This window comes from Motacilla alba, chromosome 1A (assembly GCF_015832195.1).
Source record: "Motacilla alba alba isolate MOTALB_02 chromosome 1A, Motacilla_alba_V1.0_pri, whole genome shotgun sequence".
NCBI lineage: Eukaryota > Metazoa > Chordata > Aves > Passeriformes > Motacillidae > Motacilla > Motacilla alba.
In genome coordinates, this window is record NC_052031.1 from 56,218,988 (window position 1) to 56,327,775 (window position 108,788).

At 40.6% G+C, this 108,788-nt stretch overlaps 2 protein-coding genes across 15 annotated transcripts; both read left to right on the forward strand.

Annotated features, from left to right (window-relative positions):
• The first annotated feature begins 13,682 nt into the window (after positions 1-13,682).
• On the forward strand, positions 13,683-87,841 carry ABCC9 (ATP binding cassette subfamily C member 9). Of its 13 annotated transcripts, none has more exons than XM_038154328.1 (42): positions 13,683-13,789; positions 15,999-16,225; positions 24,463-24,628; positions 27,437-27,578; positions 27,943-28,064; positions 28,969-29,135; positions 29,806-30,048; positions 34,092-34,286; positions 36,803-36,967; positions 38,470-38,625; positions 40,453-40,587; positions 41,917-42,079; positions 42,711-42,751; positions 44,162-44,304; positions 47,789-47,897; positions 49,031-49,141; positions 49,733-49,805; positions 51,661-51,766; positions 53,344-53,382; positions 56,791-56,829; positions 58,699-58,800; positions 60,157-60,241; positions 60,712-60,792; positions 61,720-61,857; positions 62,434-62,559; positions 63,223-63,319; positions 64,249-64,496; positions 65,423-65,571; positions 66,346-66,415; positions 67,236-67,393; positions 69,463-69,555; positions 72,355-72,457; positions 74,694-74,795; positions 77,587-77,707; positions 78,666-78,796; positions 79,366-79,444; positions 81,800-81,908; positions 82,127-82,230; positions 82,956-83,089; positions 83,356-83,418; positions 84,965-85,144; positions 85,925-86,062. In XM_038154328.1, the coding sequence occupies exons 3-41, from the start codon at positions 24,484-24,486 to the stop codon at positions 85,100-85,102; spliced, it is 4,725 nt and encodes a 1,574-aa protein (XP_038010256.1). In that variant the 5' UTR covers positions 13,683-13,789; positions 15,999-16,225; positions 24,463-24,483; the 3' UTR covers positions 85,103-85,144; positions 85,925-86,062. The 13 variants fall into 13 exon arrangements, with proteins under 13 accessions (XP_038010256.1, XP_038010257.1, XP_038010258.1 ...); XM_038154329.1 differs by lacking the exon at positions 84,965-85,144 and adding an exon at positions 22,849-22,945 and having other exon boundaries at positions 13,684-13,789; positions 85,925-87,835; XM_038154330.1 differs by lacking the exon at positions 84,965-85,144 and adding an exon at positions 22,849-22,945 and having other exon boundaries at positions 13,684-13,789; positions 24,466-24,628; positions 85,925-87,835.
• Positions 87,842-95,310: 7,469 nt separating this feature from the next.
• Positions 95,311-102,830, forward strand: KCNJ8 (potassium inwardly rectifying channel subfamily J member 8). 2 transcript variants are annotated; one of them, XM_038155068.1, is made up of 3 exons: positions 95,311-95,814; positions 96,052-96,498; positions 100,022-100,957. In XM_038155068.1, exons 2-3 carry the CDS (start codon positions 96,134-96,136, stop codon positions 100,920-100,922), a joined length of 1,266 nt encoding a protein of 421 aa, XP_038010996.1. In that variant the 5' UTR covers positions 95,311-95,814; positions 96,052-96,133; the 3' UTR covers positions 100,923-100,957. The 2 variants fall into 2 exon arrangements, with proteins under 2 accessions (XP_038010996.1, XP_038010997.1); XM_038155069.1 differs by lacking the exon at positions 95,311-95,814 and having other exon boundaries at positions 96,083-96,498; positions 100,022-102,830.
• Positions 102,831-108,788: the final 5,958 nt, after the last annotated feature.

The following is a 108,788-nucleotide window of genomic DNA, read 5'->3' on the forward strand; positions in this document are numbered from 1 at the left end:
TTGACTCATTCTCTGTAAATTTTTATTGACTATTAATTTATTTTATGTGCTCAACAAAATTTCTTGATTATTTATTCCAGCTTTTTTTTTTTTTTTTTTTACCCCAGGATCAAGTGTTTGACAAATGGTTCAAATGTATCCGTATCAATATTTTAGTTCAGATCAAGAGTGCATTTCTGAATTGAGTCTCCAGCTACCTAAACTGTTGCTGTGTGGCAGTATTTGCCAGAACAGACAGAGGGGATAGTACCCAGGCCCTTCCCTTCTCTGTGAATGCCCAGGGAGCATTTTATGCTTTCTGGGCTCAGTAACTCTGCCTGGTTCAGAGGGTTCTTCAGCCGCCTGCTCCAGCATCCAAGGATGAAACTCAGCTCTGAGCACACATTACTCAGCTAAATACATCCCAACTCCTTTCTCTGTGTTTGTTCTGACATCTTGCTCCTGGAGGAAATGTGTGGTCACAGCACTCAGGGAGATAAGACCATTTGCAATTCTAATAATAGACAAGTGGAGAACAGAACAAAGAATATAATGCTTTCTGCATCTTTGGGACATGTACCCTGGTTTAGGGCATCATGAAAGTGGTGTGCAGGAATAGGTTTCCCAGTGTGGAGGAAGGGATTTCAGCTCCTCCATCACCACCAGCTAATGCAGCACTCATTCCCACATCCCATGGTGTGAACAAGGTCTTGGACCTGCACATGTTCCCTTCTCCTCACTAATATCCCCATTTTATCATTCCCAATTGTCCCTGAACAAGAAGAGCCAAACTGGATCATTTCAAGGAAATGAAATAATTTCAAGAAGTAAAATTAGTGGGAATAAAGCTATTAAAAAAATATGTTCCATGCCATATTACTCCATTGGGAATAGTAAAATCTGTGAGCTTCCTTTCTGGCCACCACTCAGTTGCTATAAACTACCAGATTATTGTTTTTCTGAGGAGAGAAATCCATTCATTCATGTCCATGTGTAAGAGCAAATGGACAAACCCAGAGGTGTTCAGTAGGCGTGTGCTGAGCTGTTAATGCTTAGAGGTTGTAACCTCACTATCAGGGAGCATGTCATGGAACTTAGCTGATTAATTAGGGAAATTTTATGCAATTGGAGCTGCTATTAACATGTATCAGGCATGGCTGGACAAGAAACCTCTCAGTAATGATGGCTGGGGTCTGCTTTCCCACCAACACCCTCTGAACTGCCTGGCATGGGATTAGCCCTGCCCTTTCAAATTGCCAGTCTCGAGATCTGCTCTGCCCTTTCTGACATCCACATATTGTGAAAAGACAGGAAAAGCATGTCACAGCAGTTCTCTGAAGCTCACACTGCAGCCTTGTGGAGTATGGTTCAAAGCCAAATGCATTATAAAACCAATGGCCAAACTGCTGTTGGCCCAGCTGGGTGTGGGATTTAATTTGGTGTGCATGCAGTCTAATTCAGGCTCCATAAGTAGCAGTGAAGGTGGGCCCAGCTGCAGGGTCATGTCTTTTCCTAGGACATACCTGATTTAATGAATGCTATGGAAACATGTAAGGAAGGCTCAGTGGAAGCGTGTAGTGGGAAGTTCTGGGTTGCACTTTCTGGGTGAACTGGGGTATGCTCTTTCTAGGTTCTAGGCCTCTCTGCAGCAACAGAAAGTTCAGAATTCCAAATCTCCTTTCCTGAGCCATGGATAGCTCCGGTGAAATCCCTGCAGTTCTGAAGTCAAACCAGTGTAAGGGAAACAGGGAATAGGCCTGGTAAAATCTATCAAATTACCCATTCCTATAATTGGAAGCTTTGTGCAGTTCTTGGGCTGACACAGCTTGTCCATACATGAGAGTTAGGTGAATAAATGTTACCATGTTTATAAAAAAGGCCAAGAAACTGTTCAATGGTCAGTTTCTGAAAAGCAGGCAGGAAGGAATATGATTGCTCAGAGTTTATGCTTGAACTGGTGTATTTCTTGGACTTTCTGGAGAAATTAATTGGAGCTAACTACTTTGCTGCAGCAGATTGAAATGCATGGTGTTTAATTCAGTGCTTGCTGGATGGACTGTATTCCTTTTGGCAGTCTCATGGACACAGAAGAAATCAGAATTGAAATATGAATATTAAAGAGTAATTTCAAACTTCTGAAGTATCATTATTATTATTATTATTACCAAGACTATTTGACAGATACTATGTCTATGTCTACACGTAGTGTAGACATTACCTGTCTGGATATAAAATACTGCAAAAATTGATAATTTTTGATAACAACACTGATTTTTACTATAAAAGGATCCAAACACCTTGGCAAATCAAATCAATGTTGCAGACATTTACATGTACGCATCATTTTTGATACTATGACTTAGATTCATCCTGCATAGATCTAGGTGTCCAAATGAGTAATGAGCTGGAGGCCTGAATACCTCAGGTTCTTTGTACAGTCAAAGTTTACAATTCAAATATCCTTCAGAGAACATTGGAAAGCAACTTAACTTTGGATTACTCTCAGAGAGGGCACATCAGCAGCTTTCTCCAGCTGGAAAGTGAGTTTTAACAGTGCTAGGTATCCCCAAATACTCAGCTTTTTCAGATGCCAGGTTAGTTTGTCCTAATTACATGGACATGGTTAAGCTTTTAGCCAGATATACAAGCAGAAGTTTTCTCCTGAATTCAGACTTGCAAATATCTTTGTTACACTGACTGTTTAAAAAAAAGTAATTCTTTAGCATTGTGATTTAGTCTTGATCCTCCCCAAAATCCTCAAAAATTCCATCCTACTTAAGGGTCTTAATACAGGAATGATAGTTTCTTTCTGTAGTTCATGGCTTTTCGCTCTTTTTCTTCTGACTTGTATGTATCTTATGTATCTTCTTACACTGTTGGAGAATTTCATAGTTCAGCATTTTGTGGGCATTTTTTCTTTTCTCTCTCTCTCTCTTTTTTTTTTTTTTTAAGTAAATCTCTATCCCACACATGAACAAATGATTTTGTTTTTGTATCCTGTTGTTCTTATATCTTTTCAGTATCAAGCAGACTATGGTATTCTAAATCAACACCAAAAAATTCTGGTAAAGAATTTTTTAGCAGCCAGTAAAGCAAAAGACCAAAAAAAAATCCTGCCTGGTTTTCCTTCTTATAATGAAACTGTGAAGAGCTAATGGGGGAAATTGAGCTCTTTAAGTAGAAACTGAGATTTATTGTCATGCAAGTAAAAGATTTCTGCAAAAAAAAATCCTTGTCGTGTCAATGGCTTGGACAAACCTTGTTGTGTCAACGGTTTTGGACAAGTTACAAGCATGAGTTACATCATGGCATATTCAGGCCAGCTGTTAGAATTGCTAAAGGTGAAGACATCAAGGGACATGGAAATACTAAAAAAAGAGGAAAATTCAATGTAACAAAATCTTAGATTTAGAGAAAGAGAACTTTTAACCTAATTATAAAATCTCTGTAAATTGATATTATGCACTAACATTCCCTCACATTTTTCACTCGCAGTTCCATATCACAGCTGCAAGCCCCCATGTGTGTCTCTCCAGCAAGGATCACTTGTGTGCAACACAGATAGCAAAGGACACTGTCTGTCATGTGCTCATCATTTCTCTGCTGGTATTCTTGATTAACAACAATTGGGGTTTTGATGGATCTTTGAAAACCCTTAGGAGTCAGTGTTTGTTTTAGAGCAGTCTGTTGTTTAGGGTTCTTGTTTATTTCAGCCTCCATGAACCTTTGAAAAGTTGCTGATTTTGCCCATTCTAACTTGTTTGCTTGAAATTTTATCCATTTTTCCAACAGGCCAATGGGGGAACAAAAGGCTGCAGCCTTGTTGCTATCCTGTTGTGAGGATGCTGGAGCATCTTGCACTGTGAAGTCATCTTGTCCTGTGGGCTTCAGTGCAGGCCTTTTGGGCTTGTCCTAAATATCACATGACTCAATTTTACTGCTGAGAACAATGTTCTGGGAACAGTTGAGGGAATGGTGTTCTTCATTACCAGTACAGGCTATTCTTTTACCCCTTGTTCTACTTTCTCATCTGCTGCTGTCACATACATGTGTTTCCATTCATCCTGTGTTCATAACACTCTTAATATATTTCTTGTTAGAAATCTCTGCCACTTTAGCAGTGAGCTCACTCGTTTTATCTGTGCTCTGGGTCATTAAACCAGCTGAGAGCATAAACATCCTCAATCTGCTGCAGCAGTTTGCCCACAATATATGTAAAAATTATTTATGAAATGCATGTTTATTTTACATATTAATAAATTCTTTCACTCAAAGCACAGGAATGTGTACATAGTGCCTCCTTTTTGCCTGACACTGAACATACCTGGCTGCTGCTAATGGTTTTGGTCTGCCAAGTGCAAAGCTTTGTGTGTTGCCTCTCAGTAGGAGAGAGATCCACAATTTGAAATTGTGGCCTAATCTCAACAGAGCTTTATTTTGGCCTAGTCTAGAGCAATTTATATCTCTGTCTGTCTAAAGCAGTAGGTTTAATTATAGATTCACACAGCTTATAGTCTGCTATGCCTTCTGAAACTGCTGCTGTAGCACAGGCTGGTGTAACCCTGAGCAACTCAAAATTAGCAACCCAAAGGAGTGTTCACGTGTCATTTTGGCAGCTGGTGGGACCACTGCTATCTAGTGCAATTATTAGAGCAGCATGAACACCATGTGGCACAGCAACAAGTAATAATCAACTGAGAGAATCATCATCAGAGGTGCAATGAATTACCCTTCTTACTATACAAGTGATGTCAAAATGTGTCCTCATTTTGAGGAGAACTCAGCAAAATCACTATTTTTACTGTATACAGATTTCCAGGCAGTATCTTAGGCTGTTGCACAAGGAATGGCTTCTGCTGTTGCCATTATGCTATTACAGCTTACAGTTTCTAATTACTATATTTTTGGGGTTTTTTTATGGCTATGTTGAGTTGGAATTCCTGTTATAGGTCTGGAGCAGTGGTGGTTTCCCTTTAAATGAGATGAATCCCTTGTGCAAGCGTGTTACTCCTCTTCCTTTCAAAGTGTTATGAATGAGTGTCAAAATTCATATTTATTAGAGTAGAAGAATAGATTCAGAATAGTATAAAATAAGGTAGATAAATGCTAAAGTAAAAAGGGATAGAAGGAGAGTTACTTTGGACATGTTCTCAGGAAAATACACAAGAAAAGTCAGTCTGCAGCAAAGCACCAACACCTACCACACCGATAGACTCTATTTACATGTAAAAACCCAACAGAGACAGTTAGTTTCACAATTGCAGCCACACAGGGAATTATGTCATCAGCAGCACACCTGGATCCCCTGACTGAAGGGGGGGGAACACACTGCTTAGAATTTTAAAACAGTTCTGGGAAACCTCTCGGTTTGCAAAAGAGATTTCCAGTAAGAACTGAGTATCGGAATTCAGGGTGATGATAAGGATATCTCTCTCGGGATGTGACTGTATACTGTTAAGATTAATCCTGTCTAGCACAAGACCAAAAGTCGATGAATTATTCCCGAAGACATCGAGGACAGGACCACCTTCCATCAGATACCATTCTACTGGACCGGAGAAACCTTTGGAACTTGTTTGGTTATGAAAAGGACAATAGACTTCCTAGCCCGCGGCAAGAAAAATGGGATAAAAAGACCTACATGGAGAAAGCTCGCTGTGCTCGCTACACTTCGAAGCTGCCAGTGCTTGGAGCTGTTTAGCGCGTCACCCAGGGTCTATTCCTGGGCTAGACTCTGTCCGATCCGTGGCTTACCGAAATTTTGTCAATTTGCGCGAAATAAATTTTGTACTTTGTTTTTATATCATAATTTGGCTCTGGCAAATTATTGATAAAATCAAATTGGCAATCGCACCCATAACAAAAGTAAACACCCTCCCTGTGCCTAGGTCTCAAGCTAAATGGGAAACAAAGCAGTGAAGAGTTTGGGCAGCTCCTGTGTCTGGGCTCATGGCTGGCTGGGACCCACAGAGCAGGCCCAGGATGAAATCACGAGTGCAGGCCAAGCAGGAATTTGCAGGGCTGGATAAATAATCCTCTTCATAATTTCTCTACAAGCATGTGAATTGCAGAAGGCTGTACAAAAGATCAGGCAGAGTTCAGAGGCTCCTGATCCCACCTTTGTAATTCAGGCTGTTGGGAAATGCACTTCCCGTTCTGCATAGCTTGCGCAATGGGCGGTAGAGCCACAGAGTTCCCGGAACTCTGTGCCCCCCGGGCCTGGCTGTCTTCTCAGATATTTTGTGTCACATTTCCTTAGGCTCACTTGCCTCAACGCAGCTGCTGAGAGCATTGCAGAGCTCAGGTCTGTGCATACAATCTTCCTGTGTCACTACCATGGAAAGTTTTGGAAGGTGGTTTTCCCACAGTCCAACTCAGCAGCCAGCAAATGCTCATTTTGGACTACCCAGGCACCCCATTTCACTTGTAATTGTTGCTGGGAAAGCAGGTAATTGAATATGTATTTGTAGAGGCCATAGGGCATCTGTAATAAATTCTTATTTTACATTAAATTGACCCTACCCAAAAGTAGTACTGTGCTGATTGTGGAGTAAGTAATTGGCTTACTATTTTAATGAAGACACTGAACATTCACTATAAAGTGATTTTATAATTGCTTTTGATTTTAAGCAGTTTCAGTCATGCAATTTTGATTTGATTTCACTCTGATTTGTGGTGATCAGCTTCAGTCATGCAATTTTGATTAAAGTGCCTCCTGAGGGGAAACAGGGGGCTGAGGTGACCATTTGGGCCAAGAGGTGACTAAGATGACATTGAGTAACTCACGTATCCTGGACTTTTTCCTTGCTACATCTTGCAAAAGAGTGGGACACAGAAAGCTCTACATTTTAGAGACAGGCATTATCTAGTCAATTTATCATCATCCCTATTATGATACCCTTATCCTTGCCTTTGCAAGTTTTTTTTGCCATTTTTTTCAAAATGAAACCAGTCCAGGAAATTTTGGTAATGGCGGACTCTAATCTCAATTTGTACGACTATATAACCTCAAATCATACTCTAAGCCACAATCAGACATCACACCTTTGCCTTGTCTCTAAGGAAAGGACTCCTGGAAAACTTTAGTAGTTATTGACAGCACAGCACTTGCTGTGAATGGTGCCATTTGGATCTCTTACCTGTTAGAGTGTTTAAAATGCATTACGTCTCCTTTAGCCCTCATCAACTGTGCAAACTACCTAAAGTATATATCTTTGACATGGAAATATTTTTCTTAGGCTGGCTTAGTTGTACTGAGGCAAAAAGTGCAGGTAGCTTCAAGGGGATGCTGTTCTGGAGCCAGAGCTCCGTGTGGCACAGACCACAGCCACACTGAACACAAGCACACAACAATTCCATCAATTATTTTTGTCTCCTGGTTAAATTTCAGGCTGATTTGCCTCATGTATGTGTTCCCATTTCCCCATATCAAGTATTCCACAGTTCCAAGCAGTAACTTTCTGTCATTATTGATATGTTTCTTAGAGCACAAGGGGAATGACACCTGTTGGTCTGAAAATGAGTTTTTAGTAGGGAGGAGGAACTTCCCCCTGTGTCACTCCTCTTACAGCTCCATATGTAGATGGAAGATGCCTGGATACTGGTACATCTTGCTCAGGTACCAGAGTTGAATGCTTCAAACTGAGGGTGAAAACAAGGTTGTTTCAAAATTGTGGTGGCACTTTTTGGTGATACCTGATATCAAAACACAGAATGGTTTGATAAGAGAACTATTCCACCCTTGTAAATGTTCTTGGTGGAAGCTGAAATGCATTTTTGCAGGAGAGAAAGCTTTCTAAACAAGAATCTTGGTTTTTACTGTTCAAATTGTGTCCAGAAACTGTGGTAAATTATCCACTAGAAAATAGCATTTCAGCTTATTTATCAGGATCCCACTTTATTGCGTTCCCCAGACATAATAAAATGTTTAATACATTGAATAACTGCATCTCTCCATATATTCCCTGTCTTCTATTACTTCAATTAATATGTCTCTTGTTAGCTCTGGAAGTTTCCTCAGGAGTTCAGGAACCTGCATCTCTCCCAGCTTCAGTAGGAACACTGTTAGCATTGCTTCTTAAGAAGACAAGTTAAAACTTTCAAAATATGGAGCCTCAGATTTTGCATTTTGAAAATGCTGAAAGAAATGTCATAGGAAAAAAAAGATAAACTTTTCACACATAAGAGTTTTCACAATGCTATCATAATTGTCATCTCTACAAATACAAGGTACTATGGAACCTAAAAACATCAGAAAAATAAGATTTTCCAGTTTCTTCCTCTGTATTTTGCTTCTAAAAGGAGGGAAGAAATAAAAGAGGGAGAAAATGTAGAAATAAAAAAATTGTATTTTTGTAAGTAAAAAGTAAATAGATAACATAAATACTTATTTATTTTTTTAACAAGTAAGACAGAATAACAAAAACTTTTAAAATAGAATTCCAACCAATTCTGCTTGTTGTGGTTTTCCTATCAACCAGCATTAAACCAGTTTAATTAAACATCAGCTACCTGGGCTGAGTGATTTAGCCAAATACCCGGTTCAGATGAGGCCACCTACAAAGGGTCTGCTCAATGAAAGTAAGAAGGATGTGCAGCTTTATTTTCCCTGAAAGACACAAATATTCCCAGAGACATCCTCTAAAATGTCTCTCCTTTCTTTTCCCCTCACTTATTCTCACAGTTTCTTTCTCAGTTCTGTGGAATGACATGAATCACAATAGCATTAGCTACTTTTTTCCAACAACATAATATTGCCATAGCAACACATAAAGTGAGTTTGTGGTGGTGTTTTAGTCAAAATACAAGAGTTCACATGCACATCAGCTGCTCAGGGCACCCTACAATGTACGACATGAGTATTGGACATATGAACTCATATTTCCATCTAGAATTTTCTGAAGAGGGAAATGGGAGTTTGACCTCCTGAAGATATAATTTAATCTGTTCAGGCACAACATGTCATATGTCTATGATTCTTACCACTAGTGGCTGTTGCCTTATGGTTCAAATTTAAACCCAGTTGTGTTCAACTTCTCTCAGACATCCCTCAGCCCCATCTTGCAGTCCACTGCTGCAAGTTGGCTCATAAAACCAGTCTCATTGTAGATAAAACCCTGTAATTTGAAGCAACTGCTGGATGATGATGCATCTACAGATCAGATTTGGGTCTGGATTGTACAGATGGGGCTCATTTTTAATTGCAACTAGAGTGAGAATGCTTAACATGTTACACACAGCATTGCACATAGACTAGCGGGGTCTTCCTGAGATAACTGGGAGCAGGGAAGAATCAGTTCATCAGAATATCTGAGTGCAGTCCATTTACATACAAATTCACAAAGTGAAGATTTTTCTAGGGTGGTTTTGATCATATTATTTTGATGGTGTCCAGATTACCTCAGTGTGCCAGCATTTCTTATGCAAAAATGCAAAAAAAACCCATTGGGCCACTTGAAATGAGATGGTGCTGCTCTTCACTGCTACAGGGACAAGATGGAAAACATAAGAGTGAACAATGATGGAAGTCTGTTTAATTCCCTTTTACGTTTCTCAGACCTTTTGCTTTATTACAGCAAATTTGATGTAAATGTCCCTGAAGTCAAATTAATAAATCTTATGCTGTCTGCCAAGAGTCTGCCTGGAATCATTGTGCACTTCAGGGAGGTGTTTTGCTACTACTGTTCCCCAGGAACTGCTGTTTTCACTACAAAGGCTGTTTAATATTCTATAATTTCTGTACCATATGGTATTGTGGTTGTCTTGGACCTGAACCAATTGTGTTGTAGGAATTTATCCCATTTTTTTCTTTACTTATATGAACCCTTTGACCACACCGTCAGACTGGTGTCACAGACCTGTGATGAAGTATTACACAAGCAATACTTAGTATTACTTGTATATCTAAGGTACTAAGTACCTTAGATATACCTTACCCAGGAGCTTCAGAAAGTGTTTTGGGTGAATCTGTGGCTGCAACATTCCTTGTGACATAAGGTTTCTGCAGTATACTGATTGCTGAATAATCTAGGAAGTTTTAATTTGTTTTCAAATCTGTTTTCTGCTAAGACACTGTGTTCCCCTGCTGGGCCATTGATATGTCCTACTGTAAAGGAATAATTTTAACTTAATCTGGATATTTTGTTTAATTTTTATTCCCAATTTTAATCCATGTAAAGTGAGATTTAATAAAGTTCTGTACACTATAAAATGGACTTTAGATTTACATTACCATTACCTGATTTCCAGCAAGGGTGGCAGATGACATCAGGTAGAAGAGAATGAGAAAAGATCTGAAATCCAGGACATCAGTATTTTGTACTAAATACACGGGTAGCAAATAATACAAAGCACAGGGCAGAGTGTATTAAGTACTCAACTTAATCCTGTACTTAGTCTGCAGCAGTTGAATTACCTGGATGACCAATCATTAAATGAAATACAACATAAAGTGTGATCACAATGATTTTAAATGTATTTGGGGTTTGTTCTTCTTATGGAAATGAATCTAAACAGAAGTTATTTTCTGTTCCTAAAAGTCTGAACAGAGATATGTTAAGAAGCTTCCAGCTTACAAATATGCAGCTTCAGAGACTAGAGGATAAGGATTTAGATAACAAGCAGATGTGGGACCCTTTATGGTTGAATGTTTCTCTGAAAGTAAGGCACTGCACTATATCTCTTGCCTGCAAAAAAAGATATGAATCTTCTTAAGGATTAAATACATTCTGTTAAGGTAGAGGATTTTTTAAAAATGTATTCTACATGGTACAAATAACAGGAAAAAAAAGCAAACTATATTTTGTATGCAACACTTGTCAGATTTCAGGGTTAATATAGGCAAATGAATTTCATATTTTTCTATCAAAGAGATTTCTAATAGTTTTGATGATTTGTTTTTCCTTATGCTATACATTTTTCCCAGCGTAGAATGTGGCAGGTCTCAAGTAGGAAAACTTCTGGAAGGAATTACAATGAGAGATGGAAAGGCATGTGGGAGACATTCTGTGTGGGTTCTACCAGGTGCAGTAAAAAACAGTGGGGATGGCCTCTGCCAGACACTTTTCATGGTTATTGCCCTTTTAAAAGATTCATGCAAAAAATATATCAGGATGAAAATTTAGTTCCATACCTTAAAAGAAGAAAAGAAAAAGATACAGGTAATGTTTTCAAAACTTTACCCATATAGACACTGTCATTCTCCAGGGGATGAGATAGTGATATCCAGGGTAGAATTAGTCATATCCAGTTAGAATTAGTACTGTCTTCTGTATCTGGTTTAGAATGAAAAGAATAAGCATCTGAAAATGTATTTTTCTCTCTAAATGCTATATAGGGAGTCTAGTAGCAGGGAGACATATAAGCAATCAAGCATCTGCCATTTAATCCTCCATGAGGTGAGTTCTGTGTTTAGTATCTAATGCCCCTTTCAGGCATTCACTCTGAAATCAAACACCTAAAATTATTTCTGACTACTACATGTCTAAAAGCCAACATTTGTAAATGGGACTGAACAATGTAGGTGCCTTGTTGAGTTTAATGCGAGAAAATGAACCTGATCCCGCATTAGTTCTGGTTTGGTTGCAGAGGGTTTAAAATCTGGCTGGTGGGTTTGCTGGGTTAGAAATAATGATGATTTTCTGGGCAATGCAAAAGAATGGTCTGAATTGTCCAGTGTCAGCCTAGAGGACTCAAATCCAATGTAGCCCAGAGGAGGGAATCCCCATCCCTGGAGGTGTCCAAGGAACAGCTGGATGTGGCTGGCACTCAGAGCTTTGGGCTGTGTGACAAGGTAGGGATTGGTCACAGGTTGGACCTGATGACCTTGGAGGTCTTTTCCAACCTTAATGATTCTGTGATTATTTAAAAACAGAAAGAATCCCCTCTTCCCCAGTTTCTCACACACAGACATACATGTAAAATCTACAATATCATTGTGATTTAGTACAAGTGGGTCTATCGTTTTGGTAGAATCTAAATTATAGTAGATAAGGTTTACTTTATGATATTTATGATGAGACTCCTCTACTCTCAGAGGATGTAGAGATCATACATTATCCTTCTCAGCCTTGAAAAGCCCTTCAATATGAAAGGAATACCTCTCAGACTTTGGGGGTTTTCGAAGGAAAAAAAATAGTGTAATGCAAACCACATGTGTTTGGTTGCCTGTGTTGGTGGTTTGTTGTGGGGTTGTTTTGGTTTTGTTTTTTTTTGGTTTTTTTAGTAAAACAGCTTTTGTCAAACAGAACAAGTAAACCTGGAGATCTAGACATTTGTTTTGTGTGCAGGGTCTAACTTTTGCCACGATCAAGAGCTACCGACGCAAATGGTAGCATCGTATTTAGTGCCTCTGACTCCACCATGGGGCCGTTGTCCCCCAAAGGTCAGAAGCTTTGTAAATCCCTGTTCAAGGCCTGTGGCTTTCTATACCTTTTATAGAGATGAACTCTGAGGTCTGAGATTTTCTCATCCTTCTCCATATAGAGTTGCTCACAACTTAGATTGCTCTGTTGAAATTTTGCTGCATATATTTTCCACAACACTTTTCCCCATAGAAACCAGGCATGATAACTTTTTAAAAAAGCTGTGGAAAATATTTCAAATAATACTAAGCTTCTACTGCTTCCCCCCACCCCCTTCATAACAATAAATATTTTTAACAGACAGAGAATTTATCCAAAGAACAGGCTGAATTTTCTATGACATTAAAAAAATTAAATAAAAAATAAGTCTTTGCTACTTCATTACAATTGTCTTGTTAGATCTATTAATTTTTCTTTAGATAAAATGAGCAATGTGTAATTAAAAGACAAAAAAAAAGAAAACAGCAAACTTTTTTTTTCAAGTAGGGCTGTAAGTGTAAGTAAAATTAATCTTGAAAGCTATGTCAGTCTGATCTTTTTATATGGTGGCATGAGTTCTGACACAGCACTGTGGGGATTCTGTCACTGTGACAAATTTAGAAGCAAAATAAGGACTTGATTGTCCATAACTTATATAATTGACTCTGAATTTTTGTTAGCATAAAGGCCTGGTATAAATTATGTAAGTTGGTTTAAAATCAGTCAAGGAATTTATCCAGTTCAACACAATGAGAGGTTTCCTCCAAAACAGCTACTTTAGTGGGTGAAATTGTGGTGATTTCAGCTCTTCACCTAAGAAATGGAAAAGACAAGGAGCCTGCAAGCATCTCCCTGAGTTTGGCTAATAAGTGGAAACTCGTTATGGTCCAGTGCTTTGATTGCCATAAATGCTGTAGAAGGGCACCTATGGATTGGCCCTCAATATGGGAAATGGCAGAGAGAGCTGCTGGTAGCTGAAACCAGAACAGCTTGTTGTGTGAGCAGGGTCCACAATGCAGCTACCTTCCTTTCTTGGTTAGTGAGTTAAAGAAACCAAGACAATTCAGGTGGAGAGTGCTCAGCCAGGACCTGTGTCAAATAAATCCACACTGCAGCGCCTGTCAGGTCATTTTCCTCACATTGGTGAGTCCTAATTTATGAAAAACTTTTCCCACACATGTTATTCCTCCACCATTTTCGTTCTTTTGGGTTCAGCTGGTCAAGCTGATGGAAGCCCACCAGGGTGTGGAAATCAATGCCGGCCGGACAGTGGATTTCACAGGACGAAGGAGCCAAAACTCAGCGGTTTTGTTAAGATCCGCTTAGAGTATTTTGCATTCTACCTCTTCCTCTCCAAAGCCATTAGGTGAAGCAGCTTCTGCCTTTAAGCCGCCCATCTGCCATGGTCAGGCACTCCTCTCGCTCCGGGGCCGTGGGGCCACCAGCCTGCGGAGGGATCCCCGCCGCCGGTGAGTGCCCCGGGTAGGGGCGACCGCGGGAGCCCGAGGAGGTGGTGCATCCTTCTTCGCATTCCTCCCTGCATCCTTCCCCGTGTCCCACCATGCATTCTTCCCCATATCCCTTCCCGCATCCTTCCTTGCATCCCTCCCCGCATCCTCCCTACATCCCTCCTCGTAATGCCTCGATCCGCCTCTGCATTCGCTGCCAGGGCGGCAGTCCCGGTAGTGGCGGTGCCGTGCCCGGTTCGGTCCCGCACCGCTGGCACCTCTGCAGCTGAATCACCCTCCGCTTGGGGAGATGTCGGTACGAGATCTCGTCTTCTGGAGGCTGACTGGGAAAACCGGTGACGTGCTGGACGTGGGGGTACCTGAGGTTCGGCCTGTGGTTGTTTCCATTAATTTAAACGTCCAAACATTCCCTGAAACATTTTGAATTCTTGCAATTACCATTTTCCCCCCTCCGTCCCCCCTCCTTCCCCCTGACAAATCAAAAAGCCCTGATACAAAATGCTAGATCAGGTCTGACTGTTCTGACATTTCAGAGCTTTTAAATTTTCTTAATCCTTTTAAAATGCATTTCAAAACACTTTAGCTTGTCATGTAGAGAAATGAAAGCACCCCATTTAGAAACAGCAAAATGAAACATGCTGGCTGATTTCACAATCATTTTGCCTTATTTTTTTCCTTCCTGTTAAACAATTTTGTAGGAAAGGCAGAACTGAATAACAGTGAGCTAAATATTCATGTTTTGGTGAAGAAAATTGTGACCATAAATGTTACTCACTTCTGTCAGAAATTAAATGTATTTTCAAAAATATTACATGACAATGCTATTTCAGATGATTAGATGGGTTAAATTAAAAAAAATCTTCTTTAACAAACATAGATATATATCAGAACTCAGAGACTTTCAATCCATAGTCTTTTTTCTAAAGCAGTTCATACATGAAAAGGGAAGAAATAAAAGGGGGGGAAAAAAAAGTAAACACAGATCAAAGACTTTAAAGTGCCTTGGATGACTGTTGAGGTCTGTTGAAGTGTAAAGCTGTGTTGGTATTTCAAATCAATGGGAGCTAATAAAAGGTACTAATTAGCTCTGAGGTTTCTGATTTCTTACCCCTACAACAGTCAGGTTTGAAACATCAGAGAAAAAGGAGCAGTCTGGGTTTGCCAAGGTTTTGATAAATCCTGCAGCGTTTGGCCTCAGCTGTCCCAGCCGTCAGCTCAGCATTCACTGTAACCCCATTCATGGAAACATGGTAACATCTTTGACCTCAATCCCTTGGAAACCATTTGCTCTGTAATGATCTAGATGCAATCCCTGGATTGTGTGAGGTTTAAGCAGAATTCTGTCCCAAGGGCCTCCAGCTTCAGTACTGAATGACTGAGCAGGAATTGGTGTGGGTGATCCTTGTGTCTCCCTTCCAGCTCTGTGATTCCAACAGCTGTACTCAAAACCACTCTGCATTGCCACATGTCTGTGCTGCACTGCATGTCTGGTTCTGCACCACAAATCCCAGATCTTTGCAATTTATGGCCTCAAGTTGTAAGGCTCAAGTGAAACTGTCACAATGAAAAAATCCAAATCTTGGTTCATCTTTGATAGCTCTGCAAAAAAATGAGCAAACAAACCAACCGACCACATGTGGGCTCTCTTGGGACTTCTTCACCTCTAAGTAAACATATATAATGGATTTTGCAACTAAAAATGTTATCCCATGTAAATAAGGGCTATTGTGTTGTAAACTATATTCCTGGTATGAGCAGTGAATTAGTTTGGAATTTTATTTCAAGTATTTAAAAAAGCCATTTCACAAGAAGCAGACCTGTGTGATCAAAAAGCGAGATTTGGTCTGTATTTTAAGCAGAAGAGCTGGAGGGACTTAAGTAAGTGAGTAAAGTATCTGAGTAGACTTTTCTGCTTAATATGGTGAAGACATGCAAAATTATGTTGTCAAATTCAAATTATCCAAGATTAATTACATAGAAATCAAAAGCTGAATCTCTGCAAGCCTGCCAAAAATTAGACTACCTTGTCTAAATCAATTATTTCAGAATAGCCATCTGCCAATAGTCCATGTGCTACAATGCAGCTTCTTGGAATCTTACTGCTCCAGAGAGGGAAAAATGAAAATAAAAGCAAGCAGAAGAAATCTCACGGGACAGTAGCTTCAGGAGGCAAAAAATTGGTGGTTTTTGCTTGCCTATCTCTTCCCAGTTTCCTGCCCCCTTCAGCGTATGAGAAAGGCAAGAAGAGTTTGTGCACTTTGGAAACTCGATAGGAGGCAGCAGCTGATCTTCCCATCACCAGCCTAAAAATAATCCACTCCAGGGCTTGGAGCGGCTTCACTAAGTGGAGGAAAATCCTGCCATCGGGATGATATTGATCACTTAGCACAACCGAGTGACACTTTGGGTTGGTATTTTGGGGTTGTGTTTACAAAGGTAAGCTGCAGAGTTTGATCTAACATTCAGCAACCAAACGGGGCATGCGATGACCCTCCCCCCATTATCTTCCACTAACCACCTCCTCCTTCCTTCCCTTTATATCTGTGGGACAGGGCTGCTCCTCGTTCTTTCCTGGGATTACAACTCCAATCTCTTTTTCCTTTTCCATTCGCAGGCGTTCTCAGCCTTTACCGTCCCCTCCTGCTGATGTTTTCTCTGCTGCTGTTCACAGGGTTATGTTTCTTTTTTTAAACTGTCCTGTCTTGGCAATGTGAAGTCGAAGGTTTTACAGCAGGCAGCGTAGCACACTGGTGTTGGGGATCGCATTGTGTGGAGAAGCTTTCCAAAAAAGAAAGAAAAAAAAAAAAAAAAGCGATGCATTTAGATGTGTGAGACCACTGCAAATGTTTGTGTGAAATGCTTTGCAGTGCCAATAGCCTGTTTAGCACCACTGCCGTTGTGATTTTCCCTGTGTTTGGAGCCTGATCCAGAAGGCTCCCGAAGTCAATGAGATTCTTTGCATTGACTTCAGCACCGTTTGGATCAGGCTGCGGCACACGGCGGTTAGCGCTGCGAATGCTGACAAGCACCAGAGGTAATTCATCATCCTGAGGCCCAGGGGAGCTGGGACAGTGCTTAGCAAGGAAGAGGGGTCTGTGGAGCATAGGTGGTCACAGCTTAAATAAGGAATAAAAAGAAAATTGTATTTTGTATCAGGTTGTTTTTGATAAAATAGATTTTAAAGGGACAGTGCTTTCTGCTGTTACCTCAGCAGCACTCTTTGCAAGACTATAGATCATATGGGTTGGGTTAGAGTGCTTTTAGGAAGGTAAGAAGAGCAAACTAGAAGGGTTCAACCTAGAAAGGAAAAAGATTCAGAGCACTAACCTAAAATCTGTGGAAAACCTCAGAGTTAGGCCTTCCATTCAAACCTATAAATTAATCATTTGTCCTTAGTTAAAATTTACTACGGGAAATTCCAGAAGGAAAGACAAATTTTACTTTTGTGATTTATTCAGAAGATAAGAACTAAGTACTTTTGTAAAACTCAGAGTATTTTCTTTACCCTGCACCTATATGCATACACATATGTATATACATGCATGTTTATATGCATATATGGGCATATAATGCACATTATACCGAAGACTAAAATGAAATTTGGTCTGAACTGAGACACGAGTATGCTCTGTAAACAGATATATTTTAATTAGGAAGTGCAACTATCAATTTATATATTTTTTTTAAAGTATGGACAACAGAACTACTGCAATAAATGTTTTCAAAATATTCTTATTCCCCCAAACAAGCTCCACCTGAGGAGTGTACTTATACTCTTTTTTTTTGTACTCATAAGTACCTTGCAGAGCATGACGATCAGAGTGATAATTCAGGTAAGATGAAACTCTTGAATATGAAGATTGTTAAGTCCACTTTAAAAGACCCTTAAGGTAGTTAAAATGTCTTTAATTAGGATTCTTATAGTTTTGTACTTGGTGAGGATGTTCTCATAATTTTAATGGAAAGTTAGATTATCTACCATTTTTCCATTGTCTTCTTCAGAATTGCTTATGGAAAATATATCTCATGAACTGGCTTAGTGCCCTGAGAATCCCCATTTATGCTTGTTAAAATGAGATTTGTAAGTGTTTAGGTTCAATGTTTTCTCATTTCCATGTTTATTGCTTTGACCTATTTTCTTTCTTCCCAAAACTTCTCTCCTCTTCACAGTGAATATTTGTTCATGAATCACTTTTGTTCTGTTTTCTGTTTATTCTCCTATGACTGTGTCTGTCCACCTTAGCCTAAAGCCAGGAAGTCTTAACTTGCCAGTAATGGGGACCCTAGCATAAAAATTTAAATGCTTAAAGGACATGGGGGATTTTTTAGCTATTTCATTGAAGGGTGAACTGCTGTTCAGATACTTCACATCCTCATCAAAGTAAACCAACAGGGAATCAGATTCCCAAATGATGTAAAGGAGAGCTGAAACTTGCCTTCCTCTGGTAACAACATGGGCCCATCCTCCTGATTGTTCTTTCCATTCCCCTCCTCTGTGAAGTTTGGCTGATGGCTTTAGCTCATACTGACTATTCTGCACAGGCCATTCTCAAAGGGAGAAGGAAAAACCACCTCTGAGAATCTTTGATGAGTTGTAGAGTTCCTAAAGACAGAAGTTAAAGTGAGTAATTTGACAGTAACTTAGAAAGACAAAGGCCTTCCAGCCTACAAGTGTTAAAACAAAAAATTACCTGGCACTTGGCACTCCTGCTGGGTTGCTGAATGTAGCTGGTGTCCTCAGATGGCACATGCTTGTTATCAGATTATCTTTGTCCCATTACTACATTTCCATGTCTGAAATGATAGATTAAATCTAGCATGCTTGGCAACATTATTATAAAGTGTAACATTCCTGCTATAATTAGCAGTGAAGCAAATTGTGATGTACCCACGTATCTGCAATTACTCCAGCATAACTTGTTGGCCTACTATATTCAATAGCAAGTGAAACATTCTCTGGGAAAACCATTTTTTGCAATGACTAAGAATGACATTTTCTTTTAAATTAGTTTATGAGCCCCTCAATAATTATTCTGAGTGGCTGCTACTACCTGATGAAAAGTGGTGGCTCATAACTGCAGATGACCAACAAATTTCAAAATAACTTGCTAAGTCTTCATCTGTTTTCTCCAGAATATTCACTTTTAGGTTACACAATTTCTTTTTCCAATGTGGCAGTTGGACTGCTTCCATTTTGTTCAGACATTGCTGTTGGCCAGTCAAAGCCATTTTCCTGTAGAGAAGTTTTCAGCTCCAAAGGTTCCAACCTGAGCATGAGCTTAGAGAAAAGGTCAGTGCATATGAGAAGAAGAGGCCTTTGTTTTCCAGTGCCTCTCCCTTCCTTTGGGATCCACAGATAAAGTTTTGCTAAGAGTCTGGTAGACATTTCTCCAGTGTTATGTCCTTGAGACAGTCCTGCATGAGCCAGCTTGGGAATTGAAGTAGGGCAACTGCAGCAGTTCAGCTCTGATGTTGAGCTTGATGTGAACAGGGCTTCTTATCTTGGGAACAGCACCATAGCAATTAGGACTGTTAATTGTGAGACTGAACTATGTTTGTGTGGCTCTCTGCTGGACTGTGAACCCACAGCAAGACAGGCAGACTGCAGAGGGTGATAAACCTATCTGGCTTTGCTGCTTAATTCACCTCTGTACCCTTCCAGGCAGTGCTGTTTCCAGTGTTCCTAAGGAAGGGTCCTGGCAGGTATAAGAGGGCAGCTGCTGCTCTGGAATGCATTGAGTTGGAGCATTAAAAGCTTTAATCTCTTCCATCTGTGTTACAACAGAAATCTCTTCAAATTTCTCCTGTGGCTCTGCAGCCCAGTCTTACCTCTTTGATCTCTCCCCACATATTTACTGCAGCCTAAAAAGTCTGCCTCCTCATCTTTGGGAAGGAGAATATTACCTTTGACCACAGGGTGGGAAAACTTGAGTGAGCTCTGTATTCTGATTGCTTAGGTCTAATTCAAAGACCTTCAACATTACAGGTTTTGCTGTTCTGTGTGATTAACATTCTGTCATTTTTTTGGTGGGAAATACAGAATAAGTATTCAGTGTATTTAGTTATGTACTTGCATAAAGCTCAGTGTGGAGAGAAACAAACAGCACTTCCTCACATGGGCAAGATACCTCTTTTTCCCTCTCTACAGATGTAGTTTTGACTGAAGCCCAGCATTTGCTTACTAGTAGAGTAAAAGCCAAGGGAAGTATAGTTTAATAGTTTAATTTTTATTCAGGGAACCAAATTTGATCAGTGGTCAGACATAGAAGTGTTCCATCTTCCTTTCCTGCTGCAGTTTTCAATGAGTTACAACAGTAAGCACAACTGCAATTCTTCAATTCTTCACATTTTGGCTTTATTTTGTGTGGTTTTTTTTTTTTTTTTTTTTTTTTTTTTTTTTTTTTTTTTTTTTTTGTTTGGTTGGTTGGTGGGTTTTTCTTTTAATTTATTGTTCTTAATTTTCACATTTTCATTTCATTTCATGAAATCTTATGGTTGCACAGAAAGAAGGGAATGGTACCTTTTCACTCTTTCACTGGGTAACTGCAATCAAGATCTTCAAACTGTCTTAATTTCCAGGCTCAGTTTTTTTGAGTGAAAGCTTTCAAAACTAGGACTCATTAAAAGTCAGTGTAGCTGAGGCCTTTTAAAACTCTTTAAAATTCTTAGAATTATTAAAGATCTCTTTAACTTGCAATACTGAAATGCTGTTTAAAAGTACAACTTTGACTCTTTAATTAGTCTGAAGCTTACTCTATTTGCAGCCTTAAAAATGTGTCCTGTAGCTACACTGAACTTTCGAAGCATGGGATCTGTGTGTGGGCACAAGAAATGTTGCCATTATATTATCAAATTTTTATTTGAAAAAGACTGAAGGCTGCACTGTTTTCTTGGATGAGAGATTGCATCTGAAAACTTGTCATGGTCCAACTCCTGTTATTTTTAGTGGAGCTGCAAAAGCATTGTTGAAAAATACCCTGTACTGTCTAGGGAAATCAAAGATTTGTTCTTCTGCCTTAGGGGCTTTCTTTCTGTCCTTCTTTGGAGAAGAACACAGCTTGTTAAACTTTGAGGCTAGTGGAAATGAGCTTCTGGAGGCATGCCTTGATGCTGCAGAAAGCAATGGCTAATTTCAGCTTCAAACCAAAGGGCATTGACTGTAAAGGCAAAGCATCCTCCCTTTGATACCAGCAAAACTTCATCCAGTATATTTTCCTTATCTAGAAAACTTGAGTCAAGAGACAGGAACTACATTACATGCTTTATTCCAGGGGGTGATGGTTCTGTGCATGTCTCCACCTCCAGAGTCTCCTCTGTATCTAAGTTTTCAAAAAAAACAGAGCAAGGTCCAGCGGTTTGAGTCACAAAACTGTGGAGGGTGTGTGGGATCTGCCTTCTGAACCAGAAATGGATGGGAAGGGAAGGATGGAGTGGTTCCTGTCTCCCCATAAGGCACACTGGAGATGACATTATTTCTCAGAGCTCTAAGATAGTGCAGGGTGTTTTCATACACCATTCTTGAAGATCCAGAGAACTGTCAGCAGCAGGTGTTATGAAATTTGGGACATGCCAACAGATGCAGAATGTGAGTCCTCCACTTCCAGCCACAGCTTGTTCCCAGCACAGTGGAAATGGAACAATGGGGGGAAGAAAGGAGGGATGGGAGGAAGGAAGGATCACTGGACTATTAATGCTTCAACAGTTCTTATCTCCTCTATTCCCTATCAGTGCCAAACTGTACTGGATGTGTGTCCTGAGCTGAGTGCTGCTAAACAGGGAAGTTGTACATTTTATGATTTGGCATTTTATGAGGCCAAAGCTGCATTGGGGCAGCAAGGCATCACAACACTGATCAGAATATTTTGATAGATTTTAACCCTGTGGAAGTTTAATGAACTTGGTCACTGGATAAACTGATTCATGATGAGGTTTTGTGATAAAAAAATCTTAGAAATCTAGGGTCAATTACCCTATGTCATTTCATTTGCCATGTAGTATTTTTTTTATTTTCTGGGAATTTTTACAAACTAACCAACCTATGCTTGATTTTCTCTCTCTTTTTAAGATAAGACAATTAAATTCTACTTCTCTTTTTTTTTTGAAATGAACAGAAGTATTGTGAATAGACTGCCCTTACCTTTTCTTGAAAAAGATCACCAGTATGATGGGCACTGTCTCTAGATATCAGTATTAATTAATAGGACCAGGTTCTTTTCTCAAGCCCTGGCAATGTGCAAAAGACAATTGGTTTTAAGAGTGTTACTGGGTACTCCATACTGTACTGTTTGTGATACTCCATCACAAAACTAGGCCCAGCACAGATTCTTGTGAAGATTCAGATGTGATTCTTCAAAGATGCACGAGAGCTTTTAGTGACTGTTGTTTGAGGTGTGATAGGAAACCTCTGCAAGCTGATGGTGGTCTCCAGTTAGGAGAAAACACTCTTCCTGCAGTTAATAGTCCTTCACTTGAGTATTTGCTGCCTCTATTCTATTTCCCTTCCAGAAAAATAGGAAAAAAACCAAAAGTTCCTTTAGTTTCCCTTGGATGTGGTTTCCATCCTTTCTCCCAGATTGGTTTTTGACTAGAGGCCAAAAGCTACACAGGGAGTCAATGATTCAGTGCTCATCTGAACCCAGGATTCTCCTGCCTTTCAGTACCACTCCAGCTACTAGACTACAACAGCATCTTATGCTGCCTCAGAAGAGAGTCATCCTTGTGGGAAAGGGAGGAAAATTCCCAGCAAAACTCCCTTGGACTTCTGACCTTCAATAAAAATGAGGAAACAGCACTTCTGATTTTCAAGAGATTACCATTATGTTTCCCTAAAAGAAGACATGTCAAGCTTTCACAAATTAAACCTAAACAACCTCTGTGTAGTTTTTTTTTCCCCTAAAGTTCCTTATTTGTTTTGCTAATAACTCCTTGATCTTTCAGACAGATCCCACATTAACAGAATGTTTATTTTTTTGTTACTAGCCTTATGCATTTATGAATGTATTTTGGTTTAAAAATAAAATTATAGAATGATAGTGGTCATATCACTCTATTCATTATAGAGAATGGGCCAAAATCTCCATCAAACTGTGTTACAGCACATGGACTGTTAGTGGTTACTCAAGTTTGAGTCAGTTGACCCTCAGCTTTTGCCTCACAGTGAGTACCTGAATGCAAATTATGCTTAATTTCTGGTAAATCTCAGTCATAAACTGCAGATATATTTGGGAAAGGGAGTGCATTTATCACACTCCTTTCAAAGAAACTCCTCGTCACTGATGTGTTTTTGATATGGGTTGTGATTTTCAGATCCAAAAAGAACTTGCTTAAAAGCTAACAGAGGGTTTAGCAGAGGTTCAAAATGGTTATTTGAATTCTATATTTTTCTGAAGACCTGCATGTTTGTTCTGTCTCTAAGGAGCTACCGGTGTAGTTTATGCTTACCTTGTTATGATTACCTTGTTTAAACTACTTACAGAACTAATAAGTATATGAGGAAAGAAGGAAATCTTTTTCTCCCTATTCAACTGACTTTTTTTTTTTTAATTTTTAAACTGCATTTATAAATTTTCTGCATCCCTATCTTGTTCTGATTCTGCAAAACCTCTTAATACCAACGTTGTTGCAGACAGAAGCTTTGCTGAATTAAATACATTCCTTCTATTTTAGCATGTAAAATTTGAGAAAGGGTGTGAATAAATGAGTTTCCACAACTTACTCTACAGTACTATATTGCTCTGTGTAAGTCTTCAGCAAAGAAATGAGCAAAGAAAGACTTTGTTTGCAGTCTGTTTCATCTTCTTGTAAAGAAGACTGAAAAAATAAATTATGCACAGGTTGATTTAAGCCAGAACCTGGCCATAACTCTGGGTCACTCTATGGCCCACGCTCTGCAAGCATGAACACAGGAGTTTATCATGGTGTACAAAGATAATCTTACAAGAACTCATGGAAGTCAGAGACTGCTGGGATGAGTCTAAGCACATGTTTAAGGGTTTTCAGGATCCAACATAAATGCTGATTTACTGCCTAGGGAATCTTCAGTACCACCTACTTTGGTTAAGAGTTCATAATTTTTCTCCTGTATGTGTAATGTCTCCTGTATGTGGCCATTGTTCTATGTGACAACAAAGAAATACAAAATATTAGTGAGTGCAAAGCTGCTAGATCACAAATACCAAAGCTTCAGAGCTTGCACTGGGAATGCAGTGCAACAAATTGTTGGAGATATTGCACAGACAGTCTTGGCTCACCAAAGAAACAGCAACACCCAGGTCAACTTATGTCCATTTGGGTTTTGTTATGAGAAATGGAAATACTTATTTTTCAAATCTTTACTTTCTTTATATTTATATTTATATTGCAGCATAGTGTTTGTGCATATAGTGAGCACTAGAAGTTACAGCATAATGTATTTAAAAATAGCACTTAAATAATGAATGCAGATAAATATAAACAATATTATCAAAATATAAACAATACTATTGTCATATAAACAGAGCCTTCTAATGTAATTGTATTTGACATTGCCCAAAATATTGTTCAGAATACAATTGTGTTATTCTCTATGGATTCTTCAGTGTGCTCCTTCCCTTTCTCTTTATTATATTTATTTTCTCTTTATCCAAAGGGAATGCTGGCACTCTTGGTAGTTAACATTTCTCTCATTTCTGTAGTAGCCAGACCCTCTGGAAGAGATGAGACTTGCATTTTGTGGTAATGACAATGCCTCAGCCTACAACATCAGTGCTGGTGTCCTCAGGAATGTCTGCTTTGTGGATGCCCTCAACTTGGTCCCTCATGTCTTCCTGCTGTTTATCACCTTCCCAATTTTGTTCATTGGTGAGTTATTCCATGGAGCTCTGCCATCCCACAAACACTCAAGCATGTGTTTATACTCAGTCATGTTTTTATGTGCTCAGTGGAACCATTGGATGCTTTGTATTTATGAATTCTGAAAAAAGAAGAGGAAGAATGGCTTCACCCAGAGGATATGAGGCAAACCCGCTGAAATGTGGGAATTTTAGATATAAATCTGAGCTAATCAGCATGAAGAGATGTATGAGAACCAGACAGATCAGATCCAAATTTGCTGTGAAACTTTTCTCTGCAGAAGTTTTCTTCAGATTTGAAATTGGCAACTTGCAACCTTTGTTATTATTAGATATTAGAAGACTTAGGGCAGTGGGTCTGAATTTTCTTGAAGTTACATGAATTACAGAGAATATCCAAAATGTTCACATTGGATCTAAGGCTAGGACAGGTGTAGGAAATATTTAATATAGAAAAATTCTTCTTTTGCCAACATTTGTAAACAAAAGTAGAGCAATAGAGATTTTTTCCCCAACAGAAATAAAAAATAAGCAAAGATAAATTCCTCTTGAGGAATGTAGGACACTGGAGGAGCTCTAACCCACATAGTATTGTAAAAAGCCCCATCTAAGCTAGAACTCTAATGATATTTTTTTCTACAGTTGTCTTTTTATCCCAGTTAATTTGCAGTGGTGAAATAAATACAATTTAATACTTTTTTCCAGAGAGGTCAAACAGTGGCATTCTCACTGATCATAGGAGATTACGAGACTTGAATAACCACCAAAAGTATTAGTGAAAATAAATATTCTCCTGACAACTGCATGAGAAATGCCATGTCAGTTCTTCCATGTTACTTTCCTGCTGTTGCATGTGTAGATGGTAATGCATTTCTTCCACAAGAAGATTTGAATTTGGGATTGTATTTGGACATGAGATTTAAGAGCTTTTATCATGCAAAAAGACTCCAAAGTGGTTGAATAAAATGCTACAGGAACCTGTTGTCTAAGACACTCTGTACCTAACTGTGACATGATCCAGCGACTAAAAACTAATTAAATAATTAGGCAAGAGAATAAGAAACAAATTCTAACAAATTATAAAGACTAGAGAGAAACCCCAGGGTTATGGAAACTCCCTCCAACAGTGCTGGATTTTTACCTCAGTGCTGTCTCTTCCTTTGAGGTGAGATGCAGGTCATCCTTGAAGCACAGGGCTTTGTGCAGAAGTGTTTGATGGAAGTACAGTGCAAGGTCTGAGGGCAAAGATAATATTTTAGAACATTAAATACTGCTTCAATTTTTTAGAGGTATTAGCCAAACAATTTTGAAATAGTATTGCAGCCACTGAAAATTCCCTCTATTTCATAACAACCTTAGGAAAAATATAGTATTTTAAATTGTATGCTATGTATGTAGGTATGTAATTCTTTGTTTTCTATTTTGTATGCTAATTATCAGGACAAATAGTTGTTGAACAGAGCATTAAAAGCCAACTGGAGTCCATGGTATAGACTGACTCCAAACCAGAAATTTGGTGATAAGCTGTGTTTGTGCAGATGTGTGGGCAAACAAAAAATAAAAAGCATCTTGAGAGAGACAAAGACAGGAGCAAGGTCAAAGAAAACCACATTAGATTAGGAAAGTCTTAGAGAGCTATAGAAAATGGTTGAGAGAGCTATGGAGAAGAGAGAATAATTTGTTCTTGCAAAATTTTGTGTCTTAACCAAGGATGAAATGGTGAAATGCTGACAGTTTCCAAGAATGAATACCCTTAGCTTTTGGTTTATGTGTTCCTGAGTCACCTGATGAGCCTCCAAGCATGATTAGGCGCTGCACCCTTGTGTAGCAAAAGCACATCCTGGGTTTTAAACTGAGTTAGTTTTGTTTCCTTTTGTTTGGCTTCTTTACTTCCCCAAAATGTGCTGTTGTTGAGATTCTCTACAGGTTTTGAGAAGCCTGTCAGGGAATTCCAAGAGTTGCTTTACAGTAAGAGGAACTTTTGGGCCCACTGACTCAGGACAGCCCTGTACCTGTGCGGGAAGAGACAGAGGCCGAGGCTCGCCACATGGGAGGCCAGCCTGTGGTCGGGCCTCAGCTTGCCCAGCCCTGTCACCTCCTTCAGATCCTCTGTGTCCCACCTCTTGCTGGGTTGCTGGCCTCAGAGAGGATCTTGCCTGGAAAGGGCAGGTGACATCTGAGGTGATGACAGGGAAATAGGCTTGAAGTTGAATCTGTTGATTAATTTGAGTCTTGGCGCTGTGTTGGGAGCTCTGAGGGGCCAGGAATGGAGAGGCCTAGGAGGCTGGGCTGCACCTGAGGGAGAGAAGCTGTGAAATCATTGTTCAGCCTCCACTCAGACTGTACTCCCAACCAGGCCTGAAACAGATAATAAATGTTACTTGTTTCAAGTAAATGCATCTCTTTGAGGCCACATTTGAGGATGCAACTTTTATATCGGTTGGAAATTTTTCCTGCTCTTTCTGTGACTGTGAAAGATGTGAGGATGCCATCACTTCAGCTCCGTCAGTCCATGGTGTCTGAGGGTGCCACTTGGGGTGGTTTCTTTTGTTGTTGTTTTCTTATCATTTTTCTTGGCCAGGAAGGACTTTTCTTTGATTGTAACTTGGAAAAAGTGTTGTTTCATTGTCTTCAGGGTTTTATTTAAATTATGGGGCAACTGAGACGCTCTTGGGCCATCTTTTTAGTAACAATAGCCCTGTAGCCTGTAGGGGGTTTGTATCGATTGCATGTAAGTGTGGCCCAGAAAACTGATAAGCAGAACAGTCATTGACGTGCTGTGAGATAACCTTTCTCTTTCCTTGCTATCATTTCCCAGGCTGGGGAAGCCAGAGCTCCAAAGTGCAGATTCATCACAATACCTGGCTGCATTTCCCCGGGCACAACCTGCGGTGGATCCTGACGTTCACCCTGCTGTTTGTGCACGTGTGTGAAATAGCAGAGGGGATTGTTTCCGACACGTAAGTGGCAGAGTTTGGTGGATAACCATGCTAATTGCATTTGTTAATGAACAGTGTTAATGTCTGATGGGCTGGCTAGTAAGGCATGAGGAGGTTTTCCCCCAAAAAGTTCATAGAATCCTTTCATGAACTGTCCATGTTTTAATGGGATGAAGGTGAAGCCATTGTAAGCATTTATTTTTCTCTCAAACTATAATGGCAAGCAAATATTGATCAAAGTTAAGCACTCATGAGAAGAAAAATCTTTTTGTCTCTAGGAAATTCATGTTTGTCCTCTTCCACAGATTCGCAGAACACCTATGGTTTCATACAATGGTGAAAAAAAGGCATCAAATTCACTAATTTAAACTGTTTTTATTTTCAGACAAATGAAATCTCGCCACCTGCATCTCTTTCTACCAGCTATAATGGGATTTGTGGCTGCCACTGTATCCATAGTCTATTACCATAATATTGAAACATCCAACTTTCCAAAGTTACTGCTGGGTAAGTCTACATCTGATATTTATGTGCTCTTACAAATCCCAGTATTTTAGCCAAACTCAGCTTGTGTAGGTTGAGGAGGATGGTGGAATGTGTGAGACTATTAAAACAGAGAGGAATAACTCTCTGCTCTTACAACTGGTAGTATCACAGGAGTTATTGCACCTTTCATAAGGTACACACTGAAAACTACTTTTGCATTAATTTAAAAGACAAAGCCTTGCATGCCTGTGTCATTTCTATCATGACCTTTAAGGTATTTTTTAGGTATTTTTTAACACTGGTGATAATTTTGAGGAAAAACTTGTCTGCATTCAAAAGGGCTGTTTCAAAAGGCCACTTTGAATAGTGATCTGACCACAAATGCCTGTGCAGATGCTTTTCTTTCTCAACATCTTTTGCAGCTGATTCCAAGATTATCCCATCTGCTCTCAGTCAGGAGGTGGTCAGACCAGATGTGGCAGAATAATGTTCCATACAAGTATGTTGTCCAAATTCCCTGTAATTCAACCACCTGAACAAGGCCCTGACAGATACCAGCCAGGATGCAGGCTAACCCTAAATTCCATAAACTCTTTTTCCAAATGAACACATTTCCGTATTCTCACTTGCGATGCGCCCTGCATTTTCTAAGAGGCAATATGACTGTCAAGTTGTGTGCCTTTTCCTTTACTAAAAGAACAAAGTTCCCCCTTCAGATTAAGTCCTCTTCAGTGGAGCTTTGTACCTGTGTGAAGATCTGCCATTATGGATCTGTTTGAAGGGTTTTGGCCCAGGAAAGAAAACAGTGGCTGGTGACACAGAGGATCGCTGTGCCTGCCCTGTATCAAGCCATGGAAGTTAAATGCTGTAGTTATACTTATTTATTAATTAATTTTTAAATTATGCACATGTACCTGTTTTACAGCCCTGTTCCTTTACTGGATAATGGCCTTTGTCACCAAAACCATCAAGCTTGTCAGATACTGCCAGGATGGGGTGCCTTTTTCTCAGCTGCGTTTCTGCATCACTGGAATCATGGTCATCCTCTATGGGCTGCTGATGGCTGTGGAGATCAATGTCATCCGAGTCAGGGTATGTGACTTCTTCCTCAGGATCTAGAAAAATGTCAGTGGCATCATGGGGGTGAAGATGGCTCCTTAGTCTCAGGAACTCTGGCTTGTGTCAAGTTTAGGCCTAAGTTTAGCTTAGCCATAAAGGTTTGGTTAATTGTGTGGATATCAGTGGTGATTTAAATCTTTTTAAAATGTATGTCCTTGACATATCCCCTGGGCTTGGTGTGTGTACATGCCTGTGTGCATCTATCCACACAAAGTGCACACATATTTGTGCAGATAGATGCATATTTGCACACATGGGGAGCGTATAGGTGGATGCAATCTGTAAAATGTGTGCTGTGTTAGTGTTAATGAACTATTTATGTAGTGAATCTTTAAGTTAGCATATGTTCTTACCCATGATAATTTAAAATTAAATTTTTTCCCAATAATTCATTTTTACTGTTGTTCAGCTTGAGACAAGTGGTACTGATAGGGTTCAGAACAGTATCCACATCCCATGTTGCTAAATTGTTTGCCACTTATCTGTCAAAATGGAAATGCTCCTATTTACACACAAATTCCACATACAATTACCTTTAAAAGCAAATTTGAGACTGTGGTTGTCTTACACATAGTTTTTACTAAAAAATTACTATCAGAAAGATAATTTCTGAGCCCATGTTTGTCTGTTTTCTCCTCTGCAGAGGTACGTGTTTTTCATGAACCCTCAGAAAGTAAAGCCTCCAGAGGATCTGCAGGATCTGGGGGTGAGGTTCCTGCAGCCATTTGTCAATTTGCTCTCAAAGGCAACTTATTGGTGGATGAACACTCTCATTATTTCTGCTCACAAGAAACCTGTGGACCTGAAGGCCATTGGGAAGCTCCCAATTGCAATGAGAGCACTGACAAATTATGTCTGTCTCAAAGAAGCCTATGAGGAACAAAAGGTAATAACAGGTGTCCATGTCACTGTTCAGCCTTAGAAAGCCAAAGTGCCACTTTGTCTTCAGCTTTCATGAAATCCTCGTTTTAGGAATTTTTAACTTAGGACTGTTTGTTCCAAAGTGAAACATTGGCGTAGGAAGTTCCAATCCAATAGTTACTGTTTGGTTTTAAGTGAATTTATAGCAGGAGAGAGTTGCCAAACTGAGTGCAATTGGAAACTAAAAACACAACAATCTGATCACTTGCTAGATTTTAACAGTGAAAGATTTGTTTAAATCTTAGCTACTTTTGAAATTGGAAGACATTCTGTCCATAGTTTCAGCTGGAAACACTAATCTTCACCTTTTTTTTCTCCAGACAGAAAAATAGCCAAAACCACACATCAAGAATAGCCAAAACACTGGTGTCTTAGCAGTGATTTAGTCACCAATCCCAAACACAGAACCATACAGGCTGTGATGAAGAAAATTAACTCCATCCCAGCCAGACCCAGTACAGAAAGCATGGTTGGGAAAACTCACTGGATAGGGCAGGATTTTCCAGGGAAACTTATGGATGCATTTAGGCAGCTCTTTGCTCCCAGCAGCTAATGGAGCTGCAGGCTCCTTTCTGTGCCTTCTGAGATGGAACAATTATCAGTACAACTGTTTGTATCTTAATAGGTATAGTTGCTTCTCTTTCCTTCTGCAGTTGAAGATTACAGAGACCAGAGATCAAGATCCTTCTGCTTTAGGCAGAAAGTTACTGAGTTTTTGGAACTGAGCTTTTCACAGCAGCCTGGGAGAGGTGCATCCCTTAGACCAGCTTGTTAAGGTGCCTGAACCATACTTAAAGAGGCAAAAGAAGGATATGTACCTATGTGGCCCAGGGACCTGAGTCTGTGCCATTCTTGACGACAGGCACAACAGCTGGGTGCCAGCATTTGTCTGTAGCTTGTTCACTTGTGCAGGTACTGTCTGTGCCTGCACAAACATGCAGTTCAGATGCCAAAAGGCAAAGTAAATGTGTATTTCTCGTGTGCCTGAGCACAAACTTTTAGTGTGTAGCTTCCCTTAGTGCATGTCGTGCACATATAGACACTTGCGTAAATGTTATGTATGCAGTTACACTCACCTACATTTCTGATGTTGCCTTACATCAGGTATTTTGTGTTCTTTAGTGGTTTAAAGCCTTGAGATTACCACAGCCTCTAGCACATTTGTGCTACTATTCAAAAACAGGCGGCAGCCTTGAAGTAAACTGGTATTTTGTAGATAAAGTTAAAGTAAACCAAATGGCTATAGCAAATCCAAGGAGCCAGGCAGTGGGACTTGCTGCAGTTCATTCCTGTGGAGAAATGCATAAGCTTGTGCCTCGGTGGGCCAGAAAACAGCCACAGAATTAGGAAAACTCTTGAGACTGGAGTGTTGTCTGCAGTCTGGAGGAGGTGATATGACACTGTCTCTGCTGCCAAGTGTGTATTTTATGCTAATCTCCTGCTGGTGAGGGGAGCCCTACAGCCTCCTCTGCATTAAGTGGGGTTACCCCAGCCTGTGCCTGCAGATAGCTGATCTTGGCTGTGCTCCATGGCCCTGCAGAGAGAAAACTCCTGTTCCTTCCCAAACCTTTCTTCTCACACCTTAATGAAAGATGCTGAACATGACCTTGAATACTCTGTATTGTGAAATGCCTTTGAGATAGCTCATGTGACATTGTCTTGCTATCTCTTTCTGCATGAAAATGGAAATAATAATATCAATTCTCACATAATTCCATTTACATCCCTCGCCCTCATCCCCCCCCCCCAAAAAAAAGATCCTGTTTCTGTTGTTGCTTGGCTTTTGTTTCAGTTTCTGTTGAAGCAGGCTAGATGTTTCACAACACATATCAGTGCATCATATATCACATATCCAAAAATAGATTTAGCACATTGATATTACATTTGGTTTACCCCAATGGGCTGAATTCTGTATAATTTGTCCTGATGGTCAATAGAAATCTTTTCTTTTGGGCACTTAATAGAAAAATTAATTTTTAAAGTCAAGGACCATTAGTTTCCTATGTCTGCCATTCATGTTTCACTATGGTTCTTAGCTGTTAGGGCCAATAAAAGGAGGAATGAAATTGTGTTAACTATCAGTCACAGGGACAGGGCACTGCCCTTCAGCACCAGGCTTATACTGCCAGCTCCAGAGCAATGGGAACAGTCAGATTTCCATATTTACTGAGGCAAACTTTACGGGTAACTTGATTTATCACAAAGTACTGTCTCACTGCCCTTTATTCCAACTGTGGAGTGCCCAAGGTAGAGAAAATTACAGGAATTTGAAAGGAAGTTGACAAAGACAAGGAAAACCAAATCAAGTGGCACAGGCTGAGAACAGCAGCCCAGACTGGTTAATTAGTACTGCAACATTCTATGCAAGCCCATAACACTCAAGGAACATTCTGGCGAAGAAATTATGATTAGAAAAATGTCTTTCTCCCCTCTTTCTGTTACATGCTTCAGTAAATATGAAGTCCTGATCAAAAAAAAAAAGAAGAAAAAACAGTGTTTAGCAATAAGTTAGATAATTTAATAACATTTTTTCAGATGAAAAGGAAACAGATTTCATATAGTGATAGCCAATGTGTGAATTGCCGTAACAGTGAAAGTGGCTATTAAATTGTTAGAGATATAAGGATTAACCATTGCTATTTAACAAATTTACTATTAATTGAATGCCCAGAACAATATAACAATTTTTTTTTCCCTAAAGATGGCAGCCTTTTGCCTAATAAATTAGCTTAGCTGCTCTTGAGTATGGTGATTAATCCTTTTAGGGCACTCAAGCTCAAAACCCATTAGGCCACAGATTCAGAGACTTTTGTCTGGGCAACTCACAGGAGGCCCTTGTGCTCTTTCCCCCCTCAGAGGAAGCAGTTTCCTTCTCACCCCTTTCTGAAATACTAGCTCTAATTTGACTCCATGGTGCTTATTTCCCCTTCCTAAGCTCCTTGGCGCTGGCCTGGCCCAGTCGCTGGCAGCCACCTGATCCATCTGCACATTTTTGGCACCATGCATATAATCCATCTCAATGTGGGAATGGCATAAAAGGGAAAAACTGAAAAAAGAGGCGGGAAAAAAGGCATGAGGCAGCCGGGCAGGTTACAGGCACGTTTGCTTTTTCTTTGGTGAATTTGTTGGGGCAGAGAGGGTGGTTGTTGCTTGGCTGTGCTTAAAATGTCTCTGTGAATGCTTAAGAGAGCTTGGCTTGGCTTGCAGCTTGCAGGCATCTGTGCTACTTGAGAAATGACAGAGGCTTGTTTAAAGTGTCAAAAGCTGCTGCCTGAAGTGCAAGGAAGCATGCTGCAGAGCACGGCTCTGGTCAGTAAAACTTTTCTTTTGTTAAACTGAAAGGACCTCAGGGATATCAGAACTCTTCTGATTACACAAAGCCATATCTGCTGGTTGGTGTTTTAGCCAAGAGCTGTGATACTGCGTAAATTCACAGATCTGAAGGCTAGAAAGGACCTTTGGTTGATTTAATCTTATCTCCTATCCTGGTATGCTGCTTTCATTTTTTGAGCACAGTTTTCATTAATTGGTTGAAGTCTGTCATCCTGGAATGCATCCAAGAGATGGAAAAAATTCCAGATAAATTAAATTAAACTATATTCTTGTAATTGTAATGTATTTTTCCTGCAATCAGAAGCCTTTACAGCTTGTGAAACCAGGTTTACCCACGTGAGCAAAGGGCTGAAAGGTCTGACCTTTCCCTGAGCACACATGTGACAAGGGACAATGGCTGCCTGCCAGGATGATAATCTGTGCTTGCATTCCTGTGTTCACAGGTTGAGGAAAATGGTGGGATATAGAGGTAAGAAACCACGGTTACCAAGGGGAGGCAGAATTGGAATTTGCTGTGAAGAATGTCAGAAATCTGTCAATAATTACAGCAAATTTGCTGCCTCACCTGGTATAAACCACCTTTCAGGAATCTTTTGGGCATCCAGACAGGAATAATGTCATATGAAGCCTGGGAGGTTTCTCTTATTTCACTGGGTACCTGTTTCTGTTTTCCAGAAAAAGGTGGAGGGCCATCCAAACCGGAGTCCCTCCATTTGGTTGGCCATGTACAGCGCTTTTGGACGGCCAATCCTGCTCAGCAGCACCTTCCGCTACCTGGCTGACCTGCTGGGCTTTGCGGGACCACTCTGCATTTCTGGCATTGTCCAGGGCTTCCAGAATACAACCAATAATACAAACACCACAGAAAAGGTAACCTGACAGTGTGGATTGAAAGGCTCTGGTAGTAGTTTTAGAGTCATATCAGGTATTTAAGACAGCTTGCTGCATGCTTTGATAGGTCTGTGGTCATCCCTGTGTCATTTCATTGTTTCTCTCAATCAAATTGAATATTTCTGTTGTGGGACACAGTCAAGTTATAAAACTGAGCAATGAGAGACTTGGGTGGGAATGGAACACAGATTGTGGAGGCTCCCCCCAGCTCTCCAGCTGTCTGTCTTGATCGAGTCATCCCAGAGGTTCTGGGAAGATGGAACAATTTTTCTGCTCCTCTTAAACTGTGCCTGTTTGTTTCAGGCAGGACACACACTGGTGGTACCTCAGTGATGCATCCAGCCTGGGAATTTTGCTTAATTCCTGTCCATTTGTCAGTTTATACTTTGCTGACAGTTTTGAGTTCTCTCAAATCTGTTTTTTATACTGGGAAGCTGACAGTAGCCAGTCCCTGTTTGTGGCTGATTGTATTGATTGCTGCTGTGATGAACTGTGTTGGCACATATTGAGAAATTGAAAAGTATCCACTTTACTCAATGGTGTTCTTGATACTAGAGATGCACAAGAGATGCCAGATCAGTGCTCATTTCAAGTTTCACTGAGACTATACTTTCAGGGATCACATCTAAATGCTGAGCAAGCCTCTGATACAAAACATTTTCTATTGCAAGAAAAAGAATTTATGAGTAACTAATAAAAATATAAGGTAGAATTATTTTACTGACAGCAGAGAAGAAATGACAAAGAGATTTTCCTGCATTTGTCTTGTGACAGAGAAACATCTCCATACAGTTTTTGGAGTGTTTTATCTCTGAATGAGCAGATAGGTATGTAATGGAATAGCAGTGTCCTCTCCAGATAAGTATTTGGCTATCATGACTGTCCACATATCTTTTTCTTGGCTGCTCACTCCTGACATTCATTTTTGTGACTGATGGTCTCAATTTAGCTTGAGACTTTCCTGCACTGAAGGAAAGTTTAATTGTACAGCTTATCAAATAAAGCTTTTTATCATCCTTTAACCTGCACCTGCAGGATTTGAGCCACAGAGTTACAAGGCAAAATGCATGTTTTTGTGCTTTCAAAAATGTTGGGGTTTTTTGCATGGTGAACAAACAAAGTATTTAAGCTTGAAAATAATTTCTGGATCTCAGGTTTAGGAATCTGTACCTTGTATGCTTCCTTTATCTTTTTTCCTCTTCAGTGTAGTGGCTTCAGTTGTGGCTTTTTAAAGTTTTAATGAGCATTGGCTAAAGGGAAGATTCAAATCATTGGAGACCTTGAAAGCACTTGGTTTGGTGACAGTCACTGTTTCTCTTGGATACATTTCAGAATGAATGTGCCTTTAATTTATGGATTTTGATAAACTTTCTCTTGGTTGTTCTTGCTATTAAACATTTCTCCTTTAAATTCTCTCTAGTTCCAATTAATGTGAATACACTTAATTTTATGCTATTCAGCCTTAATTCCTGAGAACTCTATATATATTGAAAAAAGCTATCTACAGATGTTATTTTCTTTATGATATCCCCACAATGAAAACAAGGGGAAGTTAGATGCAGCAGAATATTAAAAGGGAAGTTTTCAAATATACTTATCTCACCATTCATGCACTTAAACAACTGTTTTTTCAAGGAGTCTTGGGCAGATTGCTTTCTTTCTTATATTGCCCATACCTTTCATTTCAGAATCAGGCTGGATATTTCAGTAGAAATTTTTTTCTTTTCTTTTCTCTTTTTTTCTTTTCTTTTCTTTTTTTTTTTTTTTTTTCTGTAAGAATTCCAGTACATCCTGCTTCCAGCTGGGTCGGAAATACCAAAGGAACAGTCTTCCTTGGAGTATTTTGGTACATTTGTTTCCTTTTCTGCCTGAAACAGAGCAGAACAGTGAACACAAAAACTAAAAAATGAAAACAAAGAGCTTTAAACAAGATTCTTCTTTCTCTTCCATATTGAGACATTTAAATATCATTTTGTATGGAACACTGGCATGTAGAGTCTAAAGTTATTCAGAATTTATGGCTATCATAGACTATACTTGTGGAAGGAATTGTTTCCACAATATGCAAATGCAACATAAATAACTAATCCCATGTAATAAAAAATATTTTCTTGCAGCTTCTCTGTGGGGCAGGTGGAGTGAGCTTTATTTTCTACTGAGTAGCATTTCTATCCTACAAATCACCACAATTTGATGGGGAAACTAAAGACAAGGCAGACATGGTGATCTTATTGTTCCTTTCCTGCTAAAACTAAATAATTTTAGAACTGCTAAAACGTCTCAATCCTCAGTCTTTGGAACAGGAGCAGAGTTTTAAATTTGTATCCAAATGATTTTGATATAGAGGTCAGTGAGAAATCTGATTTCTATAACTTTCCCATAATATCAGCAATATGTTTTATTCTAATGCAATGATTAAATTTGCTTGTTTCCAGCTTCTTGGGAATATACAATCCCTCCTACGGCACTTGCATAATTTTTTCCTTTCTTTTCAGATGAAGGATCCATCAAACTCCTACCTTTCATCAGAGGAATTCCTCAGGAATGTTTATGTCTTGGCAGTCCTTCTCTTCCTGGCTCTTATCCTGCAGAGGACATTCCTGCAGGCCTCCTACTATGTGACAACAGAGACTGGCATCAACCTCCGGGGTGCCTTACTGGTGAGCAAAGATCTGCCAGGAGATTCACTAGTAACAGCTCCAGCTTTGTCCTTTCATTTGTCTTGTTCTTCATCTGAAAACTGAGCTTGAAATGATGGTTTCAGAGAAGATATGTGCTGTATTTTTATACAGAAAACTGGACAATGTAGTGCTGGCATACTGCTGGCACCAATTCCTTTTGCTAAAAACTAATCCCATCATTCTAACCTGTTGGAAGGTTAACACCCATAAAAACCCATGCATATGAAAACACATCTTTGCAGACAATGAGAGACAGATGAAGATCAGCAGCGTCATTTTGGCTCTGCATCTGCTTTGTTCGTTTGCTTATAAGTTTGCTTCTGCTGACTGTGGACAGAGCCATCTGCGGAGTGTCCTTGTTTTATGGGAACACTGTGCATGCGTCGGGAGTAGTGACTCTGGATATTTATGCCCTTTAGCACAGAGCCCTGTGGGATGGGATGGGAGTGATTCATCTGCAGGGCTGTGTCTGTAACCCCAGCATCCCCTACCCCTGTGTGGGAGCCTTGTTTATGAACTGGAGCCAGCATGGCCCAGCACATGGGGGGGGGTGTAGCAGGGCTCTGCACAGACCAAACTCCACAGGCAGCAGTAGCAATCCAGAAGCCAGAACTGATGTTTTGCCAGATGTAACTAACCATGGGAATATCATCTCAGCATGGAAGCTTCTTTTTTTTTTGTACTTGCTCTGATTGATGGAGCTGCTTCAAACATTTTTGGCCTTCTCCCAGGATAGATGGTACAGACTGAATGAAAGAGCTCCTGGTTTTGGTTTTTGTTTTGTGACTCCTTTTTGTGACTCCCACTTACCGAAATTGGGACTCTTAGGAGCATATGCAGCTGATATAATTCACCAGGCATTTCTGATTAATTCTACAGGATATAAAAGGACAAATTATTTTTAAAACTTCCTTAGAGCTGCAGCATTTGATGTTTGATCATAACTGCAAACTGGGCTCACAATATTTGCCTTTAAAATTCAGTAGATGTGAGCCCTGATTAATTTTAAACCCTGTTACACTCCTACAAATTTTACGGAAAGGAATGGCCAGGCAATGCAGAGGAACCCAAAGGAATACATACCCACTCTGATCAAACTCCACAGCATGAATTTATCGGTCTTATCAGAAACAAGGATCTCTTTGACAGACAGTGTCACAGGAAAGCAGGCTCACCAAATGCTTGTTAAAAAGGTTCTTTGGCCAATTTCTTAAATTTTGATATTTTGTTGTCATTTTTTGTTTTATTTTAGGTCTGCATTAAGCAACAAACCTTTTAAGAGGAATTGGCGGTTTTTAAAGTCAGTTCTCTATCTTGTGCTTTCTCTCACTCTGTCTCCATCTCTCTTTGTCTCAGGTGAGAGACTGGGAGAAGGGCTGTCCTAGGTAAAGGCTGATGATGCAGTTTGAAACATCCCACTGCTACTGTTCTTTCATAATTACATCATTTTACTAACTTCCTTTTTTTCTGCTTTCATACAGGCAATGATATATAATAAGATCCTGAGGCTTTCTACATCCAACTTGTCCATGGGAGAGATGACACTGGGACAAATCAATAACTTGGTTGCCATAGAAACCAACCAATTAATGTGGTTCTTGTTCCTGTGCCCCAATCTGTGGGCAATGCCTGTTCAGGTAGAGCATCCAAGTTAGGGCCTGATTTCAGAGATCCTCCAGCCTGGCTGAGGAGAGTGCATGTCTGGGACACTGCCACAAAATCCAGAGGGGAACCTGGACTTCCCACTAAGATTAGCAAGCAGAAAGGTGGCCCAAGGGCTGGAAAGGTGTCTTTCCAAGGGCCAGTGAAGAGAGAGGGTTTTTTTTAGCAGGATTTCTATGTCTGTGACTTGAAGAATGAGGACCTGCAATCCTTTTTCCTGCTCATATTTCTTCCACTGCTGACACAAATCCATTGCTTTTATTTTGCCGCCTGGCATGAGCCCTAAGCATTGCTTCTGCAGTGTCCACTTGTAACTGGGTTTTGTGGCAGGACCAACAGCAATTGAATCCAGCTCCATGACTGACATGAACACTGACAATGCTCAGAGGAGCTCTCATCTAAGCAACTTAGTCACTGAACATATCTGCTTCTTATCAAGGCTGGAAAAAAAAATGGAGGCAGATCTGTAGGAAGGAAAGACTGAGATTATTTAGCTTGAAGGAAATCTTCAAAAATGCCAAAGACTTCATGACCTGAGACATGCTGATTTTCCATGAAGCTTGGACTCCTGTTGCCTCTTCAGAATTTTAGCTCAGGGTGTGTTTGGCATGGTCCTTAATTGTCAGGACCCACTCACATTAAAGAATTTTTTTAAGGGGTAGAACTAGCTCTTATAGTAGGTCTGTTTTGCTGAATTTACTGAAACTGCATCAGTAATCTATTTTATTAGTCAGTAATTACTACTACTAATGGGTTGGGTAGGGTTTAGAGTGTCATGAAATCGTTTATTTAAAGAAAGGCAAAAAAGGCTACATGGAAACAGAAATTAGAAATAATAGATATGGTTTCATTTCACTGTTTCACATCCTGTGAAACACTTCCTGGATGAAAGTGTTGCTATCAATACTTTGAAAGTTATTTAAATGAACAGGTGATCTGATTGCTGTGGCTAGGTATGGTAATTTGCAGTACAGGAGCCTGAAAAGCTAAATATTGCTTTAAAAATGTTAAACACCATTGATTCTTACTTCTGATGTTGTATAATAAGAAGGGATATTTAAAGACAGACTTGTTTAAGAGATAAAAGTATGAGATATGCAACTAATTCTATATGCCCTCATCACTGAGGACATCACTATCACAAAGGGGAGCTTTAATAGAAATATTTATATAGCAGAGCTTAAATTAACTCAGGAAGTAGAATCACAGCAGTCACATCACAGCCATTCCCAGGTAACCTTCTATAAGGAGCGTTCCCAAACCCTTTGCAGGGCTAAGGCAACATTTTCCTACAGAGCTACATGGTATTGATGCCCAAGCTCAGTTTGTGTCAGTCTCAGCACATCTGCTTCGCGGATCAGTGCCTGTCTGTGATGTCCCTCTGCCTGCAGTTGCACAGGGACAGTACAACACAATGCAACTGTGATCCATGACAGTCCTAAGACCTCTGAATGCTTCCAGAGTGAGGTAAGGAGCTCTAGTGTAAACAGGACTTGAGTCCAGGAGGTCTGTAAAATGCCTTGGGGCAAGCACCATCATTTTAGTGTTCCTTTAGTTTTGTGGAAACCCAGTCTGGAATTAGAACTACCAGGCACTAACACAAACTATTTAGTTAATGTCAAAAAGAAAGGCTTCTGGGTTTATTTCCCACACTTTACAAATGTGACCTCCTGAAGTATGGGTTCAGCTGATTCCTATGAACCATTTAAGTGTTTATTAGAAGAACAAACATTTTTCTGTTGATGTGGTTCTGGCATATTGAAATCTACTTTTTTTTTTCTATGCTGCTTTTCTCTTCACAGATAATAATGGGTGTGATCCTCCTCTATAACCTGCTGGGAGTGAGCGCCTTGGTCGGGGCCGCTGTCATCGTGCTTTTAGCTCCCATCCAGTACTTCATAGCCACCAAGCTGGCTGAGGCTCAGAAGAGCACTCTTGTAAGTGAATTATTTCAGTGACATTTATGATCCAGAAATGAGAACAGGGTTTCTGGGTTCTGTTCTCCTAGTTAGTGAAAACCACTGTGTGCATTTGGGCAGGCCATCCCTCAGTTGCACTGTCCCTCCCTCCCTGTCCCTCCCCTCCTGTCTGTTTTTTTGTGGCTGAGTGTCTCTTCCTTCCTCACAATTTGTCAGAAGAGAATCTCAAAAAAGTATGTGGTCCTTGGCCTGCCTTCTCTGCAAAGAGTATTTTTAATGCAACTAGCACAATTTTGTCTGAATTCCACTCCATGAAAGGGTGTTATTCCCACATGCAGATGTTGTGTTTCATTGGATGATAACAAACAGTGCAAATGACTGATAAATTATAGCAGGAAAGTATTAAAGAATGTGCACAACCTCCCTCTGTAAAGTCTAGAGACTTTTTTACTCTTCACCTAAGCTTTGGTATTTTCTAAAAATCAGTTGGCACTGCTGGATTGTTATATATTCATATCTAAATTCTTCAGGGCTGTAAGTATATTTTTCTGCCCCATTTAGTTCCAATTAGAAATGTTTTCTGCTCCTTTGTCTAATTTTTAACTTTATTGCTGTGACCCTTGAACTTTTCAAATAAGCCTTTGATGTTTAAATTGCCAAATATTTAGAGATCCTTTTTCTCTTAATATTCAGTAAGCAAATTTATTGATGCGTGGATCTAATTGCCAGCACACTTCAATCCTGTTGAGTTGTGCCAGTTTTTGTAACCTGTAAAAATTGTACAGAGCACTTATCTTTGCCTATTTTTGGAAATAATCTCAATCTTTCCTACTGCTCTATTCTGACTTCCTCTGACTCATAACATCTTTTGGATTATGATTTTACCAAAACTCGTGATTTTACCAAAACTTATAATTACTGTTTTCTAGTGAGAGGAATTTAGCTAAATACATTGATAAAATCTCACTTATTTTTACAACTAGATCCCAGAATGATTCTTGCACCAGCATATACACCCATTTAGGTTTCTGTCTATTGTTATGGACACCATTGACCTACTAACCCACCTCCCTGAGTTTCACCCTCTCTTTGAAGGGTTGGGATGTTTTGAGTTATTTTTCTTTGCAGAAAAGGGTCACTTAATTTCCCCTAGTGGTTGTAAATATTTTAACACCTCCAAAGAAAATAAAATTTTATATTCTGCCTCTCAGTATGGCACCTGTACAAAATCACAAATGAAAAAAAAAAATTTAATGAATCTAACAACAGAAGTGAGGGAAAAAGAGGGTTTTCATTGAGACTACAAACAGTTATAATTTTTTTCCCTGGTATTCTCTTGAAATGAAGGACTATTCTACTGAGAGATTAAAGAAAACCAATGAGATACTCAAAGGCATTAAGCTATTAAAGCTGTATGCCTGGGAGCACATATTTTGTACAAGTGTGGAAGAAACGAGAATGAAAGAGCTCACCAGTCTCAAAACCTTTGCACTTCATACATCTCTTTCCAGTAAGTAACTGTGTTTTTAGTGCTTGGAAAATTATCCTATTATTTAAGTCAACATTCCTCCCAACTTCAGCTAAAGAGAGATACAGCTGTGCCTGAGACATTCTTGTTTGTGTGTAATGTCATTAAAATAAAAAGGCATGATAAATACATAGCACAGAAATTTGAAGGGATAAAATACATAGTGTTGGGGTTTTTTTGCAGTAAGTTTTCTGTTACCTTAATTGTGACATTACAGTTAGTAGTTGCTTTATAGTAAGGAGGCTCCAGGTAATATTGGCAGCTCGGACAGCAGCAAAGATAAATTATAATTTCTTCATATAAATTGTGTTTTGTGCAATGTAGAACGGTTGAGTAATGTTTTAGTTGTGTTTCATATTAATTGTGCACATAATGATTTTTATCCCAGCTTAGGAGAGTAGACAAATGAGAGAATTCTGTGGTTTATTTGTTGGTGTGTTTAAGACTCTGAACTATCAGGGAAGGAAATTTCTTCCTGCAGACTAATTTTCCTTTGGGAGTTTTAATTATTTGAATTGGAAATAACTGGATTATTTTAGTGTCATACAGTTACTGTAAAATTGTTTTTTCTTATTTCCTATAATCTGATACTTATTTTATTTCTCTTTCCCAGTTTTTATGAACGCAGCCATACCTATAGCAGCTGTTCTTGCAGTAAGATATTATTTTTTTCAGTTTTCCTTATAAAAAAAGGGAGAGGAAAGTGGGGGGAGGGGGTGTCAAAAGGAAGAAAGGGGGCACCATTGTTGTTGTAGGACCTATTCTTCATAAAACCAGCAGATGAATTAAGTGCCCCTGCTAACTGCAGGAGAACATGACACTGGAAGTTTTCATTCCCAGAAGGTGGATTGGTAAAACCAAAGAGAAAAATTGTGACTAAAGCTCTCTTCACAGAGAGCAGCAGGCACAACTTCCCAAGGATTTTTCCTGGGGAAGGCTCTGAGAACCTCAGAGAAGAAGAGAAAACAATTCTTATCTCTCTTCACAGCTCCTGTTGTTTTTGGACATATGGAATGTGTTATGTTTACCCAAAGTGATTTGGTTAACTGGACATGGGGGAAAGTTGTTTTGAGTGATTAGCCAATCACTCAAAGCTGTGTCCTGACTGTCTCAGTCAGTCACGGGTTTTTCTTTAGTGTAGTATAGTACAGTATCTCTTTAGTATAGTTATAATATAGTATTAGTGTAATATAATATAGTTTTAATAAAGCAATTGTTCAGCATTCTGAATCATGGAGTCAGAGTGCATTATTCCCTGGTTGGGGGATTGCCTGTTTCTTCGATAAAAAACGATTTTTTACTATAAGAAAGAAAAATCATTACATTGTGAATTTTTTAAAGAAAGAAAGAAGAAAGAAAGAAAGAAAGATCATTGCAACTTGAAAGAAGACCCATTTTGAAAAGCTCTTTTTGAAAGGGGTTTTGAGTGTCTTTGCTTTTTCTTTAGCAGCAAAATTCATTCCTGTTTCAAAATGCATTATGAGGCACCATTAAAGTTTTCGAGAAAGGGTACTCTGCAGTTAAAAGAGGAATAAATTTTGCTTGTCTTTCAAGTTTAAGTCTCAGCCTCATGCACTAGAGGAACTATGCCATGCTGGTCAGTAAGGAGCTTTTGTAGACCAAATTTTAGGGGCAGAGTATGCTGAGTGTGTACAAGAATTGGAACATTTATGACCAGAATTCTGCATCTGTGAAAAAAAAAAACTTTAAGATTTGTTAGATTCTTAATGGGTTGTTTTTTTTTTGGGGTTGTGTTTTTCCTGTAAACCCTAAAGTCAATTACAAAGGTGTAATCAAATGCTAGATTTTACAAAGAAAATTGTAAAAATTGAAAAATTGTAAAAATTGAAAATTTTCACTCTTCAGCATGTAAACCTTTGAAATCACTGGCAAGATTTTGAAATCTATTTTGCTTTAACAGAACACACCTTTCTCTTCAGTTTATCCTGATTCCCAGTGAACTTAAGTAGTTATTAGCCTTAGCTGACCAAAATATTTTGCTTGCTGTCCTTGTCCTCTTGTTCAAGAGTCCTTGTCCTTACTGTTCTTTCCCTGATGTGACAGACCTTTGTGACTTATGCATACACCAATGACAAGCCATTGCAGCCCGCCCAGGCATTTGCATCCCTGTCACTGTTCCACATCCTGGTCACACCTCTGTTCCTGCTCTCCACCGTGGTTCGTTTTGCAGTCAAGGCCATCGTGAGGTAAGTGGTTCTTCTCCTTCCTCCAACTCCTGAACACTCATGTTCAGTACCAGAAAAAGTTGTTTCTACCAGCTCACGTGGAATAGTGTTGTGAGGTGGGGCTCTGATGCTAAAGATGTGAGAGAAATCAGAGTGACCCTTCCTTTTTACTGCATGACACAGAGACAAAGAATCACAGCACAGGAAGGACAGGGAGCTGTTGGAGCCAGTCCAGAGCAGGGTCACCAAGGGGATCAGAGGGATGGAGCAGCTCTGCTGGGAGGAAAGACTGAGGGAATTGTTCATTGGGATTGTTCAGCCTGGAGAAGAGAAGTTTTGGGGTGACCTCATTGTGGCCTTCCAGTGCCTGAAGGGAACCCACAGGAAAGATGGAGAGAGATTCTTGACAAGGGCCTGGAGTGACAGGACAAGGGGCAATGGCTTCACACTGCCAGAGAAAAGGTTTATATTGGACATGAGGAAGAAATTGTTCCCTGTGAGGGTGGTGAGGCTCTGGCACAGGTTGCCCAGAAAAGCTATGGCTGTCCCATCCCTGGAAGTGCTTCAGACCAGGTTGGACAGGGCTCTGAGCAAGCTGGGCTAGTGGAAGGTGTCCCTGCCCATGTCAGGGAGGTTAGAACAAGGTGGTCTTTAAGATTCCTTCCAACCTAGGCCATTCTGTGATTATATGATTCCTAATGTTCCATTCTTTTTACAATTTCACTAACTTTGGCAGTTGGGATTCAGAGCTGCACTGTCCTTCCTTGGGAGATGCTCCTCCTCTCACACTCTGACCACCCACCACCCCTCTTCCCTAGCATTCTCTGTGCTCTTGTCAGCACTGAGGGGGTGAGAGAACCTGGTGTGAAGCTCTCTAGCAAGACCAGCTCTGCTGAAGCAAGGAAGAGTAATTGGCTAAACCCTTCCTCCACATAAATTACATTGGGCTATAAGTGAGAATTTAATGATGTCCTGCATCCTGTTCCAGATATTTATTTATGTAAAACAGCCCAACAGAGCAGCTTCTTCATGCTGGGCTATAGGGCACTTAATCTTGAAGGATCAGATTGGTATAAGTTGAATTTCAGGCTTTTGCATGTTGTGTCTATGGCCTGTATGGACTGAGTCACAGTGTGGTTATGCAGACCTACACACTGCCAAGATGTCCCAAGAAATGCAAAATGACACCTGGCTGGCAGTAAAGTGTCAGATGCCAAGCACTAACAGGATGGGAAGACAGAACTAACCTTCCCACCCAGAAACATTATTCCTTCATGCCAAGGCTGAGGCACATTGGCAAGATATGGCATTGCTGCTGTCACTGCCTATTTTTAGTGGGTAATGGTAATATCAAACAGCAGTCAAGGGGATTTCAGGCTCCAGAGCTGTCCTTTGCCAGTGCCACACTGACTTAAAACAAAACAAAACAAAACAAAACAAAATTAACAGCGTTTATTTTTATCAAAGCAGCAGCAGGGCCCACATGAGATGTTTTGCCTAGGTTGAAAATGATTTCTGAGTAGTGGAAAATCTCCAGGCTCCTCTATAAATCATCCAAGCCTCTACATCTCTGTACTATGTTTAGCATAGCCCTAATATCAAAATGGTGTGTACATTTTCCTTAACACTGCTGGCCACCCCCAAGACAATATTTAAAGACCAGATTTGCCAAAACAAACTGCATCCTTTTTCAAACTCATTTCCTAACATCTTTCTCCCATTAACATCATGTCACCCAAGTGAAGGATAAAGAATGTATGTTTGGCCACTTCATGGCTCTATCCTCAATCAAATATATACACAAATATGTGCTTATTATTTTTTGTGATTAAGAGCTTATACTTTGGTCAGAATCTCAATTTTCTGTTCAAGAGTAGTTCTAGGGCCACTGAAACTTCTGAGGGTACCTCATTCAAATGTAAAATAAGGTCAATGTCATTTTAGGTGCATGATCAAAACAAGGTCTTGTTGTATCTTCTACAAGAAAACAAATTCTTGCTTACTCCCTTATGTAAGACTGAAATTCTGATATGGAAACATATCAGAATTTGTGGGCACATAAATTTTCTTTTCAAGAGAGGAGACAGGAACAGGCATGCTGGCAGGAGGAAATAATGACAATAGCAGTGCTTTCTTGCTAACCTGTCTCTCTGTGGCTTGAAGATGTATTGATAATTTAATACAAAATACACAGACAGGCTTTGAAATGGACTGCATTCTCATTTGCAGATTAATGTTCAAATCTCTGATCTGAAGGCATATGTCCTTCTGCTTTCCCAGTTTCTGGCCCAATGCACCTTGATTTTCGTTTTTGCAAGGTAATAACTTCACCATGACTGGTGTGTGATTTTGTTCATCCTTTCCCTGGAATCATAAAGACTCAGGTGCTTACAGCACTCTGAAAGGAAGGGGGACAGAAAAAGGAACAAATCCCCCTGTGATGAAGAATGAATTGAACTTGTGTGCTATGTTTCCCAATAGACAATTTTAAGAGCTAAACAAAGAGTTGCTGTGTGTCTCCAGGGCTGGCCATGGCTGTGCAGAGGTGTGCAGTACCCAGCCCTTGTGTGCATGCTGTGCATAGAACCATGGAATCCCAGAATATGCTGAGATGGAAGGGACACACCAGGATCATTGAGTCCAGCTCCTGGCCCTGCACAGAACACCCCAGGAATCCCACCCTCTGCCTCAGAGTGGTATTCAAATGCTTCTTGCACTCTGTCAGCCTTACAGCTGTGACCACTTCCCTGGGGAGCCTATTCCAGTGCCTGACCACCCTCTGGGTGAAGAACTTTTTCCTCATATCCAACCTAAACCTCCTTGACACAGCTTCATACTGTTTCCTTGAGTCCTGTCACTGGTCACAGAGAGCAGAGATTGGTAGTTGCCCCTTCACTTCCTGTCGTGAAGAAGCTGCAGAACTTTCACTTCCTCTGGTGAGAAAGCTGCGGAACTGCTGTGAGGTCTCTTCTCAATCTCCTCTTCTTCAGGCTGAACAAGCCAGGTGACCTCAGCTGTTCCTCATATGGTTTGCCCTCCAGACCCTTCACCATCCTCATGACCTGCTTTGGACAGTCTCTAATAGCTTTAGTGTCTTTTTTTAATATGATGCAAAAGCTGTGTCAGGATGCACTCACTGCCCTGGCATTTCCAGAGAATGAAGGTGGGTGAATGACTTATTTCTGCACCCTGACAGCAATGGCCTGAGAAAAGCACAGAATAGATAAGCCTGCCAAGAGGGAAACCATTCCCATGGAGCTCCTTTGGCACCCTCATTTCTTGCTCTGCTCTTCATTCCCAGCTACCAGTACAATGCTTAATTATTTTCATCTGTCCTTCCACACACATAAATCTTCATTTGCCATCAGGGTGGCAGATGAAAGTATCCCATGAACTTCTTTTGGAACATTTCTGATAAATCCTGCTGGCATGACTGCACAAAAAAGGAAATGTATTCATGGAAACCTGCCTTTATGTAACTCACTGTCCTCTGTTTTCTTTCAAGTGTACAGAAGCTGAATGAGTTTCTCCTGAGTGATGAGATTGGAGATGACAGCTGGAGAGGGGGGGACAGCTCTGTACCTTATGAATCCTGTAAGAAGCACACAGGACTTGTAAGTTCTGCTTTATGACACTGAATTTCAAAGCAGAGAGGCCATATAGCCCCATACAAGGACCGTGGCCAAGCTGATAGAGCCTGGGAGGTTTTATTCCTAGCCTGGCTCTAATAGTGACCAGTTTTGCCTCTTTTATGTCCTAATTTCTATGTTTTTATGATATGAAGGGTTCCCAAACACACTTAAGCATTGCTGAAGTGTCAATAGCAAAAAAAAAAAAAAAAAAAAAAAAAAAAAAAAAAAAAAAGCAACCCAAACGAACCATAATACACTAACATATTTAAATATGACTAAAATTCAACCTTCTTTGTTTTTATAGAAGGCCCAGATGGGTATCTTGTGGTTCTGAGGCTTGTGCTGTATGTTGCCTGTACAATCCATTTTATACTGGGCATCCTTAGGGAGGAACAATCCCTGCTTTGGGAAATTCAGAATTAAAGGTGGAAAAAAACAAGACCAAATTTGTGAAATAGGAATTAACTACAAAATGCTGTTTCTGGAGTACTAAACATAGAGTTTATTTGAGGAAAATTTGAAGACAAAAAACTACAATGAAGATGATTTGGGAAAAGGTGTTTTTTTCATTTTGACATTTTTCTAAAGCTATCTATTTCAACAGTTTCAAACTGACTGTACAATTTGAAATGTGACTGAAACTTGAAGACAGAAAGAAAAGATTAGCACAAAATAAATTTTATTTTAGCTTGCCAACCTTAAAGAACACGTTTCTTGTTTTTCTGGGATAACAATGATAATAAAAGAAACAAAAATGAGATTGTTTCAGCTTTTATTTTATTTGTCCTGTCCACCTTCTGCTTAGTCCTACAGAGACTGTAGATGATGGGGAGAGGGTTTGAGAGGGATGGTAGAGATGTAATTTGGCATGGTTATGCATGGGAAGCAAAAAATCCCTATATATTCTGTTATTCAGCTAAGGGTGTTTAAAACATTTAAAATGTGTGCATGACAGTGTTGTATCTGTATTACCACATATTGTAGAGCACTGGCTGCTTCTCCTGAGCTGAAATGTTGGTAGGAAAGGGAATGGATTGTTTGCTTTACAGGGCACCAAATGCTGTCTTCTCATGAGGATTCCAACTTCTGTCCTGTTTTCACTTCTCTCTGTGTAGCACACCAAGGCCATCAACAGGAGGCAGCCCCTGAGGTATCAGCTTGAAAGCTATGAGCAGCCAGCAAGGAAGCAGACAAGGCCTGTGGAGATCGATGATGTGGCCATTAAGGTGGTTTGGAAAATATTTTCCCTCATGAAAATAGGGAGCAGGTCCTCCTGCAAAAGCACCTGATGGTGCCCAAGTGCTGCTGTTATTTCAAATTCTCCATGGCAAGAGCAAGCGCAAGCCCTTAAATAAGTTAGCACTCTAGCCAAATTTACAGTGAGAAGAGTGAGCTTCAGACCAGTTTTTACAGTTATTTCGTGTCTTCTCAGGAAACAAAGTGGTATCATAAATCTGATGTCCAAGTCTTTAGTCTCATATTTGACAAAATGAAAGTATTTGGTAAATAGAGCTCAGCTCAAGATCATCCCTTTCTTGCCTTATATACATTATACACATTTTTATCTATCTTATGTATCTATCATATCTATCATATCATTTATCTATCATATGTATCTATCTTTTCCTACTCACAATTTTTTGAGGTTTGGCAATCTTTACAAACTTAGCTTGCTTTTATCTCTGTGTGTACAACCATACCACACCGTGTTCATTAATCACAGATTTAGTTAATGAAAGTATGTTAAATCTAAATTAATCATTCTAATTTTTCCCCTCCTGTGTTTAAATATCTGATTTGTGGTAATTGTTTTGTAGGTGACCAATGGATACTTTTCATGGGGAAGTGGTTTAGCTACACTGTCCAACATAAACATTAGAATCCCAACAGGTAGGATGAAAGCATACCTTAAACGTGAAATACATAAAGTCAAATTGTTATTAATTACACTTCTTGGTGTTTTGAAATGCACAAAGGTACACATTTAGAATTTTATAAGAAAAAAATGGAGCTTAAAAGTGTATACAAGGTCATGAGCTCTATTGTTCCTACAGTAATATTATTAGATAAATTATGTGGCTTTTATATATCTAAATAGTTTATATAGTTTTGTAATAGCAGAAACTCAGTTAGAAAAAACATGAAAAAATGGTTGAAAACAATATAATTATTATTTTTAATAGAGAAATTGAAAAAAAAGAAAGAGAACTCCAGACTCATTCAAACCAAAGGGGCAATCTAACTCAGTATGTTATTTTCAGCAACCCTCACATATTATACTTTTCTTGCCATTTATCAACATTGCAGTCTTCCAGTTCACAACTATTTTCATTCAGAAGATAGAGTTTTTCTGTCAAGAAATCCTTAATTATTTTGTTTCTTAATGAATTCCTCTTTATGAAGCTGAGTTCCTGTAATTCCTTGCATCCTCAATGTCTTTGGTTAGGGATTCCACAGGTTTACAAAATGCTGGTTTGTTTTGGAGTACTTGCATAGCAAATGTGAAAAGTAGCAACTATTATTTTTTATTATTAATTATAACAACAATAATTTTTTGTTGATAATGCTGTAATATTCATAACACTGTCTTCTGGCATTTCATGTTATTAAATAGTCTTATGCTTTATTTTGATCTCCTATCAAGGGCTTTGTTTTAAAATAGTGTATTACTTTAGGTTGCTGTCACATGGTGATTTAGTAATCCCCAAGCCTGTATGATTTCTTTCCACGTAGCATTAAGTGTCACCAGCAGAATGTCTGTGCTCCAGGAGTTTACAGTCTGAGGCCATGGGTTCACAGGCGGGGTAAGCCAGAGTTTGCCTCCTTTGGAAGAAATAAGACCCTTGGCTCCCAGCTGGAGAGAAGTTTAACTGGAATATTTCCAGTACCTAAAGGGGGGGCTACAAGAAAGAAAGAGAGAGACTATTGACAAGGGCCTGGAGTGACAGGACAAGGGGCAATGGCTTCACACTTCCAGAGAAAAGGTTTATATTGGATATGAGGAAAGAATTGTTCCCTGTGAGGGTGGTGAAGCCCGGGCACAGGTTGCCCAGAGAAGCTGTGGCTGCCCCATCCCTGGAAGTGTCCAAGGCCAGGTTGGATGGAGCTGTCAGCAAGCAGGGCTAGTGGAAGGTGTCCCTGCCCATGGCAGGGGGATGGAATGAAGTGATCTGTAAGGTGCCTTTCAACACAAACATTCTGTGAGTCTATGAAATGTACCTGCCAGTGCAATTAGTGAGTTCAATCAGTTTACGGGAAAGTCTGAGAAGCACCGTCGTCACTGCAGAATAGGACTAGAGGTAGGAAAGTGTCTGTGTGGGGGAAAAGGGGAAGTACAGCAAAGCAGAGAAGTGTAATGGGCCTTCTTTCAGTTTATTTATTGGATTGGCTCAAATTAATTTCACTTAGTTTATTTTCATGGAACTCCAGGCTGAATAATCACTCCCCACCATCTATCGTTTGACCCTAAATAACTTACATGAGTTCCATAAAACAAATGTTAATATAGGTAAGAGCAAATGTCTCATTCCTTTGGAGATTAGTGTGTTACTGCAGTCCATTAATGTTTCCATAGATGAATACATGCAATATTACCCATTAAGTAGTGGATGCTAAAAAAAGATTTTACTCACTTCAAGTGCTCTAGAGCTGAATCTAGCTGGGCCTTGTGAACTAGAGTATAACTGTTTTGTTGGTTGTTTTTTTCTTTTTAAAAAGTGTTTTGTTGTTTTTACTATTATCATAGGTCAGATGACAATGATTGTGGGCCAAGTTGGCTGTGGCAAGTCTTCACTTCTCCTTGCTATATTGGGAGAGATGCAGACCCTGGAGGGAAAAGTTCACTGGAGCAAGTATGTTTATATAGCTATTAATTGCTGTATTCATTTAAGGAGGAGGCTGAGATTTGCTGTGAGAAATGTAAACTTTATGCCTCAGAACTGTATGTTGAGTGATTACCATCACCCAGATCTTCTCTGGAATGCATCACCTGCAAACTCAGAAGGGATTTTTTACTGTTTTGTCACGTGCAGAGCAGAGTGCCCCAGGAAGGGAAAGAGGCTAGTCTGGTGATTAATATCTAATATATTGGCCGAGCAAATGACCTGGATAGAAAGCATAGGCTATTCCTTTTATCAAATAGGCGTCAGTACTCACTGTAATTGAAGGCATCATGTCACATTGTTCCTGTACCCACCAGTGAAAATGTGGAGCTTCTACAGCCCAGTGGGATCTGTGGGGTGCCAGCCTAAACAATGTATTTCACTCACAGCTGCTGCTACTGCTGGCAAAAAAAAAAAAAAAAATTACATGTGAGCAATGCTTTTCTCCTTCCCTGGTACCCACCCAAGCCTCACCTATGGAACAGTGTTACTCTTCACAGTAATACACTCAAAAACAGCCTGAGAACACCAAACACCTTAAAAGTAAAGGCTGGGCAAAAGCTGTTTCTGAAAGGAGACCTGCCCATGAGATCAGGCCTTGGATTCAGAACCAGTGAATGAGAACTTCCCACAAAAATGAAGTGGGGCAGCAAGCACTCTTCAAGCCTAGGCAGGACAGAGACAGTGGAAGTGATATGCTGTAACCCCAAGACTTGTTCTTTGATTTTAAAGATCAGTCTGTTTCTTTAAAACTATCGAGCCAAACTCCTCTCAATTATCTTTTTGCTGAAAAAAAGAGGGAATTTTGTCACAGAGACCAATATTTTGTTGCCCCATCCCTTGACTTTTTAACCTCATTTGTCATAGTTTTCTTACAGCAATGTGGTAAACTGGATGTTTTTTGCTTTTCCTGTGATAGTATCCATGGCGTTTTTGCTCTCTAGCTATACTTCACTTTCTGCTATTCTAAACATATGATCTCACTGGAGTAGCAGGTACAGTTGCAGCCAAGGCTACAATAAATTTAGTTTAATTTTATATGAATTTAGTCTTTAAAGGAAGAAGAATATGTGACCTACCACACAGTTAATTTCTTGGAGACATGCAGGTTTTTATAGCAAAATCAGGCATTGTTATTCTCAGTAGTTTAAAAAAAATACAAGGAATAAGGAGAATGTACCTTGAAATGATTCTCACAATTGTTTTGAAAGAAGTATTTGAGAAAGACTCAGATTTTTCCTAGATGAAGATATGGAACCTTGGAAAGATTGAAAAATGAGAAATCTTAGAAACATAGTAGATACAGCATATAAAATGTTTTGTAATTATGAATTGTGAAAAAAATTAAGTTTCATATTGTTAGAATATTAAGAGTTAGAATAGAGATAGAATAGATATAGAATCATGCTGTCAGTTGATTAGCAGTCTGTACATCACCACAACACCAAGAAACTCAGGTTTTAGCCAACACCTCAGATTTTTTCATTGCACACTATAATTGTGATATAGCTGATGCAAACATGGTTATATTTTGCTGGTAATTTCAGACTGCCTGGCAGACAGATGAATACAGAAGGAGACTTCAGGTATTTAACTAAGTGGCTCCTGTATTTTGTAAAACAATAATAAAGGTCCTATTTACTCTTTTAAGTCACTTTCCACATGATTCTCCATGCATGACTAACACAGCTACTGATCCAGGGATGAAATGCAGGCTAGGTGAATTCCTTTACAAATTCAGCTGTAATAACACAGTAATTATAAGCATGGATAAGATTGTAGCCCCAGTTGTACTGGGACAATCCTGCAAGACATCACTGGGATTCAAATGCCCTGTTGCTGTGGAGGTTGACTGCTGTGAGAGCTGTGTGTCCTGCTGCCAGGATTGTCACTGCTTTGGCATCTCAGGGAAATAAAGCATGGCTGTGTATCTTTCTGTAAAAGATTTTGGCCAGGACAAATCTTATGGGCTGGGTCTCAGTTTTTTCCACTTATATGAGACATGGCCCAGACATGGAGCTGGGTTTTTGTTTTCCCAGTGAGCAATCAGCTTGAGAGGCTTGTTAGACACTGGTGCATGGGGCTGTCTGGGTGTAGTCATTCAGCTGAGCCTGTTTCAGATGAGAGTTATTTATTATTAAGTTATTTCTCAATAATTTGTGAGAATCATGCAGAGACAGATATTCCCCTTTTGCAAATCAAGCCAAACAATCAGAACTGTCTTCTCAGACTGCCAAGCCAAGAGGGGCTAAGTGGAAACTTTCGCTTGCTGTGTGTTTTTTTCTACATTGAAATGGTTTCTTTGCAAACAGCTCGTTGCATACTAAATTAAAAGCTCAGGAAACACAAGAACTGTTAAATAGATACCCAAAATTGGCCTGTTTGGTCCTCATTATCCAGAAGGATATGACAAATATTAGGAAAAGTCAGTGCTCCTCTCAGAAAGATTGCCAAATGCAATACTCACCCAAAGATTACAACCACAGGAGCTCACAGGAAGCACTGAAGGGCATAGTGAGCACTGGAGGTATGAAAAATCATCCACATAAATGTCGGTGGCCAAAACCAGCAGAACTATCAGTTCTGGTTGCAGAGACAGGTCTAAATTCCTCTAAACTCCTCTATGGAATTTGTGTAGATGCTTGGTCCTCATCTTGCCTCAATTTCCTGCCTATATTAGCAGAGGAAATGGTTCATTCTGTGGCTACAGGGGTATCCCAGAGATTTTGTACACCTTTCTTCTCCTCCCTTGTTACTTTGTAGGAGGAGGGAATCAGGGCCTGCTCAGACATGCTTTAGTCTATTTTAAAATATTATGAGTTACCATAAAAGTGTCTAAACCCCAACAAGAGGTCTTTTTTACTTTTCCTTAAAACCTTTGTTTCAACTGACTTCTTTTTTTTTTTTTTTTTTTTTAATTTTTGTTTTTTCATCTTATATATTCAAAATCCTATAAAAATGACTGATTAGTTTGGCCCTTCCTACTATTTCAGACTTGAACTTACCACACCCCATTATGGGCAATATGTGTATTTTATAGTACAGCTAAAAACAGTATAAATAGCCACATTTCAATAAATAAATGAACTGGAGGAAATAAATGCTAATCCCCTCAGGCAAATAAAATACCCATTTTAGAAATCTCAGGAGCTTCAATTTCAGCCCACTCCCATGCCCTGCAATCACATCATTCTCTCAGATTCAGCAGGGTAATAAAGTATAAAACCAAATACTTAATCCCCTTGTTTGTGAAGGTCCCAGCTCACAATAGATCTTCTCTGTGTTTATTCATGGGATTATTGGTGAATGTGGGTTCTCACAGAAATCTCATTCATAATTTGGGAGAATCAAAGTCTATTTGTCAAGCTAAGCCAGGAATGAAATTTCTGACCAAGGAAAAAGGGTTTAAGAAACAGAGCTCCTAAAATTAGTCCTTGCCCATTGAGAAAGTCTGTTTGGCTATCATGGCAAGCAGATTAAATCTGGCATGGAATTGCAAGGAGTCTTGCAAGGCTTGTGCCCAGTTTTTGTTGACTTGTAGTTCAGAAGGTGCTCCCAGTCTTATACCTGAAAGCATTTGCTCTTTACCACTGCAGTGCTCTCGTAATAAAAGTTTGGAGGTCTTGAATAGAGCAGGTTTAGGGTTTCTTCTTCTTGTTTGCCTTCACCTAATTCCCAGTCCCTTTTCAATCTCTTCTTAGATTTCATATTTTACTTTCATGTGACTTTTTTCCATTGTAGAGAAGACTGGAAGCTTCTGCTGAATGAGAAACCAAGTTTTAGTGAGGGGTTGTCTGTTTTGAGCCTCATGTGTGGCTCTCTGACACTTCTGAGACTTATTCCCCTCTGATGCAGCACCTTCTCTGGCAATTAGTGAAGAAAATGCAGACTGTGCATTTTAGGAGGCCTGGATTATCCAAGTCCTCAGGGAGCTGATGTGCAGCACAGAAAACCATGTCTCAGTTCTGGCATTTTGGGAAGATGCATAATGCATGAGTCTGGCATTCCAAGGACTCTGCTTGCTATTAGAAATTTTATGCTCTTTCTAGACTTGGATAGCCTGCTAATGATTGCAGCTGCATTTACTGGTATCCCAGCAGTCAAGCAGTCATTTCTGTCTCAACATAAAAGTGTTTCATCTGGAGTGTTCATAGGCCTGAGAGAAGAGGATTTGCTTGTTTCTGCCTTTTTTTTTTTAAAGTAATGAAAATAATGTATTAGCATGAGTTTTCTACCCCCTTCCAATGCCTGTTTCTGTTTACCTGGTATAATCTCTTTTAGATTTTGCACTTTGCAGTGATGCATCCCCATGTATGGAATGAGCATCATTGCTGGTCCAAAATTGCTTTCCCTGCCATTCCAGGCTCTTGGCACTGTTAAAAAGTCAATTAACAAACAGAGGGAGCTGCAAAATCATTCATGTCATTGCTAATATTTGAATGTTCTTCAGAATGTATTTCTTAAGAATATGATCTTTAAGAAGTGGAGGATGACAAGGAAAACCTACACATTGTAGGGCTGTGCACAGCTTTATGCAGCCTTAGTGCTACAAAGAGATTCAAAATCTCTTCTGATCCTACAGTGTAGCTGCAAAGCTCATCTTTACTCCTGGGGAAATTTGACATCAGTTATCAACTTCTGCAGGCCACTGGCAGAACTGTGTGGAGAAGCTAACTTATTGCTTGCCAGGCAATATTAATATTTTAATTTTTCATAGGTTTTATGATATAATGTTCATTTTAAATACAATTTCTAACAACATAATTTGCCTGTTTAGCCACTATGCCTTGTAGATATGAAACTGTCACATTTTGAGAAGTATTATGGTTTTACTTAGACCTCGGGTTTTTTTTCCCTTCAAGAACAGAAAAACCCAAACTTGTGTTGACTTCTTAAAGTATGTAATTAACTCCAGGTTCACTGTGTGTAAAACTAGCACAAAATGTTTTATTTATATTTCCTGCTTACTAAATGTCATTTACCATAACTTACAGTGTAAATGAAACTGAACCTTCTTTTGAAGCATCCAGAAGGTATTATTTCTTTTCTAGTGTATCATAAAACACTCATTAATTTCTTCAGAACTTCCCCAAATCCTCATCTTTGTGCTCTTAAGCCATCTCTGTGTTTCCTTACCATGTTGATAATTGTTTACCATGGGATTAATTGATAGACTGAGCAAATCCAATGGATTTGTTGGATCAAATGCAAATCCAATGGGCTAGTGGATCCCACACTTCTCCAGCCAGTGAACCACTACCTCTGTCTCTTGTCTGAAAGATGCTCAGCTCCCATCTGACCTCATTGGGAGTTCAGTGTGCTCCTTGCTATGCAAGGCAGAATCTCTAGGTATGAGGCATCATTAGGTGTCTCCTCCCACGTGTTTTTGAGTTTTCTTCTCAGCACTGGGTTCCCCATGGTGCCTAACCAGGGATGGGATGGAGCAGGGCACAGAGGGAGCCAGCTCAGGTCCAGCTGAAGCCAAACAGGGACTCCACCCCTGGCTCCAGGTGTAAAAGAAGGACAAGCTCCACTAAAAGTATGTCATAAGTGACAGAGAGGTAGTGGCACACAGAGCTGTGGTTGGGAGCCACACCATGTTTTGCTGCCTCATAATCTTGAGGACATATTTCATACGAGTGCATATGAATGGCTAAAATTTCTGGAAGTTTTGGGATATTGCTGACAGCTTCTAACCAGCTGTTTCTCCTGCCTTAGCACCTCCTCTCTCAGTAGTAAATCCTACATGCTTACAAATTAAGCTAAGCAAATGTTTTGGTGGAAGCAATACCATGAAAGAGACTGAGAAGGAACCTCATTGTGGCCTTCCAGAACCAGCATGGAGCCTAAAGAAATAATGGAGAGAGACTCTTTACAAGGGCCTGGAGTGACAGGACAAGGGGAATGGCTTCACACTGACAGAAAGCAGGTTTAGATTAGATATTAGAAAAAAAATTCTTTATTGTATGTGTAGTGAGGCTCTGGCACAGGCTGCTCAGAAGCTGTGGCAGCCCCATTACTGGAAGTGTTCAAGGCCAGGTTGGATGGGGCTCTGAGCAAGCTGGGCTAGTGGAAGGTGTCCCTGCCCATGGAAGGGGTTGGAACAAGATGATCTTTAAGGTTCTTTCCAACGCAGGCCATTCCATGATTCTATAAAAGTTCATATCCATGCCTCCTTCCTCACATCACCTTGGGCATCTCAGAAAAATTTCTGAAATTATGTGACCATTTTTGCTGCTGTACCTTGGAAAAACAGACAGAAGTAAAGTACATTCATGCCCCTATTGACAAATGTCATTAGGCAGTTAGACACATTTAAGGTATGTCTAATAAATCCTTGGGAGGCTACTGTGATTTCTTCCCAATCCGTATTAAACTGCCCTCTTTTCCAATATCACTGAGGATCTAATAAACTGAAAGGAAAAAAGGTATTCATTGAGAAAAAGGTATCTTATATGTTTGGCCACATAAAATAATCTCACACTTCAGGAAGCAGCAAGTCAGGTGTGCCAACGGCATTTGAACAGTGCCTTTTCTCTCTGTATTTTCATGTTAGGGAAAAAAAATGTCAAATAACTATTCATGTGAGAATTTATTATTAGTATCATTTATAATTTGCTTTTGGATTTGAATTGCAATTACTAGATTGAGGTAGGTACCAGCCTTTTATAGTAGAATAGAATGCCACCCAGAGTGTAGATTTTGCCATCAGGGGAGAGAGTGGGTGCTGTTCTAACAAAAGCATAGAATTTAAAACTCTTCCCTTCTTTTGTTTTGCTTATGTGTTTCCCTGTGTTTTTCTTAATGCACATTCATTAAATTAACTTCAAAAAAACCTTATTATCAGACATTTTACAGTGTGAAGGCTTTGATTCTTACTAAAACTCTGTGTCTGTCTGCAGTAGGAATAGGTACTCCGTGGCTTACGCAGCTCAGAAGCCGTGGCTGCTCAATGCCACCGTGGAGGAGAACATCATCTTTGGCAGCCCCTTTAATAAGCAGAGGTAAATATCCACCTCCTTGCAAAAACACCAGCAGTTCCTTTCAAAGGGGTTTTTTTGGCATCTTCTGGAGGACATTTGTGGATTCTGGAAAATATCAATCAGTGCATGCTAAATCTGTGGTGGATTTAGCTGACCTGACTTGGTTCACCTCAGAGAAAAGTTTCTGGTTTAACCAGGATGCTCCTCTAACCAGAGCACGTGTCTAAGATGCTTGTGAGAAATCCCACAGTGGCATTGGCTCTTCACAGAATACAGCTGGAGCCATATATGTAATTTCCAAGATTGATGAATCCCATCTCTGGAGACTACTTATGTAATTTTGTTTAATGGAGCCCAAGGTTGCCAAAGGACTCCGGAAACAGGGATTCTAGGCATGTTTCCACTGAGTTTATGTGCTAATCCTGCTGTGATCAAGTTACTGGAGCAGCCACTTTCCAAAAACAGCATTTATGAAGATGGTCTTAATTCTTCCTTTATAAATACAGGAGAAGGAAGTGTGAAAGCTGAGGTGCACAGCTTCTATTGTGCCTACCCAGCACCTGCTTCTTCCATCCTTCTAAAAGGTCAATTAACAAATGTGGAAAAAGTAACTGGACTTGAGGAAAACAAATTCCTGGTTTCAAAGGCAACACTCTCTCTGTTCTCAGTTACTGAAAATACACCCAGTTCCTCTCAGTCTGTGCTGTGTTAAGATGTATGACTCCATTCTGACATGATAAAACCTAACCATGACCAAATGCCTCAAAATCCAGAAAAGCACCAAAATTTCAGGGACCAGATTCTTCAGCCACTGCATCCATCAGCTTGTTTCACTAGCTTCAAAGGGGCAAGGCTGAATTTCATCACTCATATAGTCTGATCCCAGCTGCTCATCAGCAGATCACCTGCTACAGACCCAGAAATCTCACCAAAAAATTTTCAATATTTTGCAAGTGGTTTGCTGGTTCTGGTAAGACCAGAAGCACTGTAAGGATCTTTTGTCCTGTAACATCACTCCAAAGAAAATGAAGAGGCACTTGAAGGGGGAAGAATAAAAACTCAATGGAAAATGTCTTTGAACACTCTGCAGTCCAACAAAACAACTCCATGATAGGGAGGAATGTACTCAATAATTTACATAATTAAAAAGCAGTCTTGCCAATAAAGGCTTCTAATAAAGATGTAATTTTTTTTACAATGCTTCATTTACAATGCTCTAGGATTATTTCTCAATAATCATTTTGCCCTACTTATTTTTACAATTATCCAGCCACCACAGAGCAATAAAAACTTCGTGGTGACATCTGCCTGGAGGCTTTTGTGTTAGCAGAGTGAGTGGCTGGGTAAACAATTGCAATGACCATGTTGTTTTTCCAGGTACAAGGCTGTTACAGATGCCTGTTCTCTGCAGCCTGATATTGACTTACTGCCATTTGGTGACCAGACAGAAATTGGAGAAAGGGTAAATAATGTGAATGCTTTAATCTCTGCTTGGCCTTTGTATTAAGAAGACACTCCTTGATGTCGATCAGACAGTTCTAGTCTGTATTGGGCTGCCAGACTGGTACATAATTGTAATTTAACAAGGGTTACTACCCAAAAAAGTTGAAATCTCTTCTGCTTCTTCAGCTATTTCTCAAATGGGATTTCTTGACCAATATCTCCCATATTTTGCTTGCAGAATTTGATGCTGGTATTGGTTACATTTTCAATCTAAAAAGCCTACTGTGCTCAGAGCAGCTCTTCTTGCCCATGATAATAACTTTTCTTCTGATATTATATGAGGACTATGCTTGTTTATCAATCGAATTATCATTTTAATGAAGTTTTTTATTTACTATAAACCTTATAATTGTAAAAAAATCACAATTCCAAAGGCCTGTCATAATGTTTATTCAAAGATGCCTATTTCTGATCCATTTAAATCATTAGGGGATTAATTTAAGTGGAGGCCAACGACAGAGAATCTGTGTAGCTCGAGCACTCTACCAGAACACTAGCATTGTCTTCTTGGTAAGATTTTTCTTTTTCTCATGAAGCATGCAATGTTAGTAATAAAACTGTAATTCCACATATTTAGTTTATATTTAGAAGACCTATGGGGACTTGTATTCAAGTCCAAAACCAAATTATAGAGAGGCAGCATTCAAAACATCCTGGGAGACTGATGAAGGTGGGAATTCCTGCACAGATTTACACTGGAAGTGTGGAACGGATTGTCCTAACTTCTTCTTGCTCTCAGTGGTAACCTACTATCAGCACAGTCCCACAGAAATCAGCAGGATTTCTGATAAGGAGCCATAATGAACAATCTGAGGGTTCAGTACTCTCCTGCAGAGTGCTGTGGAGTTGGACAGCCTTTCCCTTCTCTGATATTACTTTCAAGGCATATTAGGAATTTCAGAAGGTTCATGAAGGGGCTGTTTGAGCCTCTTCAAAATTAAGGAGAGACTTGTAAATATGTAAAGTGTTTACATATTGATATCCTTATCTGAATGTTGTCCTCTTTCCAGCCACACTCACTCACAGTAAAGACCAGGCATGTCTGTAGTTCAGTTTGGAGGAAGTAAGAAGAGTTGCTAACTCTGCTTTAATTTTCCTATGCCAGTTTCACACCAAAATTGGGCTCAAGTTTGACTTTGGATCCTAGCATTTTCAAATTTGGATGGGAAATTTCAGTTCTGGTGTTCCTGCACTCTGTCAGTGAGGCATCAGCACTATACACAGCCAGACACAAGAAATGAAACTGAGTCCGTTGCTGTGAACTGAAGAGCAGTGAATTCCAGCTCAGTGGAGCACAGCCCTCTGACTGGGCCCTAGTACTAGAGAGAGATGAAACATCAGTAAAGACAGATGCCTCCTATTTTAAAAATACTCTTTTAGGAATAAACCTCACTTTTGTATCCTGTTCCAATATTTTTCAATTTGATGTGGTTGCAGGATGACCCATTCTCTGCGCTGGACATTCACTTAAGTGATCACTTAATGCAGGAAGGGATTTTGAAGTTTCTGCAAGAAGACAAAAGGACTCTTGTTCTGGTGACACATAAATTACAATATCTGCCACATGCTGACTGGGTAAGAGAAGAGATACCAGGGGAAAATTTGCTAAGGATGTTTGCCAGAACCAGACATCGGGATGTTATTGAAAAATTGAAAAATTCCCAGCAGAGTTGAAGTTTTATGCAGAGGCTTGCTACTCCAAGCAGTCTCGGTAATTCCTGAAGTTAACACCATAACATTTAATGGGATTATTGCTTTTCTCTGCAATAGTCCCTCCTTTAGTCTATATCCCAAGTGGCTAACTGCCACTTTAGCTAACACAGATTTTATGGTGGAAGAAATAGTTTACTTTTACATTATTTAAGTAGAGGTTTTTTTGTTCATTAAAAGGCCTGGAGAATTTTGTTTTAATTGCAACTGTCTATCCCTTCTTTTCAATGCTTTTTCCATGTGCAGGAAAGCATGAATTATACAAGTTTCAGTTTATGAGCTGTGCCAGCAAACTTAAGAATTTATTAATAAAATATTGAATAAAATGAAGACAGAAATTTGCATAATGGTATTGTCACTAATGGTGAGACATATCTTGTAGGATCCAGTTCAGTGATTATGGTATCTGTGTTGCTGAGTGCTGGGTGCTTTCTCCCCTAGATCATAGCAATGAAGGATGGAATGGTGCTTAGAGAAGGGACACTAAAGGATATCCAAAACAAGGATGTTGAGCTATATGAACACTGGAAAACTCTGATGAATCGCCAAGATCAAGAGTTGGAAAAGGTAAATAGAGCATATTTAGGCAAGGATGACTTTTCTGCAAAGAAATATTAGTCATTCAATTTCAAAGAAACCCAAACCATGTCTGAAGCATGTTTTCAACTTGACTTTAGGGCAAAACCACATGACCTGTAAGGAGTTTTAGGGGCTGGAATAGATTGTCCAGGAAGTGTGTTATATCCATTATGGATGATTTATAAGCACATCTTAGCCAAGAAACCCTTAGAAATGTGATACACAACTGATCCTTTGGTGGGGCAAGGGTTGGACCCAGAAACTTCCTATGATATCTCTTATCTTTTACTCTGTTGTTGGCATGAATGTTTAGAATTTTTTAAAGACTATTTATGAAGTTTTTACCATTCCAGAAGAGAAGGAATGAAAGAATGGCAGAGAGAGGGAAAGGACAAAGCTGAATTCTCTGAAATTTAAATTGAAAAATACTGTGGTTTTCCATTCTGTGAGTTAAATGATCCATATAAAGTCTCTTTGAGATTACTGCAAGTACTGCTACAATTGGTGAACAGCTAAGCTCTCACATTAATAAATTATCTCTCAAATGAATAAAAATTATTATTATTATTATTATTATTATTATTATTATTATTATTATTATTATTACTATTACTACTACTACTACTTCTACTACTAACCTAATTATTTCAGGATATGGAAGCTGACCAGACAACTCTTGAAAGAAAAACCCTTAGAAGGGCCATGTACCCCAGAGAATCCAAGTCACAACTGGAAGATGAAGATGAAGGTTTGTTTTACAATTTCACTTTATTTAATACCATTTTTTCATTGCCTTTCCACTTTAATAGCTGGCAGTTCTTAGCAGCAAAGTGTTACTCTATTGATGATACTTGGTAATAATACTGGAAAGCCCAACATTTTGACCTGTTTACATTTGGACTTGTTTAAGGGATTCTCTATGTATTTCCCTAAACATCATGCACAGATAAGGGTGTATCAAAACAAATTAATGTCTTTGCTAACTCACAGTGCCTGGAGTTACTGAGAGGTGAGATAGAAGTACAACAACAGAAAAGATTGTGAAAAAAAAATGAGGTAGCTGTCAAGGGCATGTCAACATTTCCCTTCCTCAAGTGCAGCCTGCATGGCTGTGAGATATATATTCTTATTATCTGGGATAAAAAAAATTAAATTTTGTGTTTATACACCTCTGAAAGATATATTTTCTGTAGCAGAAATCTTCCACCATTTGTGTTTCAATAGAATGTGATCAATTATCATTTTAGTGCTCTTGATTGAGGGGAAAATTGAACTTTTTCATGCAAACAGATGATAAAGAGTCTGGATGGAAAGGTTAGGAGGGTTTTCTAAAATCTTCCAAAATGCTCTGCTGACTGTATAATAAAAGCTGATGAACAGGCTGGGAAAGATCTCGTCTCTGCTCTAAATAATAAGTAGTGAAGACTTGGTTTATAAAAACTTTTTCTTAAGAAAACTGTGACAAATCAAAGACTGGCAAACTGTAGAATTGCTTAAAGAGCATGGGGAAAGTCTTATGAGAGTATGTCTGAAATGTTTGCTGTTCTTAAATGACAAATTGAATTTTGACTTTAAATTCAAAGCAGAAGGAAAAAAAACCCCAAACAACAAATCTGGTAAAACAAGGTATAGTTATTACTGAATCCATGCTAACTTGATCAAATGTCTGAGTCACAGAGGAGGAAGAGGAAGAAGATGAAGATGATAACATGTCAACTGTCTTGAGGCTCAGGACAAAGATGCCATGGAAAACCTGTTGGAGATATCTAACCTCTGGAGGATTTTTCTTGCTCTTTCTGATGATTTTCTCCAAGCTGTTGAAACACTCAGTTATTGTGGCCATAGATTACTGGCTTGCTACTTGGACATCCATAGACAATGCAAACGAAGCCAGGAATGCTGATGAGGATAAGAGCACAGAGAAGGTGAGCCAGATATTGGAGTCTGACAGGGAAAAAATGAAAGAAAACATGTTCTAAAGTAATTTTTTGCTGTTCATCTAGAAGCCAGCTGGATTGAAATGACAGGTAGATTATTATACAGGATAAACAGATTCTTAAGTTAAAATAAGGCAATTCAAATTTTATCAATATTTTTGACCATTCAGAACTGAAACAGAAAATATTTGAGGGTAGAAAAATAATTGACCTTTCAAAGTAAAGAGCCTTACACTAAACTTTTCCATCTGGATTTTACAGCTGGTCTTCTAAGCCAATGACTCCACTTTCCTAAGTACTGGCTGTCAAGTAGTGTCCTGCCAGAAAAAAAATACTGGAAGTCTTCAATTGTTCTGCTAAAGTACAATCTGCTTATAGCTGTAAATTTGACTCATGTACAATGTCTCATGAAATCCACTTATTAGACTTTCAGAAGGCTTAAATGTGCTATAACCTTGGTAGATCAGTTTAGGATTTGCTCTGTGAATTTCATAATGCTTGAACATACTAAAGTGGAACTTTCCAACATCTCTCAAATTCTTGAGAGGTTCTACTCAGTTTCCCTAAGTTTCTTGGCTAACAATCTTCTTTTTGTTGACATATCAGTCTTCACCATTCTAAGAGCTACCATTTCAAGGTCTTGAGGGGTAAAATAGAGTGAGGGATCTTACAGGAGTGAGGAATCTGGCAGGATACAGACCTGCCAGAACTTCTAATTGTGTGGACTTAATGAATTGCAGTTCCATCATTGCAGTCTCATCATATTTCTTTTATTTCTCAAAGATTATATATAATTATGTAATACAAGAGATATGATATAGAAGCTGATGGGAACCAGGTACCTTGGGAACTTCCTAGCGGAAAAAAAGAATGGGTGTTTATTTCTAGGATTGATGTATTTGTCATTCTATTAGACTTATCATGTAGCTGTCTTCAGCATCCTCTCTGGAGCTGGGATTGTCCTTTGCCTCATCACATCCCTGACTGTGGAGTGGATGGGCCTCACAGCAGCCAAGAACCTGCACCACAATCTCCTCAACAAGATCATCCTTGGACCAATCAGGTACAGCAAAAATGATGTCCCTGAAAAGCTACATGGTCAAAACCTGTCCTCTTTGTAGCTGCAAGGGTAATCCCAGGAAAAGCTTTTGAATTTGACCTGTTTTCTTGAAGGCTTCAAAAAGGGAAAATAATTAGCGAGATAACCATGGGGGGGAAACATCCCATGAGAGAACATATGATATTTTGCCCCTGTTTTTTATCTGTCTGAAATGTTTCAGAAAGCTGGCACCACCTTCAGGGCTGGGGACTCAAGGACAGCTCTGAGGGCAGTTCAGGCTCCAGGGCACCCAGCTGCAGCTCTGAGCAACGGCCATGGTGCCAAACCATGTGGGCACCCAGGCTTCTTCTGTGCAAAATACCCAGGGTCTCACAGGCAGCAGAATGGCCAAAGGATGCCTGAATAACAAATAAATTTATGACAGTGCTTCCATGAAACATCTGGGGTTGGTGCCCATTAGAAGGAGGCTGAGCAGCAGCCAAGAACAGGCTGTGATCTTTGGAAGGGATCTTAAATCCTGATGGAGCAAGAAGGAAAGATCAGGACACAAGACAGCAGGTTTGTGGAAGAGGAGACAATTTTTTTTTTCAGAGGAAAGTGCCAAAAGAAGCATTTAGACAGTCAGAATGCAGATAAGATGATCTGGTGTGTTATTCATATTTATTGCTTGGTTTTAGACAATGGCTGTACACAGCTCTGTGTTTTGTCTGACTGGACTTTAAATCCAAACCTGGAATTCCTCTACAGGTTACTTTTTGGTTTTAATTTGTCCAACAGGTTCTTCGACATGACTCCGCTGGGGCTAATTCTGAATCGCTTCTCTGCTGATACAAATATCATTGATCAGGTAGATGTATCAATATATTCTGTTCAACTATCCTCAGTCTGCAAATTTTCATGTAGATCCTGAATAAGATGATGTACTAAAATATTCAGTAGAGAAGGACATAGCAAAACCAGGCTCTGGGAATGATAATAGGGACACTCAAAAAGTACAGACGTTTGTAGTAATGAGGGCAAGTAACCTTTAAAATAAACATAGTGGGAAGTGGTGGCTCTTAATTTCTTCATATGCAGAGTTGCTGATTCTGTTGGAAGATCTGGATTAAGAAAACATCAGATTTTGGACTCAAAACAGGAAACACAGTAGAATATAAACACTTTGAATATATGGGAGTAGGTGTGACAAATGTTCCACTATGGCTGGCAGAACTTGTGGATTTAGAGCATTCAGGGAGAGGAAGAGCTTTCACTATGACTGTGCATTAAAATTTTTTGATGAACAATAATCCTGAATGTAAGGTTGATGGGAATATGGAATAAAAAATTATGAGACTGAGACAGAAAATTCTACTTCTCTAAATATCTGGCATATCAAGAACAATTTTCTCTTCCTTGCTTGATATATTGCTTGCCTAAATGAGGTGGAAATGGCTCCTATTTCCCCATGATCTTTGAAACTCTGACCTTTAGAAAACAAAAACGTAGTGACTCATTTTTTAACTCCTGTACATTTGGCCATGAGTCCCACAGAAACAGAAAGACTCCTGATATTAGGAGAATATCAATGAGTACCTAGTGGTATATTTCACTTTTCTGATAGGAAAAGGTGTATAGTGGTGCTACCAGGGATTTTTCCTTCATGGATGTTTTTCATTTCCCTCTAGCACATCCCTCCCACACTGGAGTCTCTGACCAGATCCACCTTGCTGTGCCTGTCAGCCATTGGAATGATCTCCTATGCGACTCCATGGTTCCTTGTGGCCCTTGTGCCCCTGGGCATAGCATTTTATTTCATCCAGAAATACTTCAGGGTTGCTTCCAAGTACGTATTAAAGAACCATCCTGAAAGTTTCCTCCATGAAATATTGTACATAAGAACTGTGGTGGAATGTGAGGTTGTAGGAGCTGAAAAAGGGGGAAATGGCTGTGGCATCCTGCTTTTGATCCTGAGGCATGAGTTTGAGACATGCACTGGGGAATATTTCCAACTGACCTGGCTATAAATGGGGTATTTTGGGGAAGTAACACCAACTGAATGCATTTTTTTGGCTCTGGAGTGAGATAATTGTGAAGTTTGTTGATCAGCTGAGCTTGCATCTGGTCAAAACTCCTCCTTGACATTTGAGCATTAGCAGAAAAAAGAAAATAATTCCCTGTATTAACATCAGTCATGGCTTTTTCTTCATATTGGGGAAAAAAGCTCCACAGAAAGTAATTTCCACTGGAGAGTTTTCCATATTCAGGGTGATTTGGCTGGGTGTAAAGAGTACAGTTTTTTTCAGCAAAATGAGAGTCATGCTTCTGGTGCTAAATTTATTCCATAACTTCATAAAACATCTTCAGGAAGCCATTTGAAGTTTTTTCTTAAATTCAATCCCTTAGTCTTTTGTTATCAGCCAGAATCTTCCAAGATTTATTTAGAAGAAAACTCTGTAATCAGAATTCACAAAGCAGAAATATTTAAATCTGAAATAAGTTGCTTAACTTCTCTGAGATTTTTCAGAAACCTTGTTCTTGCCCCACCAAACCTCCAAAACGAAGCTGTGTGTGGCAGTACACCCAATCTCAAGGTGGCTGGCAAATCAGGAGACCCAGTTTTCACTCTCAAATTATTCTGTTAAATTAAACTCTTTTAAATCACTTGAGATGTGACTTGTGTTCTTTTGATGGACAATAGAAATGAAAACATCCAATTTATTTCCCTAAAAATTAGTCTTGGGAAATGTAGGATGAAGGAATAGCTTCAGCCAATATTTGTAATTCACTTGCATGTAGTCCTTTGCAAGCATATAAGCCTCACTAATTTTTAGAAATGCAAATATTTACAGTTTTTCTTGCAGCACTTTGACTCTTTGTTGTATTTTCCATTACATCTTTCAAAAACTTCTGTGTATTTTCCATCATAAATTTGAAAGATATTTATCATCAAAACATCAGCAGCAAATTCAGTTCTGCGCACTGCAACATTCAGCAACATCGAGCAGTTGTTTCTCCTAGCCTAACTAATACAGTGGGCAAAATTTGTAGGAATTTGATAACAAGTTTTAATCTCTAATGAGCTTTCTGTTTGTACAACTGGCTGCTATGCCAATGGCAGTGCGTTACCAGAAAGATGTAATTTTTTTCTGTGGTTTGGAAAATGTTCCTCTTTTAAAAGACTGGAACTTTTTGGACTTAAATATTGTTGCTTCATGCAGGTCTTCGAAGTGCCATTGCTGAATAATTAGGGAAATTTATCACTCATATTATTTCTCTGTCAGTGCTGTCTCTGCTGCAACCGATGTTAACAGCACAAAGAGAAGATCTGCTATCATCTGAAATATTTTACTTTCAGCATGTTGTGGTATGTCCAGATATGGAAAATTAGGCCAATTTTATGTGGAAATACAGCTTTTTTTTGTTAGGCCAGCTGTTGTCATAAAATATATAGACTTCCTGATACACAGACCCTATTATATACCTGACATAAGAGTCACAAATAACATGCTATAGAAGCTTTAAATCAATGGTTTTGAATTTAATTTTATTTTATTAATATATCAGAATCTGTGAGAATAAAATATGATGAGGATCGGTCTAAAATGAATAGCAGGTTTTTATCCAGGAGAGACATGATAATGTCATTATCCCTGGGGGGCAAATAGAAGCTTAAAGTGACCAAAAGTAGATGGAGAGGGCAGCAGGGAGATGATTCAAAGGCTCCTGTGGCAAAAAAAAGGGAATGCTATATTCCCATGCCAGTGTCTTTCTGTACTATAGAAATTTTGTTTGATCCTGAAAAGAATATGTGCAATACATAAAATGTCTTGTTCTTGTGTGCTGTGCAGCAAAATTTCTACAGACAGAAATGTTTGCATTGTAATGGGCATCTGTTGTTTTTTGTACTCCTAGGGACCTTCAGGAACTTGATGACAGCACCCAGCTCCCTCTGCTGTGTCACTTCTCTGAGACAGCTGAAGGCCTTACCACCATCAGAGCATTTGGGTAAAATTTGTCAAACAAATTATTAGAGGGAGGCTTGACGGTCAGGCCAGCCTGTTCAGCTTCCTTGGAGCATGTTTGAGGGCAAATGGTTGAATTTGAAGAACTTTATTAAGCTATTTAGAAAAAAGATAATGGATTTTTTTTTCCTGTTGCTTTGCCTCATAAACATTTTGCATATTTTCAGTAACACATGTATTGGTGTTCCACTGAATTAAAGATGATTACATTTTTAGGATATGATATTTAAATTTTTAATGAGTCTATTTAATTTGGACAGTTAAATAGACTCATTAAATGAGTCTATTATTTACACTTTATAGTCTAAATGACTTTAACATGGACAGCAGATAGCTCTATTTTGCCAAGCAGGCAGACACTGCCCCTTCAAACCCCCTGCTATAGCTAAGTGTCCCTGAATCAGTTCTGTGTTTAACCCACTACCCAAGCAAGGAGACATCATTATGGCACTCTCCAACTGAAAGGCAGTGTGCAACTTGAGAGAGTTTCCAAGAAAACTGCAGCAGAACAGAACTTGATTTTAATATTGTAAAACCTCCCTTTGTTAATCAAAACTGAAAAATCAATTCTGTAAGATCCAGAGAGTTTTGCCAGCTTTACATGCATACATTTTCTCTCTACTACCTGAAGTATAGGCCAAACTCTCCTATGTTCACTCCATTATGGTGATGACTCTGTCAGAGTGCCAGCTTGAGGTTTTTTTCCCAGTAAGTGCACCTTGCACCCATTCTTCACTATGTAGAATTCCAAACCAGAGCAGATCCCACTGCAATGACATTTCCACACCTATTTGATCAGCTTAAAGCTGTTTCCTCACATCAAGCTAAGCTTTAGGACCTCAGCTGTTAGCACAAGAGTGTTGCATTAAGGCCTGTGGAAGAACAAGCAAAAACACTGTTGTGTTGTAGCAGTGTGAGCCAGTGGTCAAGCTTTAGGACCTCAGCTGTTAGCACAAGAGTGTTGCATTAAGGCCTGTGGAAGAACAAGCAAAAACACTGTTGTGTTGTAGCAGTGTGAGCCAGTGGTCAACAGGAAATGCTTTAACTAGCTTTATCAACACAATGATATATTGAAACAGGAAGTCACCATTAGGGCCTGATGCTGATGTATGCTGAGTACTTCTCAAGAGGTTCAGAGTGGCCTTTCATTATCTGAGGAAGGTTATGAACCTGAGGTTATCTCCTGAGGAACATGAAGGAGCTTAGCACTTTCTGAGTGGTTCAACTCTTTTTTGGCTCACAAAAAGGTAATGTGGGCTTGGATGGCAGAGAGCAAAAGGCACCTGAGGGCACCACATCAATTGAGTTTTTCAGGATTTCTGGTGCTAATCAAAGCCATTTCATTTCCTTGCCTGTGCTCCACTGCCCACAAAACCTGAAGTTTCCTGCATTTATTGTCTGCAAGTTTCTATTTACTGCTGGTCCTGTTAGTCATTCTCTGCAGTTTGGGTTCAGTATGTTCCAGGATAAAACTGAGCAGCTCTTCACATAACTTACCGCAAAGCAGTACAGTTGGATCAGAGAGCAATCTCAGTGACCTTTGCTGTTCGTCATCTGACAGGATAAAAGTCTGCAAGTGCCCAGAAGATGAGCTGAACGTGGATGAAAACACAGATTGAGCATGTCAGATTTTCCATGAGGAGAGCAGGAGTTTTGCTGCCAGGATGAGCAGAGTAGTCAGTACATCCTTGTTCTTCCCAGCATTGTTAATGTTACTAGTTGTTCTGGGAAGGTTGCTTGTCATGCTTACAAGCTGTGCAGCGGGAAATAAAATATCAGCAGGAAGTAGCAGGGGGGAAAAAAGGAAATTTCTGGAAGAACAGACATTAGAGGTTCTTCACAGCAGGGCTCTGAGAATTTGAAATGGAAGATAAAACAGAAACTGGGCTGCTGACTGAAGTTCAGCTGGTTTAATCAAGTGAGGGTATTCACCAGAAAATAGAATATGGTTTCCAACAAAATGGTTTCCATCTGACTGTGCAAGGCACCATAAATTTAATACACTTGCACCAGTAGAGATTTCCCCCTCCCCTCCCAAAATGTACCTCATCTCTTCAGTGCTCCAGCATCCTTGCACTGGTTTGTAAATGTGATGGGCATTGAGTGGTGTAGAGAGGAACAAGTGGCAGTGGAGGTAACACCACTCATTTTCAAATTTAGAGGTGATCTGAGGTAGCTCTCCCTGATTGTAGTTTCCCAGTTGTTTAGGCAAAGTGTGACTGACTGAGAAAAAGTGAGCTGAGTAGCTGAAAGGTTTGATTTACAGATCACTCTACATCCATATTAGCTGAAACCTTAGGGATGTCACCCCTGTTGAAGAGCCCTGCAGCTGGCCAGGTAACTTCTGAAATCAGACTTAAGCTGACAGGTAAGCCCTCTGCCCTTGCTAGTGGCCTGTGAGGAGGAGCTGAGGGGCCACAGCAGCACTCACCTGTGGGAGGAGCGGACTACAACCCACAGCTATAAAAAGTGGATCAGCTCTGGGAAACAAAACCTGTCCCAGCACCCTGGCACTGCAATCTCTTTGAGGGGACAGTCTCTGGTCCAAACCCTAGTCCAACAGAATTGCTTTTCAAAAAAAATCCTGACTCCATGTGTCGCTCAGGCTATGGGGAGCTGTGGCAGCATTCTTAGGGGAAGAACTTTTAACCCAAACTTCGGCAAAAACAGAAGGGCAGAAAGTTTTGGGCCAGGGGAAGGGAAGGCAGAGCAGAGTTAATGCTTCACCCTTTTGTGTGTGAGTGCGTAATGTGTTGTAATGTAACAACTTTGGTCTCGGCAGGCACGAAGCCAGATTTAAACAACGTATGCTGGAGCTGACGGACACGAACAACATTGCCTACTTATTTCTGTCAGCTGCCAACAGATGGCTGGAGGTCAGGACGGTACGTTCAGTTTTGTCCCAGCCATGGTTTTGAAACCTTGGAAGCAAACAGAGACTTTGCCTGATGCAGAGATGATAATAAGGAGTATTAATCTCGCAAGGAGATTATACACACAGTTCCTTAAAATAGAGCAGGATTGTTATGTTAAACCCAGAGGGTTTTTTCAGCTTTCTTGGCCAGGAGTAAGAAAATACAAGTCTGCCTCATCTTCTGCTGCTTTGCTGTCTAGCGTCTGAAGGGAGTGCAAGAACAAACATTTACATAACTTCAAACAAGACTTTCTCTACTACTGTGCAGCACCCACAGACCTGCCACAGCAGGAACTGCTTTCAAGGCAGAACGTGGCTTTTCAGTGGCTTTATGAACTGTGCCATCCTTCTGCCAGGGCTGTTTTAGGCACACTGATCTCCCAGGTCCTGAAGTATCTCTCCAGCAGCAGGGTTAATCCCACAGCTGTAAACTAAACCCTTGCAGGGCCACACTGTGGTTTTATTGTTTGATATCATGAAAGATAGCAGAGCTAGACTCCAGAAGAAAATGCCAGCAGGGCACAATGAAGCCACTGACAATGGCATAGGCTCCTGGGTTTTGTGGGAGCTCTCTGTGAGGGACTTTCCTGATCTGCGAGGCAAGAAGAGGCAAGCAAAGTAACTGTGATTCCCTTATTCATCTGAAACAGAAAGAACAGTAAACAAACAGAGGGGTGGCCTGATTCTGCTGGACATAAATAGCAACAGGCATGGGCATGGTTAATCCTCACATCAAAGGCTGTATACTCACCTTCTTTTCCTGTTGGAGCAATGAAGTTATTCTCCATTTTTTATGATGGCCAAGCTTTCCCTTGTGCTCGAAGCTTTCAGCTTCTTACAGCATCCAAGATCAGGTGAAATTGCTTCCAAATCTGAGACAGATAAATAACAGAGCAACAGCCAATCCTGGAATAAGCCTGTTAATGTCTCACAGTCTTAGACTTGCTTACATGCAGAATGAATTTGGTCCAAGAATACACCTCGCCTCATCAGAGCATTAGAAATAATGTGGTCTTGCCAAGGAATCTAGCATCTAGCTCCGCCTAATAGCACAGTGGTACAAAGACCACCAAAAAGTTTGTGGGGTTTAATAGCAGCTGTCAAGTCCTGTCCTAGCAGATGATGGAAACTCAAGGTGATTATGCTCCATAGGTGTGAGTCACAGAATCCCAGAATCACAGAATGATTTGGGCTGGGAGGGACTGTAAAGCCCATCCCAGTTCCAACCCCTGCCATGGGCACGGACACTTTCCACTATCCCAGGTTTCTCAGATCCCCATTCTGCCTGGCTTCTAGAGATGAGGCAGCCACAGCTTCTCTGGGCAACCTGTGCCAGGGCCTCACCACCCTCACAGGGAAGAATTTCTTCCTCATAGGCAATCTAACTCCCCCCTCTGGCAGTTTGAATCCATTCTCCCCTAAAATTTAAGTCTGTATTCTGCTCATCATTTTTTAGACAGATGAAATAGGCAGTCCTCATTTCAAATCTCAGAAGGAAAGATTCCTGACATGGTATTATAGACAGGAGGAGAAAAATTAATGGAAAATGTGATCCAAAGTAACTGTAATGCAGGCAGCAGTGGGAGAGTGGGAATACCAACTATATCCCATTAATCAGCACTTTGACTTCACGAGATGACATGTGGCATATACTTCAAACCTGAGGTAAACATCAAGAAAATGGGTTCCAGCTCCTTCAAAGCTTCTGCCAATAAAACATGTGCATGACCTGTATAAATTCTACCAAAAGCCTTCCTGGACTTTGTGAAGTCAGTGATACTTCCTTTTTTGAGTAGGCAGACCCATAGTTGAGAAGACCTGAAGGAGAGTGGAGAGAGTGGAATTGATTTGTTTTAGTGATGGGAATTAGGGGTGTCACTGTTATATCCTTCTCATGATTTTTTAAAAATATGCTTATTAGATTTTTGATCCCTGCTCTTTTTGGGGTTGACCTCATGGGATGCCCTAGCCCAAATGAATTTGCAGCAATTACTGGCCTATTTCATTAGTGTTCAGCAAGTTGCTTTGAGTATTTCAGTTTGGGCATCACAACCATGACTTCTTCCAGGAAACAAAAAACCAAACCAAAATTAAGGGCTAAGTGTCATTATATAAATAATTCTTGGTAAAGCAGAACTGCTCCACAGGTAAAGAAATGTTCCGATTGCTGCTTTTTTTCCTTTTTGTCCCCCTGTCTCTCCTTCCAGGATTATCTGGGTGCTTGTATTGTCCTGACTGCTGCTGTCACTTCCATCACTGAAGGGCCACACTCGGGGTTCGTGGGGCTGGGTCTCCTGTATGCTCTGACGGTACGTGCCAAGGCCAAATGTAAGAACTTCCAGACCAACACATTAATTTTATAATATTTTTATGTGTACACTGTCATCTCCCAGCATTCTTAATCTTGAAAAAAAAGAACCCTGCAACTAATGGACTCAAGCCAAAGCTGAGAGAGTTCAGGGCAACTTGGACTTGCTTCAGGTTTTATGAGCCAATTAAAAAAACACAACCATTCCCAGGCCCTGCGTGCTCCCAAGTGGAGCAGGAAAATTAAAAATGCGTAAGAGGACCTGCTGTGCACTCTGTTTTGTACAACACAGCACTGTTTACACCTCTACATGGCAAAACCTGCCAGGAAATACAGTGTCATCATCTGGGTAATCTTTAACCAAAGACCAAATAAAATAGTTGCTTAAGAAACAGAAGTATCGGTTTTGCCCTTGGAGGGAAATTACTGAGATGCCCAAGATTGTCCATGCAATTATGAATGGATTTGGGGACTGGGACATTTATGAGCATGGTTCATCATTCCAGGTAGCAGTAGACATGCAGAGGAATGGACTTAGGGATGACAAGGTTGTCGTGGTCCAGTAGCTGGTTCATTCTGCCACTGTCATTAGCAGTGAGGAGAAGGAACAATATTTTAGTGTACCTGTCTGCAAGAGAGGCTGAGTGAGCACAGAGTGAATGACAATCACCACAGAGAGTAGAAATATTCATGAATTAAGCACAAGAGTTGGGACAAAATATTACTGAATGAACCATGAGAGTGGGGACAAAGGCAGGATGATGATAGTGGCAGGAAGAACTTTTGAAGCCACGACTGGCATGGGAAAAATCTGTCTGCTTTGAAGCACTGCTATGAGGAAAGGATAAAGGTGTGGGTCTAACCGTGAGATCTGGCTTTGCACGTAAATGCTGGTGAGCCCGTGGCCACAACAGAAAGTCCTCAGCAGCTGCCTTAGGGAGACCTTAGATCCCCTCTGTGCTGCTGTTGCCAACAGTGTGAGAATCTGTCAACAGCTGAAAATCCTGAAGTCCCAGGGCTTCAGCTTCACTCTGAAAACATTCCTGGTAATGCTGCTTCATTAGCAGGGATCTGGAAGCACCAGGATGTCTGCATCATCCTTGGCTTCTTTGTTTTTAGCCTGTGTTTGCAAACAGTTCATTGGTGTGAAATAGGCATGTGCTGAAGTCTGGCACAACAGGTGAAGAAGAGCTTTAGGCACCAAGTGATCACCTGTCTCTCTCCTGCCCCACAGTAACCCTGGTGAACTTTTGAAGGCAGCTGGATCATTACCTGTCTCACCTGGCATAGTTTGGTTATTTTTTTTAATAATTACTCTTTGCAGCTGAGAGAGGGCTGATATTTGGACCTAGATGAGAGCAAACTGTTTGTACTGAGGTTGTGTTTACAGTGGACTTCCTGAATTTATTCTCTCCTCTTTTATAAACACTGCCAACTCCTTTGCACAACTGTGATGAAGCCTCAGGTAATGAGCAGAGTTTTGGGTGCCAGGTTGTGTTATCAGATCTACCAGACCTAGGATAGCAGCCTGCCACTGCAAGCAGCAGTTGCACAGTGTTTTGCTTATCTGCAATCTTTCCCATTTCTCTAACTTCCTAACTTAAAAGCTGGACACCAAATAAGCAGGTATCTGAACATAAAGGAGAGAACACCCCATCAAGAACTTTATCTTCAGGATAAAGCAAGCAGCCAAGTCCTTTACATTAACCACAGTTCTTGCTGAATCTCATTGAAAATTATTTACTGTTTGATTACTGCATCAATATTAGGTTAGTGGTAAAGAATTGAGACTGAGTGATTAAATCTTGATAAAGTCCTTATTTGGCACTCGCCAGAAAAAATGTCAAAGCCTTTCTCTGAATACATTTGTGCATAGGGTGTTTTTATTTTTAAGTTTCTAAAACTTCATTCAGGTACATAAAATATCTCAAGTTTTAAAGATTCTTGGCAGTCAACTCTTCTTAACAAGATCAGTTCTTCTTTTTTACAGAAGCACCTAAATACAGACTTAGGAAAAAGATTTACAGTTTTCAGCCTTAAACAGTAAGTCCTGCCTAGAAAAGAGTTTTTCTAAGCTACTGAGTATTGTTAGAGAACTAATAATCAACTATTATCTACTAAAAGTAATACCTTTACTATTGAATTAACTATTGATAAAATCCTTTTCATTACAAATGAGAATAAAAACCAGGAAGGAAATATTGCTGAACTGATAATACTGTTTTTCCCTCATGCATTTCTATGCTAAAAACTTCTCATATTTTCCACAAAGAGAAATGGAATATCTAAATATGTAGAAATGAAATTATCATAAAATCTTTTCAATATATTTGCAGATAGTGAACTTTCTTAATCTTTAGTTGCAGTTTTTGAAAGATTAGAATATACATAATAGAAAATATTTCCAAACAGCACTTTCAGTTTTGATTCTTTTCTGTGTTTGTGTGCTTAAAGAAGACACCTTTCAGTGCTGATTATTAGATGTTGAAAACAAGAGATTCCCTCAATCAGTCAGAGTTTAGGTACAACTTTTCCATACTTTTCCTTCAAAAAACAAGGATGAGAATACCAAGCACCAAATCGCTGTCTTAGGGCTAATTGTGTTGGAGTATGACTGGCTTCTTATGGATTTGATTCTGTTACATGTAGTCTTGAACTGCTGTAATGTTAAAGAGACCCACTGTGTTGAGTCAGGCCAAGGATTTTCACAAATGTATCCAACTTTTATTTCCAGATGGGTAGATGAACAGAAGAAGGCTCAACCCTGTCCTTATTTTCATTTTGTGATGCAGATAACCAACTACTTGAACTGGGTAGTGAGGAATCTGGCTGATCTGGAAGTGCAGATGGGTGCAGTGAAAAAAGTGCACAGCTTCCTGAACATGGAGTCGGAGAACTATGAAGGCTACCTGGGTATTGCTCTTAATCTTTTTGGGGCCTTTTTGGTAATGTGAAAGAATGGTAGACTTGGTCATGCAAAATGTACACACCTCACTGGCCAAAATCTGTTCTCACTGAGGTGTAGGAACTACCACTGGTGTGAGTGAGCTAAGAGAAGCTATGAAAATATGTTGTTCACGTTAGTCAACATGAAAAAAACCCTATCAAATGCCAGGGAGACAGAGAAGGACTCTGTAGTACAATCAAAAATACCACAGTTATTGACAAGATGAGCAAAACATCCGTGTAAGTTATTTAGAAAACAAAAATAAGGATAAAAATTAGAAATATCACATGCTTCAAAATCTCTGATCTTTCTAGCAGATGGGGACTAAAGATAGGACCACGTTGGCAAGCAGACCTCAGCAACTCTTCTCTGAGCTGCGCATTGGAATTTGTGCTCCACACACTTCAAATTGGCTTTGATTGCTATTTCAGAAGTGGTTGAAGTGTAAGAAATAGCTCATAGGTCAAGAAGCTTCCCTGGAAAGCCAAGCTCCTCAGTCCAGAGACAAAACCTGCTATGTATTCACAAATCAGGATGAAACAAGAGCTGTGATAATGTCAACAGCTCATCCTGTGTGGCAGTAACAACTTCCTTCCTCAAGCTGTCCTTCCTGTGCTGGTCACTGACCCAAGGCCACACTAACATTGCCCTGACACCGCATTCTCCGCTCCTTTGGCTACTCCCTCTTGTAGTGCCAAGAGACACTTTAGTATCTGCCCTCTGTCCCTACATGTGGAGATCTGGAAGCCAAGTGCCTGCCAGGCAGTTCCCAGCTCAGCCTCCCCTTGGCAGGGAACTGGAGCTCTATATCTCCAGTGGCTTAAAGGAAGGTGCCCAGGCAGGAGAGAGGGGGAAAGGTGACTGTTGTAAAGAGTGACCCTTTGACAGCACTCATTTCAGTTTATTTTTCTGTAACTATTTCAGATCCCTCTCAAGTACCCAAAGACTGGCCCCAGGAGGGGGAAATCAAGATTGAAAATTTGTGTGTTCGCTATGAAAACAACCTGAAGCCTGTTCTGAAGCATGTGAAGGCCTATATCAAACCAGGACAAAAGGTACTAACTATATCCAGCACTTGCCCATCATCCTCATTCTGATGCAGATCCTTCATTACTGAGCTTTCCTTTCTGAAGTGCCAGAAGAATAAGATTAACAATTTGCATTGTCAGATACATACATTTACAGTCCTCTCTGAGGTCCCTGGGCACAGATCAAAAACTTACACTGATAAAAGCTTATTCTTGGCTGGGAGCAATTTTTCTTCTGGCTATCCCATGTCTTTCCAAGTCCATTTTCCTTGCATAAAAGTAAGTCTAAATGGCAGATAAATTAGAAGGACATCAGACTGAACAGTGTAAAAGCACAGGGAGTCATTGGCATCCATGTCAAAATGCTGAAATGCTCCTGAGACAAGTCCTTGTGATGAGGGGCAGAAAAGGGGAGTGTGCTCGCTGTGCTGTTTTGTGTTTTCCCTGGTGTGCCACCTGCCATTGGGAAGAACCTTTCTACTCACCAGTAGCACAATCCAGTGCAGCTTTCCTAAAATAACTGCAGGTGAAACTAAGGAGTAAGGAGTAAGTGAGTAAGTACTCTGTGAGTAAGTGACATCCTCCATTTTTTGCAGGTTGGGATCTGTGGTCGCACTGGTAGCGGCAAGTCCTCCCTGTCCTTGGCGTTCTTCAGAATGGTGGACATTTTTGATGGTCAGTTTTCCCTGGAATACGTTGTCCTTCCTCAACTCCTCCCCCCTTATTTCCTGAGAAGAAGCAAGGAGCCTTTTTGACAGTTTATAACCTCATTCTCTGGCTCAGAAGATATTTGATTGGAAGTGTTATGCCTGATCCTTCAAAGTACAAAGTGCCCTATTGTGAACAGCTCTTGGTTCTCCAGGAAATGTTGTGCACAGAATATATTTCTAATTAAAAAAAAAAAAAAGCGTATGGTCTGATAAAACAATATGCAATTTTTGAGACAGGACAAAAAATATGTAACTCTCTGGAGTTAATGTCTAAATGTTTGCCTAAAGAATAACTGCATTAACTTATTATAGCTGTCAAAATATTAACAGAGTAGAAACTAGAACTCAACAAGTCCATTCCCTTGGTTTTTTATTTTATTTTATTGTGCTTTCCCACATCTGCAGCAGAATCTGACTCAAGGATTGGAAGTATCTTGCTGTGTTTTCACTCCTGCAGCATTTACCTGTTCCAGCTAATTGGCATGGACTGCTTTTTGGCATTTATAATACAGATACATGCATGCTGTTGAGGGACTATAGAAAACCACTAGAAAGACATCCTTTTGTTTCAAAGATTTCCATGTTTCTAATTTAGCCATTGTGCACGGAACGTTTGCCAGGGAAAGCCCAGTAGGATGTGGGAGGATAAGTGAATCTGATGCAGCTAATACTTGCTTTTGTTGTGGTTCTGTGCCTATACGTGTCAATGGTCACAGGCTTCTGATTCATGACCTTGATTCCTGGATATATAAATATTGCAAAGAAATAATAACCATGCTTATGGCCAGCTTGAAGTTTCCTTCTACTTAAGTCTTTTTTCTTTATATTTTCTTTGTCTGCTTCTCCTGTATCCCTGATTTTTCCCAATGGGAACATCTAAGCCTTTTCTAATCAAGCTCTCTTTATCCTTTGTGCACATCCCTGTCTCAGCTGGACCCATATTTGGCCTCTGTGCTGGTCCACTTCTGGGTGGGGTTCTGACTCTAATAAAAGTTACATAATAAGATTTCAAGTAACTTTACTAGAGCCAAAATTTCATTCATGCTGTTCCTTAGGTCTTCATTATCTCCCTAAATTCTTATCTGTCCTATTTTATTTTCCTACTTTTGCTTTGTTCTTTAGTGTTTCCCTTCTCTTGCCTGATGTTCAAACAACCTCTCATATCTTTTGTGTCTTGCTTTACCACCCCTCAATCCTTTCCCAGTTTCCCAACTCCTCTCAAATTTAATTTTTCCCTTAGGTTCTGTCATCTCTTTTCCTTGAGCACCCTGGCTTCCATCAAATATGCATTTCCCTATTCCCCAGGCATGCCATATTAATTTTTCCCTCCTTATTCTACCTCATCTTCTGCTAACCCACTCTAATGTCCTTGTTTGGGAGGAAAAGGAATTGCTTAAATTCATGCAACCACCAATGTCTCAAGCAGAAGTCCTATAACCGGATTTGGATTTTCTTGAAGAGTGAAAATAATTGGATTTTGCACCTTACAGATAAAATCTTGATTCTTCTGGCCATATAGTAAAAGCATTAAACTACAATAACAGTAGTCCAGCTAGTGGGGCAATGAAATCTTCCACTGGAACAGGGTCACAGAGAACAGCCTACAAAATGCAGTTTCATGACAATGGGAATGACAGAAAGGACACACGTACAAAGCTCTGAATATCCATGTGCCTGCCAGCTCACACTTAAGTTCTCAAAATTCCCACTGCTGGGAGAGAGAACTGATTAAATGAATGTTAGGTACATCCCAGCAAGGAGTGCAGCTACTTAGTGAAGCAATCCACATGAAAACTGCAGAAGCACCTGATGGAAATAGCCTTTACCATATCCTTATTCAGTTTGCCTTGGCCCATCCTTTCCCTGACACCTCCAACCCATATACATGCATGTATTATGCAAAATAAATTGTGCTCCTTCTCAAAGGAAATATCTTCAGCAACTGCTGAATTCAAGGGGAACAAAAAAAGGGACAGCAACACAAGTTGCTCTTGTTCTTGCTCTGTTACCCATAATAAATTATCCTTCTGGTGCTATCATGAGTCACACAGAAGGGAAGACATGTAATTTCCTTTAAGGGAGGGTGGAGGGAAGAAGGAGGAAAAGACCAAGGTGGCAGTGTCACTAATAAACTGGGACATCCCTGGCTTGTGTAATTAGATACATTCACCTTCCCAGTATGTCTGACAGTGCTGAGAGCTCACACTGTCCCATCATCTAGAGACCAGCCCAGAGGGGCTGTTCCACCTTTCCACCTGCTACCTGTGGATCACATGCTTTGTGCAATTCCCTCAGGTGTTCTGTGTGTTGTTTGACACAGGGAGGATAGTGATTGATGGGATAGACATCAGCAAATTGCCTCTGCACACACTCCGGTCCCGGCTCTCCATCATTCTCCAGGACCCAGTCCTGTTCAGTGGCTCCATCCGGTAGGTGTATGCCATCAGGGGGTGGCAGGCAGCATTGCACAGCCTGCCTGTCATGGGAGCTGGGGGACAGAAGAAGATGGAAAGGGCAAGGAAACTTCCTACCTTGGTCCAATCCATCTGCGCAGCCTGCCAAGCGACACACAATGTCAAGGTGTTAATTTGCAGAAAACCTGAAAGTAATTGCAGTAACAAGACTCCTCTTATGGTTTTCTTTGCAGCTTTAATTTGGATCCCGAATGCAAGTGCACCGATGACAGACTCTGGGAAGCTCTAGAGATTGCTCAGTTGAAGAACATGGTCAAATCATTGCCAGGAGGCCTTGGTATGTCTGAACCAACCTATGGATCATGGGCCAATAATGGAATCATGCATGCACACAGATAAACAGATCCATCCCATCTGACACTGTGGATCATCATGCAGGAGTGCCAGACACTCTTCATAGTAGAGAGAAAATTTTTATTGAAAAGCTAAAGAATAGTCTGGTTTCCCATGCACTGTGGAAATATCCCGCAACACCTCAGCATCATGGTTTGATTCTTGGGGCTGTCCTGTGCAGGGCCAGGAGTTGGATGTTGGTGATCCTGTGGGCTCATTCGAACTCAGGATATTCTATGATTCTATAATCACAGTTCAATAATTAGTAAGGAGAAAAAAGAACAATTTTACCTCTTTTAGCAGAACCTGCCTCTATAAGCAGAGCTCTAAACTCTGACAGAGCATTTTTCTTACCATTTCAGATCCATTTCATGAAGGAAACTCACATATTTATTTCCATATTAAGTATATTTCATATTACTAAGCTATTACCCTGCAGCCTACCAGATTTTCTAACAATTTTTGCCAACTGTTTGTTTAGTGATATATTTCTCCTTTCCAAGAGGCTGTGCTCATTTTTCTAGGTATCCCTCCATCCCACCGGTCAGTCAAAATTATGGTTATTGGCTTTTATGGGGATTTTGCTTGGCCCTGGAATTGTGCACAAGCAGAGCTCTCAGTGGCAGCATTTCAGAGGTGCAATGTTCACAGGAACTGGTTTTATTACAGATGCCATGGTCACAGAAGGAGGGGAAAATTTCAGTGTGGGGCAAAGGCAGCTCTTCTGTCTGGCCCGAGCCTTTGTCCGCAAGAGTAGCATCCTCATCATGGATGAAGCCACAGCATCTATTGACATGGCCACAGTGAGTACAGCAATTAGCTAATTAAGGATCTACCAGGAGAAAGGCATCTTCCCTAAGCGTCAGCCACGAAGTGTGAGATCTCTGTAGCAGAAAAAGCTGGCAGTGTTTTTGTTTCTCAGGATAAAATGAAATGCTTTAGAGAACCCCTGCTTTCACAGATGTGACATTTCCCTGCTGGGAAAGAGATAGTGTGGAATATGCTTGAAAACATGTGAATTAGAATGTAACAGGATGAAGTAACTGGCGTGAGCCTTTTCTTCTGACAGGAAAACATCTTGCAGAAGGTTGTGATGACTGCCTTTGCTGACCGCACCGTTGTAACAATAGCGGTAAGTATTAAGCCAGAAAAAGCTCTTTTTTTCTCATTCCTCAGGCAGTTAACCTTGCTCTTCACCAGTTAAACACCACTACATAAAACTAAAAGCATCACAAAATAGAACTAAACCACAAGGTCAGTATATTCCCATGATACCAGAACAAGTCAGACACCTACTATCAACTTGAAATTTTACAGTAAATGCTGTCTTGCTATAAAACTAAAACACTTGGATCTGAACAAAGACTTTACAGGGAACTTCAGCATCTGCACTGTCTCCGACAAAATTTGAAGTCATTCTCACTAAAAAATTGAAAGCAAATGCATGGTTTGAACCATTACTAAAATTTGCATCAAAATCCAGGTTTGAATTTTGCCTCTGAAGGCTATGTATGTGTAGTGCCTGCAAACACAGCACAAATTTATGAGTTGAAATTTCATAATATTCTTGATGTGGTTTCTCAATCTGGGTTATCTTTTCTCTCTTTTGGAATAAAAAGCTGGGTTTACAATAGAAGTTTTAAAAACTGGAAGTGATGGCTAAAGAGACTACCAGAAGCTAGACAGGGTTAAAGAATAAAATAGATATTTATTAAAAAGGCCTTCAAAGGATACACCTTGAGCCGTACAAGAGCCTGGCCATGGCTCCACCCAAGACGGACATCATGTCACGAGTTTTCACGCTTTTATAAGTTTTCGTCCATTTACATACTTGGGTTAATTGTCCAGTAACAGTTTCAGGTTATGCAGTCCCATCCTCCCAGATTCTTCTCCTCAATTCGCCATTGTTTGTACTTTTGGGGCCTGAAGCTGCAATGGTGTCCTTGGTTCTCAGGCTGGAAAAGGATTGTTTTGTCTGACTAAACTGTGAAGAGAACTTGCTAACACTTTATATGATGTTCAGAGTTACACACCAAGGCAGTACAGAATCTGGAATATATGAAAGCTAAAACTTAAGGCATCAGAATCAATGGGAATTACCCCCCAGAATAATATCTTTTCAGCTATAGGTTTATTATGTTCTTTCCCATTTTCCTGCCACTTCTAGTGCCCAAAAGTTCCCTATATCCATACATGTTCATATATACACACGCATAGACACGTGGTGGACAGCATTAAGAATATTTCCACCTATGACAGAAGCATTAGTCAACAAACAGTGGTTTTCTCCACGAGATGAATACGTGTTTCAACAGTTGTTTCATTTGCCTTGTCTGGAATCCAGTCCTGTGGTTAGAGATTACAGTCAGGCCTCCTGCACTCTGGTTTCAAGCCTGTCATTGAGTAGTTTGTGTCAGGCAAGCCACTTAACCCAGCTCATTTACAATGTGCTCCAAGGTTCTTGGCTGTGTAAATGCTGAAGATTCTGGTGATGAGATTTTTGTCCTTCAGTTCCATGCTTATTGTCCTTCTGGCTTTGCCTTTCCAAAGTCAGTGTCTCAAGTGAAACAGCGCACATTAATATTTAGCTTTCCTCATGGAGCTGGCTTCATTCTTTCCTTTCCTCATTCACAGCTGATCCTTCCCTCACACACCTCTTTTTCTGTTCTTTTTTCCAGCATCGCGTGTCTCACATCTTGGACGCCAATATTGTCCTAGTCCTTTCTGAGGGCTTTCTAGTTGAATGTGACACTGCCTCAAACTTACTCCTCAAAGAGGACGGCCTGTTCACCACTTTGGTGAAGACTCACAAGTAGACTCTCTCAGTCCATACTGTTCACAGGACTTCTGTCTCTTTGGTAGTTATTTTTACCTCTTCAGTTTCCTTTCACTCTGCTTCCTTTCTACTGCACAGCTTCTGAGAGGACAGTGCAAAAAGGTGTCTCTTGTGTGGTTCCTGGGTTTGTTTAATTTCATTACTATTTATGTGGATCATACATAAATCTTAGACATGCAGCTGAGACTGAAACTACTATGTCAAGGGAATCCAACCCATGAAGTGATCTCTGACTTTCAGCCTTTTTAGTGAAATATCACACTTTTAAGAGTTCATCCCATCTATACCTGACTAGCTGTATTCATATGGCCTTGAAATTAAGCTCAAACTGGTTTCAAACCTGTAGCCTATGGGATTAAACTGTTGCTTGGAGTACACTCAAATTAAATCTCAGAGGGATTTACAGAAGGCAATAGCCCAGGAATGGCCTGAGATAGAAGGAGAGCAAACTGCTGGGGTGCAAAGAACAAGGAGCAGAGCAGGATGCTAAGTCACCTGACAGTGCAGGATGCTTCTCATCCCTATTTCCCACAGGGACAGATGTATTTCAGTGGTGCCATAGGATTTATTCCAACAGCTGTGTTGTCCATAATGGCAAAAAGTGAAGTTCATGCTTAAGTATTTTCAGGCTTGGTGGCAGAGGCTGTAAAGTAATTGAAGACCTCTTCAAGTTAAAGCACAAGGATCTATTCCAAATATCGCTGTAAACAAGGACAGCCTTTCCCTGATGGGATTTGCCTTGCATGAGGCCCATTAGAGAGAATTATTCAAATGAAAACCTGTTTGCTTTCCTTTGTGGCAGCACCGGGTTCACACCATCCTCACTGCAGACCTGGTCATCGTCATGAAGCGAGGGAACATTCTGGAATATGATACACCCGAGAACCTGCTTTCCCAGGAAGATGGCATCTTCGCTTCCTTTGTCCGGGCTGACATGTGAACAGCCACACAATGCATTTTAACAGCTTATTTTTAAACAGATGTAATGCAAATATTTTCAGTGTAACATCACTTTTACCATTTTTTTGTTTTGTTTTTTAGAGCTTCTTTCTTCACACTTCCATCTTCCAAAATAATAAAGCCTATTGCAATATATGTATGCCTTGAAGCAATAAAAATGTCACTTTATTCAAAGCTATTAAACTTCACACACGCACGCATGCACACACACATGCACACACGGAGGGAGAAGTTTTACTTGCTGAGAATTTGGCATTTTCCTTAGACTTTTTATTGACTTTATTTTTGTTTAAAGAGAGAAAAAGAATGCCCTGATCTTATAAACTGCATATGTTATGCTGGAACCAGCAATCAAATCGTGCAGTTTGTCAAGGAAGCAAGAGGCTCCCCAGATGCATTCTGTCCCCAGAGGGAAAAATTAGGAAAAACATCCAAGCCAATAACACTTGGGTCAATCTGCTGCATTCCAAAGGCATAAACTTTGCTCTCCAAGTTGTAGCAGAGAGGCAGTAAATGAGGGAAAGGAATTTCATCAGGAATAAGGACATTCTTCCTGTCCTTCACTTTAGTTAGCACACTTCAGTCGTGACAGAACTATTTTCAGTGCAACGATGGTTTATTCATACAGTCAGTTCCTAAATCCATATTCATTATTCCAGCTTTCACTAAAGATTCAAATCATCCTATGATTATGCATGCTTTGATAGGCTTTTAGAGGAATTTTGTACAGTATCTCAAGACTTCGTATTAAAATTGATCTGAATTTTTAAACTTGATATTATCCTATCCTTTAATCATGTCTACTAAAATAGTCTGCTTAAAATGGCATGTAATTAGCCAACCACTACTTGTTTTATATGTCTTTAGTCCTTTGAGTTCTATTTGGGGACAACCTTTATTTTCCTTTATGTATCTGTGGCCTACCTCTAAATCAGATCTAGTGCAAGGAGGTGTAATTTTCAAATTATTGCTATATCCTCAAGAATGTAGATGAAGTTAGACACATATTTACATCAGGCAGCTTTGCAAAGGTTGCCTGCACCTGACTTCCACACATAGTTTGATCCTGACTCATGGGTAGTAAACACCCAGAAGGAGTTTCACAGGCATATTCTCAAAGGTACAGCTTGAGTGATCAGCTTCACTGGTAATATTCATGGTGATTCTTATTCACCTGCTGCTACAAGATGTAGGAAGACTACCAAGTGCACTTAAGCCTATTTATAGTGCATTAAAATAACGTAAGGCGCAGCATAACAAAACAATAATTTTGGAGAAGTTGTAGGACTTGAAACTGGGCTTCCATTTAGTCTCACAGTGTAAAAAATTATACAGTAGTTTATCTTTTTAAATTGATTTGTGGAAGTTTTTATTTTCTCTGAATTATTGAAAATAAAAGCTGTGTGAAACAACTAAACAAGAGCTCAGTCTTGAGCATTTTATGAGGGGAAGTACTTCTGTGATTTCCCTGTCTACCACTGTGAAAGCATTTTTGTTCTTTTCTGATTAATTCCCCATGCTGACCTTTTTCATTCAAATAAAATAAATTTTAAAAAAGCAGATGCCTGCAGCAGAAGCACATATTGTTATCCAAATTTCATGGCCAAAAGGCCAAAATTATTATTGATTTAATTTAATTGTCTTCAGTGAAAAGATAATGAGATTCCCTGCTGTCAGACTGGGTATAAAGTTGAAGCATAAAAAGTTTTGTTGATCTGTGTGTCTTTGATAACAATGCAATCCTGATTTATTTTAAGTGGTGCCAGCCAGTTCAACGAGATCCCTGTTCCCACTGCATTAAAGGGGTGCCATGGGACAGGGACTGTGTCTTGTAATACTTAAGAGGGGCCAATAATTAGCACCTCTTTTCTCTTAGGTTCTTCCCAGAGCAATTACAGGTGTGAGAAGCACCTTCTTTCTCACCCCCAGCTTTAGGAGCAAACTCTGCTGTTTGAACTGGTGGAAAAGAAAATAGACATGTCAGAAAAGGAACACATGATGGGGTGAGAAAACCTCATCATGCTCCATTTGTTTGGAGGGAGGAGTGAAGGAATATTGGCCCCAGTGTTTGATTCACCAGGGCTGAAGCGTTGGGTGACTGCTGCAGTGGGTCCCACTGCTGCCCAGCAGGTTTAAAAGCACAATCCCATTTCTAAAGCATTAATCCTATTTAACATACAGAAATCTTATAAGATAACAAACATAAACCACCTGCTGCAGACACAGGAGATCCCCTCCTGTTATACCTGCTGATGGTACAGACTCCCCAAGGGCTTAGGCTGAACATTTTTTGTGTTTTCCTCTAAAGGAGGAGGGTGATGCCAATGGTTGCGCAGCTGTTTTGTTACTGAAAAGGGTGCAGAAGGGACGAAATCTTTGAAACAAATTTCTTTTGATTTCATGTAAAGGTCTGAAGTGTGTCCTATTTGGGAGCAATTTCCTAAGGCTGTCACATACACAGTAAAGGAAACATCAGCCTGGAGACTGTTTCTTTGATTCTTGTCAGACTGCCTCTTTTGCTGGTAGGCCCTTCTTCTCTTCCACAGCCTCCTTGCTCTTTTTTCTTCACCATCTCCTTGTGTCATAGACCTTTGAGGCTCCTGCTTGTATCTCTGGACACTCTTTATTCTGCCTATGCCCGGCCTTCCACTCCTTCCCAGGTGAGCTCCATGCCCTTTGCGCCATTTCTTCTCTCACACAGCTCTGCACTCACTCTCTTTCCCCCTTTCCTGTCTTTCTTTCATAATACCCCTGCTCTTCAGGGGGAGACTTACTCTAGTGACATCATGTTTTGGGGTTGGTTTGTTTTTCTAAGCATTAAACCAAGTAAGCTTTCAGTATTGTGATACTGTACTTCAGAACTATGAAGTTCTTCCTTCTCCAAAAGAGCTTTGAATGTGAACACTGGCTATGTGTAAATTTAACTATGGACAGAGGAAAGACATCTCTGTGATAGATTCTAAATAAGATTTCTCATTCCATCTGCATTATTTTTCTGTTTACTGTTCCTGGGAGAGAAACAGCAAAGTTGTTGCTGATCGTAGAATCACAGAATGGTTTGTGTTGGGAGGAACCTTGAAGCTTCTCTTATTCCACCCCCTGCCATGGGCAGGGACACCTTCCACTATCCCAGCTTGCTCTGAGCCCCATCCAGTCTGGCCTTGGATGCTGCCAGGGATCCAAGGGCAGCCCCAGCTTCTCTGGGCAATCTGTGCCAGGGCCTCACCAAGTGTTTATAAGTTCCAGTCTCACTGCAGACCTAAAAAAACTCTTTATTTGCAGGAGTGTGCCTGCTTTTCCTAACTGTATTATTCAGCTGAAAGAATATATTCTTCAATGCTTCTCAAGCACTTGGACAAGCCACTTTTAGGTTTGTTATAGCAGAACACCTCTGCTATAAATTCATACACCTCCATGGAACTCAGTACCAACAGGAACATAGCCCAAAGAAGTTTGCATCTCATTATATATAAAACCTCTGCAAAGAGCAATAGTATTGAATTGTGTTTTCTTAAAATAGAAATAGAATTTTAAATGTGGTCAAGTAGTAAAAACTTGTATAATAAGTTGTTTCATTTAATTGAGTGCATTCTTTTTGCTTCCCAAAGCAATGGACTGCTGTGCTTTATTGTCAATACATTCACAGGCAATTTTGTTAATACATCATGAAAAGCTGAAGGAAATCTCACACAAGCATTTTACACAAATGCTTGTAGATATTTGGTTAAAAAAAAAAAGGAGATATAACACACTTGAGCAAACAGCTACCTTAATAAAAAAAAAGCTGTTGACAGGGGCCATGTCTTCATTATCATGTTTCCATTATCCAGTGTCAGAAGTTGGAGTATGTTTCCCTTGGAAGCACTATAACCCCGTGTCCTCATTGTGATACTGCCAATCAAAATCAACTCTAAATATCCACTGAAACCACAGTGCCACTTGTAAAAACCCCTCTGGAACAATGATTCTCCCACTAAATGTGATTAAAAGCAACTACTAACTCTGCATATTTGCAAATTCAAGTAGCATCTTTTGAAAGCCTTAGTTAAAATCAAAATATGTTATGTAAATTCTCTGATATGAATTTCATGGTGGCATGTGAAGAACTCCTCAGTTTCTTTGGAAACCAAATCCTTTCAGAGGCAAAACTAAGAGACTACTAAGAAAAGTCTGAAAACAAAACTGTAAATCAAATTATTCCTTGCCATGCAATCATTTCCACATTGTTTTTTTACTGCTCTGTTTTTTCTCTACCAGAATTGACCTCTGTGCAGAACTGTGGGAAAAGACTATCAGGTATTCAAATGATGAAAAAATTGTTGTGAGGCAGAAGTTCGCTGACTTGTACAAATTAGCAACTTGCTGATGCTGTTTTGTTTTGGCAGCACAGCTTAAAGTATTGACTTGAATGAAGCCAAGAAACTTCCAAGTGTAATCTGTCAAGAGAAGAGAGATTTTTAGAAAATCTTTTTACTACAGTTACTATTAATTATTCACTATTGATAGCATTTGTCTGCTGCTAGATATTACCCATGGAAACAGAACAGACAGTCCTGGCAGGCGCTACTCATTTCTCTAATATACCACATTCTGAACATTATAAACAAGCAGCTATTTAAAACATAAACAAGCAGTTATTTAAAATATAATTTTAATTGGTTTCTATTAGGTGTAATTGTCATTCATCACGGATAAAATGCCTCCTTTCATTTTCATGGAACATGGGGATTTTCATCCCATGATCTGTTATATAATAATACAGCATCCAGCACACTGCACATTTCAGTGGCCACTGCAATTCATTCCCATGTATGTACATTAGTCTGCTTTATACATAAATACATTACATGGTTATACAACCTTTGGATTAAAGGTATAAGTAAGTAATGAACAGTCCCAGCTAGGACTGCCCAGAAGAGTTCCTCATAGCTATTACCATGACATTTCTTAACTCTCCCTTTAATTTATTTCAGGATTTTTGGGCTATATCCATAAATATCACTTCAATGTGCAGTAAAATATTTAACCATGTAACTAAGGAACTAATGCAGCTTTGTGTAAATGACACGGTCCAGAGCCTCCACCCTTCAAGTGCAGAGCTACAGATGCCCCAAGGCAGCATATTCTTCCATAGTTAATGGTTATATGTGTTTTTATTTTACCAGCCACATTAGACCCTTACTCTTTCAGCAATATGACTTCTCCATCAGAGGCAGGAAGGTGGGAGCCTAAGAATCTCTGAGTACTGCAGATTTTCACGGCTGAATCATTCTGATTCGGGGCCATCTACTTCTTCAGGTTGTACCAGAGCATCTGAGATTTGAGGGCTTGGAGTTGTCAGATATTGTGTGATAAGATCTGAAGGTGAGACATGGCATCTCTCTTCTGTCACTGGCATAATCTTAATTTAAACCTGGAAAAGCCAGTGAGCCAGGGAGGGGAAGCACCTAAGGGACACCATACTCTAGGAACACAGCTAGAGACTCACTGTAACCATGTTCAACTCACTTAGAAACTGATTTACAGGCTTCCCATAAATTATGGCATGAGGAGGCAAGGAAACAGTCTCAAACTGGGGTTGCTCTTCCCAGAACCTTAGGATAAACTCCAGGAAAAGGCACGTAATGAACAACAAACTTCACTATGCAACTTACACTGGACAAGGGGCACTAGTTACATGTATTCTGATAAAAACTATTTTTGTCCTGCTGCTCTTGCATGAAATGGGGGTGGGGGGAAGAGCTGGTTCAGGGTAACAGATGCCCTTAGTTTGCAGTTTCTGCTCTTTCATGTTTGATGGATGTCCTGCTAGCTCATGTAGGGAAGAGTTCACCCACGCTGTCCGAATATGGCTTATCAGCTTTGTGTCTCTGTGGAAGCCTCACTCTAAGTGCATGACATCTCTGGATGCCTGCAAAGTCATCCTATCTCTAAGCTAAGATTAGAATTTCAAACAAAACTTATTACAAAGCAGGATTTTCTGAAAGGGCTGGACAGGGCTATAATGTGGAAATTTCAGATTCATGTCTAAGCACATTATTTAATCCTGATTTTTAGATAGGCATAATTGTAAAGGGATATTTACCATAATATCAGTAATGCTTGTGGGTGGAGCGGAATGAAACAGCATGAAGGGCCATAAGAAAATTGGACCTAAAACTGCCATCAATTCGGATCATTTTTTTCCCTGAAATGGCTGTGTTCACAACACTCAGACACTGTGTTCCTTACCAAACGGGTTAGGAGATGTTTTAGGAGATTTTCCCAGCTATTACTTAAATCTCAGACTGAAGTGTGCATGTGGCAACCAAGCAAGTATTTAAAAGGTCAGAGGGGAAGGGTTTTAGTAGCTGTCACTCTCCAGAGCACATTCATAGACTGGAACTTGGAGAAATGGATGCTGTGCTCAGAATCATGGCTGGAGCTCCTGATCCTCACATCCCTGTGGTCATGGCCCAGCAGGCTTCCTCAAAACTCATCTCCAGTAGAAGTGAGGAGGAAGGCATCTCTTCCAGTATTGAACAGCCAGAGAGGAAAAGATGGAATTTTGTGAGTGCTTTTCCGGCAATGTGTGATAGTGGGTGAAAGGATCAGTAACTTTTGTTCAGCCACTCTGTGGTTGTGCCAGGACTATTTGTGTGTATTTGATGGATCCTTTCTATCTCAGCTACAAGAATTTCAGCCTCTGCATGGTGCACAGTTAAGGGGGAGGAAACCTCCAGCAGGTTAGTGGGGAACACAGCCTGAGAGCTCACAAGGAACTCCTGACAGTGCCAGTGCTGGCAGCAGTTTCTGTTCCATTTGAGTAGCTCGAGGAATGTTGCTCCTTGCTCCCACCTGCCCTCAAAGATGGCCTTGATCCATTCTTCCAAACTTGCTGCTAATCCACACACTAACTGTATGTCACACAGTTGCACTCACTACCAGCAGAGATGGGATGGGGAGCACAGCAGCAGCTTAAGGGGCTGAGTGAGAAGAGATGAGGCTGAAAACAGCCATACACGTAGGTTTATGCTCTGAAATGGCAAGTAAATAAAATCCATTTATTGGTGTTTCTGTGTCCCCGATTATAAAGCTGTGGATTTCAAGAACTTCAGAGGAAACTGTGCAATTGGGCATGTGGCATGAGCTAATTTGTGTCAGAAGCAAAGTCATACAATTCAAGGATCTCACGAAGTAAGGGGTAGGAAGTGTTCCATGCAGTTCCCAGACAGTTTTTTTGGTGGTTTGGGGTTTTTTTTGGTTTTTTGTTTGTTTGTTTTTGTTTTTGTTTTTTTTTGTTTTTGTTTTGTTTTTTGGGGGTTTTTGTGGGGTTTTTTTGTTTTGGTTTTTTTTGTTTTTTTTTTTTTTTTTTGTTGTTGTTTTTTTGGTTTTTTAGTTTTGTTTTGTTTTGTTTCTTTTTTGGGGTTTTTTTTGAGTTGCACCTAAGCACCTGTACTGGGGAACACCAATCTTGTTTCTAGCCCTAGAACAGAACAAATACTTCACAGGAGCTAAATGGGAGAAGGGCAGAGGAAGAGAATAAGGGAAAGGGAAAAAGGGAAAAGGGAAAAAGGGAAAGGGAACTGGTAATAAACCAGTTATTTCCAATAGTTGCATCCAAGTGAGATGCACTTTTGGGGCTGCATGAAACAAGTAAGTCAGCCCCTCTAGAACTGTCTCTGCCACCTCATTTGTAGAAGGATAATCTTCTAAATTCTCCAAGCCCAGCCCATGAAGTGCCACACATCAACAATGCTGACCCTGCAGATACCTACCCAAGTGATTTTATGTGTTAGTACTCAGAGTCTGGTTAGAATCTAAAGGCATTTGGCTCAGACCCTGATTTTTCAGCTTCTCATCTGCCTAAAGTTAATTTCTCACATAAATATTTAGCTAATTGCCTAATATGACTGGGGCTTTGTGTCTGTCTCTCCTCTGGCTACTGGATATGTGGTATTAGCAAAGGCCAGTGCTGGAGAAGTTTCCAGGAACCACTCATCTATTTAAAGTTGAGCACGTGCATGTGTTCAGCAAAGTGGCTATCTTCAAGCTGAGGATTATACTGCCTGTCAAATGTGCTTTCTCGGTTTTTCCAAGCCTGAGTATGCTTAAAACCTTCCTGATTGCACCAGGCCTGTCAAGCTTTTCCCTAGTTTACAGAGAGAAGTGAGGTATTTTGTTCTGTAGAAATTTTATACCCTAGAGGCGATTAACTCGAGCCGAGCGATACACAGAAAAGTTTGGAACCTCCCTACCACACACACACACACACACACACACACACACACACACACACTCTCTCACACACACTCTCACACTCCTTGGATACAAGGGTGTTGATATGAAACAATCTCTGCACTTTCCTTCATTAAAATCTGAATTTAGATATTTTCATAAAGTTGATGTATTGCTCATTCTCCCCATTACAAACACTAAGACTTCAGGACAAAAATTATAAAAATAAATAAATAAAGGTGCAATTTCCAAGAATGCAAGTTTCCATTAAACACAAGGGCCAAAACTGTTAACCTCAACCAGTGGGAAAGAGAAAGAACTTCAGGGATTTCACTCGGGAGGTGGAGGAGAGGTTGTCATTGTACATAATTCTTCCTACACCCATCCCAAATACAATTCCTCATCTGCCAGTGCCCATTTTCCTGAACATTACAACGGGTCTGACGCTGCTCAGCAAGAGCTATGACCCGTGAAAAGAAATGTCTTTCCTTCCTTTCTTGCAGAGACAGGTAATTAAATTTATCCAAAGCTGTAAAGGTCATGAGATTCTGGCTTAGGTCCCCCAAACACGCACAAGCCTCGCTTCCTCTGTCTCAGCCAGATTCGAGGGGAAGATAAAGCTAAGAAGGCACAACTCTTGGCTTGCCAGGGGAAGCGGGCAGGCGCGCAGTTTTGTATAACTAGCAGCGTTAGCACCTCATCCCGCTGTTAAATGGGCTGCAACCTGCCTAAAATACTCTCGAGCCATCGTCCACAGGCACCGCGCAGCGCAGGGATCGTGTGCGCCCGAGCTCCGCATCCCGACTACCGCCCCGAGCCCCGGCCCCGCATCCCGAGCCCGAGCCCCGCCCCGGCCCCGCAACCCGAGCCGGAGCCCCGCATCCCGAGCCCGAGCCCCAGCCCCTCAGCCCATCCCCCCGAGCCCGAGCCCCGCTCCGCCCGGCCCCCCCGCTCCGCCTGCCCCGCTCCGCCCGGCCCGGCCGCGTCCCGCCCCGTTCTGCGGTGAGTGGCGGCGTCGTCGGAGGCGGGAGGGACCCTGCGAGGCGCCGGGGGGTCAGGCAGCCCTGCCCTCCCCCGGTGGGACGGGCCAGCCACCGGGGAGCCGGGCTTTCCATGGGTTCGTTCTGTCACCCGTTTGGGAACAAAGTTTGGGAATAAAGGGAAGGTTTCCCCGCCTGATCCCGGAAGGGAAGGAGAGCTGCGAGGGAAAATGCGACCGCTTGCTCTGAGGAGTCCCGTTCCCTGCTTGCCGCACGTCCAGCTCAGCTCCTTCTTGATGCTCTAGGGGGACGAGCTAGGGGCTCCCGACAGGCTGCTGGATGAGCTGCGGGGCTGCAGCCGTAAGGAGGGAGTCTCCTCGCGTCTCCGCATACTAACTTCGGCTCAAACCACAGACATCTGATTCTTCAGATCCTGAAGGATGCGAATAACTTAGTGCTTCGTGTTCCGGTCCCCATCTGAGCACTGCTGTCTCCCGGAGAAACAGCCAGAAGAACCGAGCTGGTGTCTGTCACGGTACTTTACACCGACTTTGTGAGACTGTTGTGCAGCCTCCCTTCCTGCAAGGAGTTTCCAAATAGCATCTTTAATTTCTGCTACTAGCTGATACCGACTGCTCATATAAAAATGATGGTCTGAGAGAAACAGGGCACTGTAGAACCAGCATTTAATGTAGTGGGGTTTGGCAGGGGGTACCTAATCGGGGCTTCTTGCACAGTTGACAGCTCTGACCAGGTTCACTCTTTTTTGCAGGGTAAAGCAAGCCCTGCAGATACTTGCTAGAGGAGCCACCCCCCATTTTGCATCTTGCTGAGTGGACTATGGTGGCAGGAAGATGTTGGCTCGCAAGAGTATCATTCCTGAAGAGTATGTGCTGGCACGGATCGCTGCCGAGAACCTGCGCAAGCCACGCATCCGCGACCGCCCGCGCAAAGCCCGCTTCATTGCCAAGAATGGCGCCTGCAACCTGGCCCACAAGAATATCCGTGAGCAGGGGCGATTCCTGCAGGACATATTCACCACCCTGGTGGACCTGAAGTGGCGTCACACACTGGTCATCTTTACCATGTCCTTCCTGTGCAGCTGGCTGCTCTTTGCCATGATGTGGTGGCTGGTGGCCTTTGCCCATGGCGACATGGACCCGAGCACAGAAAACCCTTCAAACAGCACAAAGTGGACGCCGTGCGTGACGTGTGTCAGGTAAAGTAGAGTTTGGTGGGATGAAGGAAGGGTGGGGACAGAGCTGCCGGCTGTCCTGGCGTTGTCTGAAGTGCAGCTTTTGGTTTACATGAACTATTGGATTTGGTTGAGACAGTTGAAAAGTGCAGTGTTTTCCTCTAGATTGCGTAAATTCAGCAAGCCTCCTGGGCTTGGAAAATGCTGTACTGTAGATGTCTTTGATTCCTTACAGGATCTGAAAGAGAGGGAGACCTGCTGCTTTTCATGTGTCTCCACACTCTGTGGGTAACTCGATTGCCTGTCGAGATAAGAGCCTGCTGCAAGAGTGGGTATGTGTTATATGTATTGTAACTTGTCTATGGCAGCGGGAGCATCCCCGGCACCCTGTCAGCCAGAGGTGCTCCCTCCAGAGCAGTGCCTGAGAGGCAAGGAACCAGCCCTGGGTATCAGGCAGGGCACCAGTCAGAGGTGCCAGGAAATGTGTCACTTAGGACAAAACTGAGTGTGTTTCAAGATGACTCTTCTGAGAGTGTTAAATATGTGGGGCTTCAGAGTACCTTGGTGAAGCCATAGGCCAGCAGTCGGACAGAGGAACACTTTCCACACCATGCATTTGTGTCAGACAGTGAAAGCTTAAGGGATGACTGGATTAAATATCACCTGTTGAAGTATTTTACTCTCTGTCCCCAAAGCCATGACACTTGTCAGGCCACTGATAAGCTGACACATACATGGAAGAGAAAACTGTGAATTAGAGGTGGGGTAAGCCATAAAGTAACTTAAGGATCTCATCAATTAAATCTGCTTTTTTTAGCACTAGATTTTAGATAGAAAAGTCCTGGTTCTGTACCACCCGGCTACCCCAGATCATCTGCCTCTACACATTGCAGTGCTGTGAGGGTCTGGGTGTTGAAGGGTGCTCTGAGATATCAGTGAATCCACTTCTCTTCTCTCCCTTCTCCCACAGAGTTTTGAGGTACCTCACCAAGTCTGAAGGGCCTTTGTATCTGGCTCATGAGGTAGCAGAGCATTTAATTCTCCCTTTGTTTTGATAGTTTTTTTGCTAAATGGGGATTTTCTAAGGTAAAAGAAGAGGGGATTTTCCCAAGCTATCCTTCACCAGCTTAGGGGGGAATTGGAGCAGGGCTTGCTGTCTTGTTTCTTTTCCAATGTCTGGCCACAAGCAGTTTCCTCTGAAATGAGATGTCATGACCCAGCTTGCACCTGCAGGAGCATTACCCCCAGCATTTCTGGGATTTGTGGGATCTGTCCAACTGGAATTAGTAAACAGCTACAACCCTGCAGCTCTCCAGGGTCAGCTGAGGGGACATCCCTGAGCTTGGCTGGTGGCTCCCTCGGCGTGGCTGCTGTGTCACCCCGCAGATCCTGAGCTGGGGGCCAAGGGCTTCATGCCACTGGGGCCAGGCACATCCACAGCCAGGATTTTGCCCCTGTTCCCTCTCTGTAGCTGCCTGTGGCTCTTCCAGGATGTCTGCCAGGAAGCAAAATGAATGAATCAATATAATTTCAGGTTTAGCCCATGCCAAAGAACACACACCCCTCCCTCATGGGGTATCCAAGCAACAGCTGCTCCAGTGCCCATGTCCAAGCCATGAGAAATCTTTTCCTTTCCTAGGGAAATCTGGTGACCACTTTGGTCAAAGTCATGAAGTAACAATGTGATTACTGACATCTTTAAGAATGGTGAGTTTTTGTCGCCAATACTTCTAGTATTGGGATGCCAAAATCATGACAAAAAATTTTTAGCCTACTCCCCTGAGGTTTAGACCCACAGGAGAGCTTCTTGTGTAGGTGCCATTACCTGTTAACAGGAAAACCTGGCTTTGGAAATTTTAACTAGTGCCTAGAGTTTGCACAGCCCTTTCATTTTATGAAGTACTGCAGAAATTTCTAAGCCTCACATCTCTTTGCCACAGAAAGCAAACATTATCCAGAAAGGAAAACTGCCACACAGCTCTGAGGGGAAGGACCTGGGAACAGTGTGATTGGCACTTTCTCTTTCCCATTTCACATGGTTAAAATGCTTTCCAAACTTACTCTTTCACTTACTTCCACTGTTAAAAAGGTGGATTTTTTTCCTTTTTTTTTAAAGAAGGGTATTGCTAAGGGAAGTCAGACTACTTACTGGACAGAGTTTTAAGCTGAATTAAGCTGACTGAAATTGAGTCCAGAAGCTTCATTCTGCATGTAACTGAATATTCATGATTATAAGAAATCATTCCATGGATTCTATTAAGTAACTTCTTCGTCCCTGATTTCTTCAGAGTGAAATACAAAATAAACCCCCTCAATACAAAATAATTTGTTAATGATTAAGAAGAATAGAAAACGCAGAATAAGAATGCTATTTCAAAAATACCTGTGCAGAGAGTGGCTGGTTTTCTCAAAGATGGACTTTCTCATTGCACATAAAATTATCCTTGATATTGCCTATGCTATTTAAATGTGTCTTTGATACCCCAGTGAAAATATAGCTAGAAAATAAAAAAAAAAAATTAAAAGCAGATTAATTGAAAAGCAAAGCAAAGCCAACGAATTATTTAGACCATCTTCATAGGCAGGATATATTTTCCACTGGTATAGCCCTGTTAAGCATTGGGATGCTTCAGATGTATTGGATTGCACTGGAAGGATGTATCTGGAAGGAATAAAGGAATAATTAAATATAAAAGGAAGTTAAGGATTCTGATGTATACAGGGGAAAAGACTTTGTGGCTACTATAAATAATGTATTTTGGGAAGTTTGTGGACAGCATTTGCTGATGTCCAGCACCATAGCATTTTAGGGTATTTAACTTAACCCACACTTCTGCATCCCATTTCTGTTGAAATTTTCCAGTTGGTCTTGCCCTGGCAGTGAGCTGAACCCAAGCCCTGGGTCACAGCACTGTCCTGCTGCCAGGGTGTGCAGGAGGCACCTAGGGGCCACTGGCCTCTCTCTGCAGCCTCAAAAGGCGAGGTGGTGGCTCATCCTGCTCACTCACAAGGCGAGCAAGGGTTTGGGAAGCATCACAAATCTGGGAAAGCCCTTTTTCTCCCACCAGGAAATTCTGAGTAATGATTCAGGTAGCATGAGTGAAGTACTGCAGTTTTCCCTGTTTCTTTTCCCTGTACAGGCTGGTGGAAGGATCTCAGTGTGCCAGCTGATTGCCCATGCTTGCCAAACACCACCTCTTTCCACCAAGGGCTTCACAGGATGGAGAAGGTGGAAAGCCCAGCTGCTCCAGAGCTGTTCACTAAGCCAGTGGGCAGCCTGTGCTCCTGGACAGAGATTCCCTGAGCTGTCAGGGTCATCCAGATGGTCTTTGAGGAGCTCAGGCTCTGAGGTCTTCCTTGCCACCATTAGACACTACACCAACCACACAAATCTCGGCCACCAAGCATGCAATGCTTAACAGAAGGCTTATGTGTACTAGAGCCATACAAACAGGTCCTTAAGTTTGTTTCTGGAAGTACATGTTAACAGCTTCTCAGTTTATGCTTCATGTCCTGAGAGTTAACTGGGTGCAATCTTCCCCTACAGGTCTTTCACCTCTGCTTTCCTCTTCTCCATCGAAGTCCAGGTGACCATTGGCTTTGGGGGCAGGATGATGACCGAGGAGTGTCCCCTGGCCATCACGGTGCTGATCCTGCAGAACATTGTGGGGTTGATCATCAATGCCGTTATGTTGGGCTGCATATTCATGAAGACGGCACAGGCTCACCGGCGGGCCGAGACGCTGATCTTCAGCCGGCAGGCAGTCATCGCCGTCCGCAACGGCAAGCTCTGCTTCATGTTCCGGGTGGGGGACCTGAGGAAGAGCATGATCATCAGCGCTTCAGTGAGAATCCAGGTTGTGAGGAAGACCATGACCCCTGAAGGAGAAGTCATACCCATTCACCAGGTGGATATCCCCGTGGATAACCCCATTGAAAGCAACAACATTTTCCTGGTAGCTCCCTTGATCATTTGTCATGTCATTGACAAGCGGAGTCCTCTTTATGATATCTCTGCTTCTGACCTGGCACTCCAGGACCTGGAGCTCATCGTGATACTGGAAGGGGTTGTAGAAACCACGGGCATCACAACACAGGCAAGAACCTCCTACGTGGCAGAGGAGATCCTTTGGGGTCACCGCTTCGTGCCCATTGTCACTGAGGAGGAAGGTGTGTACGCTGTTGACTACTCCAAGTTCGGCAACACCATCAAAGTGGCTGCACCGCGCTGCAGTGCCCGAGAGCTCGATGAGAAGCCCTCCATCCTCATCCAGACCCTGCAGAAGAGCGAGCTGTCCCACCAGAACTCCCTGAGGAAGCGCAACTCCATGAGGAGAAACAACTCCATTCGGAGGAGCAACTCCATGCGGAGAACCAACTCCTCGCTCATCGTGCCCAAAGTGCAGTTTATCACACCCGAGGGGAGCCAGAGTGCCTCAGAAACGTGATGCACAGCTTTGTGTTAGGGCACTGGGCTTCGGAAGGCGGAGGCACCTGTGGTGTTTTGCTTCATTTTCCTTTTACTTAAGAAAACAAGAATATAATGCAGAAGAGAACCATGCAAGAACTATTTATTCCATTACTTACTGAAAGCACCTCCTAATGGCATTAGAAAACACCTTAGCACTTAGTGTATGAATTAATTAAAAATGGCACGTACACTAAAGAAAACACACTTCACTCATGTAATATAATGTGTATTTATACTTGTTTTAATGGCATGCTGATTTTTTAATCATATTTTTCCTATCAAGGGTCTCTTTCTTATCTTCTGCTGGTTGTCACAAAATGTGGGGCTTTCCTATGCAAGTGAGTGCTTCACAAAACTTCTGTATTCAACAGGTTCCACAGATTTTGTGCATGACATTTGGATATTGATCTTCTTGTGTGAATTCCTTGTTCTCTTAAAGGGAGTAACTAAATTCCTCAAGGATTTCACTGAAGAAGAGCGACCATTTCACCTTTGGTTTCTCAGGCTTTTTCTTTTTTGTTGGATTGTAGCATAGGCATTTTGAGAGCAAATTCAGGTCAGGTGGAGTGACCTGTCCATCCCATAGGAAAGCTGGTGTCACTCCAGGCAGGAAAACCAGCAAAATGACGGAGTGATGCTCTTTTTCTCAGGGTGAAATAATTGGCTGCAGGACAACACACATCTTAGATTAGCTGTAGGCCAAGCTGAGAAATCCCAGTCCTCTTGGCTGCCACCTGGGCATCTGTTACACTGAAATTATTCAATCTGGAAAAAACAGATACCTCTTTAACATTCTCATCTTGATGGAAGACCAAGTCCTTTTTTTGTTTTCTCTGATAGATTCATACATGGAATGAAACGTGTATTTTTTGCACTTATTTTCATAGGATTAAGTCTGCATCCTCTAGAAGAAGGTTATTTTTTGCCAGTGGGATCTCATGAATGAGAATGAGAGGGAAGCCTGCCAATAGTATTAGAGATAGTTTTGAAAATACTATCTGAATGCTTTTCAGGAGGACTTGGATGCTGCTGCTGAATTCCTGGGTTTTTAGCAGTGTCTCACGTGTGGTTTTTTATATAATCTGGCATTGAGAATTGGTGGGAAGAAACTGTCCTCTTCAGATTAAAATGGGCATTTGTTACCTGTACCCTTCCCAAAAATGTCATCTCAAGTTTTTCTACAGGAATACATAAAAGTAAGACAACTAATTCTGTCACATTTGGTAGCCTAAATTGATACATGTTTTTTCCCCATGTGAGTAAGCATAACTATGGACAAGTTCCTGTTCAAATGTCTTGCAGAAATTGTCATGTCTGTGGCTCGAGAGAAGTATTATCCTTGTTCTGACCCTCCAAGCCACTAAAACATTTAAATGTTTGATTTTTTTCTCTATGGTGAAACAGTCAAAAGTCAAATCTAGGTTCTTACTCTCTTTGAAGGAGCTCATTAGCAGTTGTTGGATGGGTGTTTTTAGGCTTCACGAGGTGTTGGATGGTGGCATGGAGGGGCATTGCTCTAAGGTGTGGACTCCCTGCTTTTGGAACAGGTGCTCTTCAGAACAAAAACTCTGACAAAATACTTCATCTGAAGCAGCAGAGGAAATTGAAGCTTCTGCTGAAAGCATTAATTCCCTGGCCTGCCCGTTAATGTTCTGGAAGGGTGGATGGTGAACATCTGGAGAAATTAATCTGTCCCTTGTGTGTCCAAACAATGATCAGCTGCAGCTTCCAAGAAGAGTCAGAGTGAAGCACATACAATTTGTCTCTGTCCTCCATTTCCAAGGCTGTGAACTTCTCTGAGGCTCTCTGTTGGATACATGGTTAAGTCAGATGCTGTGCAAAAGCAGGTTTTATAGAAAATAATAATAAAAAAAAGTTAGAATAATGTCTTGGTTTGAAAGACAGGTGTCTGCCAAGGAAATTGGGAACCTCCCTTGGAATGGAAAAAAATATGACCCCCTTCCCTCTGAATTATTACAACTTTGAAATTAAGGGGCTTTCAGGCAAAGATATGTGAAAAGGAAAAACAGTTCTTTACTAGTCTGTATAGCAAGGCAAACAAACAACAGCAACTGCAGCAACACAAACAGAACCAGGAACCCACCCGCAGCCGGCTCTTGGCCGCGGCACTTTCCCCTTTGGTGCAGTTCCGGTCACGGCCAGCAGGAGCGCTGTTGGCTCCCGGCCGGGCAGGGCAGGCGCGATGATTCCTGCAGGGGGCACTGTGGCGTGAGCTCGGCCATGTCTCCCTCACGTGATAATGGCGAGCGGGCTGGGTGGTGAAAATGGGCCGCAGCAGGAACTGCGGAGCAGCAGCTGGGACAGCAGGGATGAGCAGACACCAGAGTAGCCAAGGAAATGTATCAGAAACTCCATAGCTGTAGCAGGTGTCATGGCAGGCAGGGGGTGCTGGGTTAGAGTGTAGTGGAGAAAGCAGTGAGACTGGGCAGCAGCAGCCAGGCTCCTCCTGTAGCAGCTGCTGCACGCAGCCGGGAAGGGGAAGAGGGCTGGAGTCCTGGGTTTCTCCCCTGAGCCACCCAAATATATGGTAAGGGTCCCTTCCAGTCAGATTGGGTGTTAATAATGTCCCAGTCCAACAACTGCTCTTACAAGCAAAGGCTCACCCACAGTAGGAGACACAATGGAAGGACAAAAGCTCCATCATGGCAGCAAATCCTCTGGGCAGCGACTGCAGACCAGCTGTGCCTACTCCGATGCCAAGAGCAAGAGGAGACCAGCCCAGCCCCTCTCCACCCAGCCAAAATCTCATGGTATCTTTGCCCTTCCAAAGAGAAAATCTCCCAGGTAAGAGAGTACCCAGCTGCATGCTTCCCCCACCTTTTTTGGTTCTCTTAAGTACTGGTTGTTATTGTCTCTTAGCCACAGATAGGACAAAATTCCATAAGAGAAAGAAACAAAAGGAAAAATCCTAATCCCCAACAAATAATTATTTCTTCCATCTCTGATTTTTCCCTATTCCTTTCCTTCTTGTCACTTTGTATTTTTCATTCATTCTTCTATACTCTTGGTCCTTCCTGTACCCCAGCCTTTTCCATGGTCCTTTTGAAAAATAATTTTATGTTACCTATATTACCTTATTATTCTCTCAATATTTCAAATTAGTTGGTTTTTTGGGGTTTTTTTTCCCAGAGCCATTTTCTCCTTCCAAATTTTATTTCATCTTCATGGCTCTCTGCTTCACACCTAATACACTCTGTTTCTTGGAAGACTACTGCAGGGATATCAGTATTTTGAGGTAGCACTAAGATACCTCAGTCATATGCCAGGATGCTGAACAGATAAACAAGGCAGAGCTTTGTGCCATGAATGTTATGTTCATATGTGCTGTGCTCCTGCTCCATGCAGAAAATTCTTTCATGCAAAGCCCCTTTCTTGAGCAAGATTTGCAGTCCTGGAAGAGGTCAGGGACAGAGGCAGCCAGTAGTGGAGAGCAGGAGAGAGGTCTTTGGCCTAGGAACTGCTTCCCTGACTAAAAGGACAAATTTCAGACAGATCCAGCTTTGTGATATCATTGCATGTCCTTTCAGACCCAGCTTTGCCCAGAAAGTGGTGGGGACACAGAGCAAACACAGACAGTGCTTACAGGGGATATAAAGATTAATGCTCCAGGGTTGAAGCCAAGATCTGAGTAATAGGATTTGGAGGAAACTTTCCCTGTTGGCAGCTGATTCTATGGCTGTCACCTTCAGGACTTCTTGCGCTCTCTTTTGCAAAATCTGGTGTGAGCCAGGGTCAGAAGCTGGAGCTCGGCACTGGCAAGGCCCTGCTGCAAGCCCCTCTTTGAACCTCTCTGCTACCCCTGGCATTACTCTGGCCTTGTAAAACAATTCTGGCCTTGTAAAACAGTTCTGGCCCTTGAGCATGTCTTCATGAGCACATTGTCCCACAGCGACCTGCCCTGGCCCATACAACTGCCTGGTTCTTTCCACAGAAGGGTTACCCTTCCTTCTGGGCTTTCTGGGGCACTCAGGACATTGTAAAGTGAGAGCCAGAGGAAAACTCAGATTTAATTAACACCTCATGTGTACATAGCCCTTTACCCTAAAGCCATGTGTCACTCCAGGCCAAAGGGTCATTTCAGAGGTTTTGCCTCACAGCCATCGTGAATGAATTTCATAGAAGTCTGAGCCTTTATCTACACTTTATAAAGTTCAGGAATCATGCTTTTACTTTGCAATCTGGATAGCAGCATGGACACACTATTTTTTCTGATTGAAAATAAAAAAGATGGTTAATTCTCCACATCTTTTTTTTATTTACAAACTAGAGACTGAGGACATTTTGTGAAACCAGTTCCCAGGCACTCCAGTGGTTATTATTAGCAAATGGTTTTTTGCTGCAAGCTGCAAAAGTAGTTAGTCCAAGACCAGAAAGGAGCTTTGACAGGAGAAAAACCACTAGATATTATATGATTAAAGGAACAAAGCTTTCATTGTTTTCACAAAATATAATCTCTGCTAGGCCTGGTGTTTTCAAAACACTGGGGGGGGGGGGAGGGGGGGCTGGTGCTTGAATAGCCAGGTGAGAGTTAACTTTTTCTCCCCCACATGCTTATATTAAAATATTTTTCCCTATATTGGTGTTTACATGACATCCAGACTAATCTAAGATGATAGACAGGAATTTTCTAATACCCTTAGCATATTAATAATGCTTCTCCTATTAATAATCCTATCTCCCTGAACTATGTTTTCTATTTTCCCTTAAGAATTCTTTGAACATAAAAATAAAAGAGATTTCTCATGTGATAACTGGACAGTAAAGATAAAATATGTTCCCATATTCCCTTATTGGATGCTGAAGAGAAATTTAGCCTGCAGAGACAAGATCAGTGCTGTCCAAGAGAAACAGCCAATGGGATTGAGGCAGTCACAGTCAAGACACATCACCAAGGGCATGGATTAAAAGAAATATTTAAAAATAGTAAGTATTGAGGGGGTTTCTGGCTGAGGACTCTCAGAACACTGATGAGGTATTAGCTAGCAGTGAAAGGAATGTTCTAGGATCATCAAGACACACTTCAATGCAAGGAAGACAAAAAACTTCCATTCAAGGAAAATATAGTCCATACTTTAGTTATTGCTACCAATTATTTTAACATTTAGGTTACTAAAAATTCAAAGAAGCAAAACCCCCATGTTGGATTCCCTCTTCACCTTTAACAAAACTTTAACACCTTTTTTTGTACCCTGAGGAAGAGTTGAGCTATCTGAAGACATCATTCCCTGCACAAACATGCTTTGATTTTCCGGAGGATACTTGTTAATCTCTACACACTTTTCTGGGCCCAGTGCAGGAGTAGCTGTGCATGATGTCATGGCCTGTATTGCTCAGTATGTCAGATGGGATGATCTAATGGTCCTTGTTGCACTCCAAATTTATGGATAGGGAGAGTTTAATGAATTTTGGTCAAGAGAAAGCTTTCCTGTGAGTCTTAAATTAATCTCCCAGAGAGGAAACAAACAAACATGGGGGAACAGAAACCCCAGCAGAGTTAGGCATCCCCAAATAGTTGATTTATTTTGACAAATGCATTTCAGTACTAATTACGGATTCTTCAAACAGCATTGACAAATGTCCCTGGGGATAATTTGTAAAAATTAGGGTATCTCATTGTAACAGGAGTTTACTTGGATTCCTGCTGATGTTTAATTTTGGCTTAGTAGCAAGGATGAGAAAGCCAGCTTCTGTGTGGGCCAAAGTGAAATTACATTTCTTGATTTTATGGTCTGAGGTCTATTAAAAAGACCATAAAACTGAGAAATGGCACTGGAGTGACTGCAAAAGGCTGTTGTGGTTTGGGGCTCAGCATCTTCCCCATGCAGGGAACATCACTACTTTCCTCAAGTGTTTTTTTTTTTTTTGTAACCACAATAGACATGAAAATTGATTGCATCCTCCCATGGCCCAGCCTTGTTATCCTTCAGGGTATTTTTTGATGTTAGGTCTTTCATTCTGGGTCATCTGGGTTAGTCTGTTAAAAAGGGGATGCTTCTGCTGACTGTCACAGTTTCCAAATGCAGTCAAGGGCAGGATATGAAGCAAAACTGAAGGGTTGTGACACACGCTGAAAGAAACTCTGCTGAGTTTGAGCAAGAGCAGGTGACAATTGTTTTCCCCTTGGGTGGTCAGCTTTTCGTCTCACAGCTTTTCAAAAATATATCAAGTACTAATAAATGTTGTCTGCTCAGCCTTAGCTGGTGTTTTAAATCATATTATAAACAGATACTATTCTTGGCTGATCAGATTAAATTGTTTGGCATGTGTTATTTTTTCCATATACAAAATCTCCCTGCATTCTTTAAATATTTTGTGTTAAATTAAGAGAGTAATAAAATTTCTGGACTGAAGCTTTCCTTATAGCCAGCTCCTTTATACTGTCAACATCCACATGAAAAATGGAATTCAAGACTGAATGTGCTCCATAAAATATTAAATTTACCCTAACTTTAAAGATGTGAATATCCTTCAGTTTATATTAGCAGCAAGTATGGTGTTATCAGTCATGGGTGTTTTCCTTAAGGGACAGTAATCTGTTCAAATATCAATTCAATACTCTGGTTAAAGATAAAAAGCAGCAGGCAATGAGTCCTCATTCAGCCATATCAATTACAAGAGGAAAGGCACAAAATCGGAGAAATAAGAAGTTCAGAAGACTGAAATAAAAATTTATTGACCATGTACTGAATGGTAGGTGGAACAGTCTTCAAAACAGAGGTGCCAGAGACTTTACAGGTGGTGATGTTTAATCTGAAATCATGCACAAGACATGTACAAGCACAATAATTAAGCATGGAAACATGTAATCAATCATATCTTTGTCATTTCAGATGCTACCATCTGAGCACTCGCTCACTGAGAGGCTCTTAGTTGTGTCCACAAAACAGATATATCATTTTAAGTAGGTAGTCACACCTTGCACAGTGTTTGCAATCCACAACCAGCAAATGGTGATAACTCCTTAGTCTTTCCAAAACCAGGCATCTGTATATATCAACACATTCTTTCCTATTCCACTTCAAGCACAGAACTATTAATTCATCAGTAAAATCCTTCAACTTAAGTTCTCCTTGGGCACATTATCAAATCAAAGGAGAAAAGCTTGTTTTATATACACACGCACACACATTTATATATTTAAAGAAGCAATGCCAGATTTGACAGTAGGGATTCTCCAAGTTATTTTTACTTTGGTTTTTCAGCCAAAAGATTCCATTATATATTTATAGAATGAATCCTCATTCTCAGAGACTCCATTGTGCTTTAGAGAGAAAAGACCCTCACTAAAATGGACTTCTCTCCCACCCCAGGCCTCAGCTAACTACACTGACATCTGAGCAAAAACTTCCAGCTCCATCTCTTCTGGCAGACTTTAAAGAAAGTCCGACACAGCAGAAAATGCATTTTTTGTTTGGGAGAGCAGGCTCTGAAGTGGGAATTTTCATCCTTATTAGGTCAACCTAGCAGTGATTAATATGACATGATGTCACAGGAGGAGCGCTGGTTTTGAGACCGATTTTTGTTTGTAACTCTTTCCAATGTGTTGGTTTAGATTTCTGTCAAGTGTCTCAGTGAGTTTCTCATGGTCACTTTCCTCTTGGCAATTTTCAACTTGATTTCCATTTGCATGCAGTGGTGAAGAAAGGCTGGGAACTCTTACCTCCATTAGGATTTCCAGGCATTTCACATGGGTACTTTAGGAATGTCATTTGGGATATGACACTGGGGAAATAAACTGCAGAGGAAAAATGTGTGCATGTACAAATGTGTGTGTGCAAATACGCATCCGAAATTTGTTGATGTTTTGTTCCTGATGTGAAAA

What these genes read in the sequence shown, in the direction of transcription:
- ABCC9 (XM_038154328.1), top strand. Translation starts at nt 24,484, where the DNA reads ATGAGACTTGCATTTTGTGGTAATGACAATGCCTCAGCCTACAACATC. An exon ending in TCTTTTGAAGCATCCAGAAG is followed by an intron (nt 56,830 to 58,698) that starts GTATTATTTCTT and finishes GTCTGTCTGCAG; the next exon opens with TAGGAATAGGTACTCCGTGG. An exon ending in GAACTATGAAGGCTACCTGG is followed by an intron (nt 77,708 to 78,665) that starts GTATTGCTCTTA and finishes TAACTATTTCAG; the next exon opens with ATCCCTCTCAAGTACCCAAA.
- KCNJ8 (XM_038155068.1), top strand. Translation starts at nt 96,134, where the DNA reads ATGTTGGCTCGCAAGAGTATCATTCCTGAAGAGTATGTGCTGGCACGG. An exon ending in CCGTGCGTGACGTGTGTCAG is followed by an intron (nt 96,499 to 100,021) that starts GTAAAGTAGAGT and finishes CTTCCCCTACAG; the next exon opens with GTCTTTCACCTCTGCTTTCC.